At 38.5% G+C, this 131,744-nt stretch overlaps 4 protein-coding genes across 10 annotated transcripts in view; 2 read left to right on the forward strand and 2 right to left on the reverse strand.

Moving 5' to 3' along the window:
* ZFAND5 (zinc finger AN1-type containing 5) overlaps positions 1 to 3,088 on the forward strand; it is a 14,787-nt gene extending 11,699 nt beyond the window's left edge. For both annotated transcript variants that reach the window (XM_021541519.3, XM_021541518.3), the window contains 2 exons: positions 953 to 1,078; positions 1,332 to 3,088. In XM_021541519.3, the coding sequence (XP_021397194.1) occupies positions 953 to 1,078; positions 1,332 to 1,480 (275 nt within the window). In that variant the 3' untranslated portion in view covers positions 1,481 to 3,088. The remainder of the gene's footprint in view (positions 1 to 952; positions 1,079 to 1,331) is intronic.
* Positions 3,089 to 17,436: 14,348 nt separating this feature from the next.
* On the reverse strand, positions 17,437 to 48,197 carry GDA (guanine deaminase). Its single transcript, XM_021541516.3, has 14 exons — positions 47,963 to 48,197; positions 42,910 to 42,998; positions 41,051 to 41,222; positions 38,504 to 38,591; positions 37,153 to 37,258; positions 34,346 to 34,373; positions 32,161 to 32,268; positions 31,574 to 31,681; positions 29,403 to 29,500; positions 28,838 to 28,905; positions 28,212 to 28,358; positions 25,513 to 25,631; positions 24,653 to 24,680; positions 17,437 to 23,919 (listed from the first exon to the last, which is right to left on the reverse strand). The coding sequence occupies exons 1-14, from the start codon at positions 48,188 to 48,190 to the stop codon at positions 23,849 to 23,851; spliced, it is 1,458 nt and encodes a 485-aa protein (XP_021397191.2). The 5' UTR covers positions 48,191 to 48,197; the 3' UTR covers positions 17,437 to 23,848.
* Positions 48,198 to 73,116: 24,919 nt separating this feature from the next.
* CZH9orf85 (chromosome Z C9orf85 homolog) lies at positions 73,117 to 93,052 on the reverse strand. Of its 3 annotated transcripts, none has more exons than XM_021541514.3 (5): positions 92,905 to 93,052; positions 82,493 to 82,599; positions 80,238 to 80,351; positions 79,289 to 79,469; positions 73,117 to 78,645 (listed from the first exon to the last, which is right to left on the reverse strand). In XM_021541514.3, exons 1-4 carry the CDS (start codon positions 93,004 to 93,006, stop codon positions 79,292 to 79,294), a joined length of 501 nt encoding a protein of 166 aa, XP_021397189.1. In that variant the 5' UTR covers positions 93,007 to 93,052; the 3' UTR covers positions 73,117 to 78,645; positions 79,289 to 79,291. The 3 variants fall into 3 exon arrangements, with proteins under 3 accessions (XP_021397189.1, XP_021397190.1, XP_021397188.1); XM_021541515.3 differs by having other exon boundaries at positions 79,251 to 79,469; XM_021541513.2 differs by having other exon boundaries at positions 73,117 to 79,469.
* Positions 93,053 to 93,206: 154 nt separating this feature from the next.
* ABHD17B (abhydrolase domain containing 17B, depalmitoylase) lies at positions 93,207 to 111,198 on the forward strand. Of its 4 annotated transcripts, none has more exons than XM_021541510.3 (4): positions 93,207 to 93,318; positions 98,911 to 99,385; positions 109,057 to 109,236; positions 109,689 to 111,198. In XM_021541510.3, the coding sequence occupies exons 2-4, from the start codon at positions 98,919 to 98,921 to the stop codon at positions 109,906 to 109,908; spliced, it is 867 nt and encodes a 288-aa protein (XP_021397185.1). In that variant the 5' UTR covers positions 93,207 to 93,318; positions 98,911 to 98,918; the 3' UTR covers positions 109,909 to 111,198. The 4 variants fall into 4 exon arrangements, with proteins under 4 accessions (XP_021397185.1, XP_021397187.1, XP_021397186.1 ...); XM_021541512.3 differs by lacking the exon at positions 93,207 to 93,318 and adding an exon at positions 93,580 to 93,881; XM_021541511.3 differs by lacking the exon at positions 93,207 to 93,318 and adding an exon at positions 97,011 to 98,079.
* Positions 111,199 to 131,744: the final 20,546 nt, after the last annotated feature.

Genomic DNA, 131,744 nt, shown 5'->3' on the forward strand with positions numbered 1-131,744 from the left:
ATGCAAAGATAGAAGTATACTTGTAGTAATTGGTAATATTTTCCATAGATTAATTTGTTGTCAGAGGCTTTATTTTTGTGGTAGAGTGATCTACTAAGCTGTCTTTCCCTTGGTGCATCTCTGAGCTTTCCTTAGTTCCAGTTTTGGCTATGAAGAGGATATCAATTTTTAAAAAATAATTTTTTGGGATAAAACACTTTTTTCAATAATACAGTCATGTCTAAAATGTCTAAAGAGGCAATTAAGAAAGTATTCATTTTGATTATACCTGCTTGAACACTGAAACTAAATTAACTTCAAAAAGTACAGATATGCAATGCTAATCTGCACTTTGTTATTTTAATGAGGGCTCTTTAGAACTGTGTATTTTGTAGCTGTGTTCTGGATCTGTCACAGAATTAACAGTTTCCTAGCTGCTGTCTTGGTGAACTGCTTTACATACCTGACTTTACAGCACAAGTGGCAAAACAACCCAGTACTATAGCAAGAACACATTACTGAATTTCGGGTTTTTTTTCTGAAATATGGCTCTGTTAATTGTGTTTCCTACCGAGGTATCTGTATTCAGCAACTTTAGCTGTGACAGTATTGTTGCTGTTTTAGATTAAGTGTTACTTGACTGTATGATTTATTTAAATATAAAATGTGTACATGGATTTTCTGTCATACTTTTCAAGCCTGTATAGATACATGTAAGTGCCATATATTTTCTAGCTGGTTGAAATGTGGGGAAAAATCTGAGTGTCTCAAGTAGAGTCAGAAGGGATGGATAAAGTACCTAAAAATCCTTATTTCTGTTTCACGTGTTTAGACTAGTCAATATAGTACTGTAGGCAATAGATGTCAGGGTTTTAGTGGGTGAATTAATCCTTAATGTATGCATACTACTGGATACCTTATGAAGTCAAGAAAAGCAAATTTGACTCTTTGTTCCTTTACATGCTTTTAACAGTTGTTACTCAACCAAGTCCATCAGTTTCTCAGCCTGGTACTTCAGAGAGTGAGGAGAGAGCTGCTGAACTGCCGAAACCAAAGAAGAACAGATGTTTCATGTGCAGGAAGAAGGTTGGCCTTACAGGTATGAGAATGCTGTCAATTTTAAACAAATTTGCATGATTAGTTACCTCTTGGTAGATTAAACTTCACAGAATTTGTGTTCTGTTAAATTTATCAGCTTCTTCACAATCCACACAACTTAGTAAATCCATTTATTTTTCTTAGTCTATATGTTGTAGTAGACAAGCATATCCCCTTTGTAGTGACTGCACCCTGAATTAACACCTTAATTAAAACCTAATTCCTAGTAATGTTTCTTCCTTTCCTGTGTACAGGATTTGACTGCCGATGTGGAAACCTATTTTGTGGACTTCACCGTTATTCTGACAAGCATAACTGCCCGTATGATTACAAAGCAGAAGCTGCAGCAAAAATAAGAAAAGAGAATCCAGTTGTAGTGGCTGAAAAAATTCAGAGAATATAAATTAATGTACTTGTGAAAAGACTGACTGACTTTTTGTGGGGCTTTTTCTTCCCAATACATCCTAAAAACCATGAAAAGAGCAGGTGCATGGTCATTTTCCTTTGTTTTCAAGAGTTTTACTTCTAGTCCTGTCTGTCTAAATGATACTTCAAATGTTTGGGTGTTTGTTACAGGCAGAATTGGATAGATACAGCCCTTGAAAATGTATATGCCCTCCCCAGAATAGATGGATGATCAGAAACCTGCACAGGAATACACATGCACAGAGGACAGACTCTAGTTCACATATGCCAGACAGATGTATGCAATCTGCATGTGTGCAGCAGCTCTGCCTTTTGAGATATGCATGAGGTATTTAATGTTCGGCTAATGTTATATGCCTGTTTTGGAGAAGGATACGTCAAAACAGTTGGCAGTCTACTTCTATCATTTAAAATCTCATTCTACTTTTAGTTGCCACACTCCCTTTTTAGTTTCCAGCAGAATGTGAGCTGTGTAAAGGGGTCTACCATCACAGTAAGATGAACATCTTTGCAATATTTAAGTCACTTAACAACTGCACTGAGAAAAACGGAAAATATCAGATCAGATATGTATGAGAAGAAAATTGTTTTGTAAAAGATTACATTATCTTCAGAATCTTGGAAAAAAGTTCCCAAAGGAAATGTCCTGTTAGGAGTTTAAGAACTGGCCTGCAACAGAGTTGTCCGCTTTTCCTTGCCTAGCTAAAAATGTTGTGTAGCACAATATTGTAAGATTGGTTTTCAAAACACAGTTACAAATGTTTCTAGACATATCACAGCATCTCTATCAAGCAACATGGGTCTGAATAAGTTGCTGAAATACTAAAAGTTTATTATTCACGTACTACTTATGTTCTGTGTGTTCCAAGTTCAAAAGAATATTAGGAATTATTTTTTCTAGTTTTAAATGTAACAGCTGCACTGTTCTGCATGGAAAACCATACCTAACATGGCTGCTGTAGACTTAAATGGTAGCTGGAACCACTCTTGGAGGGCTGCTTTATCATTTTTAATTGTACTTGGGTATAGGACTGTAGTGTTCTTGGGTGTATTGCATGGGCTGCGTTATCTACGGCATTGTATAATAACAACTCTAGAAAAGGCAGTATTCTTCACTGATGCTTGTCTGGTAATATATATCACTTCTGTGTTATAATGGAAGGGGTTTTTGTGATGTATGAAACTTGTGTTTTTTATATAAACAAATAACGGTTTAGACTAGTGTTGTGGTAATGCCTGTTCTCATCTGTAAATAGTTACATACGTACACAAGGCACTACTCCTACCTGATTTTTGTTGCCAGTGTTCAGTCTTGGTTTTTACTACACTATTAAAAGTGTCAGATTTTTTGCTTTGTTCTTCTGAGTTATTAGATATGCAAACATGTACAGATAGTTCATATTTATGTATTGCACATAAGCTACCCAGCATCTATGCTATATTGTATTATGTAAATAATAAAAATAATGTACAGAAGGAAATACTTCTTTTTATGGTAGTTCATTTGTTTTAGTTCTTGCTGTAATGAGAATGTGACTTTGTAGAAGATGAAGTGCCAAGTTTAATATAGTTTGTACAGATACTGTCTTGTGCCTCTGTCCTTATTTGGATGTACCATCTTTTTTGAGACAAATTGCATGAGCTGCTGGGGTAGAGGTAACTACCTGATGACCTGACAAAAATGCCAGCAAATAACAATGTGCATTACAGGGAGGAAAAAAAAAGTATTAGCAATGAATGTCTGATTTACTTCCAGTGGATGTGTCATGATAGAGCCAGTACACTGACTACTCTGTCCACATCTTCACCGGCAGACCTTGTCAGTTACTATCAGTGTCAGCAACCAAATATAAGTGATAAATATACCTGGTTTATCCTTTCCAGTGGGAAGGAAAAGGATACAGTACACAGCACATGTTGCAGTGGAGAAAGATATCTTCAATACTGGATGATCCATTAAAATTTCTTATATCAGAAATGGATACTTTGTATTCCACCAGTCAGCTGATAGTCAACCTGCTTAGTTAATACTCCAGCCATTGTATGTACCTCCAGTAAGGGAACACAGGCATGCTCTAGGAGTTCACCATGGAACTGCTTTAAAGCACCAGAATTACAGTATTTGTACCTCTTGTATTAAAGCAACATCTGCAACTGCTCTTCAGCATAAAAGCCATTGGGGTGGTTTTTTTGGTGGTTTTTTTTGTTTTTGTTTTTTTTCAACCTGAGAATGCCCTGTAGCTGGGTGTTTAAGGAATTGTCTCATTTTAATACTTTCTTGGCTAGAATGGTTTAGGACTGGTACTAGTACTGATGTTTTTTGTTAATGATTACAGTGGTCTCAATGTCAGTCTGATTTTTTTCTGTACAAAGGTTGTACTTGTGAACACTTGTTGAAATATTTGATGTTGGTACATTGTACAGGAAAGTATGGAATGAAAAATACCTTTTTCCTGTAAAATGGATTGTATCATGTAAATTACACTTAAGTGGGTTATGAGCCTGTCCTCAAGTCTGCAAGTTGGCCAGTACTTTGTTCTTTCAATAGTGTATGTCCTGAGCTCTGCTTCTGTTGAGGCTTACTAAACAAAGGAGGGGAAGATTGTTTGAAAAGAGCAGGTATTGACAAAGTATGTAGATGGGGATACTGTTTAGACTTAAGTGCAAACACTGGTACATTTTCCAAAAAAGAAACATAATGGCTTCATGTGTCACTGATCCTCCTTTAACATTTTCTGTTAGACTGAGGTCCTTTTAACTCGGGCATAAACTCAAGTTCTGGAAAAAGTCTTATTCTGTATTAAACAATGGTACTAGATGATGGTGACTTTTTGGTTAGAAAGCAGAAAGGGCCGTGTAAACGTGAATAAATGAAAACACTAGGTCATCATTTCATAATCTGCAATCTGTGAAATACTTGCCCCAAGTGTTATGGCTGTGCACTGCTGTGTTCAACGGGATTCTGGTTAAACGTACTGACACTTACTCCTGTTAAACCTGAAACTTGGAATGTAAGGATGCCCTTCCTGTGGTGGTTCCAGTGCTGATGAGCTGCCAGATGCTTTGGTTGTTGGTTGTGATGCATAATGATGCCGTGGGGTCAAGAACCCCTGACTATTTTCATGGCACTTAAGATTGTTGAAACCATGCTATTGATCATCAGTGACTCTCCTTTGGGAGGTCATTATTCACAAGTGTAACAGAATGTCTTAGATTCTTCTAGTCACTGAAAGGGTACTTAAGGGTTTGACTCAGGTCTGGTGTCCCTGATCAATCAAAATGCATGCCATTTTTCTTAAGCTGCTCTACAGTATTACCTGATGCATCTGCTTGAGGGAGGAAATGTACAGCAAATAAGGAATTGGTTTATTTAAGGTATCCAGGTGTGTTAAGTAACTCAGTGACAAATGGAACTTTGCTTTTTGTATAGAGGTGTGATTTTTCTGCTTCTTTCATTAGTTTCTCCATCAGCCAGAAATAAGAACGTGCTTTTTTCACAAATAATGTATTACTGACTCCCTTGATCTTTTTCTGTAATTAAACACCCAGGATGTTTGATGGACTGCTTTCTGATTTAGGACACAAAGAGCTTTGGCAGTATACCTGAAAGTACCTGGATGGCATTGGAATTGGCATATAACAAACATGAATAGTTAGAGAATAACTGAATAGTTAGAAAACTTAAGCTGTAAAAATAATGAGTAACTATATATTGAAATACAGTGCAGTAACAAAGTTCTGTCTGTGAGTGCAGTTAGAGGTATCACCACAGAGAGTTTTAAATGTCATTTTGCAAACCTGAGTTGTTACTTATCTATTGTAAACACTTAGCAGAAAGTGCTTCAGCGTTTAAGTTGCCTCTTTTATAAGTAATTTAGTGATGGCCAAAGAAGCAGGTTTGGAGTTTGGAGTTTTTTTCACTAAAGGAAGTACAGAGGCCATTTTTGCTTGAAAGGGCACATCGGCCTAATAAAGCAGAACCAAAGACTGGCTCATTCATGGTATGAAGAATTAAGTTCTGTAGGATGCAAATTAGCAGAATATCAGCAGTCTGCAGAATATCCGAATATCAGAAATTAGCGAAATATCAGCAGTGATTTGATGTAAATTAAAATAGAGGTAAAGATGGGACTACTGAAATAAATGCAAGAATCAACACCTACAATAGTAACCAAAAACACTGGCTTAACTCTTTTATTTGCATAGGTAGAATCTACTATTAAAAAAAAAAAAAAAGTTAATAATTGAAATTATTAGTGTCATAGCTTCCTGAAGAAGCTGTCTTGTACATGTCTTTTGTACTAGGTGGTAAGATGCAGATGACAAATTATTTTTTAATGCCTTTTTCATTTCACTGTGTGTGTTTCTGTTGTAAGCTCATGGCAAGAATTGTAGCAGTGTTGGAAGATGGGCTTCTCAGGTGAGTGCTACTTTGGCTCCAAACACCTAAGTGAGATATATTTGTCTTCATTAAATCCCTTTGTGGTGCTCTTTCTTTTCTCTCTGTATCTACAACCAGTTCACCAACATTTACTTCCAAGCAGCAGTAAGCCTGCTTATCACAATCTGAGGTTTATTCACTATGGAAGGAAAACAAAAGATAAATCAGACAATGATACTAAGAACTTTAGTTACGTTGTTGGCATTATCTTGTGAGAGATGTTAGAAGCAGAAAACATTTGTCAAGCTATTTCATGGCAAGCATGGAGGTAAAGAAATGCTACCAACAGCCCTGACTTTTCACTATTGGAGACCTACAATACCTGTGTCTAATATTTTTGTCCGTTTAATATATTTTCAAATATAGCAAAAGAGAATGAAGTCCCACTGTGAATCTTTACTTGGTAGTATCATTGAGATTATAGCACAAATCTGAAGAAAAAATTCAATTTAATTCACTATCCCTCATTCTTATTCATATACTCCTTAGCATAGTGCACATATATATTGTTTAAAACCCACACACCCTGTGTCATTTTTTGATTAGTGTTTTCCTTGAGTGGAAAACATCTTTAGATGTGATTGAATTTTTTTTAGTGAGAAGTTGGGGGCATGACGACTGTACCCTGAGTTCCCAAGAAAGCCTGTGAAACAGTTTATGCACGGGACTATTTGACTTCAGTAATGCTTCTGGGAGACCAGGTCAGATTTGGTTTAAACAGGATTAGGCTAAATTAGATATTCCTTAGTTGTATTTTAAGTAGTACGGGATTGATGAGGGGAAAGTAGATTTATGACTCTGGAAAAATCTTGATCCCTCTCAGTCTTGTTTCAGTCTTCAGAGTGAGATTGAGCTGGTTCCTTTGATTGCTGGATTCATATGATGTATAGTACCCTTACTGATTTGTGTATTTCTGTTAGAATTCCTGACTGACCTTGTGTGACCAAAGTCTTGAATGTAGCAACTTGAGGGAAGTTCACTGAGGACTGGTCTAGTGAGGATGATGCACAGGCAGGCAGGAGAGGTGAGACTGCTACACACGGATCTGCACACACTGCTGAGGAGTTGCAGTTTCAGTCCCTGTGCTGAAACGGTTTGTTAGCTTCAAGCATAGCAGTGATGCAAAGATTAGCATTTGCCATTGCAACTTTAAGGTTTGCTAGCTGAGTGTGAGCCAGAAACCTGCAGGTTGTGGAGACAGCTTTACATTTAAGGGTATTCTTACACTGAAACTAATTAGTAACTACATGTCTAGACCTGCCAATAGATAAAGGTCTGACAGTACCAGCAGTTCACTGGCTTCTCAGCAACATTTTCTAAGCTAGAGTTTGGAAATTATACTATGTTAGGAAATAGCCTAGAGATCCTAGTTAATTTACTCCTCTTTTCACCTAAGGAGGGGTGGTTGTGTTTGTCATCCGCTGAGGCAAAATCACGGTTCAGCAGAGAGAAATTTCTCATTGTTGGCCAGCCTTCGGTAAATAGAAGCATGTAACACTCACTCTGCAAATAGCTGCTGAGGCCAAAGGTTCTATCAGTGAACAGTAATATGAGGACGTTTACTGACTCTGCCTGATTCCCAGAGCCCCTCGTGCTGGTGGGTAAGGGTTGGTGTCCTCAGTGCACAGAGGGGAGCACAAAGCATGGAAGGGGTCAGTGAGGACACAGTCCCCAGCTGTACCATACTACCAGACTACTGCTGCCAGTTGCTTGACTGTCTTACAGCATTAGTTTTACCCTAACTTGTGCAATTACTCCCTGATTTGGTTTTTGGTGAAGTGATCCAAGTTAAAAGGCCACATTTTAAAGAGCAACATCACAGATCTCAGAGAGGGTGGGTAAGTTATGCTACCAGAAGCAGAGGTACAACATCTAGGAATACTGCAAGTGCTGACTAACACCATTTTCAGTAAGAGTAGTAAAACATCTGAGTTCTAAACTGCCCCTGGCCAGGAAAAGCAGCAGTGCCATGTTCTGGGCCCAGCTCTCCTTGCTTCTTTGAGTGTTGCTGTGGCATATCTGCTTTCCCCAAGCTCCAGAGTGGTATCAAGGAGGGCAGGGAGGAGCCCTTGGCTGGGCCCTGAACTGGCACTACACCATATCACGTTGGTGGGCAAAAATAGATGAGGCCTAGTTGTCATTTCTACATTTACCTTACCAAAGCCAGAGACCTCATAAAACGGGAAGGCTGGACAGGACAGAACGTACATCCAACCAATATGATTAATGCAATGTTCTCCCCCTTATTAGTGGGAAGATGGCAGTTTATATACACTTCCATATAGTTTACAGTTTACAAAGGCACTCTGATTAGCAAGCTAACATTGATTACCTTTGCCTTAAGGTGGTCAGACTTTTCACACTGTAGTTCTGCTTTACTTCACACTCGGATAGCTGATTACTTTGTAGTTACCTTAACATAATTTCTAACTGTGCCACAACTGAGTTCTTACTGCATCAAAGGCTTCGAGGCCCCACCAAGGCCACCCATCAGGGGCCCAGCCTGAGTGGGTAGCTCAACTCTCCCTCCAGACATAAATCATGCCCTCTCTCTCTCAGAAATTCTGTAACACCTTACAGCAAGTACTGCCCTGAAAGATCTGTGAACTCCAGTATGCTTCTCTAGAGGCTTAAATCCACCAACACCAACTTGGTCCTCTTCAGGCTATTAAAATTCATCAATCACTGGCACTTCATCTCAGGAATCAATTGTGTCACACCAATGCCAAAGAAGGAAAACACCAATATGCAGGAATATCCATACAATTCTGCTGCCTTACCCTTGCTCTGTAACTTAACCCCTACACAAGCTTTGACTGGCCTTTTCTCTTTCACTTCATCCCCACTTGTGATAGCACTTTAACACCCTGAAGTAAACATGTCTGATTTTCTTAAGGCAGACATAATTTGAAAACATGACCTCTGTGTATGTGTATGTGTTGTTTTTTAACTGTGGTAAAAGGTTAAAAACATATCTGAGAATGTATCTTTGCAGACCTTATTAGTATTGAAGAAAGTAAGTTCATATCTGCATAGCCTGCAGTATAAGTAGTATGCTGGTTTGGTTTACAAATGTGGAACTGTTTTTAGAAAAGCTAAAAGCAAGAATTTCTCTATGCACTGCAAGTCCTAAGCAGTTAGGGTAACTTCCACTTCCCCTTCTCTTTCTGCTAAATATGCTTTTTTTTAGGGAATGTTTTACTAACATCAGTTAAGTTGCTAACTTATGTTTGGGTTGCTTTTAACTAAACACAATTTAGTTAGGTGGAGTATAGACAAAGAATACTGTTTGAAATCTCTGTTTTTGCAAACCTGCTCATAGTATTTTTTAAAAGTCTGTTGTTCAAACACACCTACTTGCTGCCCAGTTCTGTTCTAGGTGAGAGCTGCATCTGAAAACCCCTGCCCCTCACTCTCCTTTCTCAATCATCTGAAAGCTTTGTGTAGCGAAGCAAAGCCTTGTGTTCAGACATCAGATATATGCTTTTGTGTTTCAAAACCCTTTGTGTGTGCAGGATTTACAGACTTGAGCACACTTTATAGCTTTGTGCTTTCCTACTTTGAGAAAAGAGCCATTATCAGCCCACAAATGTAGAAACACAGCAAGCTCAGGATTTTGATTCAGCTTAGTATAACCAGTGGCTAACTACAGTCTTCACTGTGCCTCAGTTTCCCTCTGGCACATCAGAAAGAGATTCACAAAAATCAGCTGTGGAGAAAGGGTGTCCAGGACAGTCAGTCCATCAGAGTCTTCCTGCTGTGGGTTGAGCCCTGATGCTGCCATCCCCATGTGAGCAGGAGTCCCAGTTGTCACGCCTCTCATGTCCCAGTTCAGGCCTCCTGTGTCCCTGCAGCAGTCCCAGGCTGGCTGGCAGGGCTCTGGGGGTCCCAGCAGTGCCTGCTGCAGTGCCAAGCCCAGCTCACATCATCCCAGCAATGCATCCTCTCACCACCACAAACCTTCCCCATTAGTGACTCAGCAGCTGAATAACAGTCTTTTTTTTTTCTCCTCCCTAAGTACTTACAAAGAATTTCATTATAAGGAAACTGCTTGTAGAAAAATACTAAAATAAAATAAACTAACTGGTGTCTTAATGTTCCCTTTCTCAAGCCTAAAAACTAAGGGTAAAACAGCCCCATTTTTTCAATTAATGAAGTTGCCAGTCACACTGGCTAGTCCCAGAACAAAGTTCCAGGAACAAGTAAATATTTTAGGCAGGTGTGTTTGTTTTATCTCTGCTGATAGTGCCAAGCTATGGCACAATCAGGTCACTTTGACCATAAGCTAAGCACCAGAGCACAGAAGGACTTTGAATGGGCCAAAAGGGCAGGGCATGGTGCCCTGGGGCTGTCTATGCCCCTCCACCACTGTGATGATGGATCCAGAGTTTCAGCACTATGTGGATGCAGTCAGCAGCCAGGCCCTGCCAAGGGCACCGTGGAGGGGGTGAGCATTTATACCCACCATATTGCCTCTGCTGGTCCCCAAGATGCTGGGACAAGAGGCTATCAGATGGTAAAAATGCTCCAAGTCACCAGGCAGAGCTGAGTCTGCAAGAGGGGAGAACAGCACCTCCTCTGTCACCATTGCTCCAGCATGAGCAGTCTCATACCCCCACATTCTTTGCAAATATCAGGGAAGACTGAGTTTCACCAAGGCACACTGACATCACTTTACCTATGCTCAGAAAAGCTTGCACAAAGACCCGCATGTGGATCATCCAGGAGGGTATTTTGTGCTTCAGGTCCCTTTTTTGATTTTCAAACACTTTTCTTTTAATAACAAGGAAGATTTAATGCTTGTATGATTGTTCTTTGTAGGGCCTCCACGTGAATTTTGTCTATATCTGATCTGATTCTTGAAAAAATTGGGAGTACTTTTATTCTGTTTTATGATTTTATGGAGATTTGCAACAAATAATTTTATGTCATATTTAGGTGATTGTCATGCAAATGACTGTAATATGAGATAAGAGTGTTTGTTCTGTTTTTATGATGATATATGTCAAAATAAGAGTCTCAAAGTCCAGTGTATAATATTGAGGCTGTGGTTGCTTCAAAGTGCTCACATCCTCCATGGTGAATAGACCAAGCAAAATGCAGAGAGGAATGTGGGAGCTATTTGTGTTAACAAGAGACACCACACAATTCATTCTCTTACTTAATTTCGTCTAATTATTAGTATGGATTTTTGTAGGCAGTGGAATAATCTGCTTATCAAATACCACTTTGAAATACATTAGCTCTGCCTTGTTCTGAAGTTAAACATGTAGCAATTTAGTCAACTCAGTGAGTCACAATTCCAGTAAATGCAAAAGACAAGTGCATTTAGCACTAATATCACAATTAACACTTCAGAAGCCTGCCTAAGTAACAGAATCACCAAAAAAAAATTATATAGACATTTTTAGTAAGCAAAGTGTAGTGTTTACTGAACAGGCAAGAATCCTCCTTATAAAAATCTTCACACGTTGTTGAGACTAGAAATGGTTGGTTAAATTATGCCTGTAGAAAGGTTTAACTCTTCCAAAGCAGCACAAATATTACAGAGGGGAGCAGTCTTTAAATGTTGATCAGAGCAAGTTGCTTAGACCTTTGCAAGCAGTCAGCATTGGCTTTCTTTGCTCCAGAGAGGGGCAGAGCTGGCAGGTGAATTCTCCAGGCCAAGGGAGGGGTTTCTTTGCCCCCTATCTTGGTAGAGAAGCCACAGTGTCCAGCAGTCTCTCCTGGGCTCTGCCAAAGACATTAACAGCAGAGGGGCCATGCTGTTGTTCTTGTCCTCTAGAGTGAAAGGATGAGTAAGTGTTTTTAAAAGGCTGTTGTGGTTATTATGAAGTAATTTTTGGTAATGTCTAATACGCTGGGTTTGTGACATTATTCCACAAGAAAGCCAGCTGTAATTTTCATGGTTTTTGCATCTATGAGGATGTTGGAGTTACATGGTAATCTTAGGTTTAGGAAACAACTTACAAATTCTTATCCTTCCTATTAGTAATATTATGTAGTCCATCCATCCATCCATCCATCCATCCATCCATCCATCCATCCATCCATCCATCCCACATTTGTCACCACAGTATCTGAATTTTATCAGAACAATTAAAAAAAAAAAAATGGTTCTGAGAGCTCATGTGAATAACAGAAGTTAATGTGAATCATGATCCAAAGCGGTATTTTGTACTTTGTGCATACTGTTGCTGTCAAGCTTTAAATTCATTGAGGTCAGTCCTCAAGTATGTCTGTAGTTGGATGCAAATTTTTAAACTTGTCCCAGAACATAAAGTTCTGGTAGTGCTTACAGAATGCACATTATCAGGAACACACAAAACATCTCCAAAAGGAGATGGCACGCCCAGGGTGACACCACCAGCAGCTCTACTGCCTTTCCTCTCATGTCCTTAATAGAAGTGCAACATTCCATATTCTGATTGTACTCCATTTATGTTAGAAAGGATTGATTTAAAAAATTAGTTTTCACATACACAAGAGCCAGTGGGGAGAAGGAAATACCCTTCTCTTCCTTCTCTCCCCTTCTTCTATGCCCTGTTTCTGTTATCCCCTTCACAGTGGCTCTCATACTTGTACAGGAAGGAGGAAAAGGTGGACGTTTGATGGTGTAAATCAGTCTTGGATCAAGCGAAGGATGTTAGCTGCACAACACTTTTTTTAAGTCTGATGAACCCTGAATCTGACACCATCTTCCAGCAATTCCCAGCTTAGAATGTCTATCAGCCTTAACAGGGAGAAACAAGATCTTTTAATGCCTTGAGGCGAATGCCAGCCGGTTTTGCCCTTGCAAAACATGTAAAATGTTCTGCTGCTTCCAGATCTATGAAATAGCCTGTTTTGTCTGGGAGATAGGCAGTATTGATAGCTTCTCCTTGTTTTCTGAGAAACTAGTCCAGTCTACACGTGTAATTTACAGTTCAGCCCTATTTTTTCTGTGTCAAACTGAATTACAAAAGAATACATGAACACACCCATTTGATAAATTGAACCAAAAGTATAAGAAGCAGAAAACAGTCTTCTTTGAAATAATTTTTACAGACAGTGATACTAGTTGAAAAGATGACACTATACTATTCACTTGAGCTTGCACTCTAGGAAGCAGGTATGTGTTTAGGCAGCCAGGAAAACAAACAGAAGAAAGGACTGTGCCACCCAACAAAAAATTAACAGATGAGATTCATATTTGCTGGATTTTTCAAAAAGCAAAAATATGAACGTAGCATAAAGGGGCTAAACAAACTAAAGAGCTAAAATGAACTTTTCTAATGTAGTGTTGACTTAAACATATACAATTTACTGGCTGAAAGCAGGGGAGTCTGCAAGGGAAGGCTTGTTCTGTGTCCTGTTTTCCTCCTGCACATCCTTATTATTAATCAGCCTTACTAGAACCATGACAGTTTTGCTAAATAGACCTTTGGTCTGACCCAGCTCAAGCTTTTCACATCATTGAATGGTAATGAATAGTGCAGCTATCCCTGCAGAGGACACAGAGTGAGGAGAGGGTGGTGTGCCATAGAGATGTACCTGCTGTCCATGTGAAGAATATAATACTGTTAACAACTCTGGTGTTCTTGTGCCCACTCCCTTTGCTGCATTGTTTTCCCCAAATCAATAGTTTTTAATACATCAGAAAGTTATGGGTTATTTTTATTTGAAGATGTAAGGGCTAGGATCATCAGTGGGGTAGCTGAAGGCTTCTTTGAATCCACACGATGGGTATTATATAGGAAAAATAATTTCTCAGGCCAGCTTGATGGCTATTTAGTCCCACAACAATTTAATATTCTGAGCAGAATTTACAGATAACATTTGCCAGGAGAAAATAGGGTAGTTTTTTGCAATAGGCGCAATTTTACTTTCTTTCTTGGGTGGCTTTAAGAACTTTAGAAGAGATAAGTGAAGCAGGAGAGGCAGTGGGATAGCATTGTTTGTGAGGGACTGTTTAGATTAGATTGAAACCGATGATGATGATGACAGGTTGAGTGGGTAAAGATCAGGGGAATGTCAGCAGAGTCGATGTCCTGTTAGGAGTCTGTTACAGACCACCTAGCCAGGATGAAAAGGCAGATTATTCATTCTACAGGGGGCTGGGAGAAATCTTACAAGTGCCACCCTTGCACTCATAGGGGATTTCAACAGATATCTACTGGTAGTTTAGAAAATGAGGGGGTCCATCCCAAATCTCATGACTCAGAAGGATGGTCTCCCTTTTTGCATCCTTACCTTTTATATGTCTCCTAGTAAATAATTCTAAATCAATTCTTATCTGATTTTATTTTATATATTTCATACATATAGTATGTAATGCAAAGAATCTTGCCACTGAAGTTTGTTAAGCTGTGCTTCTGGAAATTTATATTAAAATTGCTTTTTAAATACCTTTGCAGTGATTTTATAAATGCAATTTTCATGGCCTAAACAACAAGGTGTTTCTTTGGTCAGGACATGTCCTCTTCTCCACTGCAGATTTCAGTACTACAAGAAGCCTGGAGGTCTTTTTTAATGGAAGGCTTATATGGCTTTGGAAGCAAAAGTATGAAATGGTGGCAGACATTGTAGGGCAATAACTGCAAATTGCATGTAAGCAGCTGCTTCTCTAGATGATGGACAGTGTTTCACATGTATGAAGGGCTCACAAAAAGTGATGAAACATGCTACTTTGAAGGGGCATTCTCAGAGGCTGTGGTTAACCAGGGGATTAGGATGACTACAGACGTCCTGCCAGCCAGCCTTGAGGAGCCTCCAGGAGGAGAGAAAGCCTGTGCAGGGATAGGGAAGAGCAGCACAGGCAGGTACTGCCCTTCACCCACCTCCTTGGGCTGCTTCCACTATAAAATACCTCTGTAAGATCAAACCTAGGAAACAGTGCAAGAAAAAATGCTTTTTTCCCCTCCTGCTATTCTTCTCATTATTCCTTTTGCTCCTTCTTTCCTTTTTCTCTTATTTTCATTTATTTTCTTTCCCCTTTAAATCCTCACAGGGTTTTACAAAGGAGTTTTTCTGCCAAGCTGTGTTCATTTTAAAGAGAGGAAAAACTGAAGTGCAGGAGTTTATGAAGGTAGCTCATGACACCACCCCATGGTGCCTCACCTGGCCTCAATTCCACTTCAGCACTTACAGCCAGAAGTTGCAGCCACTCCGGGACAGCAGCAGCTCCCAGAACAGGCAGGGGTGCAGCAGAGAGCTGTCTGTGTGCATAAACTGCATTAAGATGGCTTTTATATCAGAAGAAGTGCAAATGCAGCAATTTGAATTTAATTTGACATTTTGTGGTGTCATTAAGATGAGGATGCCCTAGTGGTGGAATCTCCCTGCTCTCCAACAGGCCTCCAGAGAGAGTCTGGATGGCTTCTGTAGGCTGGCTGAGCAACGGGGTGTCAAGCAACCTTCCAGACCATCAGCACGGGGTTCATCACAGCACTACACTTGAGGGAGAAAGACCAATAGTAAGCTGAGATATTGGGTGTTTAGCACGTACACAGTGTTATGTTGCTCAGTATGTAAATTCTGTGCCTGAAACAACTCTAATCCTGGTCACTCAAATGCACTCTGTGTGTGTCTCACCAGGACATTCAGCCCCTAGGGTGGGTACATGATGAAGACAGGAGCCATGGCCTCACGGGTGCCTCAGCCACCCCTCTCACCTGGAAACGTCAGAGCAGAGGGTTGCAACTCCTCAATTTTTAGGTTTACTGTAACAAAAGCTGTGAATCTCTCTTCCTATAACAGCATCTGCTGCACAAAGTTCAAACTCTTCTTCCTGTTACCCCTCAAGCAAGTGAATTTTGTATAACAATGCTGGAAATGTCCAGAGGCAGCCCCTTGACTGGGGTAGGGAGGATTGCTCAGCACTGGCTGCTGTGTCCTGCAAGGCAGTGCTGATCTCATGTGGCACACCTGTTTGCTGCTTCACAAGTCATAAAAATACAACAATGGGGATTCCTTCTTAAAATAAGAGGCCACGGAATAATTTTTAGAGCACCGAGAGTGAGTATTAATGCTGCCCTTAGCTAGCTGGAGTTGATATCCCATATGAATTATCAGAGAACTTGGGTTTCTGACAGCTGTAAACTTTCACTAGTGTGCTTGGAGGTGAGATTGGTTCAAGCAGGGACTGAGATAAAAATGTACTATTCCTTAATACTTTCAGTTTCTAAGAAGAAAAATACTTCAATATTTTGAAATGTTACAACTGACACCAATTATGAAAGGAAGAAGCATTGCTCATATTTCAGCTTGATTTCATGGCCTTTATGCCATATTTTTAAGGAAATTCCTAAAGGCCATATTTAATTAAAAATAATGCAAGAATTCAGTCACATGCTTTGAAAGGAAGACAGCTGATTACAGATTACAAACATAGGGCAAGCAACCTGCATTTTGCATTTTAACTGTGCTCTTAAGTCATAAACTGCAAACTTATTAAGCTGAAATATAAATGATCCAGTATCTTATCTCAAACCAAGAGAATTTTTGTTTTCTGCTTTACAGTCATGGGAGAAGATTGATAAATTTACGTTGATGAAGTATTCAAGATTATTCAGTGGCTTTTTCAGGAGATTGCAGAGTATTTTCTCTTGTACAAACTGTGCCTGCATCAACTCATTGTAGTGAAACAGATAATTCTACACTGAGATTTACTGAGACCTAACCAAAGGCTATCCAATTTTCAAATTTACTTGGAAAGCCTCTACACCATAAGAATTCTGCTTGCATCTGGGGCTCACACTACTTTAAACAGGTAAGTCTCAACAGAGTACTCCAGCGAAATACAGCGAAATGATATTTTTCAAAAGTTAACTGTCAAGTAGCAAAATTCCCACGCTGAAAGTCTAAATGGACCCTCCTAGTAAGGAAAGTAGTCTATGAAGAAGTTTTCTTTCACTTTCTATTCTCTGCTGGTTGATAAAAATAGAGAACAGTTTTATTTCTTATGCACAAAATTTTGAGCAGGTTGATAACAGCTTGCACTTAATTCTCAACATTTCAGTATACAATTCCTCAATGTGTAATTAGTGGTCCTCTTGTGGCAGTTTTTGTTTTAAGAAAACCCACTTCTGGTGAATTTCAGAGCTGCTAAAACTGGGGAAATTTTTATGCCTAGGCTGTGAAAAGTAAGAAAGTGAAGAAACACTTCAAAGGAGATGTGACTATTTGGTTAAGCAGAAAAAGCAAGCATTTCAGTATACTTCAACACAAAGAAATTATAAAGTGGCTACTGAACCACTGGCTTTGATTGATGAAGCCAACAAATCTGGTAATAAAGACATATCAAAATCTGTAAGAGCTTTGAATCTGAAAAAGGATCCCCTAAAATAACATTGTACATATGAAGCAGAGTTTGCAAATTCCTGTGATGGGGGTTTGCCCAGGTTCCTCAGAGAACAGGGTATGTTGCTGTGTATTTTGGCCTTCATTGTTTATTAGTCAGCTTGTCAGCTTTCTCTCTCTTCTCAAAAGTCAAATACAGAAAGAGACAAGGGTTGGCATAAATACAAGGCCTCTTTATTTTGTTTCAACAGTACATGACTTCCTATTTAGCGTGATCAAAACCAAGCAGAACAGTGGAAATTGCATATACCATTTATCCTAATACACAGTTCTTCCTTGAAACTGCACAAGTACAAAAGGAAGGATAAATTCAACAACATTAACTCCAGTTAGGCATTTTCACATGAACCAGAGCTTATGCACAACAGGTGACGAGCAGACAAATCAGCATCAGAAAAACTTACTCCAGCAAGATGTGAACTCTCCTTTGGGGAACGAAAATTTGTCTTGAAGCAAGGGATGTAAACATCCTCAGTTAAGGAGCACATGTTAATGTTTTCTAAAAGTTTCATCACTAAAAGCTGTTAGAGGCGTACACAACCCAGCTTCAAAGCCACAAGGCCAGACAGGATGCAGTTTACAGCCTTCAGCTGTCACCAAAACTGGCCCCTTCTCCAGCAGGCTAACCTCCAGTTTGTTGTACCTAAATATTCCTAGGAGCCCTTGGCCAAGGAAAGCTGCTCATGGTTTAAATGCAGATCACAGTAAAACATCTAGATTATATCCTAGCCTTGACTGAGTTGAATTGTTACTAGTTGATTCAAGTCATTAAGCCAATCATTGAGTCTAAGAGCTGCTGAAACGTAACAACATCTACCTGGTGGGACAAATATTTTGTGTTGAAGCATTAGGAGGACTGGTATAAGATTGCCCTTTATCCTCATCCTTCTCCCAGCTCTGCTCTTTAGCATAGTTATTTTCAAACTAAGACTCAGTCTATGAGAAGCCACAAGCCAATACCAGAATTAAAGCTAGTACACACTTACGAGTCATGACAGGGTAAAGAAGTGAGGGTCTAGGCATGTCTAATGCATTAACTTCTGCAGAAGTGACTGGCTCTGCAGAAGCCACAAAGGACCTTTTGGTTGGAGCACACTGATTCTGGCCATTTTCTAATAAAGATTTTCCACTGAAGTTTCCAGGAAACTGTCTTCCGAAAACATTGCTCAGACTTTCCCCATAAACTAACAGTTCTATTAGATTTTGTTACTCTTTTTCATACCTAGGAGATGTCATTTGCTAGTTTCTCTGTTAAGAGAAGCATGAGTTGCTACACATATAGTGCTTAAAACCCCCACAGATTTAAGCCAGTGTCCTAGTATCTAGAAGTTCAGTACTAGATAGATGATTGTGTGACTTAAAATGTATTTATTGTTCTCAGCAATGAGCTTAATTTCTAAACAATCTGATATTTAAAACAGTTTGTATTCAGACATTTCAGTCACACCAGACTGTTTGTGCTGAACTCAGTTATCAGGGAATGATGTCTGGGATATGTATGAACAGAAATTCTTCACTGGGACCAGACTAATTCAGCCTCTGTTCTGGCCAGTGCTAAATGTTTCACAGGGAAGGTATAGATAAAGCATAATATGCCCTTACATTGTTTCCTCTGGAGCCATTACAGATAATTTTGATTTAAATCTAGGAGCCAAGCTCTAGAAGTTGTGAAGAGTTACATAATTATCCCATAAGCAGGTATTTGGGCTTCTATTATTAAGTGTGTAAGCAACTGCTTTGGGAACTTAGTCAGGTTTTGGACCTCCATGACTTTTAGAAGGAATGACATCCATGGTCTAATGGAACATTACCCGGGAAAGAATCTTTTTTTCTGCGCATTTCATGCCTAAAATTTCACTGACCTGTCATCTTTTTATGAGTTCCTAGATCAATCTCCTTTCTACTTTGCAGTACTTTGTATTCTGCTACCACTATTTTCAAATGTCTTCTGAAATTAATTGTTTACCTGTCCTTGGGAATGCTGCCATGTAGGGCCAGGAGTTGGACACAATGATCCTTGAGGATCCCTTCCAGTTTAGTTTATTCTGTGACTATACACTATCATTTTACAGGTGAGTGGATTCCTAACACATACCAGGCTTCAAATAAAGCAGCATAATAATGAAAATCCAGAATTTTAAAATATGTCCACCTTATCATCTGTTACGGATTGTTCCTGCAAATGCTTAAAACAGTATTTTTAAACAGCTTGTCTGAGTAATGACATTAATATCTTCTCCTTTTAAAATCAGGATATTCTTTGAAAGAACTTCATCCTAAGTATTATTTTTAAATGAATAATCAAGAATCACTATGTTCTTTTTTGCTCAATTTAACTGTAGCTATTCAACAGTAATGCCTCTTGCGAAGTTGCATTGCATTATCATAATTATATTTGAAAAAAAATCTATTTATCTGAACTTATTTTTACATTAAATGTTAGTATTCAAGTTCATAAAACCATTATATTTTTTTCATTCATGAGTGTATAATCAGGCACAGAATCTTAGACAGAAAAATTTTAAAGTTCTCTTTTCTAAAAGAAAGCAAACTTACTAAAAATTTCAGTACAGTGAAAAAATACACCTTTTTTCCCTTACAAAACCTTAGGATTACACAAAAATACAGCATAAATATGAACATTAGGCCAAGGCAACATTTTAAAGTGCAGAACTCCACTTGTCACACATGAATAATTCAAATAATGCTGCATAATGCATAGCATTCTTATTAGTATTTCAAAACCTAAAGTGACACAATGAGATAAACATATAACAGTAATTCAAATGCATTCTATTTATAATTAATAAGTGCTCATCTGACCATAGAACATAGTAAGCACATTGTCCCAACAAGCAAGCTCTACACAAATACCCTTTTTTCCCCCTTTGTCTGAATGGCGTGCTACCATTGAACATAAAGACATATTAAGAAAGAAATATCTCATGTACCATCTGGTAAGAAAACCTGTGGGGAGAGACATCTGGAATCTGCTGCATGTACATTTTTCCAGAGGTTTTATCAATCAATTTATAATGTCATATTTTTCAATTCATGCTGACTGAAAATTATTCCATTATTTTCTTCCACATACTCATATCCCCTTAATGCCCAGTTGTTTCATTTGACTTTTTTTTTTGGTTTTTTTTTTGGGGGGGGGGGGAGGGGCTGGTGTTGGGGAAAAGGTAGGAAGGTAGAAGAGAGTTGCTTCAATTTATATTCATCTACTAAGTTCTGTGATGGGATGAGAACAGACAGGGAATAGTTCAAGTTCTAGCCTCTATTAGCATTTTGGTTTGAGACAATAGTGTTCTTCTAAATTCCCAATCATTGTCCCTTGTTGAACCTTGGTTCAGTCTGCAAGGGTGGATTTGGTGTATAAGAATGAAGCTTATTTTGGAGAAAACTGCACTGGATGCTCAGCTGTCTTCCAAATATACTCCAGTCTCTTTTAGAGACACTAAGAATCTGAACACATCACTTGGCCTGCTTCAAAGTGCATATGCAGTAGGGACATCTATCCAAGGAAGCAGAATATATATAGTCTTGAGGTGTATATAGTGTACATGTGTAAGTCTCAGTGGTATCCACTGCTTTTATCCACTGATCCTTCCCCACCAAAACAAATATCTTGGCAAACTACACACAGGCATAGAGTCTCAAGGACCAAGACTTCACAGTGGGATTGTTAGTGATTCTTAGTGAGTAATTTTGCCTAAATTACTTCAGAGAATTCTGACTACTACACTCTTTGTATGACCTAAAACCTTTAAATTTTTGTACATATGCCATCTTCCACTGAACAAGCTTTTGGGACTGCCTCAGATGACCCCACTTAGCTTCTCTGGTGGCACATTTTTTCTCCATTCAGAGCTATTTAAATGTTGCTGTCAAAAGACCCTCAGTTTATTTTTTATATTAACTCCTCCACTGGCCTCCTCAAACATCAAATTCAGACTTCTTTCCTTTACTGCTAAACACCTCAGCATTTAACGTAACACTATCTATCTTGGACCTTCTGGTCTTGGGCATTGCAGAGTGCTGCAGACAGCACAGAGTTCCTCCCCCAGCTGAGATTCTTAAAAAACTGATTTTCCATTGCTATGTCTGGGAAATTTCTGGATACTAGACATTAGAAAAGCTATAATCGAAAGAGAAGTTCATACCTTGTCCCTTTATTAAACAAGAGTCAAACTCTCATGACCCAATAAAAATTCAGATACAGCAGCTATTCTAGAGAGTACCTTTGTAATTGGGCCAGCAGCGTAGTCCTGAACTTGTTAAAGTTCTAAAGTGTTTCTCATATGGCAAATAAGCAACCTGTCTACTCCCAAAAGTATTTTAAGAAATGCTGAATCCTTTTCTTAAAAGTGCCACAAAATAATAATGGGAAAACAATTAAGTCAGAGACAGTTAAGACTACCACTAAAATAAAAAGCATTGATTTAATTCATAGCTCTGAAGGCAAAGAAGTAGGGCACTAGCATACATTGTACACAAGGCTGTGTGATCTTTCTTCACCACAGGAAAGCCAAAGCTGAAAACCATGTAATTCCCTAAAAATAGTTTCAAACATTAACTGGGAGGATTAAAACATGTGTCTCACAGTTCTTTGGTTTTGAAATGTGAAATTTGGTCAATTAGATTCATGTCAAAATTCATGAGAAAAATGTCCCTGAATCAGGAAAGCAAGTTAAAGAGCTGAAGGTTGTTATTTGCTGAACAAGTGTGCTACTGTGCAGGTGATTGTGACACATGAAAAACACAATGGTTGAGAAGACACTCTGATGGAATGTGTAAGTCTTAATCCTTAGATCTGGACTCCTAAAGCCTTAGAAGTCTTGGAACAGAGCAGGTAGGAAGGCTGTACCTCGGCATGGTGCAGCAGCCAGGAAGACACCTGAGCCAGCTCTAATGAGTGGCTGCATCCAGGTGATTTCAGCAAGACCTCCTGGTTATTCCCTGCTGTTTGGTACGGCCCCTCAGCTTTGGCAAGAAAACCACATTGAACACACTGTACTGCCTCAAGTGCCCAAATTAGCTGTTACACTTCCCCTTGATGCTATGCTGTCTCATGTAGGCATAATCATAACAATACATAAGCTCTGAAAATTCTTTTAAAATCAGAACATTATGAGTGGCATTGGCCAAGCACTCCCTCTGAAGTAGACATGAAGTGAAACTTTGGTGCAGTGACCTCCCTTGTTTTGTAAACAGGGGTAAGTCCTATATCCCCAGGCAGTGAGATAAAAGTGCAAAACAAGGCTTAGTGAAATCAAAGAAGTTTGAAGTAGGCCTTAAAACGTTATTCAAGAAATGTTTACAGTATCAAAATACAATATTGGTCTCTAATGACCCTGAAATTAAAGCTTACATTCTTTGTGTTGCAAAAACATAATACAGAAACAAGAAGAAATATCCTCATCAAACAAATCTTAAAAAAAAAAAAAAAAAAAAAAAAAAGCAGGCATTTTAGGAAAGGAAGTAGAAAGTCGCACAGATTTTGAAAAAATAAAAATAAAAATAAAAAAAAAAAAAGGGCATTTTTTTTTTACCTGAATCCTGGAATTGTACAGGGCTAGAATTATGCCACATTGAAAAACATAAAAAGCATAGTAAAGTTGAGCTGCTTTTTTCAGTGATGATTTTCACCTCAAGTCAAAAGTGGTAATGGCCAGAAAGAGACCATTTCTCTTGGAAATTTTTAAATGCACTCACTTCCCTTACAGAAAGGAGAAGGGACATCTTGCTATCATCCTGTCTGAACAGTCAGGAGCAAATGAGTTTGGGAAGATTCTGCAGGATGCTGAATTAAATGAAGCACTCCCTCTAGTCTAGAAAACCCTCTTAATTTGTTTGCCTTTATGTAGCCTGCAGAGATATCTTAGTGCCAGCCTCTAATTTAACGGAAGTTTCATTCAGCCATGACTAAGATCAAGGTAATTCAATAGTATGTCTGACTACAAATGACAATTCTAAACTCTTAAGCGAGGACTTAGGTGTGTGTTTATTTATAAACACACACTTCTGACTTAACTCATCTTAAAAAAGTGTTGTAATTTTTTTTTTAAACCTCATAGGAAAAATTAAAAACTACATTCTCCAAGAGGGCACTGATTTTTTCCATACTTATAATAATATTATGGAAATTGCATTCTTCCATGATATTCATTACCTGCAAAATCAATTTTCAAGCACTGGTTTTTTTTTTTAAATTCCTACAGAAAATCAGCATCTCATTGTTCCACATAGTGCTTCCTCTACTATTATTAAACAGATCAGCAGGTGCCTTCTTTAAACAAGGTATTTATCAAATCCCCTATCAATGCACAAAAGCTATTTTTACAAAGTAATTTAAATAGCCATTCCCTCTAGAACTGTGAAAATTTCAGTAGTAATTCTCAGTAATTCTTGAAAGGTCTAACAAAATTTTCAATGTATGCAAGTTTTTAACATTATCCAAAAGTGAGGTGTCATTCCTGATGATTAGACACTGTGTTTAATCAATCTTTTCCAACTTAGATGCAGAATGATCAGCAGAGTATTTTGCAAACAGAAATGGATTTATACAGAGCTTGAAAAAGGAACCACTTGCTTTCCAGCCACATACACTTCAGAAATATTCCGATCATCACCTGAAATAACATGGTCAAAATTGAGATTTGCATATAAATGCAAACACTGATTTAATTAATGACAATTATGCAGTCTATAAAACCAGTTTTGGAACACATTGCTTGGAGCAACCATTTTCCTAGAACTTAGAAAGTCCATTTGGAGAGAAATAGTCAAAGCTACCACAAAATTTAAATATTAAAAATTAACTATTTTAGCAACCCATGTGTTTAAAAAAAACCCAAAAACATAGCATTCAGCTGCTGCAATAGTGTCATAGATTTTCTGTATATTCAGTAGATCCAAACCCCAAAAACACTATGTATCTGTACAGAAAATTATTTGATGCACAGTATGTGAACTGGCTTGGGAACCAGCCATCAGGAAAGCTGTTGTGACCCAGACAGCTCCTCAGAAAGGCAAAATCTCATTGCAGCATGACAGAGCCATGGCCACAGCTGGCACCAGGCACCTCAACGTCACAACACAGCAGCAGCGCAGCTCCAGTCTGGACACTGCCTGGACACACTTACAGATAATTATACACCAGTTTATATTTATTAATGTCAAATATTAATGCTAATTATTTGGGACATGTTAATGTTCATATAATATTCAAATGAACATATTTAATTACTGCAAACAAATGTATACTTACTTATGTAAAAATATATTTATTATTAACCCCAATATTAATTTAGACATTTGATGTAAGAAATGAGAATTCAACTTGAGCTGAAAATCAAAACATACCTAGATACAGGAACTTCTGGAGAGTGTCCTTTAAAAAATGGGAGAAAACAAATTCAGAAAGCAATAAGTGCTGTTCCAGATCATAATCATTTGAAGCTTGAAAGAACTGATAAAAATACTTCTAAATATTCCTAGTAACATTGAAATCAAAACTCAACATACATAATTTACTTTTTGAAAACAAGGCAAAATTTAAACTTTTGTAAAGTGCTAAGAACCAATAACTTAGCTTAAAAAGTTTAGATGTAAACTTAAAAATTATTCTCTTTACAGAACTGGAATTGTTTCCAGGCAGTCTGACCACATCTATAAATTCAAGTAACTGCTCTTAACCATCTTTTTTAGTCAGAGAAGGTATTTGAATGAGAAGGTGTTTCCATACCATAAAACCAACACTGCTTTAATGTTAATATAAAAACTTTACTTTAATTCAAATTAGCCATCTTAAGTGCTTGCTTCGTTTTGTAACAGCAATGTAGAAAAGGCAACCTAACCTTTCTCTGGGAAAAGGCTGTCATTTTTCAGTCTGAACTCTGTTGACTAAAAATAAATTGCTTATTCTTGGTTGCCATTTGTCACTGCAAATACATAACTGTAATTGTCACCTTGGGCGAATAAAACATGCATTAAAAATATTACAAGCATTTTTGCTCATGGTGTTATGGCACTGTCACTGGGGTCAGCAAGATTCTGAAGAAAAAAAACATGGAACACCTAGGCTGAAGCACATACAGCAGAGGTGTTTGTACACCCAGTTCCTGTCACCGGAATGACTCTCAAGAGACCTTTTCTGTCTGTATCATCAGCCTTCCCCACATCACTTCCATTAATGTTTTGATCATCAAGCCTATTCTGATTACCTCAAATTCATCAGCAGAGAACAAGTCAAAAGGGCTATCTGAAGCCTTCGTGTTGATTAGCAGTGCATCAAATTCTTTTCCCACCTCAAAGTTTCCAATGACATTATCCAGTCCTAGAGCTGAGGAAGAAAATAAGCTCATAAACTCATCTTCAGGACCAGCCTCCTTCCACCATGTAGAAGTACCTGGCAACTTACTTGAAATATTCATAAGACAAACAAAAATTTAGACCCAAAACAAAAAACAAATACAAAAACCAAAAACAAATTGAATAGTATGTTGGCACCTGAGCTCTTAAGAGACTTAAGAAACAATAGGTTATATTCCAAAAACATTCAAACTCCAAATGGGGCAATGAAGTTAAGTCAGAGAAACAGTAAAGCATATAATAACACTCACCTTGCTAAGGCAGTATTAGACTGAATTTTTAAAAAAAGTTTAAGCAATTTTGAAAGGTTATATAGACATAATGCAATAGTAATATATAGTAATATGATAATAAAAGAGGTATCCAGTGAGTAATTAGCAGGATCAAAGAATAATATGGTGTGGAAAAATAATCATAGCCAGTCTGAAGGTCTCATACCTACCTGTATGGCTTGCCTTGTGGTCTATTATTCAGCTCTATTTTTTCAAAGTTTCATTGTGCATGAAACTGCATGCCCTGAAAACCTACAAATTCATCTCCAGGGACTGGGTGCTTGCAAGTGCTTAGAATACCTAAAGAGAAACCTTTTTGCCCCTTTAGAAATAAATTAGGATCATTTAAAGTTATGGAAAGTATCTGTGAATTAATATTTTTTCCAATACTCTGAAATGAAGTCATCACAGAGCATAACACCTGCAAATAATTTATTTCTTTTCAGATTGCACTGATAAAGGAAATTCAGTATTGAAGTTTAAGAAGTCTTTGAAGTTTGTGAGTGGAAGAAAATCACAATATCTTAAAAACATTTAAACTCCCATAAATTCTGAAATATTTTGATTATCTACTAGTTCAACTAAAATGATCTCATGTTCCTTCAGGTTTTTGAGCATAATGCAATTTTTAGATTAAACACAAGAGGGTGATAAGTGTTTAGGAGCCTTAACAAAGCAAACTATAAAAAGAAAGAAATCACTCATTTAAATTTCTGCTCCTAAAATTTTCCCTTTCAGTATCCAGGCTACTGGAAGCTTGTAGAAGTGATTTACATTCTACACTTAAAAGTGATTCAGTAAGGATAAAGGAGTTTAAAATCAATATAAAAAATTAACACTTTGCTAAGGAAATCTAATATAGAAAAAGCACAAGAGTAGCTGGGAAGGGAAACCACATGAGTTTGGGATTTTTATAAGTCTTCCTTTCTATGTCTCAGCTAATTTATTCTCACACTTTGTGGAAAAATATATATTGCAGGAAAAAGAATACTATTTGTTCCCTGCTCATCTTCTCTATTTCCCCCATTACACTCTCGAGGAATTCAAACAGAGTTCTGAGAAGACATGATTTATGGCATTTTCACTACATCTTTTAAGCTTCCATTAATAATATCCAATGGAGCTTTTTAGCACTACAGACAGGTTACACTGAGAAGATTTGGGACCCGTGCTTTAGAAGGTAGTGAGCTCATTTCTGCTAACTGAAACAATAATACGTTTTCACTTACACGTGGATTTCCTCTCTGCCAAATCATACCAGTTCCATAATACTTGGTTTCTTCAAGCTGAGTCTCTCATAAGCTCTCAGAGATAAGTATTATACCCTACTAGCAAGCTCAGCTACTCAGGTGGCATAAAATAAGCAGGATGGCTCTTGTGACAGTGTTGGAAACAAAAAGTTTTAATAAAAGGCAAAATAAAAAAGCTCTTTACTGAGAAAAACTGAGTCAGGGAAAACTGATTCTAGGGAATTGCTTGTGCGGGACTTTTTGGCTCCTGTCCAATTAGCTATCTTTAAGTTTGAGGTGAAGTCTCCAAGGTCGTATGAGGTGTCTTTTAACCAAATTGAGGAGAGAAACTTCTGGTTTTTTTACTTTTTAAGGGGACAAAGGGTAACTTGTTTACTCCATCAACAGGGGACACACTTCTACAGTAGTACTACAATGTTTTAAATTGTATCTATTTTTATGTGCACACTGCTTAAAGTAAAATTGGTTCTCCACAACTGGCTAGCCCATATACTATATGATTGAATTCTGCAAATGTAACTGTGTTTTGAACAACCATAGTGGAAAGCCTGTTTTTCTGCTTTTCCCTGAGAAGTGATTTGCATGATGTTTTGATTTGCAACAAACTGCCTCACTGACAGCTCAAAAAGCACAAGCAAAATTAGAAACTGATGACAAATAGAATGCATGATTTTACAGTAATTGCAGTTTTTCTTCTAGATGATGGCTGCTGAGAAAACAAATTTCCAGCTGGTACAATAAATAGACAAGCATTTACAGCCTTATGACTAAGAAGTCTGAGGATCTTTGCAAAGCAAATATACAACTCTGAAAACAATTAAGATTTTGTTATTAAACTCTCAGCATTAATAGAGTATTCTTCTCTGAAAAGCCTAGTATGACTATGAGAAACTGAAGGATTATCCCTGCCTAACACTTAGATTTCACTCTGGCACCAGAAAATCCAGGAATCTCCCATGAAGATAGGGAGACATATAATCAAAGAGAGTTGCAGCTCTCTGTGTGCACACTAAAGAATTTTCTTCTTACCTTGGCTTCCTCCCAGAGTGGCTAGCTGAAAGGCTTCTTCAATAGTTAGTCCTGTTTCATTCACTTTATTGATCTGAAGGCTATTAGATGCCACCATTGTTTTCCTTATAGCATCAAGCATAGAAGCTGAATATCCACCTGCAACATCTAGAAGGGATCATAGCCTTAGAGTATAAGCTTTGGGTATAATTCTCTATGTAAAATTTCTTTAAGTTTCAATTCAAAGTTATGAAGCAACATACATGGTAAACCCAACAAGCTCAACAGCTAAGCGCTGTCTCTGAAAGCATAAATCCCAATAAAGGTGGGATTTATGCCTTCAGAGACCGTGCCTTATTCATACAGTCAGGTGAATAGAACACAACACAAAAACAGAAACCTGAAAAGGTGATGTTCAAGCCCTGTTTAAGGTCACAACAGCAACAAAAAGTCTTCACTAGTTTTTAAAATTTGTTTTAAAACAGTTTTGGACCAACCCTAGATTTCAATACTCTAGACTTCCTTACTCAGGTGGAGAAAACGAAGGAGGATTAAAAATTGGAGACATGGTGATTTTTAAATATGAACAGGTGAATGTATCTCCCAAAGGTTTCCAGAAGAAATCACTTTCAGAGCAAACTACTAACCTGTGCCAAGACCAAGCTTCACATTGTGTTTGAGAACCTTTTGCACATTTAAGACACCACTGCGCATCCTGGATTGGAAGAAGAAACACATTCTGTGTGCTACATGCAGAAGAAGTTCAGAAAAAGCAGGGCTGTGGAGCCATTATATGACAAAGACTCTCCCTTAATGTGTACAAGATTTGTTTTTTTACTTATTCTGTCTGTATGCCACACAGTATCTCATGTCTGCTCAATAGAAAGAAGACTTTATAGTCCATTTCCCCAAAACATTAGCAGACTTCAGGGAGAAGGGAGATGCCACTGACAGAACAGTCAAAAAATAATTTTTTAGAAAATAAATATTTATATAGATATAGATATAGATGCAATAACTAAACTGAAGGACCACAAATCGGTTCAGAGCATTCTAGGCAGAAGTGGATAATGAATGGTCATGTTCAATCCAATATGTCATTTATGGTGCAATGACTATAGCATAGCTTTGCAATGGTAACATCAACTCAGGGTACTACATAAACCACACCTTTATTTAATTATACGCTATTCCTTTTTATTTTTAACTTACGAAAAGTTAGAATTGGGGCAATGTGAAATTGCAGCTCCACGAAGACTAAAAATTTTCAGCTCTTCTTCAGAAAGATGACAGCCATGTGCCATCACAGTCTAAAGAAAAAGAGAATCACGATTTACTCAACATTTAATTTACTTTTGTGGCTGTGGGGTTTGATGCACTGCTTTAAATAGTCAAAAAGGACACTTTACCATTTAAAGAAATTAATGCACTTCTTGAATTAAGCTCTTAAAACCCACAAGGGAAAAACTGATTAATGTCAGTGTGCATGACATATCATTCCTTCAGCTTTTTTGCATTTTTTAAGTATAAGAATACAGGGTACTTGCAGTGATTGCAGTGACTGCTGTGAACAAAGACAAAAGCGAGAACTTCCCAGTTGTCCTAGCAATGTAGTAAGCTTATAATTTATATTTTGTAGTTAACACAGAGATTAAGTACTGGAGCTAGGAATACATCAGATAAAATGGAAAATGTATGTACTCTTAGCATGTTTCCTATTAGCTATCTAAAGGTTTGCACCAGGGAAAGAGAGATTAAATATTCTTTATGTAAAATATAATCTAATTTTTAATGCAACTGATAAATTATTTTTACTTTTTATCTGACATAACTGACTTTAAAAATAAGTTCACAAGAAAAACATAGAAGTATATGATAGGATAATCTAATAATGAATAAACCAATTATTCCCATACAGATCTAACTGGTGTTACCTCATATGCCAAATGCCCAGTGAAAGAGAGGAGCAAGAGCTCTGTTAGATCTTGCAATCTGCACATAGAATTAAGTATGGCACAGAGACTGCTTCCACTGAGCATCTCCTAATGGCACTGTACCCCTCCCATCTCTACTCATCAGGCTCACTGTAGCTGAAAACAAAAGGAGAATAGCCACATCTTCAGATAAGGACCTACATATGGTAGCTACTGAAGCATATCCCTGCCAATCTGTACTGTTTTTAAAAGGAAAGAAATATTTCAGCAGTAGCTCTAAAAAAAAATCCCTGTTTTTAAAACACTTTAAAAAAATTGATTTGGTGTCATAGTTTGAGTTAATGGGGAGACAATCTCTGAGGTTCTGCTGCTATGCTTGCATTTAATAGAATCCTTTCCCATATATCCAGAAGACTCCAGTAATCATGATTTTTCATAACCATTTTTCCACTTGTGTGCATACAAGTCACAGAATTAAGACCTGTGCTTTTGCAGCACAAATATGCTCTTTAGAACACTTGCACACCAAATCAACAAAAGACCATGTAAGAAAACAAAGGTTAATTCTGTGTATATACTTCTGTAGTCTATATTGGTTTCTCAGCAAAAAAGACAGTAAACAACGAGTAATTTACTGGGATAAAATTTCAAACACAGAAATGAGAGCTCAACAGCTAATTTCTAGGGAGTTTACACCTGCCCCTTGTGCATCTGAAAATTCTCTCACAAATTTTTAGATTAACTTGACTGATGACTCTGTAGTTGGGTTGTTCATATTCACTTTTGCATTGGCAGTCCACTGTCTAATTAGCTGTGCCCTGGATCTCCAGCCTGTAATTACTGTGGGCAGGTATATTACATTTATCTCAACAGCATAAAGCTGTAATGAATTTCAGTTCTTTGGGCTGGTGTGCCTCTCAAAGCTTGGTAAAATAAGCTGGTAAAAGAGGTGACAGTGCTTTTGGATAGTCAGAGCAGTAAAGTGCACCTGTCTGCAAGAGAGGTTGATGTTTAGAATTCAACTTCTAAAGTGCTGCTTCTCCATAGGAAGAAATGAAGCTGATCCTAACATAACACCACAGAAGAAGTCTTCAGGCAAACTGCAAAACTGGATAACATCCTTAGAATATAAGGATAACTAAGTACTGTCCAAGAATTACCAGTTCCTACAATACCAATTTTATCTAGGTTCCTTCTAATCCCACTGCCCTAATTCTCTTTGGAGCCTTTAGAAAATAAATCAGGGAGCATAACGTATGTTTATATTTCACCTCCTCTAAAATACTTAGGAACAATGTGGCCGTGTTTAGAGATCCAACACCTCAACAGAGGACATAAAACAAATTTACTTTTCCCCAGATATCACTGACAATGACAGAACAATAGAAAGCATCACAATTGCTACATGGATTAATATAAATTATATTTGGGAAGTTTTTATGTGGCTACCTTGCTGTTTAGAAGCTTGTTTTTATCATACAGTTCAGTGTAATTCTGGTAGGCAGGAAACATGTTCTCCACAACTTTGATTTCTTCCTCAGTCTCACTTATGTGACTCTGCAACAAGAAAATGCATAGAGTGAGTCCTTTAAACAGCATTGAAACTGCAATTATGACTTTCTGAGCAATCCACTAGTCCTAAATAAATATTCATAAAAAATAATGCTAGTAAAGCCTATAGTTCGATCTAGTCCCTGCATCTCTTTTTTTCATCAAACCTGAATATGCTTTTCTAGGACCTAAAGAAGTAGCTTCATTTGTTCCTTAAAGGAACAAAGTGATATGAAGTAGTACATATATCCATCCCAGTAATGTGGTGACACAATGGACCCAATTCCAGTTTTAGGAAGATGTTAAAATAATAGATAAAATAATACACGATGTTATTGTGAGGTGAAAGAGAGAACAAGACTACAACAGAGTGGATGCTGAGATCAGGGCAGCAGATATGTATCTCCTCCCAAAGGTATCATTAGATGCTCACTATGCTGTCTGTCCACACCACTAAAATGGCACACAGAGCTCTCAGAGCTTACCTGCACGTGGAGATCATGGGCTAATGCTAAATCCCCGAGAGCATTCAGCAAGTCCTCTGTGCAGGAGGGGCCAAAGCGGGGGGTTATTATAGGCTGTACCCTGGGATACTGAAAACAGAAGATGGGGTTTGTATTCTACATATATATTTCAATAACCATAACTAAGGCTAGCATTTACATGGCAATTTCAGTAAACATAATTAAGGTTAGCATTTACATGGCAATTACATTTTGTCTTCATTGCTTACTGCAGCCTTGCCAACTCAAATTAAGCTGTATGGTCATTTCCTTGCTTCCATTAGACATCTCATTGCAGAAACAGAGAAGGAAAGTGGGGGTTTCTTACAATTTTAATGATATTTATTAAAGAAATTGGTTTTTTTAGAACTTTCATCAAGTAACTGTAATTTTACCAGTCTTCAGTAGCACTGGATACTTTTTCCTATTTGCTGACAGTCTAAATGCATAATGAGAAATAAGTCAGTTGAATGACCAGATTTTTTTCAGACACACTTGTGTGACCATTGAAGATATAATGAAGCAAAACTGCAAGCTTCTATAAAACCAAAGCCATTTTCTTGTTCAATCTCTTTATTCATATCAGTGACAAACCCCTAAACTCCTTAGATAGGAAGAATAGTTGTATAATCAGACATGCTATACTGCAGGAAACAGTGGAGAAGACACTAAGAACTACAGAGGTTTACACCTTGAGTCTCTAGAACAAAATTTTCCTAAAAAAATAGTCAGCAGGATTACAATTCTGTCACCAGTCAGAGGCAAGCATTTAGCACAAGCCAGTAAGTGATAACTTGGACTGTAGTTCCTTGTATTATCTCCCAGAAAAAGGAACTCAGGTCTTTGCAAATTAGCCAGCTTACTCAAGTCACACATAGTTAAGCCATTATTCTAGTGATACATATGGTTTAGGCATTAAACTCCAGGCAGCTGCTCTAGAATATTTTGAAGGGGGATGTCAAAAGAAGCCACTGAAAACCAAAGGCTGATAAGAAAAATACAACTGTGTATAATTTTGGAGTCTAAACTTCTATCTTCACCACAGGAGTGTAAGCATGAATATCTTTAGAAACACACTTTAAGACATGCACCCAAACCACTAATTTTATAGTGGATTAGTGACTTTACTGAAAAAAACAATGATTTCTGCTGGTGAGAATTCCTTCAATTAGTCTGATGCTAGCCACTGGAGTCTTTTGCTAGCTCTTTCAGAACACCAGCAACAGGAGGTGTACAGAACAACTCCAGGATTAATTCACCAACAGCTGAACTTCAGAGCTGCAGCTCTACAGTGGAGTTAACTTTACCAGCATCGGGGAGAAAAGTAAAAGAGTTAAAGGATGTTCTCTATCTCATCTACCAACAGCCCTTCATTCCAGGGATTTAGAAGTGAAAGAGAACCAAACCCTGTCTCCAGGGGTTTATAGACACCCCAAAACTGGTGGGTGGGCACAAACAGGCAGCCAATGGGATAACCTTAGGGGAGGAGCAAGGAGTATGGTTTACAGCACCAGCTCCAATGAGAGCAAAGGGGAGGAGAAATAGGTGTGGTTTACAGAACCAGCTCCAATGAGAGCAAAGGGGAGGAGAAAGGGGTGTGGTTTTCAGAGCCAGCTCCAATGAGAGCAAAGGGGAGGAGAAATCAGTGTTGTTTACAGAACCAGCTCCAATGAGAGCAAAGGGGAGGAGAAAGGGGTGTGGTTTATAGCAGGGTGGATACAACCTAGGGAGAAACCAACTCGGAACATAGGGAGGGATTTGGAAACCATTACCAGAGAGCCCAGATAAAACTGAAAGTTCGGGTAGCACAAAGGCTAACCGCAACATTAATCTGTCTACTTCTATACTACAAAATGATAAATTGAATTCCACCTGTCTTAACAAGAAATTGTCCTTTCTAGGAAGCCAGGCTCTTCAAACTCTGTAGAGAAACACAGAACATTGCTCTGCTCTCAGCACAGAACACTGATTTTAGACTGTTAGTACATTTCTCAACATGACTAGAAGAACATTTTCCAAAGTGATTATATATATCTATTACACACAAATATGTATATTTATTGATTTGTCACTAAGACAACAGATTTGGATAGTAGGAGTAATTTTTCATGTGCTCAAGCAGCATCTTCTGAATACAGAAGTGAATTCAATAAAGAACACTACTTACTTTCTTTTCCAGTAGTTCTCTAACAAACCTGAAAAAGGGTAGGAATAAAGTTGCTATAAATCTGTTCTCTATGTTATAAATTCTGAAAAATATAAAAAATATATGCTGGATACCCTGTTAAACATTTCACACAGATCAATTTTTTCACAAAATGTTGAGCCAGATTTTCAGATGAAATAAAAAAAGGGAACACAATGAAGTCAGCAGAGTGACACCAAATTATGCTGAACATGCAGACTATTGTTTTTTCATTGCAATACTTTGCATAAGACAAGCAGTAATTATTCTGAATTCTCCATGAAAACCAAACACATGCTACATTAAATGAATTGCAAACTTATAACCTACAGATGCAATTTATAACCTATTATAACATTATAACCTACAGATGCAATATTGAAGAAAAAACAAACCAAACTTAAATGTGTTTGTCCATGAATTCAAGTTGCACTGTTTAAACCTTTTCAAATTCAAATTTTAAAAGATTCAGCAATATTTTTTATCTTACAGTAGTTGCTTATGTCCTCATTCACTTAAAGAACCCTTGATTTTTTGGAAATGCTTATATTAATGTTAGCGTATAGACAATCTACTTTCCGGAAAATAAATGTTAACTTCTTCTGTTAACTAAAATGCTACTTCAGACCTCTACAAAAAAACCCAGGCCGTCACTACAAATAATGTAGATGAACAAAGTAAACTTTCTCCCACTTTGGAAGGAGGGAATTCTTTGAAAGCCCATTTGTTCAATGTAAGTGACATGTGAATTACAGTTTGAGATGCATTCTGTATAGGATCTCTGTGCATTTTTATGTCATAGTTCATAGTAAGAGAACTGTATAATTTTGCTAAAAACACATGTTGTATCAATTTTTTCAAATGTCTTCAGAGGGAAAAGAAAATTATGCTAGAGGCTACATTCACAGTTCTGAAGCTCACACTAGATCACCAGATGGAAATGAGAAGCCTGAGTTTGACTTAAGCAATGACCAAAGGAGTTTGAGCCACCATTGTCTAACATGGAGAGCTAAAATGCCAGGTGAATTAGCTATCATCTGCCTGTTTCTCTCTTACCTGATATAATAAAATATGCACTTGAAATGAAATGCAATGCCCAGCTGACAAGACAAAATTTCAATGTGGCTGTTTTCATTCTTTTTCACATTCTTTGAACTGCATGAGATGTTTCAAAACTGATGAAATGTGATGAAATATGTTTTGCAAATATAGCCAACTCACTTCTCTATGAGGAAAGAAACTCAACTACAAATCACTGTCTTCTGAGGCAGAACAGACTTGAACATAGGTTCTCATCTTTGCAGCTGACTATAACTAATAGTACCATAAATGGTAATCTAGAGTTCAATTCCCTAACTTTTTATTAAATCCTCTTTGACAAAGAACAATAGATTCAAATTCTTGACAAATTTAAATCTAATCTATGAAGTACTTGGAACTGTATCATATTTCCATGCCTACAATATAAATATTTCTGAATGTTAGTTCTAAGTAACTGAAATGAGTGTAGTCCATTTTCTGACAGTGTGATGGATCACATTTCTTAGATTCTTAAAAAACCAACAGAACATGTTGGGTTTTTAAGCAACAAAAACCCAAATAATGTTACCCTCTTCATGAAACAGCAATTGTATTGCTGTGATTCAGGTAAGTACTCCAGATTCATGCCAAGTTCACAGCCTTATTCCCTAGACAGCTTGAGTACTTGTGGCAACCTCTCATCCAAAGTTGAGAAATATTTCTTATTACACAATCAAAAAGGAATGAGTTGGAGGCACAAGATATGTATTTAAAATAAAGCTATTTAGGTCCTTCTGAAGCTTTTAAAACCATCAGAACTGGAAGTTCTCCTTCTTTCAGGCCCATTTGGCAGGACTTGCACCATAATATGGAAGCTGGGGATTTACACAGAAGGAAACAAATGTTAGAAGAGTGAAGGTTAACTAATACGGCATGTTTTATAAATTTCTTTAAACATAAACACCATTAGAAATACATGACCATTTCTAACTTTTATTGTCACACCTTTAGGCTGATTTGTAAAAAACAAGGTATCAACCTCACACAAGTGCCAAAAGATATTTATATTACTCTTAGGGGTTTTCTCTTTCAGCATGATATCTGAAAAATTTAGGTAAGTAAATAGATAGTCCCATGAGAACAGTCTGCTTAACTGTTTTCTGAGCATGGGTGTGAAACACAAGAGAAACATGATAGTAAGCTGCCATAATCCAGTTTTGGCTCTCCTCTGCTACAAACATTGCCTTCATTTGATTCTCCTTTGCTCTTTCAGCTTCATGTTGGGGTATTTTGACTGGTGATATGATGGAAAAGAGATGCTTAAAATGGGGTATAAGAAAGCTGAGTTCTACAGCTTGAATAAAGCCTTAGCCTAAATGGTGGAAGGAAATAACTTAGAAGTTAATGGGGACAAAGGAACTGGCTGCCACCTCACCACTGTATGTCAGGTCCCATGACCTCCACACACACAGCTTTGAAAGGGAAAAGAGGCAGCAGAAAACACACATATCCTCCCAAACCCTAAATCTGTGGTTTCTCCCTCTCTTTGGAAAAGCCAGAGAGATGCTACTTGGGCTGTGCAGCAACTTTTGCAGGAATTTCCAGGATTTGCAGGAATTGCCAGGACTGTAGGGGACAATATTGTTGGAAGAAAAAAACTGTTGCTAATAAATTCACACCTGTAAGCTTTTAGACAGATTCACATTCACTTTTCAGATGTATGAAAAATCTTATTTTAAAAGGTTATGCCATCAATTTTATCATTTTACCTTTCTGTCTCTTGGACAGAGTCAGCAGTAATCTCTCTGTATTGTGGCACACTGTCATTCACATCCATGCAGACTTTCCCAACAAATGCTCGTTGACCAAATTTATCTGTTGAGATGCATTAGAATATAAATCTCAAAATCACTGGTTCTCAGTAACAATTACCAAAGCTTGTACTGAAATAAAAAGAATGAAGTCCACCCCACCCAGCTCCATTTAGAATGATCAGAATGTATGTTTCTGTCTTGTCTCTAAGTTATGATCATTCATGTGACTTTTAAGGATAAAAAGAAAAGATGAAATAAGGAAACAAACAACATTAAATAGGAGCTGTCTTCCACAATAATGCTCATCCTTACAGATAAGAACTAGATTACTATAGTTTAACTATAACCAGAATTCTTGGTAGTCTATGAAGACAGCTGTGACATAAAAGATGAGAAATATTCATCAAAGTACAGTAGCTGTAGTAGATGGCTACCTGAAGATGAGAGGCATAAAGATCTCAGCAAACCATCTCTCCTTTTGCTAACAGGCAAAGATTGCTCACAGGCCTCCCCACATGCAGGTAGAGGGAGAAATTTCCAGAACTATTTTAGCCTCTTTCTTGAGATTTATCCATGCTAGATTAATAAATCAGGATTCATGTGTAAAACGTGTATAATATCCAATTCTAGGGTGTCAAATGTGTTTTTAATTCAGATCTCTTTGTCTTCTTTAACTGTGTGAGTGGTTTAACGTAATGGCTTCAAAATTTTCCTAATAAATCAGAAAGACTAGCTAATTTTTGATTAAATTTGAGGTTCTTATTAAATTTCTCTGCATTATGAGCTGTCTGAGCCTTGAGAAATCCTGCAAGAACAACAATAATTTCAAACAGCAGGCATTTGCAGCTATGAACAGAAGAGAAGGATAAGATTCTGATACAGCTTCCACTTCTCTGATTTCAGAGGGTGTGTGAGGTTTTTTTATATTGATTATCAGATGAAATCTCAGTGTATCAGGAAATTAATGCACTGACTGGTCCTCCTGTCATTCAGTTCTTTTAAAACTCAGAAAACAAAAGGTTAGAAAAAGCAGAGAGCTGCAGCTGAAGAACAAGTCCAACAGACTTAATTCAAGCTCAGCCAGCAGTAGATTTGAGAATGAGGAGAGAAGGAGTAGCAACAATTTAGGATAGAGCTATTAAGTGAACATGGGTAACAGGTGGGGTTTGGGGACACAGTGTGACAGGTACAATGAATAAAAAACAAATTAGGAGAAACACAGATCCCTAGCTAGCCTAAACTCCTAACCATTGTTTCCTTCAACTAACAGCCCACACAATCCTTCAAAATTCACTGTTAGACTTACCTATAATTTCAGCAAGAAGAAGGGCAGTATCTGTGTGAATTGTTGCAAAGTAGCAAGCTGTAGTTGTACCATTCTTTAGTGTTCGTCTCTAAAAAAAGAAATAAGTTTCAACTGTCTGGGAAAAAAAAACAGTAAATCTGGCAAAATGCAGAACAGGAAGTCTCATTTCAAGCTGCAAGAACATTTAGTTATTGTGAAATTTTGCAGTGAAGTGGTAAGATAAAAATATAGATTTTTAATTTCATAAAAGCTTTTTTAAGTCTGAGGGTTAATAAATACAAAAAACTCCTCACAAAATTTTTGCAATGGCTAAACCCATAGAAACCAGTCTCTATTCCTTTCCCCAAACTAGAAATGTTCCAACTTATATTTAGAAATACAAACAACTAGTAATTTTTTATTATTTCCTAGTTATGAAATGTTCTCAAATTGTCATGGTGAAGTACTGTTTTTCCAGTGTCAGCAAAGCAAGGCTTTTGGGGAACATGGTGGTTTTCTTTTAGCAACCCGATCTAGCTGGAAAAACAAGTCATGTTTTCATGTATCAAAAACCTTTGTTGTCCCCAAATACCAAATATCAAACTTAACTGTAAAAGTAAACTGAGCAAAACTGCTCAGACTATGAGATAATTATTTCTCTAATATACAATTTGAAAGGAAATCCCTACATTACTTTTGGGGAACCTAATAGTAAATTACCAGGTATTTTAGTTACATTAATTCATGATGAAATTTGTAGCTTCTCTTGTCCTTGGGACTGATGCAAACTATGTTGACCACTTATCCGACATATAGGCCTTCACTATATTTTTGGGTTCTGGTTGTCTAGTTATTTGAGATTTTTTTTTTTTTTTAATGAGATAAAAGGTGGTACATCCCACACAATGTTTGGAGGAAGGCTAGAGTTAATTATTTGACAAACATGAAGCCAAGCTCTGTGTTTTCCTTACGATACTCAAATGAAAATTTTTTTAGGTTCCAAAAATGTCTCAAAAATAGCAATGTCATTACAGAGACAAGTTACTTTGTCTTTCCTAGCTTTTAAAATTCAGAATTTTCTACTTCTGAAATCCTAACAACATTGTTAAAGTAAATCTAAAAACATCCTGTTTCCAAATCATCAGCATGAAGAGGAGGTTCCAGCTAAAACCAGGAAAATTTCAACTAAATTGTTTCTTTTGCTGTGTATAGAAGGTGTTTGTTGGAAAAAGGATTTTGATTTGAAAAAATCCACTGTTTTTTCATTACAACTTCATAAGCACAATGATACTTATAAAAAATAACTGCTCCATGAAAGTTTAGTTCTGTTTCTAACAGATGAAGGTTATAATTGGCCCCATCAAACACTGCAGAGTGACTGGTATTCTGTATCTTTTGTGGGTGAAGACATTTTTCTTGACTTTTTCACATGGGGAGAGCCTAACTGGGGTGTCCAGGCTCTGACAACTAACTTCCACCTCTCTCTGGCAGCTCTTTTCCAGATGATGCTGTGACACACCTTGCAGGGTGAGGTCTCTAGATGTGCCGGGGTCATGCAGCCTGCACTGTAACTGCACTGTGTTGGGCACACACCTCAAATGTGAGCTCACCTCTAAGTTTTAAGCACTTGAAGGCATGTGTGCTTGTCACTAGAGCTTAAGACCAAGTTGCTCCTGCATGCTTTTATCATGGCAGATGGCAGAAAATAATTTCTTTTAAAATTTGTGTGTCAAGGAACAGCATAACTATTTATTTCAGATTTGTTATGTTATTATGCTGACAACAGATGCTGTCAGGGTAATAGACAAATGGAAGGCAAATTGCACAGGCCAAATAATTTAATCTGTTGAAGATATTTCAGTCCACATATTAAAGGCTAAATTTGTTATGGGACAGAACTAGTACACTGCAATATGACCTAGCTGCTTGTTGCTCATCCAGTGGATTTTAAAGACTTTATAATGCTCAGAACCATCTAGCTCAAACACAGTCTTTCTTTGACCCACAATACCACTGAGAGACTCCTTCTAAAGACCCTGCAGTGAAAGACATTCTCACTATAAAAACCTCAGAAGTAGCAATCTCTTCCTTTACTACACCAGAAACATGCCAGATTTGTCATCTATCAAAAGTATTTTCTCTTTCATGTGGTTTTTGCCGATGGTGAGTTTATAAAAGAGTATTTTTGTGCAAGAAAGGAAATATCTCCTGATTTTTTTATTCACTATACTTGGTTATTGCTGCATTGAAGTTGTCTGCACCTGCTGGCTGTACTAATTCTGAGAGTAAATTAGTTGTTGTAGATTAGTAGTTGGTCACTATATTCAGAAAAGGTGATAAACAGTTCACTGTTAACCTTGTGATTAAATCAATTCTATTGCCGGCAGCAACAGAACAAGACTGTAACTAGTAACAGAAAATCTTGACTAGCAACAGTGGCTATCTTCGCTTTATCTGGTTTCCATGACAGTAAAACATTCTCTACTGTTTCTGCTGACCTTCTGAGAACATGCCTATATTACACAAAATTAATATCGTCAAGTAGGCAAATGTCAATGCAGGACTTACAACAACTCTGGTGTACACTTCTTCTGCAAAACCACTGTCCTGGTACTTGGCTTCTGTTGGGAATGTATAGGCAGTCAACCACTGCAAAAGAGTCAGGTCTACTCTTGTACCAGTAAATGAATACTGAGGAGCATGAATATGTGTATCAACCAATCCTGGCATGAAGAATTCACTAAGGAAAGAAAATAAAATTGCAATAATCCAAAATGCCTCAAAATTATCCACAGTAATTAGTTTTGTTTTAAAGAGTATACTTGATTAAAATCCACCAGAATAAATGACAAGTACAGATTAATCTGTCTTTTCCAGCATCAGGCTATTAATTCCTGCTGTACCTCTACCCATACCCATATTTTGGTATGAAGCAGATGAGTAATATCATTTACACTGCAAAATACATATATTTAACTGTGAGGAAAACAGTATAAGAGCATGATTGATCTAATTTTCTCTAATATTGACCCATCCTAAATGCCAACCAACAAACAAAGGGAACTGATTTCACAGTAACTAAAATTACTCCACTATAGAATCCACCTGAAAAAGAGATTTGTACACAGTCTTGTTTTCTACTATGAAGATATATGGAATGCCTCTAGCTTCCAGACCATTATATTTACAAAATGTGACTTTTTATATGTGACTTTCTAGTTTTCTTCTACATTATTTATATGTCTATATAGATATATAAAATCAATTAATTTCAAGGCTTAGTGGAAGAACAGACAGTGTCTGAAAATGCAAACACCGACACTGGTGAAAAAAGCTCTGCTCAATATCTTGACAGGAAAGGCATATTTACAATGTAATTGTAAAACTATATGTTGTCATGTAATGTTCATGCAATAACAGGAATGAATATATCAACATTACTAGAAAGTTGCTATGGCTATTTTGTTTTGTGCTGAAACTCTTTACTGCATAACATTTCTCTCACTCCTCTTCCCGTCTCCCTGACTACTGAATGAACTGAATTTTGTCTCTTTTTAACTCCCCTTCTTTCTGTTTTCTTTCAGACTATAAATGCTGAAAATCTTCTTCAGTCTGATTCATATTCACAGCACCTTCCAATTTCCTCAGGCTATTTCAAGTGAAGAAAATATCTGATTACTCATATATACTGTATGATTAGCCTTTCATAAAAGCATAAAAGTTTTTTAACAATTGATTACTAGAGGGTAGTTGCAGTTCTCAATTATAAGCCACAAATCATTTACAGTTTGCTACTACTACATGCATAGTCCAAAACTTTTTCACTTCACCATAAAGTTGGAGGATTTCACTGGATGAAGACAAAGGAAATGCTCTAGCTGCAGTATAGTGAGAAATCAAAAGCTCTATGTTTAGAGGGTTTAAGTCTAATTGTATTGATTTTTATTATGCAATGGGTCAAAGTCCAAGCAAACGAGTTTCATATCTGCAGTATCAGTGTTACCTACATTTAGTACATCTAAACTTACATGTTAGGCACAGCCCACGGCTAACAAAATGGATATAAAATGTAATCTCAAGAAAGAATGGCACTTAGTTCTGTGAGTACGGAAATGATCATGCCTGAAAATTAAATATGGCATTTTGTTCTGTGCAGCATACATCAGCCAGCACAATCCAGCCATATCTGCAATCCCAAACCAAGGAATGCAAAAAGAACATGGACTACCCATCCTCTGAGTTGCATCCAAAACACAGGCACCTTTGGGTAAAGAGCTCTCACTGCTCTAAAATGGAATTTTGGCCATTAAATGTAAAGGCATCATAGGTTTAATGTGCTCCCTATCAAAATGTATTCCAAAAACTCACTTTACTTCACTCAAAGAATAAACTGCGTTTGCTGTAGCTAATCTTAACAAAACACATACTGTTTACTCAGTTGTCTTATGTCAGATGTTTTGAACCCCCATGTCTTGGCCAGTTGCTCTAGCTGATCCATTTGTTCCACAAACACAATCTAAAAAAAAAAAAAAGAAAACATAGTTAAGTACCTTAACTAGTTAAGAAAACACAGTTAAGTATTTCACCTCAGCTTTAGGTGAAGGCAAAACAAGTTATATCTTAAAACCAATTTTACACACTTGCTACAGAGATGTTAGGTTTGCATTGAGACACTTGTTCTTCCTGACTATCAAGCATGATTTTGAAATACCTTCTCATAATCCAGTGAATAACTGCACCCACCTTGTAATTTGTCATAAAACAATTAATTCCTTCTCAGGTAACACACAGGCAGAACAACATAGACCTTAGTGTCCCGTAATGTAATATCATGCTAGCAGTACAGTCACTTGTGAAGAGGTGTATAACAGCCTTACAGGAATGCAGGTAGAGTATTCACAATCAGAGGGCTCAAATTACCTGCTTTGCCTATGACTGACTGACATCAAGCTAAGTATTTCCTAATTTTCTGCTTGTGTTGGGCTTTTTAATTTTTTTCAATGCCTACAATGAGAAAATAAATTGATGGGGAAAATGTAGATAATATTTTCATTTTACAGAATGGACCAAAAGAATGCTGAGATCTTTGTTTATTTCAAAATCAAACCCTACAATCTGGAGCCAAAAGCAACCCCATTTGACTCCTAGAGAACAATAACTCTACTTATGATGAGTTGCTGTTGCCTAGTCAGAATTTTAGTACATTTCCTATTTATTTTTAAATTCCATGGTATTTTAATCTACAAGATGACTCTCAACTCTTTGATTCTCAGGTCTATCACTAATAGGTATGACACCTCCCCAGGAAAAGAGACTGTGGAGCCTAGGAACTGCAATGCCCACTAGACATCCATGTGGGATCCAAGTTTTCTCAACACTTGACAATTTAGAGGACTTGAAAGTCTCCCCTGGCCAAAGGCTGCCTATCTGAGCTTACAGAAATTCCTGCCTCTAACCACATCCTCTGCCAGAAACTAATTAATCATCTTCTAACGCCCTTGGTGTAAGAGTTTGTTCCCCTAAATTCAAGGGAATATTCTTCCTGCTACCACTATCCTTCTGCTCCTGGGATGATGTCCACACTGAGGGCCTGTATCACCCTCATGACAGCAGTTTCTAGGGCATCAGTTAAAAAGAAAAACAAAACCACATTTAAAAAGGCAAGACTTAGTACTTGTAAAATGGGAATAGGAAGAACTTAGGAGGAAGAGCAAGAGGACTGAGAAAAAGCATTGTTTAGCACTTATTTGTATGCCTTTTTAATGTGTATGCTTCTTTTGCATAGAAATGTACCACTTTCTGTTTTTTCCATAGACAAAAATAAGCAAAGCTGCTAAACTGTAAATGCTGCTAAACTGTAGACAAAAAGTTATCGGCTACCTAGTCATTTAAATTAATAATGGCTGGTATGATTCATATTGTTAAAAGAGCAAATGTTTTACATTTTCAGTCAGAAAAAATTTTAAAATAATATTTTAATATTATTTTAATACCACACTAGCAAATTTTAATACCACACTAGCAAAAATTGTAAGATTTCAGTATTAATAGTTGACAGAAACAGTATTGTTCTTCATCCAAAGAGGAATACATCCAACTTAACTGCAGAAGGCTTGGAATACAGACCTACTGAAATATCTGATGTGCAATAATGAAAATGTCATTCAGATATTGAAGTAAAAATGCATGCAGAATGAGCAATGTTGGAGCTGCTCAGGGGGAGCAGGATGAAGAGGGAGGGAAACAGAGAGAGAGAAAAGCATGAAACACCAGATGACAAATTCTGGAAAGAGGCGTTGCCATGGAAAAGCAGTGGCTGTTATGTACTCTTAGGGTGCAGAAAAATAAAACACCTAAATCATGGAAAAATGAAGAAAATATGTTTCAAGGAAGCTGGATACATGAAATCAATTCTCAACTTGACACCTGGTCTATTATGATTGAATTAGACTATGGGTAAATCAACAAGACATCTACATTTTTTTCAAACAAACTTCCCAATTGAATTCCTTAGTCAGCCAAGAGTTGCTCCCCATTGCTTTAGGATGCATTTCTATTGCTGAATGCTTTAAGCTCTTGTCGATCCTATGCTTGGATATTTGTTCCAGTATTTGCTTGTGCACTCAAGGGAACCAACTGGGTGCCCAGCTCTTTAAATTTGTTCTGCACCTTAATGCTGTAGAAGCAAGAAGAAACTCCACAGCAGAGTCACTACAGAGTCAAGAGAAATGCACAAGACTAAGAACTTCAGCTTTAAAGAAGTCGAGAAGAATAACTGACACCTTGGGAAAGGTATATCACAAAACCCAGAATTACTGGCTGCTAACCCCATTGTACAAACACTTCCATAAATTCTCATGTTTTATTCATGTAATGGGGCTAAACATCCAAAGATCAGGGGTTTTGTATACCAAGTGATCCCAAAGCTCTTCCATTGAAGCATAGCTGGTCAACTAAACTGCATCAACCCTGATGTAGCAAACCCCCAGTGACTTCAAGCACCACAGCACAAATATTTCACTAACAAGAAAATGGAAAGTGAATGATACTGGCTGAAGGAACATGGTTTGTTTGTATCCAACAGTGCCTGGCTATGACATTCAGAGGAGAACTTGAGAAGGAGTCTATCCCTCTTTCCCCTCACACATATTCTCCTCCCTCCCTGTTCCCACAGTTATTAAATGACTTTTGCAATTCAAGACATGATGTCTATTATTTGTCTAGTTCCCAAAACTGGAAGCTAAATGAGAGGTAACACTTGGTAGATGCAGCTGCTAAAGGAACTGCCCAGCCTGCTGAGAAAGGGGAAGCAATGAACTCCAGATGGATGGAGTCCTTCCTCCTTGTACAGCTGACACGTCTACTCACTGTCCCAACTGGCTTAAATCAAACCTTATGCTTAAAATCGTATTTCACAACTCTTGCTCTTTTCGTGACTTGCACAAGGGCTTCTAGCTTAATTTTTTTTTTCTACTTACTTAATATTCTACTCACCTAGGATAATTACACCAACATTTCAATAACAACTCGTATTTTGCACCTATGTCTCTTTTCTTCACCCTGAGGAATGCTGGTCTTTCTCTTTGCTTTTCCTCAAGGGAGACTCTACACTGCTTTGCAAAACACTCAGTTAAACATGGTCCTTACTTCGCTAACTTGATGATAAATTTGGATTTTATATCCAAAAGCAATGCTTTTCTTCATAAAACATAATTTTCTTCTGGGGCAAAGCAGAGAGATGACATTTTACATCCCTTGGAGGACATGCAGGGACTCACACTGCAAAACAGAACCCGGTTGCTCATACAAGCCTTGACACACAGTGTCAGAGACCATGCAAAATTTTTCCATGTTGGAGTCAGCAACATGAGGCAAAAGAAGGATACCTGTTTAGTTAAATTTACATCTTTGGGAGGAAAACAGAAGCAATTTTGGTGTAAATTTGAAAAATAAAGGTAAGTAATTTTCTAACCACTATGTCTTTCTTGAAAAGCCAACTCTTCTGTGATTCCAGTGGTTGTTCTGCATGAGGTTACATTATGAATAATAGGGAGAAAAGAGACCATATGGGATACTCACCGTATCAGCCCCTGGAATATTAAAATGTCAGAATATGTAATAAAAAGAGAATGAAATAGAAGTGCTCGTCATTGTATTCTGGTAGGAATTTCATTTTAGGAAGATAGTGTTTTAATGGATCAAAAATTAAAAAAAAAAAAAACTTCTGCCAATTTATGCAAGGAAAACAGTATACTGTGAATCCTTGTTCCCTAGGAAAAGGAGAGAGTAAGTGAGAGCACAGATCCCTAGGTGTAGCTTACTAAGATACCTCTTTTTCAAGAAAATCACTAAAAAATCTTGATTTCATATGGATGCTGTGTAGACACTTTTCCATAAATTGACATTAAGGAGAATGGGATGGGATATGAATTTCTGCCTTGTGCACCTGAGTTACTCCAGCCAAACAAAAGGTTTCATTCTATTCTATTCTTTTGGTGAACCAGCCAATACATAACTATGCAGGTGTTTACTCCCCTCTGTCTTGAAAGGACAAGTCATAAAAGGACTGTCTTGAAACAGGCCCTCATGGACCCGTATGAATAGAGAAAATGCACTCTGTTAGGGCTCAAATTGTTTTGCACATATTTCAAATGTTACTGAATCCTGACACACTGAAGCCTTTATTTAGCCACAAGAAAGAAAACTACTTTTTTAGATTTTACGTAGGGTGACCATATGTTACTGAGTGTACAAGAAATCACCAGTCTACTTGCACAACCTACACTATGAAACTGAGTTTCAAGTGTGATAAGGGTTAAGGAAATTACATTGCTTTTCAGCTAGACTATCTCCTCCATTATCAGTAAGTGCAACACTTGTTTTAAGCTTGGTTCATACCACTGAAATGCCCAACAGCATCATCTTTCTAACTCTTGATGGGTATACGCCATGGGGGGTATTTTTGTGACAAGAAGACAAAAAGAGCCTCATTTAGATGGCTGTGCAATGGGTAGACAGCTATTTTCACCATCGCTGTTTAGAAACCCTGAGAATAAAAAAAAAAAAAACAAAAAAAAAAAAAAAAACCAAAAAAAAAAAAAAAACAGCTTGTGAAACAGAAAGAAAACAAGAGAATCTGAAAGAATGCCAGGTCTATGCACGCTGCTGTTCCGGGAATACTCAGCCCAGTTCAACAGCAGATTTATGCCAACAGCAGACTCGTGCCGAAGGGACCCTCCATCCCGGCGCCTGCCCCGGAAGACAGTAGTGCGAAAATGTTCCGCTTTCTCTCACAGACCGGGGGAGCCGGCCCTGCCTCTCGCCACCCCCGGACGAGGGCTCGGGGCCGGGAGGGTCATTGTCACCGCCTCCGGCGGACCTGCAGCCCCGGGGCTCCCGGGGACCGCCGCCGCCGCCGGCATCGCCCCCGCCGCCCGCGCCGCGCCGCACCCGCGACACCCCGCCCGAGCCCGCACTCACTGTCCCGTTATCGTCCACCCCCAGAAGGTGTCCGTGGAGGATCTCCATGGGGGCGGAGGCGCTGGAGTGCACGAAGGTCCCCTTGAAGACGTGGGCGAGCGGCGGGCGCTGCGGGGAGCTCATCGCGGCGGCGGCGGGCTCGACGGGCGCGGGCTGGGAGCTGCCACCCCGCGGGCTGCCTTCCCTCGGCGTCTCTCGGAGCCGCGGGCGACTTCCTGGAGCTGCCATTTCCCCACCCCCTGGTGGGACTTTCTTCGCCGGGAGTGGTTGGCCGCAGAGAGGGCGGGAGGCTGCCCGCACCCTGTGCCTTCCCGCGGGGTGCCCGGGCGGTGCGCGGGGTGCCCCCGACCCGCGCCCTTCCCGCCGCTGATGCCCTCATCCCAGGGATGCGCTCTCCTCCGTGCAAGAGACACGAACGACGGGAGAGACGCCCGGTGGGTTTTGGGGTCCCGGTTTCTTCCCGGGAAGCCGTGAGAGATTCGGTAATGTGTCTGGTAGTGTTTTACGAGTGTCCGGCAGCTCGGCTTTGCAACCAACCTGCGGGTTGTAACCACTCCCAGAAATTTAATTTACAGTAGAATTTGTAGTTTGGAAAAGACCTTTAAGACCTTCAAATGCCTGTCTGGTCAGTCCTCTGTGTCGGACATTAGAATAGACATTAGGAGTAGAGAACAGATGCCAGCTGAGGTATCAGAACTTCCAGAAGTAGGCAGCCTCATTCAACGGAGGTCTACAGAAAAAAACAACCTCAAGAGGATGAAAGGCAGAGAAAAATTAATTTTGTTAACTCAGAGAAATGTGTCCCCAGAATGACATTTTGCTCCAACAAGTTAAGTCAAAGTACATGATGAACACACCCTAAGAGGATCACTATTGAGATTGTTGGACTAAGACTTCACAAAGGCAGAATTGTGTGAATCAAGGTTAACACCATGAATGTCCTCTGAATTAATGTTTGAAGTGACCTTTATTCTTCAACTTTATTATCAACTGACAAATGAGCTTGTCACCGAGGGCACTGACACTATTATTTTCAAGGCTGCATTGCAAAGTTTGTCATTACATGGTTTATCATAAAAGACCTTTGCACTCCCCGTTGTGCTGACACTATATAAATGCATGACAGATTATCTTTCCTGCAAACCCTCCAGATAATGGTGGGAGGAAAGAGGAAATACAGCAGGAAAGTGCAGAATAAATTTAATTTTAGTCTGCTATGGGCAAGTCATCAGCCTCTATCTTGCCTCCTTTGCATAAGAATGTGTTATGTTACTGAGAATGAAGTTTAAAAAATATTGATTGCATTGATATCAGTGAGATGTTCATATATGGATTTTGAGATCAGCTTAGGCAGGCAATAGAGTGTTCGAAAAAAAGAAAAAACAGACGTGAAAGTGACTTTTACTTACTTGTATGAGAAGTCTTGCATTTTAATAAAACTCACAATGACATAAAATTGTTGTTTAAGACACATTGCAGTTTTTTATTGTATTTCTAACATCTTTGACACGAGAAAATAGCACACAAAACAAATCAGAAGTCTTGCAGATTAATCCAGTTTGGAGAAGAAACTGGCAGAAAAATCCTTCATGCAGTTTAGTATGTTTAAAACACAAAAACACTGTTTCTTTGAAATGCAGAGTAATACATTTTTCAAAAATAGCACCAAAAGTTTTCTCAATTAGGACTAGCAAAAACCCTTTTCCAAAGTTGTTTCTTTCACAGCAAAGGGTGTTGCAGTTGTGGTCGTCAAGGCTACAGCTGAAATGAGCTGTTTTCCAAGCTATTACTCCAGACAAGGAAAATTGTCTTTTGCGGCAGAAGGGATAAAGAGTAGGAGAAAGGCTGGTTTTGCTACTGAGTAATAAGGTGAAAGGAGAAACAGGGTGAAGGGACCAAGCCCTGCAGCGGTAAATTCACTCGATCCTCCTGTGAAGAGAGGAGTGAAAACAGGAAAACAGTTTTCCCAGCAGCAGCAGCTGCTGCTCCACACGACTTGCCTTTGCCCTGGCGGCAGCAGGCAGCACAAGAGCTCGAGGGTTGGTACCAAGAGCTGTATTAGCCTGATTTGCATTAAATGAAGCACACAGTTGTCCAGGACAGCATGCTGGAGAGGTAAACCGAGGGAGCTGCTGCTACCGAACTCATTTACTCTGCTGTTAAAAATAATATTCAACAGAGCTCAGTGTTTCTGAGAAACCTCTTGGTTGTGTTTGGTGTGGAAGGGGGCTGCTCCTGAGAAGCTCTGTCTGCTTCAACCCTAGTTTTCCATTAAAAATCTCAGGGATTGCCTCCAGCTTCCTTAAAGAAAGAAGTGCAGTGATTTGAGCTAGATGTAATCCAGATAGTATTTATGTAAGAGAAGAAAACCAAAAATATGGACAATCAGATTCATTAGTACTTTTAAGGAGGAACGTCAACAACAAACACTGCTTTTTTTTTTTTTTTTTTTTTTTTTTTTAACTTAAGAATGGTTAACACCTTTCCCCTCCTCCCAGGATTATTTTAATTTTAATTTACAACCAGTTACATATGCATGCCCTGGATACTTACATGAGTCAAGGTGAGATCTTGGCCAACTATGAAAAACCGAGTCATTGTTCCAAAATGTTGTAAGACAGAACCATGCTTAGATTTTTCAGGGATAAACTGGGCTTGGCATTTCACCATCTGGAATAGAAGTGTAATGCTCTGTTGTGACTGTTATATAGTAATTATTTTAAGGGTAGCTTTTTTTTTCCCTCTTTCTTCAAAATAGTTAATGGTCTGGAGAGAGACATTTATCATTTTATAAATCATGCAATGAGTATTCTTTTAGTAGAATTTAATATTATCATATATGTGTTAATATATGTAATAAATAATAGTGTGTAATTTGATCTAATACAGTTTTTTTTTTAAAAAAGTCTGTCTTGTTATTCAGTAGCTTATCAGACTCTCTGTGTCTTCTAAATTATCGATTTCTAGGATATTATTGAATTGAGTCTTTAGGTGAGTCCATATTCAGGATTAGAATAATCAGTCAATGTATCTCTAAGAGCACAAGGACAGATTTTAACAGAATAAGAGTGCCTTTATTCTCCTTGACACTTTCACTTTCTGATCTTTTCTTCACTTGTCACACTGTGCCAAGGAAGAATTCAATTACTTGATTCAAACTCTCAGAGTACCTAAGTTGATCCTGCAACATCTGAGAAGTATAAGAAAAAGAAACCTCCTCCCCACTGCTCTCAAAAAGTAGTTGATGGGTTATTTGCCACCAACAAGAAACTCCTCTGTCATGAGCCTGTTGAGGTCAGTGCCTGTGCAGCCTGAGTGCTGGGATACAAGAACTGTTACTCTGATCTGGCAATGAATGTTATTGTAGCATTTATGATCAAAATTGACCTTGTCTGTAATTCGCAGCATAGCAACTAGGTAAGAGGAGAGGAAAAAAAATACAGTTGATTTATCTGCCAATAATTGACTTTTTTCCTGGATAAGGAAGAGCTGATTATGCAGCTACTGAATCCTTTGGATTATTTAAAAAAAACCCCAAAGGAGTGAAGCATGAGAAATACCTACTCTCAAGTGAGAAATTAAATTGGGAGCTAGGTTTTAATCCAGCATAGGCTACTACACACACCTTATTTTCCCACAAAAATTTATATAATCAGAATATGTTATATTACTTAACTTTTCCAACTTCACCTAAAAGTGAAAATTACCACATTCCAAAAGAATATGAGGAAATGACAATAAAAACAACGTCTTTGTCATTTGTCACCATGAGTATTCACTCTGCAGGTCCCAGCTGGAGCTTTCTGCCTTTGATATCTAAGTCTACACAGCCTTGGGAATCCAAGGTTGAGACACTGCCAGGGGATGCTAGAGTTACTTTCTGATGCTTCCTATCTCCTAAAGAGGCCAGTACAGGCATAGTACTGTCATAAAATATCCCACCATTAGAACTTAAAAATGACATTTTCTGCTTGCTCACAGATACATGATTAACTGAAGTACAGGTTGGCTGATGTTAGCTCTTACACTCATAAAGTTTTTCTGTTTTACTGCCAAGGCTTGTTCACAACAGGAATTGTATTAACTAAGCCAGAAATGTTCTTAAAGAGAGACAGCAAATGCTACACAAATATCAGTAAAACTCATCTCTCATTAGAAGTACAAGCATGAATAGATGAAATATGTCAAAATATTTTGTTGACAAATTTGTTGTGTTTTCCACAAGACACAAAAGATGAATCAATGTGCTTGGTGTACTTTACCTCTGATCATGTTAAAAGAGAATGCAATAGAATTTGGGTGTCTGCTGCTGTTAACAGAGATTTATGGGAACAAAACATGGAAAAGAAATTTGAATTTGCAGTTCAATCTGCTCAAACTGCCAGCATAAACATATTTATTTGGTATCCAGGTGACACATACTTGTACTACTTTCAGCTTCAATGTGAGTGGAACACATTCCCAAAGAAGTTGTGGATGCTCCATCTCTGGAGGCTTTCAAGACCAGGTTGGATGGGGTTTTGAATAGTGGAAGGTGTCCCTGCTTGTGATATAGGATTTGGTCTAGATGAATTTAAATGTCAAAAAACCCTAAACCATTTTGTGATTCTAGGTAACTTCCTTCTTCGGAAGATACCTGTCTTTTTTTTCCCCAAAGGTAATAATGGTGCTCACAATTTTATGGAGTGCTCTTCTTGAATCTCAAGAACATGAGGGATACATACCGAGTCACATACCCATGCTCTTGTTGACACCTCCAGAAGAGAATCCTGACAGAATTCTCAAACTAATCACAGAGCTACTCCCAAAAGCAAAATTGTTCTGCTGGAAATGCATCTGGACAAACTTTACTGACTGAAACACTATGAACACATAGATAAACAACATACTACTACAAAGCAGAACACCAAGACATAAAGAAATGTTGCAGAGGACATGAATCAATGTTAAGAAGCATTGGATTACTTTTGTCCTTTTTAGCCAAGAGTTTCCAATAATATTTTTTTTGTTATGATTGGTGTTCTTTACTTCCTCACCTCAATTTATTGACTAGATTGTAACTAACAGCATTTTTTCAGTCCTGTTTTTCTGCGACTCCTCTTTATGCTGTAGTCTTTCTCCTGCATATTACACACAGAAGATTTTAGGCTGGAAAATACCTCTAAGATCATTGAGTCCAACCTTTGACTGCACAACACTAGACCACAGTACTGACAGCCATTGTCAGAAACATCCAGTTGTTTCTTGAACACTGCCAGGGCTGGTGACTCCTCCGTCTCCCTGGGTAGTCTGTTCCAATGTTTAATAACCCTTTCTATGAATAAATTCTTCCTGATGCCCAATGGTGCAGCCATGGTGCAGCTTGAGGTTCTGTTCTCTTGAATACTATCGCATTTAAGTTTGTTCTCAGATATGTTTTGTTTCCTTGCTGTATTCAAGGATTGTTATGGTTTACACAAGTTTTCTTCAGACTTCCTTAAAACCTCCAGTAATTTTTTTAAATGTGCTTTTCAGTTTTTCACATTGGTGACATGAAGAGATGTCTTTTTCCATTCAAGTTTTAAGCTGAGTCACTAAATGCAAGTCTGTTAAACTGTGATGTGTTCCATGGCTTTTCCCTTCATTCATATATGTAGCTGAATTTTGTATTAATAAGAGACAACAGTGATCCTATAGCTGATTATATATGTAATATGAGCCACTAGCAACACAAGAGGTTGTGTATGTTTATTTAAATATCTCTTGGAAGACCTTGATTAATAATTTCCCAATAGTAGAGAAATCATTATGATCAACAAGATGTGCCACATTATTCTCATTGATAACTACCTCTCCTGGCAAAAAAAAAAAAAAAAAAACCAAACCAGAAAAAAAACCTCAAAAAACCCAAAAAAACCACACAAAGACACTTTATTACCTTATTTGTAGTTTGAATTTGTTCACATTGGATTCCCAAACAAAGAATATTTTTTTATTGATTAGGAAAACTCTTTATGAAAGTTGTGCTTTCACTGGTATCAAGCAGATCCCTTTACTCTCTGCTTGACAAGCTAAATGGATTGTGTTTTTTGTCCTTCAAGATACAGCCTACTTTCCCAGGTTAAATGTTCCTTATGTCTTTTTATGATTCTGCCTGATTTCTGTGTCTGTCACGGACATTGAGAACGGAATGCCATATGCTAGAAACAATCACAGTAAAGCTAAATGCAGAGGTTATGTAATGTCCCTATTTATACAACTAAAACCAGCATGTTTGCCATTTTGCTTGTGCTATTGCACTGACAAGTCATACTGCCTTATAGACCACAATTAATCCCATTCTTCAGTTAGCTACAGAATCAATACAATATACATTAGTCACTCATGAGCATACACCTTATATTTGTTTCTGTCTGTGTATGCACAATTTGTTTACAGACAAAGCAGTCAAGATGTCCAGATCAAAGAAGTGGATTCTATTATTTGCTACTCATCCTATTTGTGTAACAGTAAAAATTTTTATTTTTTAAATGGCTAGTAAGAAGAATTTGGAGCACATCATCAGGATCAGCACAATTCTAGTGGAGATACCATAATATATTCTCACATGAATAGTGTGGCTAGAGGCCTTTCACTCTCCTATGAGTTAATGGGATGGTCAAAATTAGACTGTGTATGGTACCCCATCTTGTGTTATTTCTGATAAAACAGATTAGCTAAATACTCAATGTGAAGTTTTTTAAAATTTTAAGTTTTTTAGAATTTTATCACTCCACTATAGCAGAAAAATCTCATTAAAGAGAAAAAAGCACTCAAAATCATTGAGGTAAATACTTCCTGTGTTTTTTTCCTTTCATAATTTCTTTTAGTGCTTGTGGGAAAGAGCAGCAATATCTCTAATCCAAAGCATCTGTGTGCATCAGTTGGTACACATTAGTAAATCTTTGCTCTGAAATTAGTTAGAAATCATTAAATTAAAAATATGACACAACTTGTCAAGGTTTTCCAGATGAGACATGTTGAATGACAGCTCATCAAAGATCTGGGGACTGAGCTATGCACTTACACTTATGCCCTCACTTCCCTCAGCACTAGGGTCCCAATTGTCTACCTCAGTCTGCAGCAGAGAGGTCACTGCTGACCCAGTGCTGTCAGGCAGAATGTCACATCCTGCAATGTCACTTTTGGCAGATATCTCACTTGTGTTTTGCTGGCTAAGAATGCTGGGCATCTCCTGGCACTCATCTTCTCTCAGCCCTCTGGTCTCCAGAGTCTCCCTTCACTTCCAAGGAATTGTCTTATTTTTTTTCTTACCCACCCTTTTCCAGCTTTCCTAACCTGAATAAATAGTCCGTGTGTTGTGTCATCATCCTCTTAAGTGGTTTCTCACATCCCTTTCAGAATGGGAAAATGGCAGGACATGCCATCTGTATTTAAACCAGGTATTATCAGTATTTATAAATCCACCCTACAACCCTTGCAACAATTAAGGCTGCTTCCTCGGAGTGCAGAAGTTCTGCTTTGGACATCTACTCACAAACACACAGGTATTCAATTATCTGCTGCCTGCTAGCATTCACAGTGAAGATATTTTTTTTCATCCATGGCATAAGCACGGATTTTTGTGATTCAGAAGTTCTGTCGTGCCTTACAGGCTCTTTTGGTATGCAAGTATGATGCTTTAAATAGTACACGACAGAAAGAGAAGGCAAAGTGGATTGTCTGCTTTGAGAATCTTGGTCCCTGATAAGTCACACTCATTCACACACTAGCAGTATTAAAACCCTGTGATTTGGGATTTTTTTCAATTAGATACAACAGGGATAAAAAAAAAAAAAAAAGCCACGACTAAACCTTTGTAAGAGGCAGTTAATTTATGCAAATCAAATAGGTTCCTTTTTCTCAGTCCTCCATGCAGAGCTGCAGAAAAACAGCTGGGACCTGACACAGTTTCTCAGTGAATCCTTCACAGTATAGGAGTTTATCCCATTGCTCTGTCAAGTGAGAGAGGAATGGACGGCTGGACACCCAGGTACCAGCCAAAAATACTCTTTCTGCTCTGGATGTGTCATTTAAGAAAGAGAACTTATACTCTGTGACCCTACACAAGTTTTGCTGTGTGCCAACCCTACAGCTTCCAAGACGAATGCATGCAGAAACACCTGCTGGGCTGAGGAGAAAGAAAAGAAACTCCCATACATACCCAGGACAAGTTCTGTAACTCCCACGGTAACAACACTGATTTCTAATTTTATTCTCAGAAATGGATGTTATAGAAAATGCTTCACTTTATTTTTTTTTTCTTTTAAAATGCTTTTTTCCCCAAGAGATTTAGATAAAACATTGCCTTCTTAAAAGTCTAAGTGCTAGTCAATGAGTTTATAGCTGTATTTGCAGCAACTACAGACCTCCCAAGCCTGTAAGATTAGAGGTCATGCATGTATGCCATTCTTCAGTGGAGGCTCTGGGTAGATAGATTCCATGATAAAGACAGATTTTGAAACTGTCATATCATTGGTATCCAGTACTCCAGTAACGACTACCAGGAGAGGAGGCCCTCTTCACTGCACAGAAGGGGATTGCCAACACCCAGGCACAATTCCAAACTATGATCAGTTAGATGGTGGTCTGGATACAAGTGAGGTGTGGGAATGCCTGGCAGCACATGGTTGCTCCAGAGGCATTTTGCACAGCACAGCAAGTGGCCAGGGAACACCGGGAAACTAACAAAGCTGGATGTGCCTGGGCTGTTCCAGAGCTGTGTGCTAGCAAAATTTAGACAATTTTAAACAATAATTAACCATGTTTCAGTGGTGCCAGGTCTGGTGCATCACATCAGAGAAATCATGCAGAAATGTAAAATATCCAAGCAAGTTTCTGACTGCAAAATGTCATGGACCTCTCAGTTGCCCCTGCTGATTTCTTGCTATGAGTGGTGATGCTCCTCAAACACTGACTCAAAGTATGTTCTGCTGTTGCAAAACTTAAATCCCATTTATGTTTAGGAATCTTGAACTGGCTGAACTGAAATAATGAGCAATTATTTTTAAATGGTTGCTGTTAGACTTCCTGATTTCACTTCATCTATAGAATCGCAAAATTTATTTATAAAAAATATCAAATTATAAGTGTGAAAAACATATTCACTCTCCTGTGAAAATGTAAAAAGTTTTAATAAAAGTTTAATTGTCCTTAATAAAGGAGACAAGGACCATAGATCAAAGGTTATTACTGCCAGGTGTGTCTTGGCAGTCAGCCAGGAACACACTCACTCCTTAAATACCTTTTTGCTTGTATCAACCTGTCGCATATTCATAGTCATAATGCATATCCATAAACTAGCTTACATTTTCCAGGAACTGTTTTACACAGCCCCTTTTCAGGTCTGCCTGTTTAGAGCACGCGTGTTTCTCGGCTGCAGCTTTGGCTCTTTCTCAGCACTTCCAGTCTGGGCCTTGGGCCACACTGTCTTCAGACCACGAGTGCTGATAGCTGGCACATCTGTAGAGGTGTCCTCGTCCTGTGTTCATTGGATGTTATTCCATCCAAGCAGGCATTTTAACACAACCATAGCTATTTCACTACTATGTCTAAGCTTAATTAACAACAGAAATAAAAACTATATATTTATAACAAAGTTACTTTACACATATAAAATCCATTTTAACATTTGTGAAAAGCCAGTATTATAATATGTATCTATAACATAAGGAAGGCTGATCTGCAGAGGAAGTCTCATTTGAATCTTTCACTCCTCAGCTGAGCAGTTAAGTTTGAACTGAAGAAGCCAGGCTATTTTGACACAGTCAAATAACAAAAGAAAAAGTGGGCAATTGCATTTTACATCACAAAACAAAACTGGGGTTTATACTTGTCTATATTTTTGGCAGTATAGTACAGCAGAAATACAAGATTTTGTGTACATTAAAATCTTATTTTATTACTGATAGGGACTGATTTCTTTCTCTAGGAAGAAGAAATGTTTATATTGTGAAACAAATTTGTCCAGTGAAGTAGTTGATCAGAAAAGCTAGATTGTAGCTCATTTTCCAGGCAACTTAATTGAACTAGTTTTGGGACAAGGAAGATAACTTTTTTAATACCTTATAATGGTTAAAGACTAAGCCACTGAGTAGTTGAAGGTTGTATTAATACTTCAGCAACTCAGTGTGCCTCAAACAAAAATAGCAACGCCAACCAGAATCGTTAACTCCTGACTGCTGAATAACTTCATTCACTTCCCACATGCAACCACCCACTTTGTTCATAACTCATTCTTTTAAATCATGCTCAGATGCGCCTGATTAAAGATAGTCATTAGGGTTTTTTTAAGACTGGTTACATATTATATGCCTTTGCAGTGAAGGTGTGCCTGCTAAGACAGTATCTATTTCACAGGGGTACAGATAAGCTTGTATGTGCAAGCTAATCAGTGCTTCTGGGCCTTTTCTCCTTTTTTTCTGACTTAAGCTTCTGAATTTATGTTTCACTTAGCAGCAGCTCTTTCTGTTGTGACTGTCCAATCTCCACTGGGTGCTTGCTTGCACAGCCATAAAAGAGCTTATTCTGCTTAACAGATCTCTAACTGAGGTATAAAAAATTTCAAAGAGGCAGTTTCAATGTGGAGGATGCAAAACAGATATAAATATAATAATAATATAATATTTTTTCTGTTGAATAAATACAACATCAGGTGATCTTCCATCTAGTCCTGGGAGTAAAAAGAATTTGGCGCTGACTCCCACCTTCCACCCAACCACCCTCTAAAAAAGTAAACATTTCACAGTTGAAGTAAACATAATGTAGCTCAATTTGTGTTTACTTCAGATGAACATTTATTCATGCTCATTTATTTCTGCAAATGTAAATTCTTTGGATTAACAGTTTTACTGCAGAGAATCTTTCTCCAGCAGCAGCAAATACCCTTGGTAAATTCTTGTCAGCTGTTCCCTATCACTGTCTTCTCTCTCGGGTATCCAAATGCAGGCTCCAGGATGTCTCCCTCCTTGATTTTACCCCAGACCGATGGCCAGCCAACAGGCATATCAAGGTGGCTTTTCCCTTTTTTTGAAGGTAGCTCTGACGCTTCTCTTTCTCCAGTTGTTGGAGTGCTCCCTGGTATCTACAGCCTTGGAAAGCTGATGGAAAATGGTAGTATAAGGACACCAGCTACCTCCCTCAGTACCCTGTGGTGCAGCAGGACAGGTCCCAGGACATGTGTGGGTGTTAAGTGCTCCTGCATGATCCCTGACTTGACCTTTAAGCTAGGCTGGTAGCTCCTCTCCTCCTTCACTGAGTGCAGAGGCCTGGCAGATTCTGCTGGTGACAAAAGGCAAGGTGGTGAAGACCTGCCTTATCCAAGCCTGCTGTCACTGAATCACCTACCCCATCCTGCAATGTTCAGCCTCCTGTGACTAATGTAGTAAAACAATCCACTGCTCCTGACATTTATTGCAAGCCAGTGCAGGAATTTTGGCTTTCCTTATTCTGCCTCTACATGCCTTGGCAAATTTTGTTTTTTCCTTCTCTGGATCCTGCCCCTGTACTCCATCTGTATTTGCATTTTTTTGTTGAAAATGTGTCACAACTTGCTTTCTTCATCAAGCTGGCCTCCTGATACATCTCCTTGTTTCCATGAGGATAGATCATTCTTGTACTTGGAGAATGCTGTCCCTGAAGGCCAATAAGCTTTGCTGGAATCCTTTCCACTTCAGAGATACCTCATATGAGATCCCACCTGCAAGTTCTCTGAAAAAGGCCAAGTTTTTGTGCTTGGAGTACGAGGTCTGTTCTCTGATTATGTTCTCCAACCATGCTTCCCAAGTCCAGAACAGAAAATTGAGGAATCAGGAGAATAAAATCCCTAGGTCCACCATAGAGGATGATCACTTTCAGCACCACCTAAGGAACCTGAGTGTGTACAAGTCCATGGAACCCAATGAGATTCTGCCATAGGTCCTAAGGGAGCTGGCAGATGAAGCTGCTAAACCACTATCCATAATTTTTGAGAAATCATGGCAGTCAGGTGAAGTCCCTAATGACTGGGGAAAAAGGAAATATAACATGCATTTTTTAAAAGAGTAAAAAAGACCCAGGGAAATAAAGACCAGTCAGTCTTACTTTAGTGCCAGACAAGACCATCAAACAAATTCTGCTGGAATCTTTGCTATGGCACATGGAAAATGAAGAGGTGATTGGTAACAGACAATATGCCTTTACAAAGGGGAAATCATGCCTGACAAATTTGGTGATCTTCTAGGATGAGGCTACAGCACTCAATAGGGATAAAGCAACCCCATAACATTCTGTGATCGCCTTCCCATATATGCAAAAAAAGTTCTCTTCTGTTCAACATGTTTGTCATCCACAAAGATTCCCTGGTCTTCTCTGACAGCTGGTCTCCAGCAGGTCACCCCTGACCTGTGCTGGTTCTTGGGGTTATTCCTTGCCAGGTGCAACACCCTACACTTGCCCTTGTTTAACCTCACTGGGATTCTCTCCACCCAAATCTGTAGCCTATGAAGGTCCTGATGAATGTCAGCACAGCCCATAGGTGGATCAGCCATCCCACCCAGTAACATGAGCAAACTTGCTGAGGTTGCATTTGATCCCTTCATCCAGGTGACAGAATCACAAACTGTGATGAGTTGGAAAGGATCCACAGGGATCATTGAGTCCAATTCTTGGCCCTGAGCAGCACCATTCCAGAGACACACCAGGTGCCTCAGAGTACTTGCCAAATGCTTCTTCAACTCTGTCAAGCTTGGTGCTGTGACCACTTCCCTGGGGAACCTGGTCCAGTGCTCAATTTCTTACCTGGGTGAAGAAACTTTTCCTAATATCCAGCCTAAACCTCTCCTGACACAACTTCAGCCCATTTTCTTGGGTCCTTTCACTGCAGAGAAGAGATCAGTGTCTGTCCCTCATGAAGATGTTGAAGTCTGTGATGAAGTCTCCCCTCAGTCTTCTCTTCTCGAAGCTGAATAGACCAAGGTATCTCAGCCACTCCTCACAAGGCTTCCCCTCAAGCCCTTCACTGTCTTTGTAGTCCTCCTTTGGACACTCTCTAACAACTTAATATCTCTTTTTTATAAATCCTTTTTCCATTAAATACCTATGAGTGACAGCTCCCTCTCTCCTTACTGTCAAGAGTTTCAGAATAAGCATGTTCCTAAAACACTTGGCAGTTAGCTTTTTTAGGGTAGAAATGGCAGTAATGGTATCTTTCTCCATTTCAACAGCAGCTCAGAGCAGCTAACAGGAGCTCAGACCTGTCACACTTACTCTTTTTATTGAATTTGCAAGACCTTGGGTCTGAAGCTTGTCAGTCTTGCTCTGGCTGAATTTTTGTTCATCTATAGCTTTCTTCTTATTGTCTCAGCTGTGAAAGAAACTCCTCTAATTGAGCAAGAGCTGATGATGAATCTGTTTTACTTGTGTATAGTACAAACCACTCTTTTTTTTTTACAGATAACAGTAATAAGCAGCCATTCTATGCAGAATGGGATAATTATACCTCTGACACAATGCATAAAGCAGAGAAACCCAGGTCTGATGCAACAGCAGTGACCTTGAAAAGCAGAGATGCACAATATGATGCAGAGGAGTACAGGCATGGGGTGATAAAAAGTGGGGAACAAGGTTGGCACTGGAGAGAGACTCTGCATCTATAAATAACTCTCCTGTGATGAGTTTAAGAAATGTGGACCCAAAGCTGACCAGAACTGGTTTTGAAGATAACAAAGAGAACAAATAAATATGCCATTTGTAGAGAGCACCATACATAGTAAATTTGGATATAGTATGATGTTACATACCACTGAAGAAAAAGAAATATGTAAAAAAAATGTGTACAAGTGGCCTCAAGTGGCTCTTGGAGACAGAAAGAAGAAACCAGTGATATCAGTATCTTTTCCCTCCTTAATGATTCATGAGACTGACAGCTTCTGACACTGCCCTCTCTAGGGGCCCAAATCTGTTGACTTCAAGATGCAGGGGAACAGTGGAAAGATGAGCTGTAGGAAAAGGGGGATAAAAACTATAGAATGGGGATGTTTAAATTTTAATTTTATTATTACCAAGACTTTTCAATACAGAAGAGATTTGACTGAAATTCTATTGATTCATATTCTGTAATAATTAGATCTAGATCACAGAATCATAGAATCATTAAGATTAGAAAAGACCTCAAAGATCACTGAGCTCAACCTTTGACTGAACACCACCATATCAACTAGACCATAGCACCAAGTGCCATGTCCAGTCATTTCTTGAACACTTTCAGTGAGCAGCCTGTTCAGAGCTTGACAACCCTTTTAGTAAAAAAATTCTTCCTGTTGTCCAGCCTGAGCCTCCCCAGCTCAACTTAAGGCTATTTCCTTTTGTTCTGTTGCTCAATGCCTGGGAGAAGAGATCAACCTCATTTCATGTAGCTGTAGAGAGTGAGAAGGTCCCTCTGAACATCCTTTTCTCCTGACTAAACAACCTCGGCTCCCTCAGCCACTCCTCATATGACTTACTCTCTAGACCCTTCCCCAGCTTTGTTGTTTTGAGAAATTTTTATTTTTAAAAAAAGCCAGCGGCAGACTGGTGCATGCAGCTTCTCATTTGGATGTGTCTTCAATATTGGATGCTTGATTACCTTACATTTATCTGGACCTTGAGCTTACTTAGAGCTTCCAACAGGGGAGCACCACTACCACACCTCTTTGACCAATGAACAATACCATGTCTGTTGGGGAGGCTCTACTCATTAACCAAGCACACATCATTAAGAGGAACACACACGGAATGTCAAGGAAGAAAGAGAACACCTGCCTAAGCTAGCCAGATCAGTCAGATCAACCCATACAATCAGTGGCATATCAGATCTCACAGCCAGGTCACCTTCCCTGATATCCAAGAGATGATTAAAGATTCATGAGTTAGTCTTTTAGGATTTCCATCATTCTAACAATACATTTCTGACTTTTCTGGTATGTAAGTTATAATTGCTCTATTCCATAAGGAGGATTTTGAGTATAATGCTGCAACAGCTGCGTAATAAGGAACGAAGCCATCTCAGAGGGACAGGATGCTGTCTGCAGCAGGGGTGCAGCAGGGCCTAGAGTCTTTGCTGAAGGCTGTGCTATGATGATGGTGGTGTGGTCCATGCCCAACTGACCAACAGTGGTGAGAGAGAAAAATCACCAGACATCATCAGCCTTCTGTTAGTCGCAAAGTAAATTTTGATCTTTTCTAGTTTTTGAAAGCACAGTCAGAAAAAGCTAAATCAGGTTGTATACCATACAAGGCTGAGATATAGATACAGTCCAATTAATCAGAAAATGGTACAGTTAGACTTCATAGACAGCTTACCTGCTCTGCTAAAACCAGTTTTGAAACTGGTTTTTGAAACTAGAGTTTTTCAAAGCCATCTGCAAGGTTAAATTGTGATAATAGTGTAACCAATGTTCTCACAATAGCATTTATATTATCTGAGGTGTGTGAAGGATTTTAATATTAGCATGCATAACACTGTAGAATAGATTTGTCAGTGCAGCTAATGCATGCTTGTAAAATACATTATTTGTGAGAAAAATTTTCTCCTCAGGTGTTCCCTGTGGTACTGTTTGTCTTGTGCTCCTAATGTATTAAAGCATAAAGACCATTGTGGTGACACAAACAGCAGTGAATTTTGGTGGTGTTGCAGCTGTTTTTGTTAAGCATCTGTGGATTGCTGTGATGGGAGCAGGCTAACCTCAAAACTTCCAGACTGTTTTTACTTATGTTCAAAGATTCAGCAAATGCTTAGCAACTAAAAGTTAATCATTAGTCAGGCCTTATGTATATCATACCACATGTCTGATACTCCCTTCTGGCTCTTGATATTCACAAGGTTGGCTGACTTTAGTTCTCTGAGGTCAGGATGGCCAGGCTCAGGATCACTGTGATAAAAGAGAAACAAATTTGGCAGGTTTGGCCCAAAGTATTATTTCCTCCTTTTGTAGGTGAAAACCAATCTATTGTGGTCCTTCCAGACGTGCTACTGATTTTCTAGAACAGTGTAACCTGTTAGGTGACTGTTGTCCTTTTAACAGTTGTACACTGGATATCATTGTTTTAGTTGTACTGGTTTTATGCAACTGTACCAGACAAACCTTATAAAATCTGTAGCTTCTGACATCAGTCAGTCTTTCAGTATGTGTGGCTTCCATGCACACAGAACAAAGTCACTAACAGGTCTGATGGCTGAGGTAGGTAAGAGAAGGTAAGAGGCACTAATTTTAATTTCATTAAATAAGGCATTGTAAGCAATGCACAGGATTTGTCTGCAGCAACACCATGGCTTGAAAGAATTTCAAGGTAGTCCAGATCAAACCTCAGAAAAGATACAGCTCTGTCTGATTTGATGGTCAAGAAATTCCACAGAAAGAGAAAGAACAGAAATCCTCTCTTCCACCAAATACTTCCCCTCACAATCTCTCACACTCCAACTTCAGAAGAGTTTGGTGAAACCTTGGGCAGAACTGAAACATGAAACATGTCCTCAGAACAGGTTTTCTGTGTTCATATATTTTGTTCTCTGACTCATCCCTTTAAATCCCTTTTCATTAATCAAATTCATCCATGCACTTTTGGTAGAGAAAACAATAACATCATTAATTCAAAGACCAATATAATTATTTCACATTTTTGGGGTGCAGTTTTTCTTGATTATAGATCAGTGACTATAAAGAAAACAAAAAGGTTTCTAGTTCTTTGAAAAAGGTCTTATACATCTCAAGAATTACTTCAGCTCTGTTTAAATGGAAGATATCAGTCTTTAGTTTCCACAGAAAATATCTGGAACACCTATAGACTAGAGGGTTTAAAATTATGAGTACTTTTATTTGGCTTTTTTTAAATTCCAAGTATTGTTTGAGTTGGGTATCACACCACAGAATGCTGAAGGGTATGTATGTCATGTCTTGCATTGCATTTGTGAACTGCAAGGATTAAAACAACACTTTAATCTCCAAAGAAGTTTGCACTATAAATAGAAAAAAAAAAAAATAAGGATTTTCAGATAGATGGTCTGTTTCATGTGGTAATTTAACTTCTGGGAAAGATCAGTGATGATGGTGTCAGGGAACAGCTTAGCCAAAGTCAAGAAGTGAACCACCAGGCAGCAGCAAATATTTCCAGAGATAGTCCTAGCTTGGGGCTGATAAAGGTTTGACATACTCCAAAAAGAATGAAACTTCAGTTTATATCCCTTATTTTTAGAAGGGGATGCTCATGCATCCCCCAGTTTTACTCTACACCAGTTTTGGGTGTAGACAGGGACAGGTGGTCATCACTCTGTCCCTCCAGACCAGCACTCTACTCAAAACACATAATGGGAAGAAAGAAATCTTTATCCTGACTAGACCCCAAAATCTTCTTTATCCTGATTGGATACTGACTTGGATCCCTCAAAATCACATTGAGCTCCCCCACCACTTTTTCTTACTATTATTTCTTTCTGTTACAAAATTCAGTTTATATTTGCCAGCTAGGAAGGAAGGAAAATTTAATACGTTCCTGTTACTAGAACAACAAAATACAATTTTTATCATCAGTCCAGAGAATCCCTGTAATACTGTGGGTGTGATTTATGGTACTTTCAGGAAAAGATCTTACAGCTAGCAGCAGCATTCTTCAGTTTCTCACTCTAGATCAAAATGCACTAATCTGGCACTATGTCCAGCTCTGGTGTTAATACAGTCACAGCCCTACATAGGTGAGCACTTTCAGTTTTAAAACTTGATCTGGGTTACAGGAATAAGCAGCTTCAATATCCATTTTGCAGTCATGGTCGATCACACACTTAAAATGCAAGTTTTCTCCTCAGCTGAGATCTTGTTCCATGAAGTATACTTGAGTGAACTTTTGCTCTTTCTAAAAAGAGCTGTACTGAAACAGTTCAAAGAAATGCATTATATAGATACACAACAGAATTACTGTCCTGGTTTGTAAGATAAGCTTGTATTCTATTTGCCATCTGTTGGAGGTTGGGCAGGTTTGTTATCTCTTCCAAGAGCGATGGTTTGCTCCAAAGAGGTAATGGTTTGTTAATGGGCCATTGACTGATTCACTGCAGGGCTGGTAACACAACACCATCCCATTGTGAGATCCTCCACCCAGAGGGGGAAGCCAAGCACTCTTTTATGGTATAAAGTGGTACCTTTTGGGAGAGAGAGCAGCTCTCTTTTTGCGGGATTCCCGGAGAAGCAGCTCTCTTCGGCGGCACTCGCAGAGAAGCAGCCGGAGCGCGCTGAGGCGACGGCGGCGGAGCTCGGAGGCAACCCCGGCGCAGAGGAAGACCAGCCCCACTGCCACCAGATCTTCAGAGGAAAACTATACCCTTCTAAAGATCACCACTGCAGCTGCAATTCATCAGCCACTGCAAGAGGATCAATAATCCCAACAGGACTGCTACTAACACCCCGAATCCTCAGGTTGTGGACTTTATCACTAGTTTTGTTTGTACCGATTGCATTTGCCTGTTTAAATTGTTATCTAGTTTTCTCTTAGTAAAGAATTGTTACTCCCATTCCCATATTTTTGCCTGAGAGCCTTTTAATTTAAAAATCCTGGTAATTCGGAGGGAGGGGGTTTACCTTCTCCATTGCACAGGAGGCTTTTGCCCTCCTTCACAGACTCCTGTCTTGTCAAACCAAGACAATTACTATGGCATCTTTGTTCCAACATTGCGTCAAGTCTTTTCTAATTTTTTCAGAATAGTTGTATACCTGGTATACCAAATGCAGTTAAAGATCTAGAGGTTTCTTTGCAAAGTGATTTTGGAAAATCGTGCCCTGTCTATCTTGATATTTGAGCTTCTTTTTAACAAGGCTTTATAAGATAAGAAATATTTTCAGATTAGCCAAGTGAAACTGAAGAACTAAGAGAATGTATGGTATTGAGTTTAAAGACATGCCAAAGTGCTGTCTTCCAAAAAGTACACCATATATAGAAGCAAGGAAAAAATAAAGGAAGATACTTTATTGGAAGATGATCTCAGCCATCATAATGATCCTAGACTAGCTAATCAGGTGGAACTGTTGCTGCTCCAGTTTTGTCCGACAGAGCCCCAAGAAGTGACATCTCTGAGTGCACTTCTTGTAAACAGAGCACCTCACAAGCAGGCATCCCTGTATGGTAAGAATCATTTATGGACATATGCAATTCAAGGATGGGCATATGCATTTATGGACATTTTCATTTTATGCATACTGACGAGATATTTTTATGCATTTATAATGAGGCAAAAGATACGGAGATCAGTCCATGATTCTTTGTGGCATGACCATGCGCAATCCAGGTTGATGTACATGCTCTAAACATCAGTCCTACAGAAGATTTTGTGTGAATAGTTGTTAGGGTTAGGATGGTAGCTCACTGGTCGAGAAACCCCACTGTGCAGCCCCAAATGAAGCAAGATGGGCAGGCCCTTGCTGGGCAGGGCCTGCCCGGGGTGGCTGTTGGTGGTGGCAGTGTCACAGCTCAATAGGGCTGGGGGCAAGGGACTCCTTTCACCACATCAGCCCCCATTCTGCCTCCCTCTGGGCATTGACTCCCTCCTGGCCTTTCCATGCTGGACTTCCCAGCATGCTGCTGATCCTGGAGACACTTCTCAGGTTGGGTACAAGCCTGTCAAGCACTGGCTGACCCTTTACCAGCTGTGTGAGCTGCACGGGGCACAGCAGTAAATCTCCTGTGTCAAGGAGTGAGCATAGACCAGGCTCCCCAGGCACAGGGGTGTTTTTGAAAGTCTAATCTTTCACAGGGAGAATATCCTTTGGACTTGTTTGGTCAGCATTTTTTTTTTCAAGTTTGTCATCAGAAGTGCCTTGCAGATATGAGTTTAGAAATAACCTGTTGTGTGATACAACAGCAGTTTGGAGTTAGGCTGAATGGCAAGAAGATTTTCTATTGGCATCACTTTATGAAGTTATGAAGTTATTTTGGCAAGGTAATTTTTTTGGGGGGTTAAGAAGGGAATAAATCTGTGAAAGGTGACAATCTCAGAATATGTGAAGAAGATAAGATTTTCCAGTCACCATGGTAACTTGCTTCTAAGCCAGAAAAAGGGAGGGAATGTATAATTTATATCTTTAAACTGACCTGCCTAATTGAAACTATATTGTGTTCTGAGTTGGATCCACTTCAGTAAAAACTGTTCAAAAGAAACGTGCCTGCATTTGATATGAAATACCATAGGCATTAATCAGAGTAATCAATTCCTGCACTCTGCAAACAGCAATTGTAAAAAATGAACTGACCAAGTCAGAGTCGAAGTGGGTTTGTTGTGGTTTTTTTAAGGTGGCACAAAAATAGATTTGATATTTTTCAGAAGGTGAATTAAGACTCCAGTTGTTTGCCAGCACAAGGCCATGAGGATTATTTTAGCTCTTAAAGCAAGTGTTTTGTGGTACATTGAATATTTTATAGGCCTTATGCATTGATGTGTTAGACCTTGTAGCTGTTTTCGCATCAGGAAATAAATTGCTAGTAAGGAAGGCAGTGTCTGAAAAAATATGATTAGGAAAATGTTATTGAAAACAGTATTTTTGCTTATTAATTTCTATCTACTGGCTAAAGAAAGGTCAAGATTTCTCTCTTCTTGTCCATTTGCTCAAACTCTTATCCACTCACTCCTAATTAGGAGGGAAAAGTGCTGGTAGTTCTGGGAGAGGAAGGTGTCCCTGCCCATGCTAGGAGGGTTTAACTAGATGATTTTTATGGTCCTTCCAATCCAAATCATTCTATGTTTTGATGTTACTTTATGTACAATAGGAAGAGCTTTCAGAAAGATATTTTTCAATGTAACCTCCAACTCCTAAAATGTTATATTGCATCTCTTTAAAAAACATATTATGTTCCATATCCATGCACTTTACTTTGTTCCATATACAATTTACTGACATGATGGCCTTTACCTTTTACTGCAGAGTCTTTTGCAATTCAGGAAGTACTGTGGATCGAATTAAAATATTCCCCAGAAAAAGAAACTACTTTCAACTTTTAATAGAGACCTAGTCACTATCTTATCCATTTCAAAAAGCACTAGGGATATGTGTTTTCATTTCATGCTCTTGATTTGGTCTTTAATTATAAATGTTCACATTGTAAACCACGATGAAGTCATCAATTATGACTGTGACCAGACATTTGATTTTGACACTTTTATGATTAACGTTATAAAGTAAGAGTTCTTGACACCTGAATTCTGCTGGTGCAGCTAATCCAGTCACCACATTTACTGCAGCCAAAGCAAGTGATTCATGAGCTGAATTGTGAAGAAAAATAAACTTTTTGCCTATTGTATCAGCCCTAAAAAATAAAACAATAAAAATACATTGTTTGTTTTAAGCAAATCTTAGACTTTACCTATAATGGTTCAATTGCAAATATCTTTTAGAAGAGAAGAGCACTGATGCCCACCCACAATGTGATGTTATAAATTTAGAAACACTCTTCTGCTGTTACCATAGAAATCATTTAAGTTTGCAACAAAAATTATGGAGGAATCTAGGGAAGATTCAATAGATGCTGTTAAATTTCATCTATTTTGTTCTCAATGCACAAAATACCCTCAGAGTCAAAAAACAGACAAGTTAGCAGAGGAGGGATGTTTGAAATCTTTACCTCTACCTGAGAAAAGTCTAGAAAAACAGAAGAATTGCTGGTAATTCATTGTTTTTCTTTGCGTGTGTGTGTGTGGCTTTTGCTTTACCTTTTGCTGTACATTTTACACTGCCTTTATCTCTACCCATGCTTTTTCTTTTTAACTCTGATTTTCTCCCTTATCTCACCAGAAAGTGAGGAGGAAAGAGGAGAAGTGGAAAGACCAGAATGAGCCAGTGGCTGTTTAGAACTTAGTTGCTGGTTGGTGTTAAACCCTTTAAACATTTCTTTCTTTCAAAAACATATATCAAAACCACTGCACTGTACCAACTACTAGGAAGAAAACTAACATTAATCCAGCCAAAATAATAGGATACCTGAGATAAATTAACAATTTGGTATGTCTCAGAAAGTCCTTTAGTATTTCTTCAGAAAAGCCAAATGCAGTGCTGTTCTGTAAAGCTGCTCTATAGTAATGCAGACCTTTAATACTAAATAAAACAACATGCTGGCATGGATTTGAATGCTCTTATGCACATGATTATCTGCTAGAGATCACCACTCAAAGTCTGAAATTAATTGTGGAAGAAATAAGAAGGAGCTCTGAAAACCTCTGAGGAGGAGTGGCCCATAAATAGTTTTCAGGTCTCTATTCCTAAGCACTTGTACTTTGTCCCTCTCATGACCACTCAAACTCAGTGTTCTCCAGAACACACACAGATACACAGACACACACACACACACACACACACACATTCATGAAGTAAAGGGATTGAGGAACCTCCAAAAGAGAAAAAGACAAACTACAAACTCAAATGCTGCTGCTGCTTTCAAACTCAAATTATTCCAAATAACCCTGTCCTAAATATTTAGCACCTTATTATTTGTTGTATTTTTTGTTGACAGTCTTCCAATTGCTGACTAATGAATAAGACATTAATTATTTTTAAAATACAGGTTTAAATATTTCTTTCAAGGAAAGAACTGCTTATCATGCATAGTGAACACAGGGACATACTTTTAACGAGAGGCAAACATTTAATTAGATTGGTATATATGGATCCCCAGCCGTATGCTGATATAGTTTCTTACAAATTTGTTCAGTGTATGTTAGCAAAGGTCTGCACTGAAAGTTTTACAATAATTTATATTTTTGGCACTCAGAGCTGAGTTTGCTGTGACACTGAAACAATTCAGAAAGCACATTCAGTACATGAAAGTATTGGGTCTGGCTGACATGGAGCTGACTTTCTCCACAGCAGCCCACAAATGTAACTCATGGCAAAGCCCTGCTCTTCTGCTAACAACTAAACAGGTCTTGGAAGTGGAAAGTGAATTTCTCTTTTTGATTTGCACTGCCCCAACTTCCATTGTTGACTTCTATTTTACTTTCAGAGTCAGGATTGGGTTAGGGTTGGGTCTCAATTTGCTATCTCTATTAAGCTGTAACTATCTCACAAGTCTCCTCTCATTTCTTCTACCTTTTCCCATGTTGCAGAGAACCAAGCTAGGAAGGAGTTGTGTGAGCATTTGGCTCTCAGTTATGGCTGGCCCACCATGGTAAATAAGCAGGTGATTTTTGAGAAGGAATTCATAACAGGAAGGCAGACTAACTTGTTTCTACCTACGCTTTTTTCCTCCTTTTTTTAAATTTTTTTAAAATTTTTTTTCCTAACTTAATAGTAAACTAAAAATTATGTTGGTCCTGACACATAGCTCCATGTCCTCTGAACTAGCAACTCAGGGCTGCTCCTGAGAAGCTTCTGTGGAAACTGAGAGTTCTTGGTTAAATGTGATCTACTGGCAGTACGTTTTCATTTTCAGGCTTCTTTCAACAACTCTACACCAGGTTCTCCAAGATTTCTGGGGAAATTAATGAGCCGAGCTAAATCTAATTATGTGTAATCCTTTTATTTGTGTAACTTATTGTGTTTGTGCAGCATTCACTTGATTGGTTGGTTGGTCTGGGTTTTATTTTTATGTGTATGTTCTAATTAATTAAATATTCACATTACAGGAGGCCAACATACAGGTCGGTATGCTCTGACTTTTGGAAACTCAGCACTTGTCTATTTGTGCTACTGCAGCTGCAGGTGGGTTAGCCAGGCTGGAAAGTACAGCCTTTTAAGCTTTCCCTACTAAAAATCTTCACACTAAAAGCAGAATTTGCGGCTCAGGCGTCTGCCCTTGATCCCGACCTCCTCCCGTTGGAAGCTTGTTAGAAGTGTAGATGGTCTGGGTCACAGCTCAGCGCACAGATCAAGGGGAGCCGCATCCCTGTGAGATAAAAGCTGGCCAGCTAGCTTTGAGGAATGAAAACAAAGCCCCCAGAGATACCCAGCCTGGTGTATCACCGAGCAGCACGAAGCTAACTTGCAAGCAAACCTTTTCACTTTGTTACAGTGACACCTGGTGTTGCAAAGTAGCTTTTTCGAGAGAGACACCTGAGGACGTTGGTAAAAGCAGCAACACAAAGGCTTGTACTTTGGCACTGACAAACAAATATTCCAATTTGTAAACACAGGGTTTTTTCAGCTCCACTTTCTTCATTCCACACTTACTAAGTGGGGAAAAAAAAAAAAAAAGGAATCTCTGTGACTTTGTGCATCTACTCTAGATGATTTATATACGCTTTGTACTCTGGAGCAACAACTGTCTCACAGATTTGGAAACCTTCTCTACAATGAGACAGCAAAGCAGTTATCTAAATATAAATGAAAAAACTCTAACCCAATTCTTCATTAAAGTATGTCAAAAATCAAGACCACAGGGCTATCTTGATGTCAAATCAATTAGGGAAGACATATTTAACTACCACTATAGTTTACTCAAGGCCAGTAAATCAAGCTTCCTTGTAACATCACTTACCTTCAAGGAGCACAACATTCTGTCCTCATTTCAGCTGGGGTAATTTTCTTTACACTGGCTGTCATGGGGCTGTATGGTGCTTGTGCTGAACAGAAGATTCATTATATAGAGATGGTTGTTGTTTCTGAGCACAGGTTACACAGAGCCAAAGCCCTTTCTACTCTTCATGCAGCCGCAGTGGTAGGGTAGGGGTATGTGGGGGACTGGGAAGAAACAGTCAGAACAGGTGACCCAAACTGACCAAAGGGATATTCCAGATCATCATCCTCAGTATATAAAATGAAGAGAAGGAGAAAGGGGGGACACTTGGAGTGATGGCATTTGTCTTCCAAGTCACCATCATGTGTAATGAGGCTCTGCTCTCCTGGAGATGGCTGAAGGCCTGCCTGCTTGTGGGGAGCAGTCAATTAATTCCTTACTTGACTTTGTTTCTGTATGTGAATTTTGCTTTCCTATCAAATTGCCTGTATCTCAACCCATGAGCGAGTTCTCTAATTTTTCCCCTTTTGATTCTCTCCCCAGTCCTGTGGGTAGGGCAGTGAGTAAGCAGCTACCTGGGGCTTGACTGCTGGCTCAAGCTGAGTCATAACACATTCCCCATTTGCAGACAAACAAAACTCAGAGCTATTTAAGCAGTAGCTCTTTAAAGAAAAGATCTACACTCAACACGATCACTAATGGTAAAATGCTTTAATGTTAAGAATACCAAACAACCCCCACACCCTTCAAAAAAATCTCAAACAAAAAACCAAACAAAATCTCACTGACAGGCTTCTCAAATTACAAAGGTAAAGTAGTGATAACTGTGCTTTGTCACTGTGAAGGTCTAGCTTCAGTTCTATGAGTGGGATTCTTAATCGGAATCATTTCCATTCAGGCCCCAGGAGAAGTACCAAACAGTAATTACTGTCCTTTGTAATGTCTCCTTTAAATGGCTTTGATTTCAACAAAAGTTAAGCTGTCTCAAACAGTAACAATGTATTTCATTCCTTGAAACCTGCAAAAACCTCAGCTGACAGGCTGCGAGACAACAGCAACTTGTCAGCTAATTGCAATAAAGCTTTAGGTGTATTATTTGGACTTATTTCCATGCACACTACAGTGACAGCTGAAGATCGCAGAGATTAAGAGACGCAGGTACAGGCTACATGAACTTCTGTACTTCCATACTCACTAGTTGTTTCCTGCCACACCATCTTCCCTTTCTTCCCGCTTTCCCCCCACCCTCTGCCTCTTAATGCCATTTTGGACAAACATGGCTGGACAACCCTGCTTGACACCATCAGGTATTTGACAGAGGCCCTTCTCTCCATTTAAAGACTAAAGCATATGCATTACCCTTCCTTTAGAACCACACACTGTCCTCATTAATGGCACACGTTAGTGGCAAGGGACAAGAATGCCCAACAGGACTCATTCTGAGTGTCCTGGGTAAGTGCTATAGGATGAGAGAGGGGGATAGTGTTGTGATTGTTTTGTTTGTTATTGTTTTTGTTTGGATTCTTCATTTTGTTTTTGAGTATAATTATTTTTGTGGGTTTTTTGGTTTGGTTTTGTTCTTTTGTGGGGGAGGGGGGTGGGGTGGATTGTTTAAAACCAGCCAGCTACTAATGTGATTTTTTGAATTAACATAGATAGCCAGTACCTGTACTTGGTCTCTGTAGACCTCAGGTGCAGTAATGAGAATGAGAAAGAAGCAACTAGTTAGGTGTAGTGATCCAAAATGCAATTCTTTCTTGAAAGGATAGTTCATAATGTCAGAATTATTAAAATCCAAATGCAACTCAGGATAGTACAAAAACTGGAAATAAAGGAAAACTTCCTGCTGAAACACAGTGAAAACCATAGCTCTGAGGTTCTGGCCACTGCATAGTTTTGGTATGCTTTAAACCTTAAGGTAACCATTTCCTAGAAGGGGAAGATTATGGCATTACAACTTGAGTCTCTCTAGGTATTTTCTATGCAAATTCCTTGTGATCTTTTTAAAACACAAGGTTAGTTTTATAGCATAAAGATTGTATTATGACTTTTCTCTAAGTAATGCAGGTAAACCTTGTTCCACTTTGGAAGGTTCCATCACTAAGTTATTGTTAGAAAGACTAAGCTGCTACTGAAGAGTTATTTTCTTTGGAGAATGAGATATTAGCCATTTCTAGAGAGACTTTAAAAATATTTGTCATGTAAATAATAGTAAATCTGATGTTGCTTAAAAGAATAGAAGTTGTCTGGTTTTATGTGGCTTATTTTTCCTTGGATATGGAGGGTTTGGGATTATTCTGCATTTTTCCAATACTATAAAAAATACTGTAGTGCCTTTTAATATTTTCCTGGCAAGACCCACTGCTTTATTTCACTTCACATACCCCTCACAAGTGTATTTTGTATTGGGTTTGCACAGCAAGGTTTGAGTAGTGTGGGTACTACAGGGTTAGTCTTTCTGAGAAGCTGATCTAACCATCTTCCCCTGTGTCTGATGAAGCCCACACAGTGCATCTCCAAGGTGGACCCACAAAGCAGAGCACTTTGTTTTACTGTTCTGGCATAAATTCTGTTCCTTCTTACTGGGAATTACCCGGAGTAATACATTGTTGCTGAGAGTCAGGGGCTGTACATCTCTCCTGCCAGATAGCACTTCCACAGTGCAAGGGCTGAGAGAAGAGAATATGAAATAACCCTAAAAGGAACATAGTAGTCAGGAGATCCTAGAAAGAAAAACAGATCTGTTACACACGTAGCTTTGCCACTACATATAATTCAAAAAATGCTACAAGTTTCACTGTTGGTATGTTTAGAAATAATTAAACTATGGATACTTTTCATAGTTTTGTCACATTGTGTCAAAACATATAAGATTAGATAAACTGCAAGTCAAGGGCAAATAAAAGAGATACTACAATCTTGAGGCCCAAAAATGCAAGATGTCCTTAAAAGAGAGATTTCAAGTGAGTGCTGCCATTCGGTAACAGGCATAAATCTTTTTTTGTTTTGTTTTTGTATAAAAACATGATCTTCTCTGTTGCAGTTTAAAAGCAAATTATTAAACTATTTGGTAGTGTTTTCAAAGCATTTATAAGAATTCATGTGATCCTTTCAATTTGGGTTTCTGAAGTTATGTCAGAGGAAAAATGCAAGGAGAGATTTTTCAGGTAAAATCTTAATGCCTTTGGCTCCTGTTTTCATGTCCTCAAATTATTATTGGTGACTGAATTATAAGTATTACCCCTATTACTACAAATATATATTCTTATTGACTTCAGAAAAAAAAAAAAAGAGATAATTTTAATGTGATTTCATCTTAACTATTTTTAGGGGCTCCAGCAGAAAAGTCTGCTACTTCAAATAAGTAAAATATTTTCTTTCTAGTCTGTTAGAGGTAATTTGTCTACAAATGTATTGTTAAGCTACAGAAAGATTTCACTTCAACTGTTTCAAAGATTAGGAATCCTACTTACAAACTCACTGTATGTGATGAGTATGTATGCAGAGTTCATACCTTCTTTTTCACCACGAGTTTTGAATTGTATTAGCTTTAAGATGAAAGGTAGGCAGGAGAATTAAGTGAGCCAGTAGTTTGCATGAGCAGCTCCCTAAACATCTGATAAAGAAAAGCATCTCTCCATGTCACTTACTAAGCTTTCCTCATTAACTCTGCAAGTCAGGGTGATGCTTCCAATAAGCACTTAGTTTTGCATTTTCTACCAGCATTCATTTACTTATGAGAACTCCTAAACAAAGAAAACATACATAATTATAGAGCTAGAGGTTTACAAGATGGCTCACATTTGATGACCTGCTATATTTTCTTGTATTTTCCTTGCTAATGCTATGATTTACATCTCAACATCCAAGCACATGCCCATTATAGGGAGAAAGCAAGCTGTACTTTTCTTAATTAACTGGTAGTTCTATAAACCTTCAGAGGCTAGTATTACTACAGTATTTTGGAGGAATACACATTAATCAGTAGCCAAAAGAAGAATAGAAGAGCACAGCCCATGCAAAACTGGAAGTAAATAATGGGGCAATGTTTTTTGCATTACCTGATCCTTCAAAACATTTGATGATAGGATGTCTCAGAGATGCCTGTGAACTTTGACAGAGAAGATTGTAAAGGAATTATGCTAGGAGGTAGCACTGTGTCCACATCAGGCTCTCCTCATACTGCAATGAATCCAGGTTGTCTCAAGCAATCCTTGACATAGGAATTTGATTCCCAGAAATGTATAAGTCAAGCATGTCGAGTTCTGGCAGCTCCAGCTATGATGAGCATTTCCCCTTGTGGAGTAAGAATCATCTGGCATGCCTGCCTCACACATACTGGCAGTCCACTACCTAATTAATTACTTCAGTGTTGAGTCATGCCAAATGACACTCCTAAGGGCAACCTGGTAATAGGAACTCAACTGTCAGCGACATCACTACATCACCAGTGATGCACCAATATTCTTCAGATGAATAATTAACATCTATCATTTCCTTCTTCAGTAATGTATTTGGTGAGGCACTGCAAGGTTCAGACAAATCCTGAAACTTCCGATCAGTCATACTGTTTAAACTGCATGTCAATACCCTGCAGGCACTGTGGTATTTTTATTTCCTCTTGTTTTGAGACACAAGTTCATTAATATTTGTGAAAGAATTGTCAAAACGGTTTCTGCTGGGGAAGATGAAATAGGAAAGCCTTATAAATATGATTGCCTGGCAAAAGATTTGGAAAATACAGAAACTATAAGTGAGATTGAAATGAGAACAAGATTTGAGATACCAAACCTTAGTTACTAAACAACTAGAAAACAATAGTAGAGCCAGTTGAAGGCAATCACCCCTTTGACTGAACAATGCCCTCTACCTACAGACAGGTCCAAGGGTCAAATGGAATGTTTTGTCTCACCCCATAAAATGTATGGTCTATCCCACATCTGTAACCCTCCCCTGAAGCATCAGGTATCTGAAGTCCTTTTGGCCCAAGTCTTATTCCCTGCCCATTCTGAAGGCCCCTGATCAGGTGTGCCCAGGGACCAGACTTGCTCTTGGCATCCTCTCCTGCTCCCACTCTCTCTCTCTCTCTCTCTGTCTCTCTCTCTCTCTCTCTCTCTCTGTCTCTCTCCCTGTCGCTCCCTCTCTCACGTTACAGTACCAGCTCTGAACAGAGCACCAGGAGTGTGATGTGAAGACTTTAGAGGACTTTCCCTTTGTACAAACATTTTTGCACTGTGTTGCAACACATTGTTTATCGCTGTCACTCTGCTCACTCCTGGTACTGACAGGTTGTGTTACTACTATAAGAGAATTCTTCCCCTTATTTTCTCATTATACAGCTTTTACCAGTTCCATCACATGTTTTCCTGTCCTTCCAGGATTTCCTCTCACCTTTCAACAAAGAACAAGGCCATTAAATTTTTTTCCAAGTGGAAGAACTTTTCCCATACGTATGGCACTTTCAAAAGCCAAGTTCACTTTTGGTTCCCCCTTCAGAGAGACCCTTTCTGAAGCTAAATCCAGATTACTTATTAACTTCCTTCTATGCACCCTCCTACCTGGTCATCTGCAGTGTGTGCATGGGATATTCCTTGTTTACTCTGCCCTTATTGACAACAACTGGCAGGACAACAGATGTGACATTAAGTCAGATGTCATTACTGTCCTGTTGGGAGGATTTATCTGCCAGTGAAACCTTCAGATAACCTTCAGATCCAATACTTCTGAACATACCTGACAACCTCATTTTCTGCCACTGAACTTTTGGTGTTTTCCAGCTTGACAGGACAGACATTGGGCGCCTATCTGCACCCAAAGGATTAAGTTTGTGTATTTCCTTCATTCCAAGGCAGGGATGGGAAACAACCTCAGAGCTGAATTGCCTCAAACAGCATTTGAAAAATGTAGTTTGATAATCAAGTTTTTCTATGCTCACTATTGCAAATCAGGCAAAGCACCAAAGCAGATGTGGCACAGCATATTGTCATAGGTTAATGTACATATATACACTGTTAGTTAAATGTAAAGACCAAGAAGACAGTACAAAAGAAATCAAACCATCCTAAATCCTGTAAAGACAGTTACGGCAACTTCAGTTACGTTCTTTGTACAGATTAATAAACAGTGGAAGATAAACTGAGAAGGGAGTTACTCTATAAGCATCACTCCACTATGTCTTTTCGTATCAGAGAAAACCACAAAAGATCCAGATGAATCTCTGAATTCTGAAAATGAAAAGAAAGTGTGATGAGAATTTCTACAGTTTGCAGTTTTTTTCTTTACAAAATATTTACAACAAGGTCACAAATCTGTAATGCACACTTACACATAGTAAATAAGCTTTAATTGTTCATGAACTGTATGGGTGATGGCATTTACACACTTGGTTCTTTTTTGCAGGGAAAAAAATCAAACAAAAACCACCAGGTTTAAGGGTAAGACCCCTTTTGGAAACACATTGAGAGAATGCTACAAGTTCTTTCAGTAAACTATTAAAGACTGGACTTTCAGGTAGATTCTAGACTTTCAGGTAGATTTCCATGTAGCAGTAATACTTCCAATGGTCACATAATGCTGAATTTTGGACAATTACACAAAGAGGCTTTATTCCATAAAAACAGGAAGTTGTTATGTGTATGAAATAACTAACTAACTATGCTTACAAATAGAATTTCTGAATATTTTCAGAGAAATTCTGTTCTTAATACACAAAAATGTGTATTAATAAAAATCCCCATATGCATCATCATACACAACGCCAAAATTAACATACAAGGACCTTAGATGTCTAATCAGAGGTTGGAGCAGTTTAAGGGCAAGCATGGTTTACCATATTTGATTGCATATAATCTCTTGCAGAAACACAACCTTTTAGATCTCTGTTGTTTCAAAATTCATAGTTTTAAATTGTTCTTCAAGCACATCAGAGCCTTCATCACTATCTGCACTACTGAAATTTGTTTCAAAATCCAGCTCATCCTTCAATTTACTGCTCTCTCGGCCATTTTTAGAAGCGTCACTGTCAGCTCTGTCTTGTCCTTTATCAATCCTGTAGAAAGCAAGAGGGATATTATCACCACCCACTTCTGAAATTTAAACAAGAATGGAATGGAGGATAGAATATCCTCCTGGCATTCCATACCAATATAGGATGGAAGATGGCAGGAGGTGGGAAGAAGGGTAATAAAAGTCCCTAAAGTTACTTCACACTAAATAGGAAGGATAAAAAAGTGCACACATATAAATACTCGAACAGCTTGACCAAGTAAGCAACTGCTGGACTGTCAACACAAACTAGTAAATCAATGTTTTATGTATCATGCTCAACAGAGAACAACCAGTAAAACAGCCAAAAGCCTACTAAATGTACTGTGATATTGTATATGATATTGAGCACAATATGTATTGTACTCAATATCAGTCTTTGTTTAGTTCTTCTGTTAATTCTGATGATTCAACTCAACCATCAAGTGGCAGATAAAATGCAAACAGTAAAGTAGCTTGCACATATTTTATGATGCTCTACATCAAAACCCATTTTGAAGTGCTTTGTTAAGAAGATATACAATTTACCCATAGGTGTTAAAATGTCTTATCCAAGTAGGACTTTTTTGTCTCATCCTCACTAATGTCAATGAGCATTTTACCTTCAGTTTCATCTGAAGAAAGTGAGGAAAATTACTCCTACTGATTCATGTTGGGATTATTGAGAATGTGGGATAAAGTACAACAGTTTCTTGTCAGTTTCCAAACAAGGTTTATTACAAGGGGAATTATCAATACAGGACTGAAACTATGTACTCTATGAGCTACTTACGGAATCACTATTTCTTCTTGTTTCCCACACTTAGCACAGATTTCTAGTTTACCAGCACATTGTCGACAAATAATATGATAAGGATCTTTTACAGTCTTCTGGAGGCATTTCACACTGTGAAGAGAAAGAAAATATGATTAAAAAAATATTGTGGACATTTAGGAAGCATTCAGTATTCAAATACTATACACAAAAAAGGAACAAACACTCACAAAAGAGGAACAGCACATTTTAGGCTGGTTTCAAATTAAACACTCAGTGTTTTATCCATTAGCACCATCAAAATCATTGCAGTTCACCCCGCTCCCTTACTTTTTTCAGGACAAATTACTAAAACAAGTACTGAAAAAGAAACATTAAATAAAGAATTTTATATTTAAGTTGACAGAATAAACATTTCCATTCATTTCAGTAGGAAGTTATGCAATTGTACTTTAAAATTGCATAACTTCTGTTTTAATTATAAAAGCAGCATATGCTTTATTAATTTTACAAATAAAAAGCTTTCCATTGAAACACTTGAATGACTTGCTCTTTAACTCCTCAGAGTATAAACTGAGTCAGTGCTAGACTTTGTTTTCTATAAACACAAGCCTGCATGGAACAGTACTTTCAACAAACCCAACCTAATAAGGTAGAGGGCTTGGGCTATTCTTTTTCAAATATGCTAATATTCTGCAGATTCTGTAATTTCCAAAATTCTGTGGCTTACCATTCAGCTGACATTTCAAAAGCCTTGGATATCTGGAGAACATAACCAGAACAATATACCCCATGTAATGCTGATCTCCTGACAGTAATTTTTAGTGCCCTCAAAAGTTCTTCCCAAACATGTCATACTAAACACAGGCACTGCCAATGCAAGGCAGATTTATATATATTTTTTTAATAGTTTAAGTTATAATAATTAAAGACTCAGAAGTAAAGTAGGGAATACTCGTGATTGTACTAACACTCACAATTTTAAAGATGTTGCAAAACTAAAAATAAGTTGAGGCATAGAGAAGTCCTCCATCCCCATCTTTTGCAATATAAAGAACTAATTTTTTTTTTTTTATTGTCACATTTTTAATGTCTATTACGCTTTTACTTCTTCCAGAAGCTTCACCTGCTGAAAATTTTCATAGTCTTGTCCTTCCAGAACAAAGGTTCAGCCACTGTACTGCTGGCATAGAAATTATGACCTGTAAAGCTAGAGTGCTCTGAGGCACAACTACATTGTTCAAAAATATGAGGGAGAATATCATGCATTCTGTTATAAGCTGGTGTTCTAAAATTTTTCTATGTCCAATACTTCCCTGATTTACATGAAGGTTTTGCCTGCTTTCCTCCCTTCGGGAAAAAAACAAAAAAACAAAAAAAAACAAAAAAAACCACCCAGGATGCATATAAGTTATTTGAGAAAAAGTGAAAAACCCAACTTCATCTGTAGTACACAGAACAGAGAATGCTTATTTTTTTATTCAGCAAGCCTACTACCTAATCATTTATTTTTTACATGAAAGAGTGAAACTGGTTACTAATACCAAAATACACACTACTGTGACAAACTTGGCTGTATTGTGCACCACAGCCCAGCTGTGGTTTCTCTGAGTTCTGTGTTTCATTGCTGAAACACTGGCTGTGTCTGCTACCACAGGAGGTAAGGACCTCTGCAACTGAGCAAATAAGAAGGAAGCAGAGAGCATCTCCTTCAGGAAACAAAAATAATTTATATGTTTGTGATAGATCATCATTGTTATACAGTTATACAAAAACAATCAATACAGAACTCTATGCAAACAATGCCAACATTTACTACATAGGATTATACTTTCTTACAGAAAAGGAGAAAACATGCTAAGAGGTAATGAAATGCATGTATTGCAAACGTTAGCAAAGTACACAAGTCAAGGGATGTGCAGATCGCTCTAAGACAGATGTAAAACAAGACCTTAGAAAACTGTGTTACTATATTCAGAAAAGACTTTTTGTTCAGGAGGACACTGATGGTCTTGGAAACCTACAGGTCCACAATTAAACCAGCTTTAATAGCAAAGAGGTAAGCAGTTGCTTTTCCTCTGTGTCTTCAGAAGTTTATAATAAAAGACCTATGAGTAGAAAATTAACATTGCCTACATGCTGTCATTGCAGACTCCACATTTTAAAAATGTTGCATAATAGCAGCTTCTTATTCTGAGTTTCCAAAGCCAGAATATTTTCCAAAAGCTCACAAACTACATGATCGACAATTAACGAAAAATATCTTTACTCACCATTTTTTAGGTTTTGTCAGTAGTTTGTACTTCCTGAATTTTACTCGCCACTCCAAGATACCTTTGCAATGCTGACACACTCCATCATGAAGCTTAGCATTTATTTTCTGAATAAGTAAAAAAAAAAAAAATTAATGACTTCCTGCTGTAAAGAGTAAAATCTTGCTTAGAAAGCATTTTTACCCATCTTATGATTGATACAGTAATATAAACATGTTTGCTTGATATTAACATTAAGCCTTTCATATAAATTTGTCCAAAGATTTTCTTGAATGGAAAGGGTACCTTGAGGTTAAAGACTAGATTATGGTTATTATTATAATTATCACTATTATTATTTTAATTATCTTAATAGTGGTACTTCTTTTTGTTATTATATTGCTGAGAATTGATTACTGTAGGTATTTTATTCTTTCCATCTCTAGAATTTTTACAAAATGAATTAAAGAATAAATAAGCCCTGAAATACACAGCTTTTGTCCATCCAAAAAAGACAAGACTTAGCACTTAACTTGCTCAGGCTATCACTGTCCTACATAGTTTAAATAGTCTCAGGATTTTTCCTTAGATAACAATGAAGTTGAATTTGCAGTCAAATTATTCAATCTCTCTCTAATCCTAGCCTTCCTTCATGGAAAACATTTTTGCTCTCTGCACCTAAGATAAAAATTTTTAAATGGCAATTTAAATCATGGTATATTTTCAAGACAATAAAAAATTTACCTTAATATCTCCCTCAATATTTTGTGTTTAGCTTTCTCAGAAATATAAAATGGCAACTGATCAGTAATATTTGCACAAGAGAACTTATTCTGAGATGGGAAATGGTACCAAACCACACTCTAAATAAGAAGCTATGTCCTTGTAGACTCAATCTAATTTTATTTTTTCTCTATTTAGGAATGGCAGCACTAATGTTGTCTATCCTATGGGTGTTCATAGTAATTCAGAAATAAAAATTTCACAGTTAAAAATGCATATAATAAAAAAATTTATTGTTTAAGATAGTTTAAAAATGGGTACCATATCAACATTGCATTATTAAAATGGTTTAAAACACATCTACTTCTTAGCATACGTCAAAGGAGTGATTCTCCAATAATCTAGATTACAATTAATCTTATTCTTTCAGAAATAAACTGGAAAAAAAATTTCTCTGAATACAGCATCTTCTGAAGTAATTTCCTGCTTTTGTGAGTCACAAGACTTTCTTACTCCACAAAGCTCTACTTCAATACAAAGACCAAAACAACAAGCCAAGCTTTAAAAACATAGTGTCTTATTCTATTCCAAAAAATCTATATCGCAGAAGAGATGCTACTTTCAAGTGAAACTATACTCTGGGACTTGTGTCTACTTTTTGTAGACATTGTCTACTTTTCATTAAACTTACACATTCAATATGGGTTTTCCTATGGTGTGATTAACTTATTTTCTAAGTGATCAAATACAGACTTGACATATTAAGAAGTCAACCAAACAAGGTTTTGCATACTTCCTGAATATTGACTACATAAAGCTGTGGTTCTGCTGCATTATGGAGATATTTTCAAAAAAACACCAACAACTGCTTAATGTGCAAAATTTCTGAGAAAATAAAATTATCAGTAAGTTCCCAGTAGAAAGACAATTAAAGGCAATTTAATATCTCATAATTCAATATCTTGCAATTCAAACTGCTGTGAGCAGTGCCTGTGTTCAGTCTTTCAAATTCATGGAGTTCAAAGACAAGCCTTGTTTTCAGCACTTGTCCATCACAAAGTAAGGCTCCAAGCACTATAGCCCAAAAGCTCCCAACAACCTGCAAATTAGCCTGAACTTCCCAATGCTCCCCCTCACTCCCATGACTTGCATTGATTGGTAATGCAGGAAGGCAGTAAGATACACTGTAATTTGTTTTTCCAGGTAGGGATACATTTATTGTTACCAGATATTTTTAGTTTTGCTAAGGCAGAATCCAGTGAACGTCAAAAAATTTCAGAAGCTTAAGTTGAAGGGAGATGGCTATCCTTCCAAAGAAGCAGTTAGCTTCCTGCATGGAAAACATCTATTTTCCCTTAACAGATCATGGCTGGTGCTGGGGTAAGGAGCCATGCCATGGAGTGATTCAGGAGCAGGCTCAGCAAAGCCTAAAGTTCCTGGAATCCAAGAGCCTGTGCTCAGAATTGCCCTGAAGAACAAAACAGAAACTACTTCAGAAACCTCTCATCTGAAGCAAATCCAAAGTTCATCAAACAGGCAGTCTATTACAAATTCTGCTAAATATTTGCTATGGAACAAGAAAATACGCATAGTTATTTGTTCATGGAGCTTTATAAAGTTCTTCCTCACCCCAATACGACCTGGCTCCAGAATACACAACAATTACACAGGGATGTATTTCTTTTTTCTTATTTTGCTTTTTCCAATCAAACTGAAACACTGACCATCCCAAAAGCTGAAGATGCCAAAAATGAAGTGTCAGTACAGCAGGGCACAGGCAATCCAGGAGGCTCCCAGCATACACTGATGACAATTGCCTTCTCCAAGTGATAGAAGAACCAACAAGCAGAGGTCCTGTGCTGGACCTTGTTCTCACCGACAAGGTGGGGCACCAGTGAATGTTCTCACCAAAAAGAAGGGGCACCAGTGGGCCTCGGCTGCAGTGGTCATGAACTGGTGGATTTTGAGGACCTTAGGGCAGTGAGGACTGTGGGAAGAAGGTCACTGCCCTGGACTACAAGAGAGCAGACTTTGGCATCCCCAAGGATCTCCTTAGTAGAGTGCCATGGGAAAGAACCATGGACAGAAAAGCAGCCCAAGAGAGCTGGATGATAATGAAGAGTTGTATCCTTCAGGTTCAATTGCAATGCATCCCTGCAAAGAGGAAATCAAGAAAGAAAACTGAGAGACCGGAATGGGTGGACAAAGAACTCCTGGAGAAACTTAAACAGCTAGCTTACAGAGGGTGTAAGCTGGGAAAAGTAGTCTGGGAGGAAGAACACACAGAAATTATCCAATGAGCCAAGGAGATGGTTAGAAAAGCTAAAGTACAGGCAGAAATAAATCTGGCAAAGACAATCAAGGATAAGAAAAAATAATTCTTTAGGTATGTCAGTGATCAAAGACAGACTTGGGAAAATGTGGATCCTCTCAGAAGGGATACAGGATACAGAAGACATGGTTCCCCAGGACATGGAGAAGGCATGTCAGTGGGATTGAGTGTACCCTCAGCAAGTTTGCCAATGACACTAACCTGTATGATGTGATTAACACACTGGAGGGAAGGGATGCCATATAGAGGGACCTGGACAGGTCTGAGACGTGAACCTGTACAAATCTTACGACGTTCAGGAAGGCCAAGTGCAAGGTCCTGCACCCAGACTGTGGCAATCCCAAACACAATCCCAATACAAGGTGGGTGGAGAATGGACAAAGAGTACTCTGAGGAAAAGGACTTTGTGGGTGTTGGTGGATGAGAAGCTCAACATGAGCTGGCAACATGCACTTGCAGCCCATAAATCTGGCCAGCAGTGTAAGGGAGGGGATTCTGCCTTTTTATGTTGCTCTTGTGAGATACCACATAAGCATTCAGATCTGGGACAAGAAAGACATGGACTTGTCAGAACAAGTCCAAGGGAGGGCCACTAAGTAGACCACAGGACTAGAGCACCTCTCATATGAAGGCAGGCTGAGAGTTGGGGTTGTTCAGCCTGGACAAGGCACTGGGAAGACCTTAGAGCACCTCCCAGTACCAGAAGGGGGCTACAAGAGGGCTGGAGAAGGACTTTTACAATATAGTCACAGGCCAAGGGGGAATGGCTTCAAACTGAAAGATTGTAGGTTTGGATCAGATCTTAGGAAAAAATTCTTTATTGTGAGAGTGGTGAGGCACTGGAAAAGATTCCCCCACTGAAGCTGTGGATGCCTCACACTTGGCCAGGCTGGATGGGACCCTGAGCAACCTGGTCTAGAGGAAGGTGTCTCTGTTCATGACAGTGGGTTTGGAACTAGTTAATCTTTAGGGTCTCTTTCAACCCAAACCATGATATGATTCCATCATCACATTTATGTGTGCTAAAAATCACTTTAAGTATCCCGACACTGGCATAAAGATGCCTGGACTTTTCAACATGTAAGACCATAAATCTTACACAGGTACTCATAAAGGAATTACATTGCATCTGCTCAGAAGGTCACAAACTGGAAGACAACAGCTTTAAGTTCTAACTTCCTCCTTCTAAGGGGTACACATAGAGCATCTTCCCCCTCTTCAGCATTTTCCTGTATTTTTTACCCAGTTTTGATGCCTCAAGTATGGGGCTTTGTAATTAATTATTGGCTCAGCATATCTGAATACAAGAGCCACCAAGACTTTACAATCCTACCACGCAGTTGGTTAGAAAGTCAATAGAGAATGCTGTATTGTAAAGAAAGCGATTAGAGAGTTTAACTTGTGTTTGTCTTTTAAATTTACTCTGCTGAGAAAAAAAAGACATGATATTTAAATGCTACCATTACTAAAACAAATTGTTAATTTACTGTGAGTTTTTACACTTAATTCAGCATCTCCTCTAACCAAAATAATCCATAACACACCACTTTTAAAAGAAATGCAAACTTGAAGAAGTAAAGAAAGCTGTCCCTAATGAAAGATTTGAGTAGTCTGTTTTTTCAGATTTTTGAAAATGCTAAAAAAGCATGTGAGAGAAGTTCCCATAATAAATCTGAAGACAATTTTTTTTGTTTCTGAGTTCCCAGTCAAAATGGGGAAGTCATTAGTAAAATCAAATAAAATCCTCTGGTGCTTACTTTCCCATTAATATTTACTTTTTAATCTATTTTGTATATTATATTTGTGTATTTTGTATACTTTCACAAATTCATATTTTCTTCCTTTTTCTCATTTAATAGCTCACTTTGCCTTGAGGATATTAATAAACCAAACAGCCTACACAAAGCCCTGAAAAAGGCTTGTAAACTTCATTATTCTTTTCCAACTTTTCTACCCAGCTTTTATGCAGGTAGTCAGGGCCTCACACACAAATAAGAGGTAGTGCTTGAAATTAATTTCTTGGTGTGAAAACTACTCCAACACGTTAGATTATGCAGCAGTTTCTCTGGTGTTTTCTTAATGCTCATTTCCCTGTTTTAGTCAATAGCTCTCTCTTTTCTTTAGCATACTTTGCTCCAAGGACAGGTGCAACTCCTTCAGTGCGTACAGTATGTCTATACATTCTCCAGGGAAATTACAGTTATGCAATACAGACATACCTAAGCAGCCTTAAGTTATGATGCCACAAAATATTCCATGTGCACACTATAAGCACATTCAGTTGTACATTAACGAATCAACATCCTCTGCTCACATAACCTAATATTAAATCACCTAACAACTTGCCAAAAGCAGTTCAGAATGTACTAAAGTAAACAAATGCACCTGCACCTACTAACGTGGCACAAAATAATCCCCAGCTAAAACTACCATTAAAGCGCTCACAGGTAGGATGTAATGACAGGGCTTCAAAGAAGCTTCAACATCTGTTTGTAAGCTTCTAATTATGTGTGAAACCTATGGGTATTTTGATTTCCTCTACTGAAAGCAGATTCCTTCTACTGAGCACATATCAGTGGTATATTCTGCTGTAACTGAGTGTATTGTTAATACCACCCATAAACTTCCTTGCGAGAAACACAGGTGGCACTGCTTCAGTCAGCAAGGCCAAATGTAACACAAGGATGAATGCAGTATTTCTGAACAACTGAACTTCTCAAAAAAATAAAACTCCACCGGACCTCCAGCACATGACTACTAAGCAGTTAAAGCAGCAGACTGATAAAGGTGAAACTGAGATACCAGATGCCAGACTTCAGGTTCCAATGCACATTACACAGGCTGAAACTGTCCCCCACACAGCTTCACTTGCTCATATATTCTACCAGCATTGCATAAAATTCTTTTTTCTACAGATATTTTCTCATCAAGTGTATTTCAAAATTTAAGCAACACATGCATATAGCATTGAAGAGAGCACTGGAAGGATTCTCACCATCTCCCCCAGAAAGAATGGAAAATACACAAAGACACATAAACACACACACACCAGACACACCTCCTACATGTACCCACATATTCTCTCTCTTACTCTCTGCCCCACCTCCAGAGTTAGAGTTAGAGTCCAGACCAGTTGTTATACTTGCTCTTATTCTCCCTACATGAAAGGCTACAACTCAAGACTGAATGTATTTCTGAACCCAGAGTAACAGGAGTGGCTAGAGAGTAGACTTCAGTCTACCAAGCCAGACAAGACTTCAGTCTACCAACCAGTCTACGTTGCAGCAAGAAAGTTATCTAAAAAAACTGCACTATGGTTATCTAACAGTTCCAGTTGGCCACTGGTTTATCTCTATCTCCCTTCTGTGTTTCAAAATATGATTAATGACTCAGCATTTAAGCTTTACATTCAGCTGTTCTCTTCCTAGTGCTTTCCCACAGTCTAAAACAGTGTTTCCACTAAAACAAGTGACTTATCCATGCACCTGGCTGAAAAAATAACTGACAGTAACACTGTGGTAAAGCTGAGGTTCAGAAGTAATAACCCCTGAAATTTAGGGAAATGTGGATTATCATCTTAATGAAAGGAAAGAAATGAAGAAACAAATCAGGCATTTGAGTGTAAATATGAATCACTTTGTGGTTTACCATCTTACTACAGTGGCATTCTAAATGTTCTCATTAAATGATATTTGCTTTCATTTCTAGAGCTACTGCAGTTTGCATGATAACTTATGAAATATACTTTACATAATTCAATAACTAACAAGACAGTGTCTTACCCTGTCCTGGCTACTGCTTCTTCAGGTCATCCTAAGACACAAACTTTTCGAGCACTGTAGTGGCTGTTTCCCAAATAGAGAGGCAGTGTACATTGTTGCAAGGATGTTTCACCTCAACAAGTCCCAAGAGCAATGCTGTAGTAAAGACTGATCATTAGAGGAAAGACAGACGGATCTTCTATCATGTTCTCAAGTAATCATGTCTGTAGCCTCTAAGATTAGAAAATGGATGACAAAGTCATTGTCAGATAAAGGGCACAAAACATTTAAAAAAACCAAAAACCAACTGGATAATGACTGCCAGCAGAGAAAAGTCAAAATATTATTAGATCAATTTCCTCTGCAGATACTGCTTCACTATGAGAAATAGCATAACACGGTAATAATTAACTACCTCAACTCCACCCACTGGACCTGAAGCTATTGTAGTAAGTATTCAACATTGCTAATGCAGTGCACAATTGCAGCAGGATCCAAATTTTAAGCTGATAAGCACTTTGCAGTTTTTCAAGTTAGCACCGCATTGGACAGTGTACAACAGTAGACAGGCCACATACAAACCCCCCCCCCCCCCCATGTTTAACAGTGAATTACAGGAGATCCATTCTCTTTGTGGAGCTTTAAGCATTCTTTTGATCTATTGAGCTAATGAGAGATAGAAAGGAGTATGCCCCACTCCTTTATCAGTCCCTGTGATAGAATTTCTACGATTTCTTCCTTTTCCTCATCATACCTTGAACATCCATGACATATCTGATCATCCAGGACTGCAAAAGACAAAGATGCAAAACTGTCATCATTCAGCATAGTCCATATCTAAATGATGACATTAATTGCCACTTCATCTTTGCTAGTCTAACTTCTTTAAAACACCAAAATGGGGCTAGCATCATTATAATGACTCCTGTGTATCCCTGTCCGGTTTCTGGCTAATCCTGGGTTAATTTTTCCAGGCTAGGACACTAAGGCTATTCTGTACCACCTCACATCATTTTGCAGGAATGGGGGGGGTGCAGTCCCTTCCAGGTCACATAGTATGGTGTGGTCTGGTACTGCCAGGGGTCCCCACATAGTGAATGCTTGTATGTGAATCATCTCTTCTACACTATTGCTGTGACTGTTTTCTTATTTCATTTGCTCTTTTCAGTAAATTATTCTTATTTGAACATGTGATCTTTGCCTTTTGTGCCTCAAATTCTCTTATCCAGGGCTATGCAGGGAGAGAGGTAAAGGGAAGAGTGAGTGAGTAAGTGGTGCATGGTTTAGAGTGTTTCAGTTGGAACACTAAGCTGGGGAATATAATTCCTAAAACACGGCAGTACCTTAGGACTTGAATTTGTACCTGACAGGATGGATGCCTTAAGAAAAAGGAATGCATCCTTTCCCCTTACTAAACATTATCTAACCCCAGAATAGGATGCTACTTCCACATAGTCAGCCCTCTCCATAAACTAGCAGACACAAAGAGAAAAGAAATCATTTGCTTGAAATGGAAAGAAAAAAGAGACAAGTTGATGTCCAGAGCAAACCTCAGCCACATAAAAAAAAAAAAAAAAAATTCGTGAGTGCATGACATTGTGTAGCCAGTTCTATAGGATAGCAATTATTTTTAAAGGGAAGAAAAACAGAAAAACAGTCATGTGGGTATTGAAGTGATTATTTCAGTTACAAAACTGATACTAGAATTCAGTTTCTCTTTAAAAACTTTTCAATAGACCAGCTCTCTATGACATTTTTTCTGTGCATGTTTGTACCCAGCGAAAAATATTCTCCTATCAGAGGTCATGCAGTGACTCACACAACAGATAATACTGTCACTGCTTAGAATCCCAGGAAAGCAGCCTGTTCAACTTGCAGAACCAGTCCTAAAAAAAATCTCAAAAAATAATCAAAACAAGCCCACAAAAAACAAACCTCCCTCTTTGGCATCAAGGCTTTAATTTACTACTTTGTTCCACTCCTCCAGCTCTTTTTGACAACCCGGGCAGGTTCAGTAAAAAGGGACATTGATGTGATAGCCATAGCACCAGATAAACTCTCCTAGATTATTCATCCTCTGTTTCTGTCTAGTCACCTTCTTGGTTTAGCCTGTAAGATGAAAAACCCTACTTTGGTGGTGTTACCGCGTGTTCTTCAGCCCCTTCTGCATATTACATTACCAAAACTAAAAGCACAGAGCCTGTTTCAAGAATATGTTGTAGACCATTTCCCCTTCCCTGCTTAGAACAAAAAAAGACAAAACAGTCTTCTGGAACAACAGAGTGAAGATGATAACTTTTGTAGCAAAAGTGTTGAAAACACTAGCTGAACACACCTTTCTATCTAACTGACCAGAAGAGCCCCTTTTTTTAAAAAAGAAATTGAAGTACACATGAAAGTTATCTCAAAAGTATGCCGACTGAAGCTAGGTATTTACATGTGATGGGGCAAAGTTGTTTAAACGAAGCTCTCAAAACATCAAGATTTCTGAGTTACGACCACAGTCACAAACCTTGAGAAGAGCGAACACCATTCAAGTCATGTGTGTTATGTATAGTAAATATAATTCGCGCCATTCCTTGTATGAAATATGTAATATTGGATGCGTGTTAAATCATGCCCGTTGTATTAGTTTCTCCCCCCCTCCTCCCCCTTTTTGTAGGTGAGACTTGAGTGTATACTGGAAACTGATTTACAAGTAAACAGATGTGGCTCGGCCGGGAGATGGGCCATTGTCTGCTTGCTGATCGTCTGTGCTGATCGTCCAAGATGGATATCATGGAAATACTCAGACAGATCCATGTGAATGAAGCCTTCCCGTAAACACCCAACATTGAATTTTTCTACTCATCACCAAAAAGAAATCCTTACTAACATATGGACTCCAAATAGAAGAAAGGACTGATTGCTAAAACCTTGGCCTCAGGCAGAATTTTCCCTATAAAAACCGCCTGTGCCAGGATGGAGGTGTGTGGGCATAGGGGAAAACCTCTGCTGAGGCTGACTCCTTGTTGCACACCCAGGGTCGACCCCGGGCTCGGCTCTGTCCTTTCTGTGTGGCTGGCTAGATAGAATTTGACCGCTAATAAAATTATTTTTATTTTTTAATCTGGCTAAAATAAACTCTCGTTTATAACATGTGGATAATGCGCCATTGAACATTGAATTGCTGCACTCACTGCACAAATGTAAGCGCTTTATTTCAGTCTTCCTCTTATAATTCTTTGGCTTAACTAGGTCGTTTCATGTGATAAATCTCACACTACACATTTGCTTACAGTGACAGCTGTGTGAAATGTCTCGTTGCGATTCTATCTTAGCAGCACTGTGCCTGCTGTGGGTGGACCCGGGCCAGAGCTATCTCCATCCCTAAACCGGTCCCTCGGCATCCACTGTCGCGTGACTTCCTTTGTGATTCCGAAGCCTATCCGGACCTGGCACCAGACCTCACAGGGACAGGGTACGGCTCCAGAGACCGTAGGGGGACCTGCCCACGCTTTCGGCAAGAAACCCTTCCCGCCGCTCCGGCCCCAGGCGGCGCATGGCCGGCAGAGGCGGCTTCTGGCGCCGGGGCAGCCCCGCGTGCCCCGGGCCGCCCGGGGCTCGCCGCCGCCTACCTTGCGCCGGGCGCTGGTGTCGTACTTGTCGTTCCTGAAGGCGCGCGCGTTCTGGTGGCGCTGCGGCCGCGTGCGCGACACGTTCCCCCGCTCCGAGCTCATCGCGGGCCGGCGCCGCCTGCCCCGGAACCGCTCCACGGGCCCGCCCGCGCCGGGCGGCGCCGCCGCGGCTGCGCCCCATTGGCGCTGCGGCCCGCGGGCCCCGCCCCGTCCGGCCCCGCCGCGGTGCAGTCGGCGGGCGAGGCGAGGCCGGCTCCGCTCGGGAGGCTGCGCGGGGCGGGCTCGGCGCTGCCAGGGCCGCGCGTTCTCCGGCGCGGACGGCGCCTCCCGCCGCGCCGTTACTCAGCACGGCCGGCGTCCCCAGGCGCCGCCGGGCCGGCAGAGCGCGGCCGCCGGGCGGAGCGCCAGGTGCAGGTAGGGGCCGTCCTCCCCCGGCGCGGCGGCCCGGGTGCCCGCCGCCGCGTGTGGGCGAGCTGTCTCCTCCTGGCGGGTCCGTCCGGGTCGCTTCCCCCGCTCGGCCCCGCGGCCTGCCCGCGCCGCTCGGCGCAGGCGTGCGGCGGCCCTGGAGCGGCGGCCCGCGGCGGCGTCTCCTCGGAGAGGCGGGCGGCACGGGCCGGCGGCAGAGCTGCCGGGCCCGCCGCGCTCCTGTCCGCGTCCCTGTGTCGCGGGGCTCGGGGGCCTCCGGGGTGCCGCCTGCCTCGGGGTGCTCAGCTGCTGTGGGCGCCCTGTCCCGGTGCTCCCGTCTCCGTGGTCTTGCCCTAGACTCCTTTGTTGGAAACAGGCGCACTGGTTGCTGACACGATTGTTAAAGTCTGGTTTTTCGCGGCTCCAAACAGTGCCTTTGAGTCGCTGCTAAGGACTTCGGCAGGACCCTTTTCAGATGCGGACATCTGAGGAGTTAATTTAGTTCCCGCCAGCCCGCTTAAGTCCATTCCTTCAGCTTCTGCAATTGAGGGTGGGAGTGACGCTGCTCTCAGGTATTATTTATATAAAAGCATTTAAAGTATTTGGTCAGTAATCAGCTGGAAAGGTGCTGGCTGCGGAAATGGCAGTGGGAGCAGCTGGGGCAGAGCGGTGCTAAGGGCGGAGCTCCGCGCTGTGGCCGGCCGGCTGCGCCGAGACCCCGCGCGGGGGCACGGCGGGGCTCCCGCGCCGCAGCCGGCGGACGGGTGGCTTCAGCAGGCAGCTCCGGGGGCAGAGTTTGGCTTGGAGCATGCGAGGCATTAGGTAATCGCCTTAATTCCACAGCTGTGTATCTGGAGCCCTTAGAGGTTTAATTTGTTCTTCGGGTGATAAAGAATGGCCGGATTTTTAGTTAATGTTTCCTGTATTCCCTGTCTTATTTCGACTATGCCGTTAGGTTTTGATATATACAAAGTAACCAGCAGAGGATAAATAATGTCTCTATGTATGTGTTAAAATAGCTAGAGTTTCTAAGACAAGAAGGGGTGGTTTTTTGTTTAGAATCAAATTAACCAAAGTAAAGTTTTGGTTCCATCAGGCTTCTCTGTTTTCATGTAACCTACTTTGTCCCTTGAAAACTACCTTAAATATTTACTTCACAGTATTTCTTAATATAGGGTTTTTATAATCGAATATACTTCCTTTGTGTTGTTTTCTGGACTTACTGTGTATTCTTTCTTAATAGTCTCTTAATGTTTTTATGTGGTACTTAATCAGACACTAATTCTTTTTCTCTGAACATTTTGTTGTTTTAACTGTTGGACTAGTTAAAGGATGTTCATACCATTCTGTTCCATTTTTAACATTACACAGGTGTTGGAGTACACATCGGTACTTCAGTAGTGGCTTGCACTCAAGTTCTCATTATATTGTCTTCAATGAAAGTGGTAGAAAAATACTTTAGAATTTCTTCTTTTAGCAGTAGACAATGAACAGTAAAGATGAAAGAAAACCCTAAACAAACATCAAACCCACAACCAAAATACACACAAATAGCAACCAAAACAAAAAAACCCACCAATTTTAATATCGTTCCCGTTGTGGTTTGAACAACACTTAAAGTTCCAAACCAGCAGTTATATTTATGAATTTGACTTTGTTCCTGTGAATAGTTCCCATGAAATAGGCAATTTAGTTTAAATAAACAATTAGAATAATTTATATTGAATGTAAATACAAGATTTCTAGATAAGTGTTTGCAAGGTTTTGCTGGTTTTGAAACTGATACATAGTGAAGTATTCAAAGATGTGACTAATAGGTTCCACTGTGTTGTTATCATGTACAGAGATAGGAGGACAGAAATAATTACTTATATGAAACAATTACATTTGTGTTATTCTAGGAAGTGCAAGATGAGTACTTCAGGTGTTCTTTAAGATTAAATAGACATTTTCCCCCTTCTGTCAGCCTTTATGAGAAGGCTAATTGCCACAGAATTAATTGAAATTACTGCCTGTGGGCAGTTTTATATTTGTAATTTTATATATTAGGTCTTTATTCATAAGAGAGTTAAAGAGATAAAACTGATAAAATGCTCTGGCTTTCCTTTTAAAAGCTATCTCAGAAGGGGTAAGTAGTACAGCTTGGGTGTGTTTTATTTTTAGCCTCTATTGCTGCAATAGAAGATTTTCTGCAGTTTCTTCCACTGAATTTTTATACTTAATTACTATGAAAAATGCAGTATAATTTTAAAGGGGATGTATATTTCTTTACTGTATTCTTTTTGTTGTTAGTATATTTTACCAGCTGTAGGAATTGTGTCTGCAGAACAGCATTGGCATTTTTATCACTACTGAAATGTCAAGTAGAAGGTGAGATAGTTGTGTAGTTGGGATGTGTTGATCTCAGAATCTGATGATGCTGTAATGAGCACAGAGATTTACATCATGCATACTCAGAAGGTGTTAGACTATAACTTAGGTATTCACAACATATCTTCGTCAAACGAGTCCCATTAAAGTTACTCATCTGTACTTGTGGAACCATATGCTTAAAGTAATCTAGTCAGAGTTGTTTTTGCCTTGGCTTCCTTAAGAATCCAGATAAAGCACACCTCCAGCTTATTCGCACTCTCATATGAATACAATCCATCACAGTGAATGACAAACCAGTTCCAGTATAATAGAAACACTGTTTTCATTTAGTTGGAGCTATCCTTCTGTGGAAGTTCAGTGGGTGTTTTGTGTCAGATTGGTTCAGTTAGTGACCTGCTGGTTGTCTTGGGTCTTCTAAGGGAAGAAAGTAGCAGGTGTTTGTTGTAAAGAGAGTTATTATTAGCCATGATTAGCCATGATTAGCTGGAGAGTTACTCTGAAATCAGAATATTTTGTTTCAGTAGGCATATTTTCCATTGGATTAAAAGATCAATACATAAATCCTGCATTAGTCTAGCACAGGGGAGGAATAATACTTCATCTGTTGTCTTCAGCATGTTATTTGCCATATGTGGTGACAGCCCTTTTTTAGCACATTTGAGCTATCTTGCAGGACAGTACCACCACGTCTGCTAATTCACTATGGTTTAATGCAGTACTGCCCTTTCTGTGAATCCTGCAGGCTAGTTTCCAGTCTTCTAAAATTACTTTGGCAAATAGCAAATATTTTCTGTGTGAGATAATATTTGTAGTGTTCATGGGCTGTTTATACTTACAAGTAATGTAAACTCCTGTTCTAATTATTCTGACAAGTTGATTTGGAAGAAATAAGGAATTCTGTAGTTCTCATTGTGTGCTGGCATAGAGTGCAATCCACTGTTCCTGGGCAAAACAAACTATTTATATCTCACTTTTGGAGGTGCAAATTCTTTTAAATTTTTCACAAATAAATAATAATCACCCCCTTAGAATAAAGTATAATATCTAACTTCACCTTTAACGCTTCTGTAAAGGTAGAAAAACTCACTTGTAACAGATCCATTTAATAGTTTCTGATAGAAATTGAAGTAATTTTGAGTATTGTGTCATAAGTGCTTGGGAAAAAAGCATGTTGAGGCATCACAGGAGTTTCTCTGGACTGTGAAGATGAACTCATTAAGTGCAGCTGAAAAAAGTTGCTTCTTTGGTGTTCATATTTACAAGAGAAGTGAAGAAGGAACAAACACACACCACTGCCCCCAAAACAATAGGATTTTCACTTTACATAAGACAATATAAACCTTTTGCTAATAGACTTTCTCCATAGACTCCTTCCATTTATCCTGACTTGTGGGTATAACTGAAATTTGATGCTCACATAATTTCATCTGATGGGGATGAGTTATTCCAAATTTGTGAGACTAATTGTGCTGAAACACAATATTATTGTTACTTTGGCATGCAGAAATATGGTCCTTTATCTTCTTTAAGAGCCTAAAGTACCTTCTTATGGGAGCCGATCAGTACTTCCCACCATATCCTCTATATTTTGAAGTGTTCTCCCATGTCTAAGCCTCTGTGGTTTCCCTGTGTTTTGAAGAAAGCTAGAGACCTGGGGTGAAACCCTTAGCTGCAGCAGCCTCTTTTTTTGTGGTAGTCCATGAATGCTCATGTGTTTGTCAGACTGTCTCACTGAGCCTGTTTTTGCTGCTCTAAAAGTATGCTCCATGTAACATTGTTTGCAGTATGCTTTCATACTGTATCACCAGGAAGAGACCATTCACACATCCAAAAATACAGATAGTTGTTCTGTGATGCATGTTAAAGTGTTTTTGCAGCACTGTCCTGGAAGCTTCGTTAAAAAGAAATTTAGACATGAAAACTATGTTTCTGTACAAATTTAAGGACAAAATTTGAAATGGCTAAATACTGCTAGGTGTCATAGTTAGCAGTAAGATTTTATTGTTGGGTGACCCAAATAGTTCTGGAACAGCATGGTACTGTAGACAACTGAAATCTGCTTGTTTTGTAGCTTGAGTCAAAGTCCGTATGTGAAACTGTGTTTATGTTCACAGGGAATTGTCAGGAGATGAACTTGAGACCTGTGGATAGATTTGGTATGAAAAAGTTGTGTAAAATGAAATGTCAGATGCCTTAACACACAGAAAGTAGAGTAAAAGCTTATCTTTGGTGTGCTGGTTTCCAGCATGGTACTTGTCAAATTCCATTTCTCTTCTTATCTCTGAGAAAAAATTGCCACAACAGAGGATTTTTCCCCACTCCCTTCTCACTGCTCTAAATTAAGAGAACACAATGTCTGTTTTAAGGGCAACTGTATCTATACCTGTCTTGCTTTAGGTAGGTGTGTTTATTTTTTTTCTCCCCTCCTCACCACTGTAGAAACCAATGCTTTGAATTAGTCCTATAGATTATATTGCTGTAGAGCTTTTAGTATGGGATGTGTAAAAAAACAAAACAATTGTGTAATTTATACAATCCAAATTCCTATGGGCAATACAGCTACAAACATCTTTGAAGGTTTTCAAAACATTTATGTCAGCAAGTATAAGGAGAGAAGATAAGTTTATGGGTACATTTTCATGTACCAGAGGTCTAGAGTGTTCGCTAATCCAGAAGCATCATCTTGTTATGTCTTAAGTTTTGACCTTCATGCACCCTTCATACTTCTGATAGTGCTTGCAGAAGCCCATACCTTGTGATTGCAATATACAATCTTTGTATTTAGGAGATGCTGTAGTGATTTTTAGCTGCAGAAATCTGCATACCTTAGTCAGCTGCAACTTTGCAACATGTTTCAACTGTTATCACTTATGTATTTGTGAATGGGAAGAACACTTTTCTTAATGTTTTAAGATGAGGAACTTAATTTCTTCCAAAGAAATTCCAAAACTCATGCTTGTTCTTTCCCTGGGTAATCATGCTTTACTTTTGATGGTTGGTAGAGTTGTCACTCCTCTTTAATAATATACTCATTGTGAAATAACTAATAATATAAAATTAAATATTATATGGAAATGTACATATATGTATTTAAGTATTTGTTTTCTTAAATGTTCAGAAGTTATGCATTATTTTCTAGAGATGTTATGTTCTTTTTTTTTGTAAGTTGTGTTTTTTTAATGTCAGATTGTACCTGGAAACTGATACTATTCTCTCTTCCCATTTCAGACTAGAAGATGAATAATCTTTCCTTTAGTGAACTGTGTTGCCTGTTCTGTTGTCCACCATGCCCAGGGAAAATTGCCTCTAAGCTGGCATTCTTACCTCCTGATCCCACATACACACTGATGTGTGATGAGAGTGGTAGTCGCTGGACCTTGCATCTCTCAGAGCGAGCAGACTGGCAATATTCTTCTAGAGAAAAAGATGCCATTGAGTGCTTCATGACTAGAACCTGTAAAGGCAACAGGATTGCCTGTATGTTTGTGCGTTGCTCACCTAACGCCAAGTACACTTTGCTCTTCTCACACGGAAATGCTGTTGACCTGGGTCAGATGAGCAGCTTTTATATAGGACTGGGTTCACGGATTAATTGCAACATATTCTCCTATGATTATTCTGGATATGGTGCAAGTTCAGGGAAGCCTACAGAGAAGAATCTGTATGCTGACATTGATGCCGCTTGGGTGGCTCTTAGAACAAGGTAAGACATTAGCTGCCATTTTTCTTTTACAGCATTTTTGTCAAACAGTTTTATTTATCAGGAGTTGAAACAGCAATGCTGTGATTTAGCATTAGTGGATTCATATCCAAGCTGACTGGTGGTGCCTCGTGCTGAAGGCATTGTCAGTATGAAGCAGGATCAGTGTATATGGCTTACATACTGGAAAAATTGAAGTGGAATTAAATTTAATAAGTTGTGGTTTAAGTCTTGGAAAAATAGAGGATCTTCCTTATAGTTTGAAATCTTCTCAGCTGCAAAAATTAAAAAGTTGGGAAAAATCCATAGTAATTGATACCTCAGTAATTAACCCACTGTTGTGACGTGGATGTGAGAAAATGCAGGTTGTTTCTTCAGATAATTTCCATCACCTACTTTTTTTATAGGAAGGGCAGAGTGAAAGCTGGTACAAGAGAACTTGGTGAGACTCTTATTTCTGTATGGTGTTGAGATCACCTTTGTTTCAGAATTCTGACTAGCAGCTACAGTATCTCCAAAGAGAGAAAACATATTTTTGCTTTATATAGAAAGCTATCTTCACAAAATATAATGTGTGGGAGAGGTTGTAATGGATCTGTGTAAATACCTTATGCTGGGAACTAAACAAGAGGAATTTGGAGCAGTACTGTTAATTCAAGCAGAATAAAAGTTGACAAGAAAAAATGTAAATGGAAAGATGTTATTTCAGCAATTTCTGTGTCCTAAGCCTCTGGTTTTGTGGGACATAAAATAGCAAGGTGAAAGACTCTGAATGCTTTCACTTGATATAGGTGAGAATCCTAGAGAATCCTGCATCAAGTGCAGCTTCTCTAATTTGAGAGCAATTTTCACCATAATTTTTTCCATTTAGCTCAATAGTCTTCTCATATTACAAATACCTAGATTATAAAAACTATTTTTTAAAATAGTATTCAATCATAAGTGTGCTCACCAAAAAATCCTAGCTCAGTGTGCATTTTAAACCAAAATGATATAAAAATCTGAAGTGTGTTGTTATGGCTCAGTCATTGCAACCTGAGCATCCTGTTTAATAATTATAGTATCAAGGATATGACTTAGTGTAAGGGCATGTGGACTTTAAATCCTGGATCCTGATAATTGTCACAGTGAGTTTAGAGCTTCATCAGTGTAATACTAATGAGCAGATTACCCCTTCTGAGTGTTTTAAATACACATTTAGTCTTTTTACATGGCAGTCCTTTTACATTACAACAACAGTATGATACTTCTTTTCAAATAAACATATGTTATCCATGTATTAAATAGAGGAAAATCTTACTATCATAAACCTCACTCAACTGCAGGGGACAGGTTTTCAGCTTCATCTATTCAAAAATATTCATACTCGGTCGTTAGATTAGCTTTTGGCATTTATTTTTATTACAGTGGAAAGTTGAGATATGACTGTTCCATAAGCCAAGAGCTGCAACAGGTGCAATGTTGACTATGGTTGGTAGCTGGTAGGTGATCTGGACATTAGCTACTCAGTGAAATACCCTGTAACATTTACCAAAAACATGATGTGGTTTGTGAACAATTTGGAAGACAGTCTGAGCTATTTAAATGTAACAGAAAATGGAAGAGAACTAGATGGTGAAACATAATACTTTGTAAGTTTACAGGCTCTGTTTTATAAATTAATCTGTAATTATTGTTTCTTCTTCCTCATAGTAAATGTCTGAATATAAAGCCTACAAGGAAATGGGATTGCAATTTGAATTCTCACCACGATTCTTAAGCAATGAAGTGTACTTTCTCTAGACAAATAAGACTGTTTGTAATTGGTAGGACAGAGACTAATGGCTTTAAACTGAAAGATGGTAAATTGACATTGAGATATAAGAAAGAATTTATTTTCTGTGAGGGTGATAAAGCACTGGAACAGGTTGCCAAGAGAAGAACCGGTTGTCCAGAGAAATTGTGGGTAACTTCCCCATCCCTGGAAGTGTTCAAGACCACGCTGAGTGGAACTTTCAGCAGATTGATCTAGTGGAAAGTATACCTGCCCATGGCAGGGAAGGTAGAATTACAGGGTTGTTAAATGTCCATTCCAACCCAAACTATTCTATGATTGTAATCCCATATAAGTGTGCTCTTTCATGAGCAGACATTGTTGGGAAGACCTTTAAATATATAAGATAGTCTTATGGTCAAGACCTTAGTCCCTTTTTACTTGTCTGCCTTTTTCATTATTATTATTTCACCTCCTATCGAAATTAGGTAATTCTGTAGAGTGTATAAAATGTACATTCGTCTGCCCAATTTGGAATTTCACACGTCACCTGAATTTTGTCTGCTGTTGAAAAAGAGGTTGGTGTTACCAGTTACACCTGTAGTACTTAGAACAGCTTTCCAATTGTCTGACCTGGTCTTATCCTTGTATCTGAATGCTGGATGTATCAGGGGAAGTTCAGCACTTGACTTTGGATATACTGGCTCACAGTTTGGTTTTCCAGCTATGATATTCTCTTGAGCTCAGCTGTGTTAAAATACTCAATGAATATCTGGACCAGAACAGAGCCTTTGAGCATTTGCTGCAGCCTTGATTCATTTTCATTGCATAACCCGTTCTGTCAGCTTCACACTGGCATCATCTTTAACATTTATGACTGATTCTGCAAAAACAAAGTAATTCAATGGATTGTTTGCAGAAAAAATGTGAGTGTAGCTGTAACTCCTTGGAAATTCTTGTTGATGAGGTAAGAAAGGGACCCAAGACTTTTAAACTCTGGCTCTCAGTTTGTGATGTGATGAAGAAAAGAATGGAGAAGTTACCTCTGGAGATTGATCACAGCCATAGCTCCCTGCATTCCCTGTTCTGAAAAATGAAATTGTAGATTTCAGCACTAAAAGGTGTTTCTAGGGTAATTGAAATGCTGATGAGGATTTAATTCTACAATTAACAAAACTGCTTGTGGTAAAGACTTGCTAGCATCTTAAGTTTTGTGTCTTGGAAAGGCACAAAAACTCACAAGAGTTACTCACCTGTAAATCAGTACAGCTGTCCAGTGGGGACTGGACATCTGGTGTGAAATAGTCTGGAAGTCATACTGAGGATGAGATTTTGCTGTGAATATTAATATTCATGAAAGTGAATACAGAAAACTAGTTTGACAGCCTATCAGAACAGGTTAAGAGCAGATGTAGATGCTGAGTTGTGTCCCCATTCTTTACCTTCTTTGAGGATGTTAATAGGAAGCAGTAGCTACCTATGTGAATGATGGCCATGAAAGAAGGTGGTGTGATTCACTGCCTTCATCAGGTTTGGAAAAGTTGTACATTGTTGCATATTCATGTACATGGGTCTATATAAAAGCCACAAGTGAGGACATTCTTTTTCCAGCTGTCATAACTAGCAAGTGTTGAAATGCCAGGAGTCATTTTGGGATACGCCTGTTTTCTGCTGTTCTGGTCTCTGAAGGCCTTTGATGACACCCTAGCAAGGGTGGAAAGGTTTAACCAGCCTCAGGCAAATGCAGGGCAAGTGGTGTTCATTCAGAAGCCTCTGAAGATGTGCCAGAGTTGCCTCATGACCAGATTTACGCGTAAGAAGCAAACCAGCCCTTTCATTGTTGCTTATCATGGGCTGCATAATAATTGAAAAATTGACGATGTGTCAAAGTGGACAGAATGTCAATAAATTTAACAGCAAGGTATAGGAATAATACTGAGTCACTTCAGATGTTGGCCAAAATTGTTAGTTTGGCAATTCACAAACTACTACTTTTTTTTTTTTTTCAGTCAGAACTAGAAGAGGGGGAGTTCAGCTAGAAGTTGAGGTACCGTAACTTTGTACATTTGGAGAGAAATTGAGGTTTTCTTTAAATTGATAGGGAAAAGAAGCTCAATTATCATGGAATTGAAATCTTGACAATAGAACAAGTGTATTGGCAGCATTTTAAAGTTTAGAAAAAGCCAAACAGAAAGAGAAGGTGCAGTTTGTTGATTACAATGTGAACAATGGGTTTGCCTGTCATAAAACATAGTTCCTTTTTTCTATTCCCAATGTAAAATCTTTTAGGCACGAGACAGGGAATGGGCATATCAGTTGAAGAAGAGCTGTATGCTCCTGAATGTTATTTGTGGCCTGTCATGTTGAGAGTTATAGGGTGGATAAGGTTCATGCCCTTCATGTTCTGCAAATTGCAGCTGTAATTTCATGTGTTATGTCTGTTCATGATGACAAAAGATTCTGAATGTGCATTGAAAATTCCCTCTGTGTGTTCCTCCTTCTTCCATGTGCCGCAAGTGCTGTGTCAGTTTTCTAAATGTCTGTGTTGCAATATCTTCACAAACTGTAGCTTCTCCAGAGCATGTAGTGTAAGCCTAAGGAAGTACTATGGAGAAGGTGCACTTCTAAGCTTGATCTTATCAGTACTTTATTTCATTATTGTAAAGTGATCACGTCTTATAGATTAAGAGCAATAGTTCATAAGTAAATATAAATTACTTTGTCTCCCTTATGTATATCCAGATCAAAATGGCAGGTATTTTTAAGAGCCTGACAGTGTAGCATAGTAATTTCTGCTGGTATTTGCTTCTTAAAAATAACTGAAGTTAAAAACCAGAAACAAACAAAAAAACCCAAAGAAACAAAAAAACTCTACCTACCTTGTCAGAGCCAGGTATACATTTTGTAGTTTGCTTATTGCACATTATGGTAATGTGATACATATCCAGTGAAAATATCAAATAAGGTAAATATCCAATGTAAGTGGTGTACATCCAATTAAAGTGTTCAAGGAAGGGTCAGAAAGCACTTAGAGCAACTTGATTCAGTGAAATACTACCTCACTATGGCAGGGGACTGGACTATATTACATTCCAACCTAAACTGTTCTATGATTCCATGAAGAGAAAAAAGAGAATGGAGGGGAGGAGAAAAGGTAGGCCACCAGTAAGAAAAGTGTTTAGTAGAGTGCAGAAAAGATCTTGCTACAAAGACAGAAATATCAAGGAAATAGTGAATGAGTTTCTGCTAAATCGCATGAAGTTCATCACCAAGGGGAAAAAAGAACATTTCTGTGTAGCAGTTCTTTTCCTGCCAGAAGCTGAAAAGATCAGGCCAGGATCTGCCTCTTTTACAGGAGACCGTCTATATCTGGTCAGCATATGTAGGGACGCAGAAAAGAATACTGGCTTCATTAATGTTATGTTGGGCCCAGGTTCCAGGCATTTGAACAGTTGGGACAGTTACAACACCTTACTGGCTTGCTCCTTCCTCACCTGGCAGTGGCATGCTGTTTCCTGCCTGTCCCTGAACACAGCACAAAGGAGTGCTAAAGCAATTGCTTCACTACTCCCAGACAAGATTTATTTAGTTCCTTTCATAACTGTTAAAGCCTAATGAGGGGGAACACATGGCTGAAGCTGCAAACAGGAAAGTGGTTCTTTTCTGTTCAGCAATAGCTTAGCTTTGTAGTGACATTAACCTGTGCCTTTAGTATGGTGATGAAGTAGAAATTCTGTCAGGAAGCTTACATGAACACAGGTTCTATGTCAAAACTGCTCTTTAGATTTCATCTGCTTTCCAGACAGGTAACCTTTAAGTGTGTGAACATAAAGAATGAATTGGGTGTTGAAAGGAATTGAAATCTCAGTTGTTCTGGGAAAGATGCTGCAGTCAGCCTTTAAACTGCAGAAATTATCAATCAAGTTTTGTATCAGATTCTGCCCAGAATACCTTGTCCATGAGGAATAGTGCTTTCTTTGCAAAATCAGCACATTGGTACATCTGTACATAGCTACTTTTAAGGTTTTCTTGTAAGGTCCATTTTGTTGATTATGGCTTAAGAAAAAAAAAATCCCCCAACCTAAAAATACCCTCCATTACCTTCAGCCCCACATTTTAGGCCTGTCTGTGCTGACACAGGTTGCCTAAGATTACTTGAGTGGAGAACAGTGTTTACATTAGTCCTATTATCAACATAATGAGCTTTCAAAGATAGCAACTGTCTTTACAGTATGTCTTTGACCTCTTGTAACCAGAGGAGCTACTTGAAGGATATGGCTCTGTAAATGTCATGTTCCCCTTCCTCAGAATGGCCTGTACTTAAAAGGCACTGATTAAGAGAATAATGTTGCTGCGACTTTTTCTCTTGATCTGACATTCCTCCATAGGGAGACCAGGTATTGGTCATCTGATAATTTGCCACAAAACTTCTTGGAGTTTAACAGGCTATCAGTCTGTCAAAAGAAGTAAACAACTTTTATGAATAGGGAATTTAAAACCAGTTACCATTTCAATAGTTTTTCTGTTTTAGATTGTAAAGTGGTACTTTCGAGAGATAGCAGTACTAGTGGTACTTTTGAGAGGGGCAGTTGGGCTCTTCCTTTTTTCAAAATATTTGAGGAGCCTATTATATTGGGCTTGCATGGCCAAGCTTTGGTGGCCAGAGCTACAAGGGTGCCTTCTGTGTGAAGCTGCCAGAGGCTTTCTCTAATCTCTGTCAGCTCCAAAGATGGATGTGCCTCTGGCCAAGGCTAGGCCAATTAGAAATTATGGTAGTGCCTCTGGGATAACATATTTAAGAAGAAGAGGAAAAAAATTACAATTGTGCAGTTGTAATTTCAGACAGAAAAGCGTGAAAGGAGAACATGTGATGGGAACAGCACTACAGACACCAGGGTCAGTGGAGAAGGAGGGGCAGGAGGTGCTCCAGGCATCAGAGGAACCCCACACCAGGGCAGGGGGATGCCTGAAGGGAGGCTGTGACCCCATGGGAGACCTGTGGAGAGAGGAGCCCACACTGGAGCAGCCTGTCCTTGAAGAGCTGCACCTCATGGAAGAATGACCGACCCTGCAGCAGTTTGAGGGGGACTGTTGCTGTGGGACAGACTCACATCAGAGAAGGTCATGGAGAAGTGTCCCTGAAGGACTCCTTGCCTGAGCAGCAAGAGAAACAACATGTGATGAACTGACCATAACCCCCATTCCCTGTCTCCCTGCACCTCTGGGGGAGAGCGGTAGAGCTGGAATGAGGGGATGGTGTTTATCCTGTTCTGATTTTGTTAGTAATAAATTCAATTATTAATATTAATAATTATAATAAATAATTAATAACAATAATTTAATTTACAATCATTCAATTTAATAATAATTTTGTTAGTAATAAATTCAATTACTTCTAGCTGGTCTTGACCATGATGGTATTTGATAAGCAATCTCTCCCAGTCCTTATCTCAGCCCATGAGGCCTTCATTAAATTTTCTCTCCCCTGTCCAGCTGTGGAGCGGAGTGAGAGCTGCTTTGGTGGGTGCCTGGCACTAGCCAGGATTAGCCCACTAAACTTTTTCAAGAGAAAAGGGAAGACTGGAATGAGCGGATGTAATCTGTTTTCCAAGCTGCTTGGATATTGTTATCTGGGAGGTGGGGGTTGATTATTTAGGTGTTCATCCTATTCAAGCCGGAATATTCAGAAGTGTACTTTGGACCACCACTTTGGGTTATTGACTTCTTTACTTTAGTTTATAGATTGCAAAACATGTCTTTTCTGGTGGGCACTGTGAGGCAATCTTTTTGACTGTGATGGAGTAAGGATTATTTTAGTCCAGATACTGTAAATGCTTTTCTTATTTTTTTGTAGCTGTCATTTATCTATTTTCAGGCTGAAGGAATTTGATCAAAAAATAGGGGAAAGAATAATGAGAAAGAGGAGAATATATGTTTTCAGATACAGGTTTTAAGTTGTGCTTTAAATTCCTGTGTAATGGCCTGTATCTTGCAAAACTCAACACCCAAGGAAATGGAAGTTGGCAAGGTTTATTATTTGAAAACTGTTTTATCATAATGTGCTGCTTCATGCCATACTAGTGATGCAACATACTAATGCAAATTTTGTTCAGATTATGTTGGAAGGAGGGAAGGTTGTACTGTACTTTCATAGTGGATAAATGTGATGTGGCTTGGGAGATGAATTGTGAAAGGATAAGTGCTATGTTCTCAGGTGTTTCAGAAGAGTTTCAGAAATAGTAGAGAGCTTAGATTTGTCTTTTATTTCAAAACTTTAATTTATTTTATTTATGTGTGTTGGAATTTTCAGAAAATCTTGTTAATGCTTGAAATTGCTTTTTCTTTGAGAATTGTTGTGATATGAAGGGCCTGCTAGTAGTTCTAGGCTGATGGTGAAGACTTAAGAGTTTTAGAAGTCTTAATTTGATAATGATCTCATTATGACTAAAAACTCTTTCTAGGAAACACTGATAGTGATTAAGTCATAATGCAGCAAGATTCCTGTGTCAGGCAGAGTCTGCCTCTGTGCTAATACTTTAAAAACTTTCACATTTCACTCTATCAGAACCTAATCTAAATAAACAGATGAATATTAAATAGACAATGTTAGATGTGAACAGTTTACCAAATTTACCAAGTTATTGGCATGCCTGATGAGTTCTGCTACTGGTACGTAGTATGTAATCTTCCTAGATACGTATTTTTTTATTAACTGTATATTATATATGGATGCAACTTAGAGGGTATTTTTTCTGGCTTGTTAAGAAGTACTTGTAGATTTGGGGAGAGCTGTTTTGTTGGTTAGTAATTTGAATGTGTTGAATGTAATACACACATTAAACACCTTTTTTCCTAATGTTTGTGAATTTCTTTGGTACTTCTACTTCCCTGACTTTACTGGAGAGATGCAAAATATACTAATTTGATGACTTCTTTGTGGCTATGGGTGTTGTTATATAATGTTGACAGAAAATATGCATGCCTTTATTGTAGACAAGGTAACAGGTGCACTTTCCTAAACTTGATTTTCATTACTTTTAGAGTTAAAGTGGAAACCTACCTCATGCTGTTCCACAGTGATATTACACTGGGCTGTTCTTACTTAAGAAGTTGAACAAGTTTTTAATAATTCATGAGAACCATGATTTGGTTGTTGTTGGTTTTGGGTTTTTGTTGTGTATGGGGTTTTCTTGGATTTGTTATTATTGCAATATAGTATCCTTTCCTATTCAAGGTATTTCCTTTCCCAAGTTCAGATACACTGCTGCAGTCTGACCTGTCCTAAGAGCACCTGGTTTGTACAGGGCAGTGGATCAACAGTTCACTTCTTTTTCAGGCACTGTTCTTGGCCACATTACTGTTCTCTTCAGAGGCTTTTCCCATGTAACTTGGGTAGCAATTGCTTGTGGATTAAGTTGATAAGAACAAGCTTCTTGGTTATTACATCACTCTCAGTATGGGCATGCTTTAAGTGTCACTAAATTTAAAAACAATGTTACCAGCCTGCAGGCTTTGTCAAGTATCAGAAGAGTAAAGCTGACTAAATTTTTGCAGGCCCGAATTATGCTTTATGTGATGATAACCAAAGAGCTATTAAGGCTCTAATCAGTTTTCTGTTGTAGGTCCACTGAAGCTAATAGTAAAGACTTTTAACAATCCATATTTTAAAAAATTAAATCATTATTTCAATATCCTACAGGCATAAGGAAAAAAAAATACTGGAAATAGAGAGTATATAAATAATTGTGTAGTTTAGTCAGGAATGTTATAGAACATTCTTGCTTGTTCTTCTACCAGTCCTGTTTCATAGTTGATACCCTTCTGAAAATTTTCATCTTCAGAAATGCTTTTTTTGCCTTGCTCTGTAGGTCTTGTCTGTTTCACTTTATATGCCACCTTTTAAACATGTCTAATTTTCTAGGTATGGAATTCGCCCTGAAAATGTGATTATATATGGCCAGAGTATAGGAACAGTACCATCTGTGGATCTTGCTGCTAGGTATGAAAGTGCTGCTGTAATTCTTCATTCTCCACTGACCTCAGGAATGCGAGTAGCTTTTCCTGATACAAAGAAGACGTACTGCTTTGATGCATTCCCAAAGTAAGTTGTAGGATTTTTTTTTTTTATTCAGCATGCATTTTCTTTATAACAGAAGTTTTCAACTAGAGAAACAAGTAGTCTGGCATGTTCTCTGAAAGTTTTTTCAAAGATTTAATAAAAGAATTGGAGAAAAATCAGTGAATAACATCAAAGAGGAACATTTGATTTGAAGAAGTTTACTAAACTTTGTAAACCTTCTAGGCACTTCGCATCTCTAATCATTTTAGTGGATATCTGTAAAGAAGTAATTAATTTTCCTATACATAACATATAAATTCCTAGTTTTAGCAAGTAACTCTATCCAGTGAATTGTTAGTCTGGATAACTGTGAACAGAGTCCTTTGCAATATGTTTCTGTAAGGCTGAAAAACGAAGTAGAACTTAAGAAAATTCCTGTCATGTATTTCAGAACTATGCCATTGTTTTCATAGATGTAATCTTTTTCTTTACAGCATTGACAAAATTTCTAAAATAACATCTCCTGTCTTAATAATCCATGGAACTGAAGATGAAGTAATTGACTTTTCACATGGCCTAGCATTATTTGAGCGTTGCCAGAGACCTGTAGAACCACTGTGGGTAGAAGGAGCGGGCCATAATGATGTGGAACTCTATGGACAGTACCTTGAAAGATTAAAACAGTTTGTGTCACAGGAACTGGTGAACTTGTAACTTTCATTGTGTATTTACAGGTTTTTTTTCATTTCACTGCAGAACTGCACACTTTGATAAATATGTAACTTAAAGCCTGAATCTTGTATTTTCAAATCATCTTGGTTGCCTTCATTAAATCTACAGGTAATGATTTGTCAACATAATTAATGAAGGTTTTAATGTCAGCGTTATAAACTGGAATTACATGATCATGCAGTCAGACTTGGCAGTTCATATTTCTTTGTGTGAGGTTTTTTCTCCTTAGATGTAAAGAAAAAAAATCACAAGGAGTACTGTAAGAAAATTGAATTATATAAAACCAAATGCTGTAAAAGTGTTGCCAAGTGCTTTAGCATATCAAAACCAAGCTTATATTTTTTAAACATCTCAAAGTGTACTGTGACTTACTCTGTTGCACAGGTGTAATTAAAAAACTGACTTCTAAGCTGTTGTTCTGTAAAAATGTAATAGCCATGAAATTTGAGCAAATACTAATGTATGTAATGAGAATAAACAGTCACTGGAAATTACTTATGCCCTTTTACAGGAAGAGGGGGCAAAATAGATATCTTTTCCCATATTTTTCATTTATTTTTTGCTTAGTTTCCCTTTACTTATTTTGTACTCATATTGTCTCTTAGCTTTCAGGATAATAAAATATATCCACTCATGTTCTCAGGAGTCCTAATCTTGCCTAAATAATTCCACAAGTTATCACTGTTATAACGGAAGTATCATTCACATGATTGCTACTGAGGCCATAAAATACCTCTTTGAAACCAGACTTAAAGTCTTGAAGACTTCTTGAACCATGTAGTTTTAAACACTGATTTTCTAGAGCCACAATGTGTCATTAAGAAGAAGCTTGAAGTTTATCCAACATTGTAATAAGAGTTTGCAAATTAGCACTGGTCTGATCAGGTTTAATTTTGGATGTTTCATGTAAAAACTTACTGGTTTTTGAGTATTGTATGGAAATTTTACTAATCGGGCCTGGGAGAGGTGGGAGGATTGGCAAGACGATAATATCGACATTTTTCTATTAACTTATCATGAAATAAACTTAAGTTACCTTTCCCTGCATTTTACGTGAATAAAACTATGAAAAATATACTTAATTATATGTAGCCTAATTGTGAACAAAATAATATTCCAACAATACACACTGTACTTTTAAGGCCTTATGTAGTTTAATTGTTCTACTTGTTTTTTGCAATTGAGACTATTGTATACTTAAATGTGTAGCTTTGAGTATTGTGAAAACTTTGGTTAAGATGTGTTGATTAGCAGTAAACATTATTCCACAAACTTGCAGTTCTTCCTTTTTCTTTTTATTCAAAGTAAAGCAGCAGTTGCTTGCAGTATTAAAATAGCAACTCTTCATTTATTCAAGGAAATCTGACATCAAAAGCAATAATTCATTGTTCTGAATTGCCAGCACATTTTTTTTATCAGCAGCTGTTTTGATCACCCTCCTTTCCCCCATGCCTCACCTTACTACAATTTGCCATTCAGCACACAGGCTTTCTGCTGCAAAGTTGCTTGTAAACTTTTTTTCTGTAATGAATTCTACTATTTCCTTCTTTGAAATTAAAATGAATTATTAACTTCTGCACTTTAAGTTAATTGAGTAGAAAGAAGTTTATTCTTAAGCAGCTAGGTTCCTGCCTGATTTTTTGATCAAGGATGTTTCAGTGAGTTCTGAAATTCAGACTATATTCAAAAGCAACAACATTAGACTTAAGAATTTTCATCCTAGTTCAAGGCTTTTGGATACGGGTGTGTAACTCAGCTTTATTACATCGTATTTAATACATAGTTTGATTTCCTTTTCATACTACCTTCTAGCCACTATCTCCAATGGAAATCATTACCATTAAATGTTTAAGTGCTTTCTTAAGTGCTTTCTTAAATGTGATGAATGAAGCCTGTTTTGAGATTCACCTTCAGGAATTCAGAAATAAAGAGTGTAGAAGTGCAATGTTAAGTGATATACATTGGCTGCAGGCAAATTACAACTGTCATTACAAGAACTATCTGATTGTGCCAGGGGATATTTTGGCACCCTTTAATTGAAAAAGACAGAAAAGGTGTCATAGTAGTTTTGCTGCTTTTGTTTCTGTGTTTTGTTGAAACAGAACAAAAGATCTGACTAGCAGTGTTTTGTCTTCAGTATGTGCAGCTGTGCTGGATTGCACTTGTGAGTAGACATTCTGGTCTCTTTTGCACCATTTATGTATGGTTAATTATTGCCATTTTTTGCTGATTTATGTTTTATATTTGTGTATTTTTTCAGATGTGTTGTATGCATTATGGAATTTAAATGGGTTTTAGGCACAGCTTAGCCTGTAGTGCTGGTGGTATTATGGTAGCAAACTTGTTAGTGACAGAACAGCAACTCTGAGCTGTTGCAAGGATGAGGAAAACATTTGACATCTTGACTGTCTTATACCATCCTTTTGGTAAAATAGACAATGGGCTGTTGTTTAATGTTACAGATGCAATTGTCTTCTGATAAATAAAGTTGATTCAGTATTCAATGAAAACACAATGCTTGTATTTTAGGGAAAAAGAAAAGAATGGTTTGTAAGCCTCATGGTGTCATTTCTGGTTTGTGTTTTTTTTCAAAAGATGTATTTGACAGTAAACTGTCTTTTTCAGTTATGTGGCAAATCAGCTTTCAGAACAACTTCTTGTATGTAAAATATATGATTACCTTCTAAAGGTGGGGTCTATTTGGGACATGTTTTGCTTTTACATTCACGTTTACATTCACAACTCCATAAAACTCCCCTCTCTTTACTGTTCGCTTCTGGCAGCAAAGAATTCTAGTGTATGTTCAGTTAACTACTCTTATTGATTGATTTCAAACTTACTTTTCAAGATTTTTTTTTTTGTTGGGAAAAAATATTGCATATTTATTTTTGGGCTCCTTTAATTACATGACATTGGACAAAAAGGTACTGCTGATATGGAATATGCCAGGTCCTACAGGTACTAATTTTTCTCACTATTCTGTAGGCATTGTTAATATCTTAAAGTCAAAAATAAGGAAAATTATATGTAAGTAAGGGCTGATTGGTTGAAAACTTTGCAGAAAATGAGTTAGGGACCCTGCTGCTACAGGCTGCACGTGAATCAGCAATGCACAAAGGCAAGCAAAACCATTCCAGGCCCGATAGGCAGAGATTTGCCAGCAGATAATGGGTAGTGATGCTACCCCTCTTCTCTGCACTGTAGTGCAGATGTGTGTGAAATGCTGGGTCTAGCTCCAGGCTTTTGCATGGGGAAGATATGGACGTACTGGAGAAAGTCCAGTCCAGAGCCACAGCTATGACTGAAGGACTGGAGCATCCAGCATGGGAAGAGATGCTGAGAGAGCTGGGGCTGTTCATCCTGGGGAAGAAAAAGTTTTGACAGGATATTAACTATTATGTGTGAATATCTGAGGGAAGGAGTGGAGAGAGCTGGACATTTCCCTGTACTGCCCTCTGAGCGGGCAAGAGTCTTATGATGACACACTAAAGACCAGAAAATGTAATCTGAAATTAGAAAGCAACTTTTTTTTTTTTTTTTTTTTTTTTTTTTTTTTTTTTTTTTTTTTGTGAGTCAGATTGAACACTGGGACTGAGTGTGTAGTTCTCATCTTTACACATACTCAGAATTCAGCTGAACACAGCTTTGGGCAACATGCTGTAGCTGACCGTGCTCTGAGCACACAAGTAAATGATCTCAAGGGGTTTCTTTCAGCATCTGTCATTATATGTACACCAGCTCAGAAGTCAGGACTGTTTATTTAAAAGAACTATCTTCATTTGGTGTTCCCTACTTTTGATACTTTATTTTAAAGCAACAGAAAGCAACAAAAGAGCCCAAAAGAGCCCTTTTTCTCTTAGTCCTGTGATCATCGTTTGAGGCAGTGCTGCTGAGTCAGACTAATGCCAACTTTCATACCACAGACATTGTCATCAAAGATCACAGGTTGCTACAGTGTACTACTACTTGAAAAGCTAGAAGCAGAGTATAAGCATGCTATACTGAAAAGAAAAAAAAGTGTTTGAAAGATATCTTAAACATTGTCAAAGATGGAAATGTTGCATTCACAGCTACTGTTAAGTTACGAGATACAGTTTTGGGTTGTTTCAACAAAATCTGGTAATAAAGTTTGTTTTACTTCCTCTGATTAGTGTTTGTAAAACAGAAATTAAAAAATGTTTGTGGGGAAGTTTTGCCTTGAGTTAGTAGCTGTGTCAGACTTACCATCACTTAAACAGTTCAGATAACTGTTAAAAGTTAGTGTGAAAACCCATTCAGCTTGAGTACCACCAGACTGAAATGTCATCATGACATGATAACATATATGCTCTCAGCTCTTGACATATTGAACTTTATAAGCAATTTGAGTTGTGAGATTATTAATTGTAAAATAGTCAGAAAAAGAAATAATTATTCCCTAATAAATTTATTATACAATAGAATGACATTGTATGTTAATAATTTCTATACTGTATCTGCTTCTCTTTTTTATTTATTTGTCATTTAAGATGTCTTCTTTCTGTGAAAGGGAATAAAATCTTTTCAAACTTCTGGTAAAATGCCAAAGAAATTGTTCAAGAAAGACGACAATGTAAAAGATATGATCTTAACAACAGATTTCTCTTGCAGTGAGGAAGGGACAACCATAAAAAATTATCTCAGCATTAACTTTTTCCCAGGGGCATTAGTATGGGGTTTTAGTTTAATAATGTTTTTCAAAATAATGAGGCAACCATGAAATGGTATTGTCACTTAGAAGAGGTTTTGTGGTTGGTAAAGAAGGCATCATACAAATGCTTGTAATTTTAATGTTTAATTTTCAAATTTTTTTGCTTAAATTGGGCAAATAGCTTTTTAAATTTCAATGAGCACTTCAGAGAAGACATGAGAGAGACGTTGATGAGACAGTCAGTATAGGTTCATATTAGACTAGAAGCTGTGTGCACCTTAAGTAGGTAATTGTGCCTTGTCTCCTAGAGCTTTGAGTGAATGTAATGTGAATGTGATCAGGCTGTCATACTGGGACATTTTTAATTTTCCAAAGCCACAGAAGTTTTTGCTATAAGTTTTTTTTCTGGAGTAAAGTAAATGCTGGATTGACTAAAATTCTAAAACTGAACTGTGCCAAAGATCCAAATAAGTTGTAAACTGGAACAGCATTTCATGTAATTTAATCAGTAACTCATCTAGTAGCTCAAGGGCACATAATGGCACTGCAACTCTTTATCCAGCATACATACCTGAAGTATTGTAAAGGTGCTTGATTGGCCGAGTCATCTGCTTTTAAAGGTCTAAGTACACTTTAAATGTAAATGTTGTACATTTATGTAAGTCATTTTAAGGAGAGCAAGGAGTGTGTGTATAAAAATCCCCAGCAGCTTTGCGAGAGCATTGATGATTTGGAGACATATGATGCATTCTGAATTTGCTCCAAATATTTCCTAAAAAAAGTTTTCTAGGTCCATGGTAGATGCTGTACACTCTTCAAAACAGAAACAGGAATATCTGGTCTCTGGTTTAAAACAGCCTCCCAGGATGGTGCTGTTTTGTTACATTCATGGCAACGCTTTAATTCATTAGAATAATGTTAACAAAAGATTTAGATGGTTAATTCAAAGTGCTGATGAGGCATTTCAGTTTTCAGACCTCTTTGCTTCTCAAGATGGTACTAGTTAAATATATAGTTTACTTCTTTATTTTGTATTTGGCCATGTGTATCATAGGTGCGCTACACAGAAAAAAAGTAATGTATACGTTACTTATCATAATTCTGTTTGTATTGTATTGGAATTCTTTTTGTGTTGTAGTATCATTTCTACTTGGCACCAAGATTTAATGTAAATTTCTTCCTGGCAGAGATTTTGTGGCCTGTGAAGTGGTGGAACACAAACCACATGCTTGGAGCCAAAACAGGAGGGTAGACAAAAAATGCAGACTTGAAAAGATGTATGAGTTCCTGTACTGCTGTATTTAAGAGCCCAGCTCAGTTTGCCCATCATAGCAGGTGCATAATAGATACTCTGTTGTTATGTTACTTAGGGTTCCAAACCAAAAAGAATTTGTGTCTTGGTTTAAGACAACTTGAAGGAGCCCACTCTGGAATGAGCTGCCTCCATTTATAGGTTTAACCAATCCCTTTCTACCAACGAGTGATGAATACAAGTAGAAGTAAGTGGAAAGGTAAGTTTACCAACAACGGAGACAGCAACAGTCAAGAAATATCAGCCAATGCCATCAGATATAAAACTGCTAAACCTCACAGACTCCACAGAACAGTCTCCCCCAAAATCCTAGGGACAGCCCCCATCCTGATGCTCCTCAGCTGAGTGCGTGGTTTGAGGGACAAAGGGAAAGGTGGAGCCAGTCTTCCCCCACCATCCCCCTATGCTCTGCTTATCTCCAGCTGGAGCTCTGGCTGGTGGTCCACGGATCAAGGGCTGGAAACTTGTGGAAGGACTCCCCATTTCTCTCGGTAGGAGCAGTAAAGGCAAGGTGTCTGGGCTGGAGTTACTCTGTAGTCTTCTCTCTGGGAGCAAGGACCAATGGATCTGGACCAGACTGCTGGAGTGGGGCCACCCCACTCGATGCAGCAGTACAGGCAACACATGTGCAGTTCTCTTACATGGAGCTCAAAACTGCCAACCGTAGACTCTTCAAGAAGAGAGAAAAAAGCCGAACGAGAATCCCAAAAGGAAACGGCTCTGCCTGGGCAAAGACCAGGAAGGCAGCGAGCCAAAACCCACATGGCAAGAGGGGATGAGCTGTTTGTGAGAGCCAACTTTAAAAGCACCTGAAAGCACTCCACACAGTAGCTGCCTGGCTGCAGGGTCAGAAAGAGACAGGAACAATTGTGGGCACAAATAGATCTGGAATACAGCAACATTTTGGGTTACCGATGACAATTTGAGTTATCTAGAAGTTAGGATGATATGATATCACTTCCAGGCAGCAAGGGATAGGAAAAGAGAAAATGGCTTCATGTTGCACAAGGGTGGGTATGGATTGGATATCAGCAAAAATATTGTCACCAAAGACAGGGGTTAGAAGAGGCTGCTCAGGGAAGTGGTTGAGTCACCTTCCTGAGGGTATTTAAAAGACAAGTAGACACACAGCGCTTGAGGACATGGGTTGTTGGGAGACCTAGGAGTGCTATGTTAGTGATTGGACTTGTTGACATTAAAGATCTTCTGCAGATGAATTTGACGAATTCTATGGGGAGTAGCTATTTTAAAAAACAATCATATGTGAACAATAGCGTTCACATGTGAACAAAGCATCATTACTTCTGATTATTGTTTTGTCAGTGCTCAGCAGCTGTTCTGAATCAAATTGTCTCTTACATGTGAGGATTTGGCCATAAGAATATGTGTGTTTAATGGTAATTTTGTTGTCTTTTTATTTATTTATTCTATCACTTGTTCTGAATTGTAACTAGTACTGTATGACTTCAGTAGACAATTGGATAAGTAACCAGGAATCAGTGTTTGTTTAAGAAATAAATGTTTTGAAATTTTCACATTTCCATGTATCATAACTCTGATACACATACAGCTATTGATTAATTGTATAGTTTCATTGTAGTCAATCATGTGATCATCAATGGCAGCCAAAAATTTGATTCATTTTATTAGTACATCATTCAGCTGGCTGCAGTGCTTTTCCATGCTTCCCTTTCATGGTTGATAGGAGTTTTTTTTCTGTTACAAAGGTCTAATTAAAAGACCAATTTGGTTATGTTAGTAGGAGCTGATCCACTGCATTGAGCTTAGGAAACATGGAGACATCTGTTTCCACATCTAAGTTTTACATTGTTGCAGCTTTCTGCACTGTGTAGAGTGCATGTTGAGCACAGGTTAAGTCTGAAATAAAGGTTTTATTTAGGTAAATGTATGAATTTCTTGTATGCCAATTTTTCTGCAATAACCATTGCCGCGCTCCCGCCCCAAATCCCTTTTCTCTCAGCCCCGGCTAGCTCTTGTGGGGCGAGGGCGGGTGATGGAGGCATCCTCCGCCGCTCCCAGCTGGGGTTTGGAGAGTGCCTTTGTGGGTCCCGGGCAATGCTGGCAAGCCTCGCGGTGGTAAATGAAGAGCGGATCCTGCTGGGGGCTAAGTCCGAGTTTATTGTAGCCCAACGGGGCCAAATATCCTAGAACGGGGCCAGCCAACAGGAACAAGCACAAGGTGCTTGCACTGGCTTATAAACTGTAAGGGAGGGGTATCCAACGACCAATGGGGATAGGGATAGGGGGTGGCTCCGGGATGGGGGGATATGGTGGGGTCCAATGGGGGAAGGATATGGGGGGAGCCCCAGGTCCTCGCCCAATCACCCGGTGCCCTGAGTAGAAGCTTCTGGATGGATGGGAAGGGGCACCGAGTGACAGACAAGGCACCTGGGAGGGGTAAAGGGAAGGACTGTGCCTCTTTCAGGGTGATGGATAGATACTGGGAAGGCGGGAAGGGCGGACAAGGCGGGAAAACTGGGGATAAACCAAGTTGCACACGGGGGTACAAAGGAATAAACCAATACATAATACAGGGATAATAAAACATCCAAATAACGCAACTCCACAAACCATGTGACCCATTATAAATGCATGATTACATATGCTTTTCTTATTATGGTTTCCAAAAATAAAAGCACAACTTACTGAAAGCAGTGGCCATGACTTTAGAAGATTCTAGTCCAGTTACAGCCAAAGTAGACCTACATCTATTTGATAAAGACATTAATAATACAATTTAGTCTTTTATATTTTCCTGTTTCTTTCAAAGTAGGATCAGAAAATTGAGTTGTGGACATCCTTTGAATTAGACCTGCAATCATGCTGTCAGTTGCGCAGATAAGATTAGATCCACTTCTTCAGGCATAACTTTATATGTTGACTGTCGGTTTTCAAATGTGTTTGACATAACACATTTGACAGTAGTGTGACGTTCAAAACTTCAATAATAAGTTATACTGGGCTTTCTTGCAAAGGCTAAGCCCATTTAAAAAAGCCTTTGTTTTGCTGTTTTCCTATGTGTTTTCCTGCGGAAATTCATATAACAAAGGTTTTGGGAAAGTAAGAGCTGTAAGTATATAAGCATAGGCTTGTATAAAGAATATTTCTTTGTATTTGTTTAACAACATTTATACTTTATATTTCTCTAATTCAATTGCTTATGTCTAGAAGCTGCAATTTGAAGCAGTAACAAAAGGCAAATGCTGATAGTGAAATTAAACTATGATAAAACCATGGGTTATTTATAGGCATTTTCAGGCTAGTTTACATTTGCATGCTTTCTGACCTTCTTTGTGCCCTCTGTATGTGCCCAAGTATGCTGATGTATACTTGAATTACCAAACAGTATTACATTTAACATCCTAGCTTAATAAATATTTGTTACCAGCAGATTATCTAATGCAGTCTGCAGTTCAGTCGAAAGGTTGGATTCAAATGCTCTAGAAATGTAGGGACTTATGCCAGTACAAAAACTAGCAAATTATATTAACCCCTTTAGTCAAATTTATACTTACATTTCAAATATGTAATTGGATTCTAGTGTCGGTGGAGAGGTTTCTGACTTTATATGTTTCCTTGTAAGAATCCATCAGTGCTATTGACCAGTGGCTATGTTAGTGGCTTAAGGAGAGATCCCAAAAAGGTGTGTTTAATCTCCCTGTGCCTGACCTTTCTGCTGGGAGTATTAGAAAAGACAGTAATGGTTACAAAATAGGCACCAGTTTGCATTGACTTGGATTGAGAAGATTGCTTGTCTTCAGTATGCTTCCCTATGGTGGCATCAGGCAATTCCTCTGTACTTTGTTTCCAACTCACTTTATAAACACAAATCCATCATTCTTTTAATCTGCTGGAGTGCTGGTTGAAGTTCATTCAAACATAAAAGGGTCTGTATCCTGCTGGGCCTCTTCTATTCTTTAAGTAGTATTTAATGACTGTACTGTTTGTGAGACAATATTGGCAGAGCTGTAGGAAGACCCTACTGTATTGTGACCTAGATAATTATCAATCAGATAAACTTCAGAAAGAAAAAGAGGCCTACAGAGCTGGTTTTTAGATTTAGTTTTAAATAGAATGCATTCTATAAAGTTTTGTACGAGATATGTTTTACAGAGGAAGTTTATGGGTATTTTCAAAAAGGGAGGGACAGTAAGCTCTTTAATATCCCAGTCTGATATATTGAAAACATACGTTGGACCACAAAAAGTCTTGAGTCTATGCATCTCCTATAACACAAGCTAACCCAAGCCTGGTCCTTTTAATTGACCTCCTGTGTTTTGAACTGTCAGTGGACATGAAAGTTGTATTTCCAAACTCCAAAACAGAAGCTAAAGTACTTTATTTTTAAAAGAAAGCTTAGATTCTGATGTAACCACATCATTCTAAAGATAATAAGAGGGTATAGAGACTGTAAGGCACATGTTATTAGACTTCAAGATAATGAAAGTGTCATGAAAGCTGTCAACACCACATAAGCTTGAGTTTCCACATTGATTTATGGTGCTGTTCCTTGCAGTACCGATTTGAAATTCTGCAAGATGGGTCTTGAGGCTGTCAAAGATAGGTTGCATGAGGTTGTAACCAGTCAGTACCTTGATATATATAACATGGGAGATCACAGCTTTGCCTTCTGAGTTTAACCCATTTGTATTTCAGAGGAGATTAAAAAGAAAAATGAAATATGTTTGTGTCAGCCAGAGATCAAATGTAGCAGTCTGCTGCTTTTGATTTACCCAGTCCATTGTGCTAAAAGTTCTGTTTCTTCTAGTTCTGTGTAAAGTCTAGGAATCATCTTTTTCAGTGCTCTCTTATTCCATAGCCATGTTCATGTCCAAGAAATCTGCATTCACCTGACAGTTCTATTCAGATCTTAAATATTTCTCTAACTTGAGTTCTAGCTCAAGACTAGTCCAAAGAAAACTACAGACCTCCTGTCAAATTTTGGGTGTCGTCAGCTGCATATGAAAAAGTCAGAATTTTATTCACAAAAAAAGAGAGAAAAAGGTTGTAATTGTATGCTGTTCTCATTGAGAAAACATTTGAAAATATGGCTAGTGAAAAGGACAGCATAGATGCCAGCATAAAAATTAAATTCTGTAAAAGAGAGGAAGAAATTCCATTCAACCGGCAAGCAATTCCAGTCAGCAAGGAAGTATGTGTTCCACTCCAGATTTGAATTGGAATATAGCATAAACCAATAGTTCTGAGGAGTTATTAGCCACACTAACATTCCTTTTTCCAATTAGTAATAAAGTGTTTACTAATATTTCCCTTTAAAATGTGGTTATTTAGTTTCAGGTTGAGCACCCATGAGACGTACAGGAGCCATTCACATCTCATGTCTTTTGTTATACCAATCAGCAATCTCTGTTATTAAGTTGATATGCATATTTTGAAACTTAATTGTAGAGCTCCAGGCATTCCAAGACAGATATTAAGATTTTTTGAATATATTTGTTCCTTGCAAGATATTTATATACTTTTTTTTTTTTTTTTTTTTTTTTTTTTTTTTTTTTTTGCAAGAAGCTTAGACTCTGGATAAATACATCAAATAAAACAGGATTATTTTTTTGGGGGATGAGAGATGAATATAAATCAAAGTTTAAACTCTGAAGACCAAATAAATTTATGTACTTTAAAAAAAGCAGAGTCATTACTACTGAATTATCTTTTAGATATGTATATAGCAACAGTTTCATGATTATTTGTTACACAGCCTAGATGAGACAGGTAGTACTTCAAATTCAAAAATATTCTATGAGAAGAGGTCCTAAATAACAGCATGCAAAGATATCTGTGTCCATTTGTGTATGATTTTAATTAATTATCTGTACATTAAGTCAATACCTTGCACGGTGGAATAATTTTTAAAAATTAATGTGATTTCTGCATACTCTGGCTTTCAGAAAATTTATAATTTATTGTCACATTTCTCTGATCCAAAAAAATCTCTCAAAGATCTCTGTCTTCTTTCTCTGGTTTCACGTGAGAGACTTATGAAGCTGAGCAAAGGTACGCGGTTATCAAAAAAAGCAAAAGGAACAGAAGCCTCTTTTAAAGTCTTCCTGTTTAAATGACACAGCACAAAGATTAACTTACTATCTAATTCTGGTGGCTTGACCTTGGCTGGATGTCCAGTGTCCATCTAGCCACTCTAGCACTCCTTGACTGACACAAGTCTGTTCTAGTGCAGGCTCCCTACAGGATCACAGCATCCTTCGGGCATCACCCTGCTCCAGACTGAGTCTTCAGGAGCTACAGGTGGAGCTAAAGTGGATCTCTTCTCTCCTCTGGATCTCCATGGGCACCATGAGCTGCACCAGGGGCTCCAGAGGAATCTCTGCTCTAGCACCTGGAACACCTCCTGTCCCTCCCTCTGCAGGTCTTTTTCTCTCAGGTATTCTCACTCCTCCCCAGTGCAATAATTTACATTTATGATTTGATTTTTATCTCCTGAAGGGTGTATGATTTAAAACAGTAATGTAAAAGGTGTTAATTACATAACAATTAAAATACAATAAACTATCTATAACCATATAATAGTCCTTTTGTCACCCTGATTCTTAAGATTTTCTAAAGCCTTCTGAATTTACATTCTGTTGGAGAACTTTCCCACACCATTTCTATAAACAACATATTGTTTTGCATTCTTTTATGGGGGTGGAGAAAATTGATGTACTGGTGGTTTGTCCAATGTCTTTGGAGAGGTGGCCCATTCATTCTCCAATCCAATGTCACCTTTGGGAAAGTATAAAAGGTGGAGTCAGAGAAATAAACTTTCTTCTTTACCTTGCAAATAGCAGGTGGTTCGCATTGTGCTTTCACGTGTCCTATAGCGAATCCTTTTTACACAGCAAGAAATTTGACTTAAGGCATCTATAAATTTGGGAAATTCCTGTATCCTGCTCTTTGTCTTTTTGGTTAGAGAATGTAAATGTCTAAGAGCTTATATCCAATTGCTGATTGCTTCAAGGAGAAGACACAAATTTTCACAGTCTCATGCAGCTTTTTGTTTTGACCAGCCTGTCCATTATGAATCTGGTCCATGTACAGGTGGAGGTTTAGACCAAAGCTTGCATAAATCCACCCTTGCAGCAGGGGCTGATGAAAGCTGCTGCATTGTTTTGGCCACATATGGATTTTATTCTGAACCCATGAAAAGGTCGAATCACTGTGTAACTCAGCAGTGTTGGTAATTCCTTATGCTTGTAAAAAGTGTAAATATAGGGTGGGAAACATCAGGCTTTATGGAGAATATTGTCCATATTGTCTTTTAGACAGCTTCTATTATAAAAAAAACAGCAAGACCTTTTCTGTGCAGTCATTACCTCTGAGTTCCTAGAGGCTTGTTTGTGGTATTTTTCTTCTAGACGCCCTCCCCCAGCTCTGGCATTGTTTTTTGCTAGGAGTTGACTTCAGTTAAGTTTTTAATCTCTATAAAGTCTGTGCTCTCTCTAACTCAGAATGGAGAAAATTGCTTGACCAGATATTATACCTTCACTGTGCTCAGCTTGAAGTTTCAGTTGAAAAATCATTGTCTACGTTGTATCTTCCCTGTCAGAGTTAGTTGTACAAACATGAACAATGTTTCTACCTGTAGTCTTCTTCTTTTTTTTTTCTCACTTTTCCATGCAGCTTGTTCCATGGAATTTTGCAGAAGTAAGACTTAAGTATAAAATGTCAATTCAACATGTGCAAATGCATGGCTTAGTAAATCTGGTCCTACAGCAAAAAAAAAAAAAAAAAAAAAAAAAGGAAATAGGCTAAGGGAGTTGAACCAAAAAACAAGAAAAAACAAGAGAGAAACCTAAGATTTGTAGCAAGAGAGCTTGAAGGAAAATTAAAGTCAGCAGAAAAGAAAGAGTAGCCTTATGTGTAAAAAGAATGGCAAGCTTGCACTGAGAACATTGTCTTGTCTTCAGCACATTATAGATTTTGATAGGTATTTTTTCCTATCTTTTTTTTTTTTTCTCATTGCTTACCTAAAATCAAGTTACAGTACTTCAGAAGAAAGTAGGGAACTGATGGCCTATTTTTTCCAAAGGGCTGGTTTATGGCAAAGGTTATAATTTTTGCTTGGCTCCTATTTTGCAATTGACACAGAACAGGAACTTGCTTGTTGCTGTGTGAGACCAGCTCCAGGTGAGCACTGGCGGGACACAGCGGGAGGGGTGGAGAGGCGGCAGCCGCTTCCCCTTCGGCTCTGCGAGGCTCAGTTCTAGCGTGGGAACAGAGGAAATGACGACACGGGGCTCAGGTGCCGACACGTGTTTATTGTGGGAGCGTGTTCCCGAGACCCCGGGACACTGACCGAGGGTCGGTTATACCCCGTGCCGGGGCGGGGGGAGCCTGAGCTGCGGCCAATGCGGACAGGGAGCAGGGGACAGGGGCAGGAAAACCCCGGAGACAGCGATGGGAAAGGCGGGGGGGCAGGGACAGACCATGTGGTGAGGGGAAAGGACAAGGGAACAAAGGGTCGGGACAAGGGACCGCGGGAGGAAGGGGGAACGCACGGGAAGCGGGGAGGGGGAATGGGGGGGAAGAAGAGAAAATTACAAACCCCGCAGCTCAGCCTTTTGCATTAACATAAAGGAAAGGGAGTTCCGAGGTAAAAACAAATTGGCAATGTTACAAAGAGACATCAGAAAGTGATACACCAATCATAGTTACAATGAATGGGGCAAAAATCTTTTCCACATTACAATTTAAGATAAGGGGTACAAAATTATCATAAACACATTCTGTATCAAGGACGAAAGCAGGATTCATGATGCAATGCTTGTGGTTTTTCGAATTCTAGCAGTGCGGAGGCAGGCAGCAAACAGCGATGTGGTTTCTCCAATTTGATTATTTCATTGTGAAGTTGGCATAGCATTGTGGGCAGTAATTAAAGAGGATGATCTTTCCTTCTATAAGATATAACTCAATCCAAGAAGTTATTTCCAAATTATTACAAGCAATGGGGAAAACTTGTATTGAAATAATAAGGGAACTTTGGGCAAGGTACATTTAGGAGATGGGATAAAGGGTGAACCTGGGCGCCACTGTTTCAGGGGAAAGAAAACAGTGGAGCTCTGGTCCAGGTTTCCAGCTCCATTCCCTTCGAAGGGCCCCCCCACAGCAAAGGGGAAAGCTCTCTTACAAAGGGAGGTCCTCTAATGGAGGGGCCCCTCCGGCAATCCCTCCCATCAGAGGGGGAGCCAGAAGAAGGACTGGGGGATTAATCCAACGTCACCTCCCCCCCAGTAGGGGCTGGCCAAGGGGAGGATAACAGTGTCCAGCAGGGCGCTTGGGGCAGCTCGGCCACTGCCATCCCCAAGGGAGAAGGTTTGGGGAAGTCTGTGGGGAAGTCTGTGAGACCAGCTCCAGGTGAGCACTGGCGGGACACAGCGGGAGGGGTGGAGAGACGGTGGCCGCTTTTCCCCTTCGGCTCTGCAAGGCTCAGTTCTAGCGTGGGAACAGAGGAAATGACAACACAGGGCTCGGGTGCCAACACATGTTTATTGTGGGAGCGTGTTCCCGAGACCCCGGGACACTGACCGAGGGTCGGTTATACCCCGTGCCGGGGCGGGGGGAGCCTGAGCTGCGGCCAATGCGGACAGGGAGCAGGGGACAGGGGCAGGAAAACCCCGGAGACAGCGATGGGAAAGGTGGGGAGGCAGGGACAGACCGCATGGTGAGGGGAAAGGCGGGGGGGACAGGGACCGGACTGTGTGGCAAGGGGAAATGATAAGGGAACGCAGGAATGGGACAAAGGACTGCAGGAGGGAGGGGGAGTGATAAGGGAATGGGGGAACGTGCAGGAAGGGGGGAGGGGGATGGCGGCGGGGGGAAGAAGAGAAAATTACAAACCCTGCACTTGCTGTTCAGAGCAGAACATGAACAATCTGAAATGCAGCTCTTCTTAAAAGCTTGCTGATGTGATTGTGATAACATATGGTATTTACAGGTTGTTGGGAAATCCAAAGTGAAGTTTATGTACACAATTACAGGCTCTAAAGAGTTAATGTTCAGAAATACTACTAAGAAAACATCAATGCAATATTCAATGGTGACCAAGAAAGCAAAATTATATAGATATGATTTAGAGAGAAAATACAATGAAAAGAAAGCACTTTTTTTAATCTAAGGTACCCATATTCTGGAGGATACTGCAATTCTCCTTCTGTCTTCTTTAAAAAATGGGCACCAAAATTGGCAAAAGGAAAATAAAGATGCTGAAATGCGAAAGAGTTTCCATGAAAGGAACAGAGAAATATATTCTGTTAATACATTTATTATTATCTAAAAAGAGATGGGCATGAGAGAACTTGATGGAGTGTGAAAAGGATGGAAAAGGTGAATAGGGACTAATTTTCTTTCAGCGTAAGAACTATGGGGAATCATATGAGATAAGTGGAACCTCTGAAAGAGATATTTCTTGGTACAAGATATACTTCTTGTAACTAATATGCCCCGTGTAGCTACTACAGAGCTCCTTGTCACAGGACATAATGAATGTTAGGAACTTAGATAGTTCAGAAAGCAACAGGTTCTTTAATAGAAGCTGGTAAAAAGAAGCATATCAATGGTGACACTGAGCTTCAAACCACTTGAAGAACGGGAAGTAGTCTATCAAGTTTTGATGTATGTTTACGTAACTTTTTAAAGTATATTCTTGTAATGTCTTGTCAACAGCTGTTGGAAAGAAGGTACTTTGCTAGATGAATCTCTGCTTTAGTGTAGAGTCCTATTTTAATGTTAATTTATGTTTTTTGTAAAGAAACAGATCTGCAAAACCAGTAATGATCATGGTACTTTCACCTCCGTCTCTTGTTTAAAGTACTGATTTTTAAAAGTAGAATGATTTTTAGATTATTGTATATCTCAACCTAAACCAAATGTTTTTATGTTCTTCAGGATTGCAAATGTATCTCAGAGAATCAAAGTATTCATTTCTCTTGGGCAAACAAATACTTCTTGTTTTTACATTTGGCTGTCATTCATATTAGACACTTCAGTTCCTGGGGCTTTTTTGTAAAAAAAACCCCAAAAGGTCAGGATGATATCCTATGCACGTAATACAACAGATAACTTTTCCTGTAACTGTGATTCACATTTGTATATATTCTTCCAAAAAGGAAAAAGGTTCAGTCCATCATTTGGTGACACGCTCTGTTGGCAGAAAACTGAAAATTTACTGGAAACAATCCCTTCCGACTTTACATACGCATGTTATTAATTTGTTACAAAACAAGGTAAGCATAAGTGCCTTATTCTACAATATTACTTAAACATTTGTCAAATGTGTTTCTGTTGAATTTCACAGAAGTTTTTATAAAAGAATGTCACTTTGAGTACTATGGTGTAAATGTGAATAGACAAGTTCAAAAGCTTTGTAAGAAGATTTACATAAGCAAATAATCATGTGCAAGAAATGTATCTTCTTGTGTTACATTGAGAGCTCTGTTTCTATGTGGTTTTAATGCTGTGGAAAATAATGTTATCTTAGTGTCCTAATGTTACAGTTTGCCTTTAATAATTTCAAATACACATTGCTCCTACCTACGTGTGTTTCTTCTGGGACAAAATGAGGTACTAGTGAATACAGGTTTTTAGAATTTTCCATATCTGGTTTTGGCACTAATTTAGGAGCATTATAACTTTATTGTTTTCCAAATGCTTAAATGCTTTCAAAATAAGTAATATTCCTGAGCATTTCACCTTGTGAAAATATTTATATTTCTCTTCAGTCAGACACATAATAAGTAACCATAAGAGCAGACCACTTAAAATGCATTTCTCTACAATGGAAGTCAGACTCTCTGTCTCACTGAAAAATTAAAGGAATTCAATTATGTCATGTTTCTGGCTTACTAGTATATGGATGCAAAACAGAAATCTGTGCTCTTCTTGTAAAATTCACAGGGTTTTAACCAAAATCATTCTCTGTTAAGATAAAAACAAAACAAAAAATCGAGGCCTTAAATTTATCACATAGAAACATTGTGTGAACAATCTAAAAGCAATTACACCAGGCATATGAGATGAAAAGCAAACGGTCATAGATATTTCAAATAGTCTCCACCAAAGTCTAGCAGGCAATTTGTCGGAAATTATGCACTTAACAATTTTTAGTCTGCCTTATCAATTACAGAATGCTTCATAATCATAACTTTTTGACAGATCTTAAGAGGTGCTTATCTCATGATTACAGCACTCCAAATTCAACTCCAATGGATCTGACTAGCCTAACAGTGTTTACATATTGCAAACACTGTTACATATTATTTATGTTTACATATTGTTTATGTTTATTGACCAAATAAGCAACTAGAACCAGCAGTCCTTATGGCTTATGTTTCTGGTCACTCATTTGCCAATCAGTTTCCATCAATATTTACCTTAAATGCAAGGCAAATTTACTGTTACACTTAGCTTGTAAAATTGATGTAAATGTCAACCCAATTCACATCAAAATAAATATTGAAGTGACTTGGAAGGTGGACAACTGATGTGAGAAGCTTTCCCAAGGAAAACATTTTTAAATACAAAATACAATCACAATCAAATGTTTTTAATACTGTTGAAATAAAATCCAAACACAACAAGAAAGTAGTATCTCTGTTTCTTAATGTAAATGAATGAATGGATTTGGTAGGGAATTGTGACTTCTATTCTGATGATATTTAAAATTGATGAATATGGCTTTGTTGCATTTTGTCTTTCATCAAACTGCACTTTAGAAGTGTAAAAGGCAAAATACAGCTTTCTTGTACTCGTATCAGCTTTGTGGTTTTGCTGTTTTCTTTTTTCCTTTTGTCTCAGCTATGTGCTCCCATTCATGTTTTCCATCTATGTATATCTGCTTCCTCCTCCCATTCTTATTTGTTCTTTATACTTATTTTCAACTATTCTTTTAAAACCTCAATATATTAATTCTCCTTTCCCCCTTCAGTGCAGCCTATAACATTCCATGAACACAAGTTTTTTTAAGAGTTTTGCTGATTACTATCAGCAATTGATTACTGAGGAGGAAATCTAAAAGCCACTAAAAATATATCAGATTTTGTTGTTGGTTTTCGACAGTTTTTCATCCTGATATGACCCAGAATCTTAACATTCTGACAAGTTTGTCCACTGTCAAAATTTTGGAAACATACAAAGTGGCAGAGGAGAATGACAGGTAGGATTTACCAGAACTCTGCAATAGGTCACACTGTTTTGTAAACCTGCAAAAATTAAATGAGTTGCATATGGGTTGTCTTGACATGCAGAAAAAAACCCCAAAACTTATTGGCTTTTCAGTGAGCAGGGAAAGATGATGCACTTAATCTGCTCCGACTAAATTTGGTTAAAAATTACCTCTACATTCCCCCAATATGAATTTTGTACTCTTGTCTTCTCCCTCAAACTGTTGTTACATTTTATTAACTGCTGTTACCTTTGGTTGAAGCACAATATATCAAAGTAAGATAAAGTTTTTACCAAGAGCAAACCTTCCCCCAGCCTAGGCAGTGTTTGCATTATTTTATTAATTTAACTTTTATTTTGACACAAGTTCTGAAATACCAGAGTGTTAATTAGAAATCTGTATGGTTTTTATGATAATTTAAAACATGGTTACTGTATGGAAAAGGTATTACCACAGAGTACCTGGGATATATGCCAGAAAGGCTTAAATAGGGAAAGAAACTTGCTCTCTTATCTAAATAGACCAACAGCAATATTTTCTAAGGATCTGCATGAGAATTGAGACAATAGGACATAATTTTAACTGGTAATTGCCTATACTTACTTACTCTGTTGTTTCCTAACTTGCTCCCTCCTCTCTCCTAGTACCTCTTTTTATTCAGAAGGACAAAAGCTGCTTCCTTCTTTGCTTATTTTAAAATCATTAGACAATAGTCTAATCAATCATCTCTTTCAGGTCCATCTTTTGTAATTTTTAAACTTTGGTTTATACACTTTATCAACATTTTGTCTGCTGAAACCCAAAGCAGCATGATTATACTGAATGGAGATGCAGTAAGGCTTTAGTGCACCATTTGAGTTTGATAGAGAGATTTCAAATACTCAAGAAATTTCAAAGTCCAGCATTTTGCATACTTACAGGGTTTGGGGATTGTTTTATTCAAATGTATCAATTTAAAAACATTATTTTTGTTTGCTGACAATTCCATTCTGTAAGAGATCTACAGCAACCTGAAAGGAGGTCATAGCGAGATGGCTGTCAGTCTTTTCTCCTGGGTAACAAGTGGCAGGATGAGAGGAAATAGCTTCACTTGCACCAGAGGAGTTTTAGATTCAGATTTTGGGTTTTCTTTTTTGACAGAAAGGTTTGTAAAGCTTGGTGCAGTCACTATCCATGGAAGTGTTAAAAAAAACCTGTGGATATGGGGCTTGAGGACATGGTTTAATGGTGAACATGCTTGTGGTGCTGGGTTGACAGCTGGACTTAATGATCTTAAAGGTCTTTTCAAGCCTTAATTTTTCTATGGTCTTATGATCTAGTGTTTTTATAGCTCAAGGTGTTTGTGACCTGCCTGAGACTGAAAAGAATGCATTATGTGGGTTGTCTAAAATATACATACATGTGCACTCCTACACACATACCTAATACATTATATTTTGTTTCAGACTATTTAAGTACATAGAAATGTTTTACTTTATGTCCCCATACAGTTGTACTGGCAAAAACATCTGCACTTGGGTATCACTGAAATGACCTTTTTTTCAGGCGTCTGGCTGAGAATGTTGATCAGCAGTCTGTATTTCCTCTTTCTTTAGACAAGTATATAAAAAAAGTAAATACTTTCTGTTCTTGGACTAATGTCTTTCTAGTAGATAAGCAGTGCTTACCTTCAGTTTAATTTCAGCCAAAGTAATTGGCAAATGTAAGTATTCAGTTTGTATGTGTTTGTTAAAAAGAGGCAGTTTTGTTAGAATGTTTGTGCTCCTGGCATAACAAAGAGAGAACAGAAGTAGAGACACACTGTAAAAGCCAAGATGAGATTGTCTTATTCATATACCTACAGGCTTTCCTCTCTGTGGTTTAGTGACAAAGGCAAGTTAGGAACTGTCTCAACGTGTTTTGTGTCTATACAGGCAAATCTCTGACTTGAGTCAATTACTGCTATAACTTTCAGGCCTGAAGCTCAAGCTGTGCAGCAGAGCTGCAGTCACAGTCCCCTCCTGAGCTAGTGCAGCTGCTCATTCCACTGCACTCCCTTCCTGCGCTCCCTTCCACGGGCAGCTGCTATTCAGTGGTGCGATGGTTTGTAGTAAAACTGCTCCGCACCCTGCAGCCCTGGGGTGGAACATTGCAAGCAATGGATCTGACTGTGATCTCCAAGATTTCAGAAGCTGATTTGCAGTCTAATATTTAGGCACTAGATGTCTCCGTGTGCTATAAGCACACCACACAGGCTATGCTTACTATGCTTTAAACAAGGAGGAAATCGCTAGAGGCAAAGTTAGTAGGGCTGTATTCATAGACATACAAGTGAGTTATCACTTTGACTTCATCTGTTTGAAATATTCCCAAGGAAATAACTATGCTGGGAAATGCTTGTACTTCCCGAAGCATTTCATTGAAGCATCTTGGATCAGATCAGGGCATGCTTTTTTTTTTTTTTTTTTTTCCTTCTACTGGCTCATTAGTAATGAGTGTGGCCCAACCTTGCTGCGTGGAAATGGTGGGAGGTCCCAAACTTAAGAGAAGCCCCTTATCAGATTTGCATCAAAGCTGACAGCCTGAGGTGCTTTGAGGCTTGAGAGTCCCTCTTATACCCTATACCAATTGATGCTCATTGCTGTGTAACATCTTCAGGCAGG

This window comes from Lonchura striata, chromosome Z (assembly GCF_046129695.1).
Source record: "Lonchura striata isolate bLonStr1 chromosome Z, bLonStr1.mat, whole genome shotgun sequence".
Classification (NCBI taxonomy): domain Eukaryota; kingdom Metazoa; phylum Chordata; class Aves; order Passeriformes; family Estrildidae; genus Lonchura; species Lonchura striata.

What these genes read in the sequence shown, in the direction of transcription:
- GDA (XM_021541516.3), bottom strand. Translation starts at nt 48,190, where the DNA reads ATGGCAGCTCCAGGAAGTCGCCCGCGGCTCCGAGAGACGCCGAGGGAA. An exon ending in TCTTCTTGCTGAAATTATAG is followed by an intron (nt 37,259 to 38,503) that starts GTAAGTCTAACA and finishes GCATCTCAACAG; the next exon opens with ATAAATTTGGTCAACGAGCA. An exon ending in TGCCCCAATTCTAACTTTTC is followed by an intron (nt 28,906 to 29,402) that starts GTAAGTTAAAAA and finishes CTTCCAATCCAG; the next exon opens with GATGCGCAGTGGTGTCTTAA.
- ABHD17B (XM_021541510.3), top strand. Translation starts at nt 98,919, where the DNA reads ATGAATAATCTTTCCTTTAGTGAACTGTGTTGCCTGTTCTGTTGTCCA. An exon ending in TGGGTGGCTCTTAGAACAAG is followed by an intron (nt 99,386 to 109,056) that starts GTAAGACATTAG and finishes CTAATTTTCTAG; the next exon opens with GTATGGAATTCGCCCTGAAA. An exon ending in TGCTTTGATGCATTCCCAAA is followed by an intron (nt 109,237 to 109,688) that starts GTAAGTTGTAGG and finishes TTTTCTTTACAG; the next exon opens with CATTGACAAAATTTCTAAAA.
- CZH9orf85 (XM_021541514.3), bottom strand. Translation starts at nt 93,006, where the DNA reads ATGAGCTCGGAGCGGGGGAACGTGTCGCGCACGCGGCCGCAGCGCCAC. An exon ending in ACACCAGCGCCCGGCGCAAG is followed by an intron (nt 82,600 to 92,904) that starts GTAGGCGGCGGC and finishes TTACTTATTCAG; the next exon opens with AAAATAAATGCTAAGCTTCA. An exon ending in CTGACAAAACCTAAAAAATG is followed by an intron (nt 80,352 to 82,492) that starts GTGAGTAAAGAT and finishes TTCTCTTCACAG; the next exon opens with TGTGAAATGCCTCCAGAAGA.